General features: G+C 43.1%; 3 protein-coding genes, 2 long non-coding RNA genes and 1 other non-coding gene across 8 annotated transcripts in view; 4 read left to right on the top strand and 2 right to left on the bottom strand.

The window, feature by feature from the left end:
- The window catches only part of atp5po (ATP synthase peripheral stalk subunit OSCP), an 11,110-nt gene extending 8,779 nt beyond the window's left edge, over positions 1-2,331 (top strand). Inside the window, 2 exon segments of the mRNA NM_001292327.1 lie at positions 613-699; positions 2,079-2,331. Of these exon segments, the coding sequence (NP_001279256.1) occupies positions 613-699; positions 2,079-2,192 (201 nt within the window). The 3' untranslated portion in view covers positions 2,193-2,331.
- A 6,603-nt stretch (positions 2,332-8,934) lies between these two features.
- On the top strand, positions 8,935-28,876 carry LOC103186748. The gene is made up of 4 exons (XR_488810.2): positions 8,935-8,986; positions 12,908-13,312; positions 16,269-16,391; positions 27,930-28,876. It is a non-coding gene; the product is annotated as an uncharacterized LOC103186748 (long non-coding RNA).
- slc5a3b (solute carrier family 5 member 3b) lies at positions 21,016-24,007 on the top strand. Its single transcript, XM_007905957.2, has one exon. It carries the CDS (start codon positions 21,016-21,018, stop codon positions 23,152-23,154), a length of 2,139 nt encoding a protein of 712 aa, XP_007904148.1. The 3' UTR covers positions 23,155-24,007.
- Positions 28,877-28,962: 86 nt separating the features above from the next.
- On the top strand, positions 28,963-32,047 carry LOC103186746. Its single transcript, XR_488809.1, has 2 exons — positions 28,963-29,161; positions 31,275-32,047. It is a non-coding gene; the product is annotated as an uncharacterized LOC103186746 (long non-coding RNA).
- An 8,081-nt stretch (positions 32,048-40,128) lies between these two features.
- Positions 40,129-119,891, bottom strand: itsn1 (intersectin 1 (SH3 domain protein)). 3 transcript variants are annotated; one of them, XM_042334719.1, is made up of 42 exons: positions 119,825-119,891; positions 118,853-118,945; positions 116,628-116,691; positions 115,418-115,575; positions 114,812-114,982; positions 113,556-113,661; positions 108,678-108,787; positions 107,224-107,287; positions 105,261-105,398; positions 103,300-103,403; positions 101,783-102,045; positions 100,525-100,674; positions 100,268-100,408; positions 99,994-100,081; positions 98,731-98,870; positions 89,654-89,787; positions 88,428-88,559; positions 86,825-87,051; positions 85,589-85,710; positions 83,677-83,691; positions 80,901-81,142; positions 79,849-80,008; positions 78,172-78,377; positions 76,170-76,267; positions 72,993-73,046; positions 69,412-69,471; positions 67,103-67,269; positions 66,017-66,062; positions 64,656-64,777; positions 62,472-62,589; positions 60,688-60,879; positions 53,341-53,462; positions 52,180-52,286; positions 50,950-51,133; positions 49,434-49,532; positions 48,575-48,742; positions 46,751-46,963; positions 45,777-45,898; positions 43,834-43,916; positions 43,196-43,279; positions 41,819-41,992; positions 40,129-40,458 (listed from the first exon to the last, which is right to left on the bottom strand). In XM_042334719.1, the coding sequence occupies exons 1-42, from the start codon at positions 119,850-119,852 to the stop codon at positions 40,310-40,312; spliced, it is 5,418 nt and encodes a 1,805-aa protein (XP_042190653.1). In that variant the 5' UTR covers positions 119,853-119,891; the 3' UTR covers positions 40,129-40,309. The 3 variants fall into 3 exon arrangements, with proteins under 3 accessions (XP_042190653.1, XP_042190654.1, XP_042190655.1); XM_042334720.1 differs by lacking the exon at positions 88,428-88,559 and having other exon boundaries at positions 40,130-40,458; XM_042334721.1 differs by lacking the exons at positions 83,677-83,691; positions 88,428-88,559 and having other exon boundaries at positions 40,131-40,458.
- On the bottom strand, positions 97,249-97,320 carry trnaa-ugc. Its single transcript has one exon. It is a non-coding gene; the product is annotated as a tRNA-Ala (tRNA).
- Positions 119,892-144,179: the final 24,288 nt, after the last annotated feature.

Here is a 144,179-nt window from a genome sequence, read left to right on the forward strand (position 1 = left end):
GCTGTCTGTGGGCAATTGGGGCCCACAAAATACACAATTACTACACCTTACAGTAACATTCTGTGAAGCGCTTTGAGACGTCGACAACGTGATAAGGTGCTATATCAAATGCAAATATTATTGTTATTATCGAAGGTCTCATAAAAAGTAGGGGGGGTTTTCTCCTGGAGTCCTGGTCAACAATCATCCCCAAATGACATTGGTCATTCGCTTCTTGGCCATTTTTGGGACATGGCTGTGTGCAAACGGGCTGCCACATTCACCTACAAAATACAGTCACCATTACCTTACAGTATATGCTGCAAAGCATATTGTTTTCAAATGTCCTCCTGACATGAAATGCGGTACATCAACGTAAGGATGACTTATTTGTGTACCTTTTACTTAGAATATATGGCACCAGAAATAGGCCCAACTGGTCCATGCCAGCATTTATGCTCCACATGAGCCTCCTCCTGCCTTTCCTCAACTAAGCCTAAGAACGTAATCTTTTATTTGAAGGTGGTGTGTGTACAGTTACCGCGTACAGTCTTTGAGAAGTTTACTAAAATTGCTGCTTGTCTAGGTTCGTGTTGAGGATATTAAATGCTAATAGTCTGTTTGGTTTGGCAGCCCCTGGATGAAGGTAATCTTACCGAACTAAAATCTGTTCTCAATAGTTTTCTGAAGAAAGGTGAAGTCCTGAAACTGGACAGCAAGGTAAGACCCTCACAGAAATAATCACCATTATTTTAGCTTTTGGAGCATGACTTGACTATAAAAATGTGCATTCAGCCATCATGCTGTCCTCTGTAAGACTTTTCCAAATCTACTTTGCCTTGCTACCTCTATCTTTACATTCAAGATACTCTACAAGATACTTTACATTCAAGATACTCCTTAAAAGTCCTTTGATCACCATCTTTTACATCTCTCACTTCCTGATTTGCGTGCAATTTGTGATGTTTTTTTATTTAAACGACACTGCATAACTACAACAGTATTATGACAACTGGAAAATAGCTTATAATAATAATAATAATCCTTGCATTTTGATATAGCGCTTTTCACGTCGGGAGGACGTCCCAAAGCGCTTCACAGAACACACTGTAAAGTGAATTGACTGTATATTTGTGGGCGAAAGCGGCAGCCAATTGCGCACAGCAATGTCCCACAAACAGTCGTAGATTGAAAATGACCAATTTATTATTGTTTTGTTTTTTGATGGGATTTTTTTGAAGCTTGTCTGAATGTAGAACCTTCTGAATCCTTCACAGCCAGAATATTGTCACCTTCCCATATTTTCTTTTAAATTTTCCACTCCATCTTCATTCATTCCACTTTATTCTTTCCCACTTCCTTGGTTTCATTGCTTTGGATTTTGTTTCTTCAAACGTTTTAAGTTTTTTTNAGAACTCTCTATAGCTTGAGTTTAGATGCAAACAGGATGTAGAGAATTGGAAGAACTCTCCTCTCAGTGGGAAAGATTCATGTTGATGGAATGCTGTTCATAATCCATGCTTTATGGCGTATCTATGGTGGAGTCCTGTAGCTCGGTGGTTAGAGCACTCGACTCACAAGCGAGTGGTTCGATTCCCCGGCAGGGTGAGATGTTGGGCAAGTTTCCTTAGTCCACACGCCTCTGTTTACCCAACAGTAAATAGGAACCCCAGTTGTTAGTCAATTCGCTTTTCCAGGAGTAATAATCCCTTCCAAAAATAATAATAATTTGGTCACTCAATCCGCAACTGTTTGTGGGACACTGCTATATTGTGTTTCACCATGAAATATATAGTCAATTCACTTTACAGTGTATTCTGTGAAGTGCTTTGAAACATCTCGAAGATGTGATCAGGCAATATATGATGAAATATATTATTTCATCATAAGAAAGAGGGGGAGAAACTACTGCGGTCAGATCCTATAATTTGTGTTACAACATGAGCACTTGTGTAATTTTCATGTGATGTACATTCATATGCACTTTTAATGTTTAAACCAAATCTATAAATTTGCACTCTTTAAACAGTGAGCCTCACAATGAAGGAAATCATATATTTTTTCTCTATTCACTAAAGTGTTTTCTTTTCATTATTTAGACGGATACATCAATCTTGGGGGGAATGATTGTCAGCATCGGTGATAAATACGTTGATATGTCTGCAAAAACCAAGATTCAGAAACTGAGCAAAATAATGAAACAAACTGTATAACTATATGCACTTAAAACTGAGTTGTCTAACATATGGTTGTCTAACTTTATCTCGATGCTCGTCTCTCAGTCTGCTTGGACATTGATTTGTGTACAAAAGATTTAATAAAGCAATTTCCAACCGAAATGATGTTCAAAACACAATTGTTTGCAACTGTGTGTTGATTAAACTCTAGCAGTGTCCCATCCATCTGCCTCCTGCTCACTGACACACTATCCGGCATGATTCTGGTAAAATATAATGTTGGACTGACCGGTTTGAGTTGATGTGGAACTCTACACCTCATCATCATCTGGGTTATTAATTGCAGTCCTGTAGTGTAGTGGTTAGCATGCTCGCCTCGCAAGCGAGAGAACCTGGGTTTGATTCCCGGACAGAGTGCAATTTCCCTTACTCCACACACAAGGCTCTGTTTGCTTAGCAGTAAATAGGAACCTGATTGTTAGTCGCTTTCCAGGGGTAATAATCCCTTCCATAATCCCTTCCACCAAAAAATGTAGTCACTCAATCCACGACTATGGGCCACTGCTGTGCACAATTGGCTGCTGCGTTTCGCCCACCGTAACCCGTCAGTTCACTTTACAATATATCCTGTGAAGCACTTTGAGATGTTTCAACTACTTGATAAGGCGCTATATCAAATGCAAGGATTATTATTATTAATGCCCTGAGCTGGTTGCAGCTCCTGTGTATAACGGTTGTCTTCAATGTTAGGCTTGTGTCATCTCTAAGTTTGTTGGTTCAGGTATTGTGTAGTGACTTTAAATGTGTAGGTGAACACGACAGCGAATTTGTGCACAAAAATGTCTTACAAACCACCATGTGACTGACCAATCTTATCTGGAAGATAGAAATAAAAACAGAAGTCGTTGGGAACACTCAGTTCTGACGAAAGGTCATCGACCTGAGACGTTAACTCACTTTTCCTCTTTCCATTGAAGCGCCCTGAGACGCCGTCCGGCGTGGAGGGCGCTATAAATCCAAGTTGTTGTTGCCTGACTCGACACTCAGCAACTTTTGTTTTTATTGCAGATTTCCAGCATCTGCAGTATTTAGCCTTTTGCTGATCTGGAAGATTGTTGTCCAGGACACCGGAAGAAACGCATGTTTGTTTTTGAGTAGTCCCGAGGGATATTTAGTATCTTGGTTTAACGTCTCATCCAAAGGACAGCACCTCTGACAATGCAGTGCGCGCGGCACTGCAATGGGGTGTTATCTTAGATTGTTGAGGTCAACAGTCCCCCAAAGAGGGTTTCACCCACTTTCTTTTAACTCGGCGGACACTGTCTTGATTCAGGTCCCCCGCACTTCCCGCCCCACCATTGGCGGTCGGGCATTCAGCATCTCTGCCCCCACACTCTGGAACTCTATCCCGCAATCCCTCTGCCTCACCCCATCTCATGCCTCCAAGTGATTTAGAGATCATCTGAGACATCAGTCTGAGAGAGAGAAAGAGATGCGTGGGAGTAATTGCTTGTTTCAATTAACTGAAGGGCAGTGTGTGTCTGCTTGCAGAGGAATGTGCAGTATTTGGAACTAGGAAGAACAAATGTTATTCTCCACTAGAAGCTTTCCAAAGTTCCTTTTACTGGGACACTGACAACTTAACAGTGAACTGATGGCCGAAACATTCGACCATCTCTTCCAGTTATTGATTAACTGTCGATTTCCACCATTTTTGCTTTTGTTTCACATTTTCAGCATCTATGACCATGACCCATGACGCGCTCTGCCTTCCCTCACCTCCGTAACATCGCCCGACTCCGCCACCACCTCACCCCTCAGGCGCTAAAACTCTTGTTCATGCCTTCATCACCTCCAGGCTCGACTATGCGAACGTCCTGCTTGTCGGCCTTCCCAACTCCTCCCTCCACAGGCTGCAGGTAATCCAGAACTCTGCAGCCCGTGTCCTCTCCCGCACCAAACTCCGTGACCCCATCTCCCCCACTCTCACCCGACTCCACTGGCTCCCTATCCTTCAGAGGATCCAGTTCAAGATCCTGGTCCTCACATACAAAGCCCTCCATGGCCTCGCCCCCACCCTACCTTTGTGATCCCCTAACCCCCTACCAACCTGCCCGCTCCCTCCGCTCAGCCGGCTCACCTACAAAGCCCTCCATGGCCTCGCCCCCACCCTACCTTTGTGATCCCCTAACCCCCTACCAACCCGTCCGTTCCCTCCGCTCAGCCGACTCCAGCCTGCTCCCCGTCCCCCGACCCACCCACCTTCAGCCACTCTGCCCCCAACCTCTGGAACTCCAGCCCCCAATCACTCCGCCTCGTCCCCTCCTTAGCCTCCTTCAAGTCCCGCCTCAAAACTCTCCTCTTTGACCATGCCATTGGTCACCCCCCTTCCCCTCCCTTCTCCCCCCTGACCCCAGCTCAGGTCTGAAATGCTGTACACTGTCCAGCACCTTGGGACGTCCTCCCGACGTGAAAGGTACCATACAAATGTAATCTTGTTGTTGTTCTATAGCAGGGGTGGGCAAAAGATGGCCCGCCGTCCATATCTGGCCCGCCAAATGATTCTATCCGGCCCGTCATTGTGTTAGCAATAGAAAAAATTATAGTTCGTTCAGTCCCAGAAAGTCACACAAATTTCGCATTTGAATCTGACCGGGAACATCAGCCAATCACACTGTTTAGTTGTGCGCACGTTCCCTTAAGTGTTGAATCAGGCTGACGTCAGAAATGTACGGATCGGCAAATTTTCAAACGCGGACGTGGGCAACCGTGGCAATATCTTTCAGCAGCAACCGCAGCAATACTTTTCACTGAAGAGGACGTTAATTCGAAATGAGTTTATCAAAGAAGCGGAAAGTGGACGATGAAGGCTGAATATTTAACAAAGGGTGGACTTCTAAATTTTTTTTACCTGTGTGGGTGGAAAAACTGTGCTTAATTTGCAGAGAAAGTGTGGCAGTGCTCAAAAACTACAACTTGAATCGCCATTTTAGAGCAAACATGCTTGCAAACGTAAGAATGTTTCTGCACAAGAAAAAGGAAAGAAAGCTGACGAGATGATTGTTCGAATGCAAAAAGAGCAAAGCATTTTCACAAAACAATTTGCGTCCCAGGATGAGATTACAAGAGTGAGTTACGTGATTGCACACAAAATCGCCAAGAACAGCAAACCATTCTCTGAAGGAGAATTTATAAAAGAATGAATGGTTGATTCTGCTTCAATTTTATGCCCATACAAGAAAACCAGTTTGATAACATTAGCTTGTCAAGGCTAAGGAAAAAAAAATTCTTTGGTGAATATTGTGAGGGGTGTCGAGGATATCTCTGAGAACCTGTATCTGCAATTACAAAATAAAGTAAGCAATTTTGCATCAATTTGGCACTCGATCAGAGTTGTGCTGTCAAAGACGCAGCCCAGTTGATAATTTACACAGTCAATGAAAGATACGACAACTGGAGAAGATTTTTGGAGGCAGTAAATAAGTGTATCTTAAAATTAGGAGTGGAGTGGAAAAAATTGGTGAATGTGACCACCGATGGAAGCCCAAATCTGACAGGCAAAAACGTTGGATAACTGAAAAGAATTCAAGAACAAGTCAAAGAAAGAAATCCTGAACAGAATATTGTTTTTCTACACTGCATTATCCACCAACAACAACAACAACAAGGTTCCATTTATAAAGCGCCTTTCACGTCAGGAGGACGTCCCAAGGCGCTGCACAGTTGGGTCATGACCCGAGCATTGGGGGGAAATGGTCAGGGTGAGGGGAGGGAAGGGAGGGAGCGAGGAGGGGGAAGAGAGTCGAGAGGGGAGCTGAAGGCTCGGTCAAAGAGAAAGGTTTTGAGACCGGCCTTGAAGGAGGAAAGGGAGGAGGCGGCGAAGGCACTGGGGATAGAGTTCCAGAGCCTGGGGGCTGAGAGGCTGAAGGCCCGACCACCGATGGTAGGGCGATTGGGGCGGGGGACGTGGAGCAGACCGGAGCCAGAGGAACGGAGGGTACGGGCAGGTAGGTAGGGGGATAGTAGGTCGGAGAGGTAGGAGGGAGCAAGGCCGTGAATGGCCTTGTAGGTGAGGATGAGGATCTTGAAATCAATCCTCTGGGGGATGGGGAGCCAGTGGAGGACCAAGAGGTCCTCTGTAGAGTGTTCTAAAACTAAGCAATGTCGTTACGAAATGTCGTAGTTACGAAAGTGGTCAACTACATTCGAGCAAGAGGATTAAACCACAGGCAATTTGTAACTCTGCTTGAGGAATTGGAATCCGAGCACACGAATGATCTGTATCAAATGAATGTAAGGTGACTTAGTTTAGGAAAGGTCTTGAAAAGAGTTTGGGATCTGAGAACAGTGATTGATTTATTTTTGGGCATGAAACAAAAAGATTTCAATTTCCCACCGCTGAATGATGCAAATTGGCTCTGATTTTGCGTTTGCCGTTGATATCACGGGCCACATAAATGAACTGAATTCAAAACTGTAACGGAAGGGGACCTTTGTGCACGATTTGTATTGCAGTGTCAAGTCATTTATGATGAAATTATTTATTTTATCGTGTCAGATAGGAAACAGGCTGTACGCCCACTTTCTAACTTTACAGCAGAATACTGCTTGCGATCAAAGCCTTGAAAAGTATATTTCGCCACTACTTGACTTACCTGCCAAATTTTTTCGCCGATTTCAGGATTTCAATTTGATTAAAAATGACCTATCTTTGTTTCTTAACCTTTCTCATTTGATATTGACAAAGCCCCATTTGACCTTCAACTCGAGCTTATTGACCCGCAATGTGATCCATTGCTTGCAGAGCAATTCAAATCAGTGCCACTTTCCAGTTTTTACACCTCTCTGAATGAATATACCTTTCCAAAAATTAAAGGCTCATGCCCGGAGGTGCTTTTGATGTTTGGATCAACATACATATGCGAGGAGACATTTTCTGTGATGAAATTCATAAATCAAAACATAGATCTGTGATGACTGATGACCACCTTGCAGCAGCACTCCGCACTGCAATAACGGAGACGATGCCTGACTTCCATTGTTTGGTTAACGCACATCAGCGCTTTCATTCTTCCCATTGAGTGAGTTTCTCACATTCTAATCAATATATGAATACATGAATAAATACCAAATTTATTTCTGCTCAATGAGTTGTTTTTATTTAACCTCATTTTAATGAAGGTTAATTATATAGACTTTATTTTATGCATGTACAAATGTAAGACTTGATTTTGAGCTATTATTAAGTATTGTGGAGTCCTGTAGCTCAGTGGTGAGAGCACTTGCTTTGCAAGCGAGAGACCCGAGTTCAATTCCAGGCAGAGGGCGAAACCTTGGGCAAGTTTCCTTACTCCACACAGAGCCTAATAATAATCCCTCCAAAACCAAAAACAATAATAAATTGGTCATTTTCAATCTACGACTGTTTGTGAGACATTGCTGTGCGCAATTGGCTGCCGCGTTTGCCCACAAATATACAATCAATTCACTTTACAGTGTGTTCTGTGAAGCGCTTTGGGACGTCCTCCCGACATGAAAAGCGCTATATCAAATGCAAGGATTATTATTATTATTATTTGCATCTATATTAAGTGTGTGGCCCGCGAAGCTTACCAAAACTCGTGAAGTGGCCCGCCAGCCAAAATAATTGCCGACCCCTGATCTATAGGCTTCCCTTTATTTCTCGCTTAGAGTAGGTCTTTACATTTAAATTACTGAAAACGTTTCGCCTGCAAAATATACAGTCCACTTTACAGTGCATACTGTGAAGCTCTTCGAGACATCTCGACAACGTGATAAGGCGCTATATTAAATGCAAGGAATATTATTAGTATTAACAAAATTACTCCACAGCTGCAGAGTAGAACACTACGCTTCACTTATGTTATTGTAATAATTCTTCAATTGCATGGATCATTCTAGCACAATACGTGCTAATTAATAGCACAGAAATAATAGCACAATGTAATCGCCCATCTTACTCTGCACCGATCTTGCTATCAAGTGGAGTCCTGCAGCTCAGCGGTTAGAGCACCGGCCCCGCAGAGAGGATCTGAGTTCGATTCCTGGACGGAGCGAAATGTTGGGCAAGTTTCCTTACTCCGCGCGCCTCGGCTTACCCAGCAGTAAATAGGAACGCAGTTGTTAGTCGATTGGCGGATCGCTTTTCCGGGCGTAACGACTGCCTTAAAAAAAGAATAAATTGGTCGCTCAATCCACGGCTGTTTGTGGGGACGCTGCCCACAAAACACACAGTCACTACACCTTACAGCGTATCCCGCAAAGCGCGTTGAGACGTCTCGAAGACGTGACCAAGGCGCTGTATCAAATGCGAGGATTACTATTATTATTATTATGATATGAAATGCTACGATTTATTGCTGTTATATGAAATGCGAGGATTCTTGTTAATTATGAGATGATTGACAGGAAAGAGCAACGCCCACTGCCACCTCCTGATTGGCTGGCATACGGTGATTGACACAGAACGCCGGCCAATGGCAACGGGCCGCTCGCCCGCGCCGTGATTGGCTGCGGTGTGACGATTGACAGGAAAGCTCGGCCGTGTCTGGCGGGAGGGGGGGGCGGGGCGACGGGAGGGGGGGGGAGGCGCCCCCACCGTGATTGGCCGCGGTGACCGGCGATCGACAGGGCAGAGCGACCAATGGCAAGGCAGGACGCGGACGGGCCCGCCGCCTGATTGGCCGGCGCGCCCTTCCGCCCGCCCACCGCCCGCGCCCGCCCCCGTGGGCGTCCGTTGAATTACAAATCGTCGCCTCGAGAGACAACAAACGGTTCGGAGCGGCTCTGAGGAGAGAAAGCAGCGGCTGGTGAGTGTGGCGACGCTGTCTGTCTGTCTTTCTGTCTTTCTTTCTTTCCTTCTTTTCTTTCTCAATCAATTAATCGATCGGTTTATTGAACCCCCCCACCTCTTGTTGGAGAGGTTAGTCAGATGGGGAGGGATGGAGGGAGGGAGGCGAATAAGAAGGAGGGATGGGAGGGAGTGAGGCGAATAAGGAGGAGGGAGGGAGTGAGTGAGGCGAATAAGGAGGAGGGATGGAGGGAGTGAGTGAGGCGAATAAGGAGGAGGGATGGAGGGAGTGAGGCGAATAAGGAGGAGGGATGGAGGGAGTGAGGCGAATAAGGAGGAGGGATGGAGGGAGTGAGGCGAATAAGGAGGAGGGATGGAGGGAGTGAGGCGAATAAGGAGGAGGGATGGAGGGAGTGAGGCGAATAAGGAGGAGGGATGGAGGGAGTGAGGCGAATAAGGAGGGAGAGAGGGATAAAGAGGAGGGAGAGAGATAAACAAAAAAAAAGGAGGGAGGAAAATCGGCCAAAGGGAAATTATTCCTCATTAAAAAAAAAGATAATAATTGACAACGATATTGACAAACCCCCCCCAACCCCCCAAATAAATTGCGCTTTGATATCAGAATAATAATTATTTTGATGGGGATAACAAGAAGCCTCGCATTCGATGCGCCGGTTCGACTTCCCGCCCTCCCGTCCCGTCCCATCCCCCCCCCCCATCCCGTCCCCCCACGCGGTCGAGGCGTCTCAAAGCGCCTGTGGCGACCACGCACTCACTCGTCGTGAAGCGTTAGTGTCTGTCTGACTGACTGACTGACTGTCCGTCTGTCTGTGTGGGGGCTAATCGGAGGCGGAACCGTGGACCGATGACTCCCATGACGCGGGATCCTAACGTTTTCTCGCCCCCCCCCCCCCCCCTTCCCCTCGCCCCCCCCCTTCCCCTCGCCCCCCCCCCCCCCCCCCTTCCCCTCGCCCCCCCCCCTTCCCCTCGCCCCCCCCCCTTCCCCTCGCCCCCCCCCCTTCCCCTCGCCCCCCCCCTTCCCCTCGCCCCCCCCTTCCCCTCGCCCCCCCCTTCCCCTCGCCCCCCCCCCTTCCCCTCGCCCCCCCCCTTCCCCTCGCCCCCCCCTTCCCCTCGCCCCCCTCTTCCCCTCGCCCCCCCCTTCCCCTCTCCCCCCCCTTCCCCTCGCCCCCCCCCTTCCCCTCTCCCCCCCCCTTCCCCTCGCCCCCCCCCTTCCCCTCGTCCCCTTTTTTATGTTGAGAGCCGAGGTGTGAAAACGGCGGATTCGTTTAATTTGACCCGATTTACATTGTCCTCCCCTTTTCCTTCCTGTTTGGCGGAGCGTCGCTGCCGCATTCTCCTACTCGGCCACCCTCCTCCTCTCCCTCCTCCTCCTCCTCCACTCCTTCTCGACGGTCCTCCTCCTCCTCCACTCCTTCTCGACGGTCCTCCTCCTCCTCCACTCCTTCTCGACGGTCCTCCTCCTCCTCCACTCCTTCTCGACGGTCCTCCTCCATCACTCCCTCTAGAAGTTTCCACGCCTCGTCCACCACTTCTTTCTAGAAGTTTCCCCGCCTCCTCCATCGTCCCTTCTGGAAGTTTCCACACCTCCTCCATCATCCCTTCTGGAAGTTCCACACCTCCTCCATCATCCCTTCTGGAAGTTTCCACACCTCTTCCCTTCTCCATCACTCCCTCTAGAAGTTTTCACACATCCATTACTCCTTCTAGAAGTCTCTGCACCTCCTCTTCCCTCCTCCATCACTGCTTCTCGACAGTCCTTCTCCATCACTCCTTCTAGAAGTTTCTACACCTCTTCCCTCCTCCATCACTATTTCTAGAAGTTTCCACAACTACTCATCCTCCATCTCGAAGTTTGCACACCTCCTCCTTCACTCCTCCTAGAAGTTTCTACACTTACACCTTCATTCCTTCTAGAAGTTTCCATACGGTCCCTCCCCTCCTGCAATAACATTCCTTCTTGACCGTCCATCAATTCTTCGAGGTTTTCGTACGTTCCCTCCCACCATGTCCTTATGCCCCTCCTCTTTGCCTCAATTCTCGATGTTTCTACACACACAGGGTGGGGGGGGAGGTAGGATGACCATAATTTGTAAATCCCCATGAAGGGCGCCATATAAATGCAAGTTGTTGTTGTTGTAAAGTAAGGATAGAGCCTGGGAATTTCTTATAGCTGAACACTACCCATAGTAAGTGAATACGAGTGAATACAAAATTATTTCTCTATGGCCAAAAAAAANCTAGTTCTGCTATCCCTGATGCGAAACAACATTTCTCATCTTGGAAAATTAGGCATTCGTATTTTTCAAATGGGTGTCTTCCAGATAATACCATAGCTCTTTTGCTATTGATATTAGACTAAATAAGTCTTTTCTACCATTATGTTATATTGCTTTTTTTCTACGTAAGGCAAAAGATGTCAATAAATTGTGCTAAAATAGAAAGCAACAAGTGCAGAAAAATAACTCAGACTTTATGAGTTGGAAAAAAAATGCTGTCCTTGACTTAATTTGTTTTGAAATGATTAACATGGCTGGTTTCTCTGAAAATGAAAAAAAGAGGTGGCCAAATAGTACTTAGTGAATGCTTAAACATTCGAATAGGTATGTAGGTGTAAAACAATAATAACTGCATCATTAGATATGAGTAGGTAAAAGTTTTTGGTAAAAGTGCGGTGAGATTTGACCCAACTGGCATTTTTTTCCCAAATATTTTTAGATACCATGCTGACAAATTTAATACCAAGTTAGAATGCTGAATATTTTCCCTTTAAATTCTAATAGTGTAGAATGCACTGCTAGAATTTCTATAAATCTATGATTTCCAATGTCAATTTATAGACACTGTCTGTAAATTACAATGTCTTTAAATACAGAATTTCAATTAGGTTGGCCCAAATTGTGTATTTGAAGACTAATCTCATACCTCATATCCATATTGTGAAACGCATTCTTCAGGAGTAGAGTGTTGGCAGAAAGTGGGTTGACTGAGACTTGCACACTATTTTGCACAGGAACTAAATGAGGTTGATAGGTGTCTAGAGTTCCTTTATCCTTTCGGCAGAGACTAGGGCGCTTAGTAGATTGGCTTCCAAGTGAGCAATTAATTATTAATGCTTTATTGTAAATTGACAAAAAGAAGAGTAATTTGAAACAAACCTACAGTAATGCATACTTCTCTAAATACAAATCAACAAAATAACATAACAATTAAAATTGAAATATACTCCACCCACCAACCCCCAGCGACCACAGTTCCTCAAGACATTAGAATGTACAGCACAGAATCAGCCCAACTGGTCTATGCTGGTGTTAATGTTCCACAATGAGCCTCCTCCTGCCCTTCCTCAACCAAGCCTTCAAGCATAACCTTTTTCCCCCATGTACCTATCTAGCTTCCCCTTAGATACTTCTGCGATGTTTGCCTCAACAACTCCTTGTGGTACCATGTTCCACATTCCCACTCCTCTCGGTGTGAAGAAATTTCTTCTAACTTCCCTATTTGATCTATTTGTGACTATTTTATATTGATATATGGTTTTGGTCTCCCCCACAAGTGGAAACATCTTCCCTATGTCTACCCTATCAAAACCTTTCATAATTTTAAAGACCTCTATAAGGTCATCGCTTACCTTCCTCTTTTCAAGAGAAAGGAGTCCGAAGCATGTTCAGCCTTTCCTGATAGATATAACCTCTCAGATCTGGGATCATCCTTGTGAATCTCCTTTGCACCCTCTCCAGTGAACTTTTTTCCATTGTACTCAATGGAAACAAATTGCAGTCCTTTTATTACCTGAGTCACGTCCTTAAGTTTTTCCTCTGAAATGACACTACAGACTGTAATTGTGCTTCCTCACATTTTACCTCATACTAGTCATGAAAGACTAAAATGTATAGCCTTGCTAATAACCTTCTGTTCATAGGAGTAACTGCCGACATCTTTCCAAGACTGCAATATGGGCCACGAAAAGCCCAAAAAGGATTAAAGGGAAATATTGATGATGCTACAGATCTGAAAATGCTCCTGCCCTGAATACTGATCCTGATTTCATCATTTTTTCTCCTGGATAGTGGTGGCTTTTTTATGCTTTTAGATGGTCAAGAGGGGAGAGAATGTTTGCTATAAACTAAAGACTGGAATACCATCGTCAGGACACACGCATTCCTGGATATGAACTAGTGCTGATTCTGAAATTAGTCACCATCCAGCTTTGATTACATCTCAAAGACTACTTCAACAAGCAACTTTGTTCAATCCTCATTCCTCAGGAGCAGGAAGGGCGCTAATCTTATTTTCTTAATGTAACAGCTGGCTAAGAGGGAACCAGGTATGTCAATCAGCACAAGCTGCTTTCACACCTGTAGATTTGCAAGAATCTATCGGTATTTTATTATTTTCTAACAGCCTTTAATGAAGAGATAGAGCACTTGTCAGACATTTAGTGCATTTCTGAGCATCTAGCTCAGAAAACACAATAAACTGCAATAATTCTAAACCTCAAATGTGCACCAGAGTGCAAGTCCATTCTTTTTACGAGCAAATTGGGGATTTTGAGTTCACAGTCCTGGATAGAGTGTTGGGGAAATACTATATTAGGAATAATAATCCTTACATTTGATATAGTGGTTTATCATATCTTTAAGACATCTCAAAGCGCTTCACAGAATATACTGTAAAGTGAATTGGCTGGATTTTGTAGGCATTGTTGGAGGTGCTGTCCTTCATATGAGATGTTAAACAGGTGCGGACTGTTAGTTTGGGTGGATACTAAAGAATAAATGATAGAGGAGTTTCTCCCAATGTCCTGGCCAACAATCTTCCAGGTAAATTGGACATCTCTGTCTTTGGGATATTGGGTGTGCAGGAATGTGCAGGATTATTATAATGCAGCTTTTGGGGAATTTTTTTTAGGAATTGTTATATTTAACAAATGGATTTTTTAACCATGATTATGCTTTTCATAAATCTGATTTAAGAGTCAACTGTATTTTGGGGGGTGAGCTATAGCAATGGTGGATTGCTGGTGGATATTGTGCTTTTAACAGGAACTGGGTCAAAGGAACACAAATTTTGCCTAGAAATGACCCACTTTATAATATATTCTGTGAAACGCTTTGAGATGTTTCAACGACGAAAGAAGGCGCTATAGTGAATGCAAGGATTATTATTATTATTTGGTATAGGTGCTTTAGAGAGGTAATAATGCCCATTTTAATAGGCAATCCTTAAAGTGATGCTAATGTCCTGAGAAAGCCCTGTGCTTTTAAGCAGGGAGGGAGTGGGTGGAAGAGGAATGCTGCCAGTGGTTCTTGCAAGGCAGGCGAGGACGTATGTATGTTAGGAGGCGGGGATAAGAAACACCACAAAAAACATTTGACTGGAAACAGCACAGCGAGGACCTCATAGCACAGCACAAAATGCCTAGATCTGATCTAGCGTTGATTATGAAAGCCATGCGGAGGGTGAGTGCTTCACCCTAACTACCCAGAAAATACATCCTTCTCTCCCTCTCTCTATGTCTGGCTTTGTTCTGCAATGAGCAGTAAAATGCCAAGGTCATTTCTTTGCTTTCACAGCTCTTTGTACCACGAGAGGTGGAAAAATATCAGGGTGGGGGAAGGTGGTTATTCAAATACTTGTAAATCTCTTTGTGCCTTTGTTGACTGCAGAGGCGGCCCATTTAGTTTCCCAAGGCTGCCCTTTTAATGTTAAAGGGAGATTTTCTGCAGCAGTCTAAAGCGATGCATTCCCTTGGAAAATGGAAAATGAATCGGAGAATAGAGCCTTAGTCAATCTCTATTGTGCTTCCAAACCAGACGTGCTGGCTAGCTTGAATTGATGAAAACATTCATGATAGAGAGAAAGAATAAGATAACTAGAATTTTATTCTTCTGATTTATTTGCACAAAGTTCTTGGTGGGGGGTGTGGATCTTTTCTGCTCCCTTTCCCTAAACCACCAGGTGGCGTAGATGTTTGCTCTAATGTCTATTTATTATTCCTGTCCGACCCAATTGCAGCCTTGCTCTTATTCTAAGATCATCGTTACCAATGCAGACAGAGTACATCAATTTGTTTGTGAGCTCACACTATAACATAAGCTTGTTTATGTTGAACGATTTCCTATCCTATCCCTCTGCTTTTTCTTTCACTGTCTTCAAAACGTCACTGAGCAAGTGGAGGAACATTTTCACACAAATATCTATTAATCTTTGCGGTTGTACAAATGTATTTCGGAGAGTCGTTTGTTTATTAAAATTTATTTGCAAGTTTTTTTTATTTCAGGATATTTTATTTTTGAAATTAATATTTGGAAAACTTAAATTAATAAGTGGATTCCAATTGTGACCCAACAGGTTTAGCAAACAATAATAATATACAATGATTTGATATACAGCTTTTTCACATCTTCGACACGTCTCAAAGCTTCACAGAATATACTGTAAAGTGAATTGACTGTATATTTGTGGGAGAAACGCGGCAGTTAATCACGCACGGCAGTAACCCACAAAACGTGTGTCATGGATTAAGTGACCAAATTATTATTGTGTTTTTTTTCTTGAGGGATTATTATCAGGCGTGTCGAGTAAGGAAACTTGCCCAAGTTCAATGTAGAAATTGTTGTAGCGCTGCAGGCTCTTTATCTTAAACAAAGTCAAATATTTGGTTGTTTGCTTCGTATTTCATACTGTTATGTAAATGTTGACTTGTCCACTTCAAGAGCTTGTCTTCACAGCTCTAATGCAGTCTAAGTACTGTGTTCTGCTTTGTGATAAACATTCCAAGCCCATTCTTCATTATACAGTCCAGGTTTACCATATCGCTGGACAGTTGGTAAGTTTTACCTGGTGATTGTATAGACTTTTTCCACTAGGAATCCAGCTACTGCTTTTTCACTAAAGTTATGAAAAATGGCTGGAAATACAACTGCATATTTTATTCTTTCAAAGTTTAGAACATTTTGAGCTACTTTAATAATAATAATCCTTGCATTTTATCTCACACGAATGAAAAGTTTTTTTTTGTGCTGGTAGAAGTGACAGCAATTTGTGATTAAAATAAGAGTACCAGCATATTCAAAACATTAAATTGGCGTGGGGGGATTTTTTTTCTCATCTCCTATTCCATATTGCAATTGATACACTAAATGAGCCTAATGGCTGAATAACGCAGGAGACCTCAAGTTCAATTACAGGAAATAGTCAGCTCAGCTTCAAATTGATGTTGATTCAAGGAGTGATACGTTCAAAACTCTAATAAGTATGTGCTGCATGCTGTACTTTAGGTTATGTGCCAGACTGACTGAAACTGACTGCATACTTTGCAGAAAGATTGTGATCCTGAGATTGACCCATTTTTCGTAGCTGAACTGCAATGCACACTTTAGAAAACTGCAGTAACTAAGATGGTGAGTTTTTNATTAAAAAATCAGAGGTAACTAATTTTCCATTGATTTCATGAATTGTATCTATCCTGCAGTGTTTTCCAAGATAAACAATGGCAGGTTAATGATTGTATTTTCCAGAAAGTAACTGAGAATTTCACTATAATTGTGTGGTTCCATTCATTTACACGGTAAGTAAATTGAGACAAAAAGCATAATATTCACCATAAAATAAGTTTGCTAATCATGTTCCACGGTATATGTAACTACTTTTATACTTTTATAAATTATTCAAAAGTAATGCAAGTTTTGTTAATCTATTTTATCCTTAACAAATACAAAATCAAGTTAACAGTTTCAGACAGTGTGATGTTTTGACAGTGCTAGAATCTTGTTTCAATAGGAAGCAGAGTTGTGCTGTGTTTTCTCCCTGCTGTTTGTGTAGGTAAGTGGTGCACGAAAGTTATAAAGTTGTTCCTTTTAGCAATAGTTTCTTATGCCATTTACAAATTATTTTAATATACAGTTTCAATAATATAATTTCATTATTGTGTTAATCTTTTCCTGGATATGAAGGTAAGTTGATTTATTATAAAATCACTGATTGTCCTGCTTTTCTTTAACTGTTTTGCAATAATAATAAATATTATTAATAATAATAATGCTGTAAATAATTGACGGTACTTTGAAAGGCATTCGTTTTCTTTGTAACTTTCTCTCCAGTGAATAAGATGGTCTTGATAACTGACCTCATGGATTATTTTATTTTTGAAAATATTCAAAATTAGTGAAGTAACCTCCAAGTATTTGTATTATTAATGATCCTTATTGTCCAGTTTCCTTCACTGTTTTAAAAATTGAGTGGTCTGACAGAATGATGGAGAGTAGAATGAAATCTCCCATTATAGTGAAAACAAATTCTGCTCCGACATATACATTTAGCTAAATTATATTTAGCTCCTAGTTTGGGACCTAGTGTGCCAACCTTCAGATGAAAAGCAAAATAAAACTGAGGTCCCGTCAGTCTGTTGAGATGGACGATAAAAGTCCATCCCACCGCTCTACTCAAAAAGAGAAGGGAGTTTCTCTTTGTGGAATAATCCTCCAGATAAGATTGGTCATTCAATTCATGGCTGATTATGGGACAACGCTATGCACAAGGTTAAAAAGATTGTTTGTATAGAAAGGGAGAGGAAATGCATATATGAAAATATATTAGTACATTATGTGCAGTGAATAGTATACAAACAGTCTATTTCCTGTGGGTGGGTAGATAACAGTGCAGGGTTAGAGATAAGTATTGGAATCAAGATTTCTTTAGTAATCAGTAAACAATACATTTTTCAAATGGTAAGCTCTTAAAGAACAACTTAAGTTTTGTATTGAAATGTGAAGATTATGTGAGATATAAGGTATGTGAAACTTATTTTGGACTCCTCATTATAAGAAAGGTGATAAGGCGCTGAAAGGCAGTAGAGCCTGGAATGAAGAGAACATTACAGTTATAGAGAAATGCTCAATAAACCTGGGGCTTTTTTCCTTGGAATTCAGAAGGCGGAAAGGGGATATGATCGAGGGTAATAAGGTGATGGGAAGCTTAGATAAGGTGCATAGGGAAAACTTAATTCGTTTACGTAGTTTTAGAATCAGAATTAGGAGGTCCATAATGGAGATTAGGAATCATGTTTTGAGACAGAGAGTGGTAGGAGTGTCAGTCGTTGGAGAGGCAACCATGTGCGCCTTCAAAACAAATGGTTAAGAGAGAATAGAGTTGAAGGATATGGGGAAAAATCCGGATTATGGGACGAGGCACTCATGTGGTTGTGGGATGAGGTACTCATGTGGTTATGAGACGAGACACTCGTGTGGAGATTGAACACCACCCAAACTGGAATGGCTTGTTGTGAGCTGTACTGTCTACGATTTTTTCTTGTGTAACTTTAAGGTACTCGCCTCCACTCATTGATTGAAGACTTGTGGTTTCTTTTTGGCATGTGCAAAAGTAGATCTACGAACCATTTACAAATGCATTCTGGTATATGAAGTTTGTTCATTTGATATAATTTTGCTCTGTGCTGATTTCTGTATCTGTAGGGCTTCATTGACCCTCTCATCTTATGACCTCAAACTTTCCTCAAGTTGGATCTCTAAATGAATGTCACTTTGAAAATAAGTGTATATGAATGATTTATTTCACTTATTGTGATAACCAAAAAGATGATGGATTCTAACAAGGCCGTTACGAAATAATGAATGGCAAACACAGTGATTATGGTGCATTTATATACTTACTAATTCTAATAACCGTGCCTTCAAAAATATACTGGCCTCAACTTTACTTAAAATTCTTTGATTTTTGCCAAAGATTATGTTCAAAGAGATGTTTGCTATATCCATTTGTTGTATCAAAACATAATCTGGAGACTGAAATAAGTTGCTTTTCAGGAGAGATTGTTAAAATGTTAGGTGGGCAGGAGAAATTTACAACCTCAAATGGATTTTACAAATATAATCTTAATCAGACTATGTCATTTTATAACTAGAGCCTCTAAACCAAAGTCAATTATTCATTCATAATATCGTAAAATAGCTGAGATGTGCTTCATTGACTAATATGGCCAGGAACTGGAGTCCTTGAGGGGAGCAATGAAAGTTTAAACTGGAATTTGCATTTCACAGAATGTATACTAACTGGATTTCCAACATCTTTATTTTTGTTTTCACATTTCATTTGACAGGATTGGAAATTTGGGCTGTGATAATACAATTATTTCAGTAAACATTGCACTTTGAGTACAAATTCCATATCCTGTGAACCACTTGTACTATGCACTAATTACTTGATGGGTTTGCAAGTATAACCTCATACCTGCTTTAATATTAAAATCTTCTATTTACATTCTTTATGAAGTCACTTAAATAATAATCCTTGCATTTGATATTACGCCTTATCACATCTTCGAGATGTCTCAAAGCGCCTTCACAGAATATACTGTAAAGTAACTTCACTGTATATTTTGTGGGCGAAACATTGAGAAGTGTGCCAACCAAATGTTTATTCTGCTCTTGAATTACAAAGTGGAGCATTTTTCTGTTCCTACATAACCTGTTTAATTTGAGCCACTTTATGTATAACTTTAAAAAAATCCATATCCATTCTATTCTTGCAATTATTTGGTTTATAATATTTATACAACCCAAAACAACCAGTGGCTTTTGTTATAAGGATACATTTAAAAAAATCTCAATAAGGAGGCAATAATTATAATTTATTTGTGGATTGACTACATTGATATAATAATGATGATAATAATCCTTGCAATTAACGCAGCGCCTTACCATGTCTTCAAGACGCCTCAAAGCACTTCACAGAATATACTGTAAAGTGAATTGACGATATATTTTGGTGGGTGAAACGTGGCAGCCAATTGCACAAAGAAGTGTCCCACAAACAGTGGTGGATTCAGTGACCATATTATTAGAAAAGATATATTTTTGAAGGGATTATCACCCCTAGAAAAGCGAATTGACCAACAACTGGGTTCCTAATTGCTGCTAGGTAAACAGAGGCATGTGGAGTAAGGAAACTTGCCTAACGTTTCACCCTGTCTGGGAATCAAACCTGAGTCCTCTCATTGGAAGGTTTTCTGTTTAACTTCTGAGAATCTACATAACTATGATTTTGGACATCTACATACCCATTCACAGTCTTTCACTGGATTGTAAGCACACACCCACAAAATATACAGTCAATTCACTTTAAAGTATATACTGTGAAGCGCTTTGAGTTGTCTCGAAGACGTGATAAGGTGCTATATCAAATGCAAGGATTATTATATTATTTAAACATGGCAAACAAACTCTTAAAATTTAAATTACTTCAAATGTGTTGTATGAATGGAACATATGCCAGCGATAGTTAAATTATTCAAAATAAATTGATCTACAAGTTTTGTAATTCCAATGTTGTACTTCTGTGTTTGAGGTTGCTCGGGTTTATTTGGCATAAACCACCAGCCCTAAAGATGTGTATTCATTATATCAACCCCATCTGTTTATTCTCTTTTCATTCCTCAAACTCTTATGTTAACATATTCCTTTAGATGCAAAGTTAGGGTGTTGAGTAAGCAGTAATTGGTAATATAGAGTTCATCAAAACTCTGCCTTTTCATTTAAAGTGAATTCGCTCAATTATGAATTTTTTAGTTTGGCTATCATTGAAAGTGTTTTTTTATTTCCTTTTTATATAGATATATATATACGTGTGCATGAGCCCAATGAGGGGAATTCTAATATCAACATTGTTTTCTGTCTTTGTTGTCTTTACAGGCTTGTAACTAGTCCTCGCTAGAACTGTCAGCAACAGCTGAGAAATCCTACAACAACATATTAAGCATTGACAGTCTTGTGGAATGCTGCTAGAAAGAGTATGAGAAATAGTCAAAAGTCAAGTTAACAAGATAAAATATTAGTTGTCACTTCTGTATCTATATACAACTGGACGCCTCCATTTGCCGTCAGGGCAGCAAACCAAAGGACATAAAGTATTTTACTACTGTGCTTTTTGTTGTAGTATTTGAGTAACGTGTGTGATAATTATTTATCCATTACTGTAATCTTAAAATATTATTAAAACTACCGGTGGAAAATGCATGGCTCTATGGAAATCCCAGACATAGCTGTTGTAGCATTGTATTTTATCCTAGTGATATGCATTGGCTTTTTTGCTATGTGGAAGTCCAACAGAAGTACAGTGAGTGGATACTTCCTTGCTGGACGCTCTATGAACTGGTTGGCAGTAGGTGCTTCACTGTTTGTGAGCAATATTGGCAGTGAACACTTTATTGGGTTAGCAGGATCTGGAGCTGCCAGTGGATTTGCAGTGGGCGCTTGGGAGCTCAATGCACTATTAATTTTGCAGCTTTTGGGTTGGGTTTTCATCCCGGTCTACATCAGGTCCGGTGTGTACACCATGCCGGAGTACCTGTCCAAACGCTTTGGTGGCAATAGAATCAAAATCTATTTTGCTAGCTTGTCATTATTATTGTACGTCTTCACTAAGCTTTCTGTTGACTTGTACGCTGGTGCACTGTTTATTCGGGAGTCATTGGGATGGGACCTGTACATCTCTGTTATCATTCTGATTGGGATGACTGCAGCTTTAACCATCACAGGAGGTCTTGTGGCTGTCATCTACACAGATACCATTCAGGCCGTTCTGATGATTATGGGGGCTTTGACATTGATGATTATCAGCCTGATAAAGGTGGGAGGATTTGAGGAACTCAGGCGCAGATACATGCTGGCTTCCCCAAATGTTACTTCAATCTTAACCTCTTTTAATTTAAGTTCTTCGGAAACTTGTCATATCCACCCGAAAGAAGATGCTTTAAAGATTTTGCGTGAACCATCTGACGAGGACGTCCCGTGGCCCGGCTTCCTGTTAGGTCAAACGACTGCATCTGTTTGGTACTGGTGTGCAGATCAAGTCATTGTTCAGAGAGTTTTGGCAGCAAAAAACATTGCTCATGCTAAAGGAGCGACATTGATGGCTGGTTTTCTGAAGCTCTTACCCTTGTTTATTATAGTGGTTCCAGGCATGATTTCCAGGATTCTCTTTGTCGATGACGTTGTTTGCGTTAATCCCGAGCACTGCATGCAAGTATGTGGCAGCAGAGCAGGCTGCTCAAACGTTGCCTATCCACGTCTGGTTTTGGGCATCTTGCCTGTAGGTCTCCGTGGCCTCATGATGGCGGTCATGATAGCAGCTTTAATGAGCGATTTAGATTCCATATTCAACAGCGCCAGCACTATTTTTACACTTGATATCTACAAAATGATTCGAAAGACTGCCAGCTCCCGAGAGCTCATGACAGTAGGCCGTCTCTTTGTTGTGTTCATGGTATTCATGAGTATTGCCTGGGTCCCCATTATTGTAGAGATGCAGGGAGGACAGATGTACCTTTATATCCAAGAGGTATCAGATTACCTCACACCACCCGTGGCAGCCCTGTTCCTCCTTGGTGTATTCTGGAAGCGCTGCAACGAACAGGGAGCTTTCTGTGGAGGATTGGTGGGCTCAGCTTTTGGAATCACCCGCTTGATTCTTGCCTTTATTTATCGAATACCTGACTGTGATGTATCCGACACCAGACCAAGTTTTATCAAAAACATTCACTACATGTACGTGGCAGCTGCACTATTTTGGATCACTGTCTTTTTGGCGGTCGTGGTGAGCCTGCTAACGCCTCCTCCATCAAGAGAGCTGATTCAGACAACCACATTCTGGGCGTTAAAAGACTTAGAAATTCTAGAAAGGTGTCAGAAAGTGGAAATCAAAAAACTAACAGTCAAAACCGTATCCGATGGCGGTGCAGGTGATGCCAATGGTAACTGCAGATCAGGCGGTCAGTCTCCAGTAGTTGATAGAGCAGAATTGGTTACGTTGATGCTGGAAGACGATTCCAAATGCTTGAACTCTACTTGTGACTCCGAGGGCCAAACACCAAATGACTGCTGCGTGAGCAGTGAAACCATCCCAAGGGACCAAACTGCTACAGAGGAGAAACGATTGGAAGGGAGGAACAAGTGGTGGAAATTTATTGATTGGTTTTGTGGTTATAAAAGTCACAGTGAGCAAAAGACTGTAGAAAAACATTCTATAGAAGATGAAGTTGTTTGTTTGCAAATGCTTCAGGAGAGTCCAAACACTAAATTATTGTTAAATAGTGGACTTGTTATTGTATGTTCTACTGGCATATTTATGTTTATCTATTTCTCTTTATAAAATAGATGTAGAGTTATGTGGTACACTGATGTCCTTTCTCTCCTAGTCTTTATCCCAGCCCCCAAAGTTGTAATTGTTTTTGATGTTGTTTTGAGAAATCAAAAAGCAGGCTTAAATGAGGTCTTTGGAGCCTGGGATCTATGTCATAGCAAATTTACATTGTGGATTGTCAGTCCTGTTTATAGCTTGTAGGAAAGTGTTTTAGTATTTAGTTGTTGTCTTGTTTGGCTCAATTTAAGGAGCAGTATTGTGTTTGATTTAAGCTTTGAAGCCTTTGTAGGAAAATGATTGTATCACTGTTTGATCATGTATGTTAGGTAGCTTCAATGTTTTTCTGTGCTTTTTGGAGTTTTCTCATTATAGTCAAGGTAGTTAATTTTCTGTAAAATAATGGGTGAGCCAGAGATGTGTGTAGAGTTTGTTTTTAGCTGTTGAAACACTGGTAATTCCCATTAAGGGACACTTAAGGTACACCTTTTCCAATCACCAACAGTTGTTTTCTAATCACCGATTTATTTTATATGATAGACTCAGGTTCTTTGCTACTTTCCTACCTGCCTTTATTCTCTAAAAGAATGACTGGCACTGTTGATGGTACACAGAAGAGAGTTGTTGTAACACAAAATACTGATTTGTTGGAGGTGCCAGACTGGAAGAACAATGGATGTATTTTGTATTATGTAGAAATTGGAATGACTTCTTAGCACAGAAAAATAACCTCACGCATACTATACTGTAAGAGCTTGTTAAGATATTGTACAAATATCAATCTTTTTAGAAGAATATAATTGCTGTACTCTCAGTAAAAGCATGCAAAGCAATTAGTAGTAAATATTTTGCAAAACCCTTCTGACAAATGGATTTCTGACAGTGTTATTCCAGGTTCTGAAAATCTAGTCAGCTAACATGGTTAATTTATACTCAGATAATAACTAATCCAGAACAAATATTGTTTAGCATCTTTTTGGTTCGTCCTATTTGATTATTATTAATGTCTTGATGATCCCATTTGTTTTCTCTTGCATTTAAAAGTGTGACATTTTCAAGACAGTTTCTAATTTGAGCCCTTCTCTTGTTTTATTATAATAATGATAATCCCTGCATTTGATATAGTGCCTTATCACGTCTTCGAGACGTCTCAAAAGAGCTTACTTCACAGAATATACTGTAAAGTGAATCGATGGTATATTTTGTGGGTGAAATACGGTAGCCAATCGTGCACACATACAGTCGTGGAGTGAGTGACCAAATTATTATTATTATCACCTGCTTCCCTCCCAGTTAGTTAAACTTGAATGTATTTCAGTGTTCTGTTTAAACTGGTTTTATATTTCTATCAGTTAATAATTGTGGATCCTCTCTTTGACCATCTCTTTGTAGATGAACGAATATCTAACATCAGGAGGGTCATAATCTTAGAATTTGAGATAAACCAGTTAACAGTAAACCCAGAAATGTTTCTTAACGCAAGAGGTTGTGTAAACGTAAAATTAATTTTCCCAAAAGGTTAATGATGTGGAATTTTTTTTGCTAAATAATTACAGGACTCTTGTAGCTCAGTGGTTAGAGCACTCGCCTCTCAAGAGACCTGGATTTAGTTCCCAGCAGGGTGAAACCTTGGGCAAGTTTCCTTACTCCACACGCCTGAGAATAATCTCTCAAGCGAAAAAAAACAAAAAAAAGTATTCACTGAATCCACGACTGTTGGTGGAACGCTGCTGTGTGCAATTGGCTGCTGCGTTTCGCCCATAAATATACAGTCAATTCACTTTACAGTCTATTCTGTGAAGCCCTTTGAGACGTCTAGAAGACGTGACAAGCGCTATATCAAATGAAAAGATTATTATTGCTATAAATGATAGATAAGTACCTGAGAAAGAATGGAGAAAACTAGAATTACAAAGCTAAAGAGTCAACTAATAAAATGGTAGAGCAAGAGTGGCAGGCAGATTGGACAGCTGCATAACCTACCCATTTTTAATATGAAACTTTTTAAATATGACTTGGGTTCTTACTATAATTATTGTCATTATCTATAATTATTGTAAGTAATTTCACCTATACCGCATGAAAACACTCAGTTGCTGTACAGCGTTATGAATTCCAACGAGCCGCACAAAACGTTTTTCCTCCGGGAAAGAATAGTAATTCAAGCACTACCCCGCGTGAAGGGCGCTACATAAATGCATTGTTGTTCCTACCTATTAGAGAGTGTTTGCTGGTTTTTTTAAAAAAAATTGAAAAAAAACATTTAACAACCAAACTTAATTGTGAATATGTATACATTATTTCTCACCTTCTGAAATCTGTTTTAGGGTTAAGAAAGGTGATTTCAGCTTTCTCGTGGCTTCTATGAGCAATCTTATTATTTTGAAGCAGAGTTTTATTGCAAACTCAACACTTAACCATAGACCATTGGCGAATACATTTGACTGCATTAAGGTGAATCATTTGCAGCCTTTATGGCTAAATGGATGTAGCACAAAACAGGACCATGGAGTTCAAAAGTTTATCATAAATTATTCCTTTTTCTGTTAAAGCCCTTGAGATTTTAGTTAGTATCTGCCTGCAATAGAATACTAATAGAATATAATTTAAAAAGCTGTAAAACATTCATGTAAGTATATATAACACTAATTATTTATATAGATGAATATTCCCAATCAAGAAATCAGATTGGTGCATTCCTATTTATCCAAATCTGTCGTGATATTGATGCACTATAATTTACATTTCGATAGTGCATTTCACTTTGGGAGGACGTCTCAAAATCCTCGACAGTGCCGTCTGATCAGCTTGATATTTGATGTCCAGTTTGTAAATCCTTAGCAGATAATTTGTATCAGATCCTAATTTTTATTTCTATTCATAGTGACAAAGGCGATAATTCCGATTTAGTAAATTTATCTGAAAATGTGTGGAAGCAAATACATTGCGCTCTGAGTGCCCTAATAATGGTGGAAGTAATGTTGTGTAAATTGGCTGATCTTAGTTTGAATCATTTATTACTTGGGCTTTGTTTGTAAACAGTAAGTGGTGTAAGAGAACAAGGATAGTACCAGTTGGGTTGAGGGAAGAGGTACCTGAGTAGAGACTGTAGAAACCTGTTTTCTGGGAATGAGTAACATTGGCGATCTTGTCATAATTCACATTTCTGTTTGCACAATTTAGTCACTTGTTTGTTTGAGGATGGAGTTGTTTCTCAAGTGCTGGTTAACAGTAAAGTTACATTTGGTTAACCATACTATGGATATTTTCTTTGGTCAAATTGATGTCTTAATCTTATTGGGTAGGTCTGATTTGAGTCTGAGGGAATGCAAATTCCTTTTTAATTAGGTGTCCATAGGTCCACAGGGAGTTCAATAAGATCTTTTTGTATGGGACTTATTTGATTATTCAGTGAGCCAAGCAGAACTCACTGAATAATCTGACCTGTTCAATACAACCATCAGATTTGGCTTTTACACCATGATACAGGGGCAGCCTGAGAACTGGTAAGATGCAGTTTTTTTCTGGAGGAGATTGCATTGTTCTCAGGTAAGGTGGAGCACTTCCTTTGTTATTTTTGTGTGTAAATATTGAAACAAGTATGGAATTGAGTAACCCCCAATTTAGTTCTGGCTGAAAAATAAAGCCCTGATTGCTACTGGTAGTGAAAGTGTTCAGAGGGTAAGGTGTGTTCATTTACACTTGCCTTGATAGCCTATTAGCAATAACGCACAGTAAAGATGAATGAGTTGGAAGTACTTAGATCATGTTGTGATGTTTCACCATTACTCTTTCAGCTACCTTTAGTAAAGATGGTAACATGAAACCAAGTGGGGAAAACATCTAATGTATTTTTTCTTGTTGTTGCCCTGTATCTCTTCAAAGTTTTGGATTGAAAACCAATTTCCAGTAAGAGAATGTTAAAGAGCTGTTGACAAATTGCTAGCACTATTTTTGGATGATTCTTGGTATAGCGTAAACAATTTATGTATTACAAGTTTGTGATTTTTGATTTTAAGATGAATTATGGCTTTGTGTTCTATGTGCAAAAAAACATTTTTAATTTGTTTTCAGGAAAATGCTTCTTGCCTGAATAACAGGAGACCTGAGTCAAGCAACTTTAATGACAACTCGAAATACATGTGTCCTGTTTTATCACGTTGCCCCAGTAGAGTATTGACCATGTAATTGTTAACTTCAATTCCCACAAAATTTGGAGTTTTAAGAATTTTTGACGTTTTACAACAAGCTCTTTACCTTGAGAAAAAGTCCATATTTTGCCAAATTTCTGGAAATGTTATCCTCTTAACATTTCACAATCAGTCAAACATTCCTGCTATAAGCAAAAATGGTTCTCTACAATCTGGATGATTGCTAGTAAAAATTCTGATTGACCAGCATAATATAATTTGAAAATGAAGTGTAGTTTTGAACTGTATCTTCTAAGTTTCTATGAAATGCTAGTGAATGTAGTTTGTAAAAACCCATTTAAACAATCATAGCAGCATGTGTTCTTAATGAACTGATTGCAGAAAGTATGTAATATTCCTTTTGCTTTGGGATTGGGTGTGGAATCACAGCTCATTTTGTTTGTTACATGGTTCCGAGCAATTAAGGTGTTTCATATACAACCATTGTTTTGTATGCGGTCAAGTGAAGAACAGCAAAAATAATTTGTTGCATCTTTGGCAGTTAACATGCCAGAGTGAGTTTGATTGGCTCAGCACATTTTGTGTTCCCTTGAAGGATTGTTTTTCATAGTACAACACTATCTCTTTTACTTTCAGGGGAAATAATTTGTGGAGACTGAAGTCACACCGGGAAGTACTTTGAGAGCCAAGCTACACGTTAATCCATAAAAACCCTATCCCTCTGGCAATGCAACTGAACACAATATTCATTATGGAAATGTTATTGCTTTATTATACTTTCATTGAATCCTAGGGTTAATGAGAATTAAAGGCCAAATTGTTTAATTATCAAGAGATGCTGCAACTGTGTCGACCTTATGTTGAAAAAAAGTATCAAGTTGCTGCTTGACTTTTAAAACCAGAGTAAAATTCATATCCATCCCTAGCCATTGTCTTCATAAGAAAATGACTGGCCACTTCTAATTGAAGTTTGGTGCATTAAATTGGTTGGTGTTACTGATATTTTAGCCCCTCCAAATGAAAGTGCTATTTTTACATAAACTTTGTACTGTACTTTGCCAATTCCCTCAGTGCTACATACTTCGAATTAAGTGTGAAACTGGCACTATATTGTTGATTTCAAACAAATAGTTCAACATGCTTAGCTATTACTTACCCAACATGATTTAAATTTAACATCTGCTTTAGTGAAATCTGGAGCACTGAGCCCCTTAGACTTGGGTTACTTCTCATTTCCTTCCCTTCCCGCCCCCCATGAAATATTGGTGTTTTGGCCTGCCTCTCTGGAGGTAGGTAGCAGCTTATTTAATATGTAAGTTATTTTGATACTAACAGACAGATATATGGAGTTTAATACGCTTATGACTCCATTTAGAAAATAATGGGAAAATATATTTGCTACTTGTGACAATTCTTTTGAAAATCAGTTTGTCCTTTTTACTGTACTTTTTGCAAACCATCAGATGCTTTTTGTTGCACGCAAACGATGTATTGAGCTAAATGGTTAAAAGCTGGCAAATTCACTTATATTGCTATTTGTAGGTTTGTATTTGATTTTTATATTTTATATATGATCCTCCCACCTCCACTTGCCCTCCACCCCTTTTGATCCCAACCCCCAGCTCGGGTGCAAAACCTTGACCGTCTAGCAGCTTGGGACATCCTCCTGATGTGGAAGGCGCTATATAAATGCAATTAGTTGCTGCTGTTGTTATATTTCAAATCATGAAATGACTTTAATTACAGATACAATTAAGTGGCTTGTATGTTGCTATGCAACAGATCTCTTTGACGACAGTAATAAAATGGGTGCGTTGGTCAGAGCTGAAAGGACGACACCAGCTGGTGACTTGTGGACTAACATGCAGGTACTTCCATAGAAATTGAGTATCTTTAGCTATTTGGTAAAAATCTTAACAGATTTTGCTTCAGTTTGCAGGAAACGGGGATTATTCCACCTAGAGCTGTTTTAGAAGCTCACTGAGTTTAATGTACAGAAGGAATTGCATCATCAACTATTCTCCATTGTTTAGGTTGAGGTTCTTCATTAATCTTGACATGCAACTTGAGTGATTAAATTGTGGGTATGTGTGGGTTAAATATCATCCTTGATGGGGAGATGATGTCGTCTGCACAATGAGTTTTCCACCCAGCAAAGGACTGGACCATTCATTGATGTGTTGAACTGCTTGTTGATCCTAATCACTGCTAAATTACATGTGAAATTTGACAACATTTTTTGAGGCCATTTGGTTCATAAATGAGTATTACAAGAGGAAGATAAGACTGCATCAAAAGCTATGTAATGCTACGTACAAAGTAGACAAGGCTGGATTTAAAGAGCAGACCTAGCATTACATCACTTGAAGGATCCTACCATGGGACTCAAGCTTTACAGAGGTCTTTAAACCCTCAAAATACAGTCATTGAGCTGTTGGGAATGATTGTATTGAGGTTAGTAAAGCATGTTAAGAAGAAACTCTTAACCATGAAATGTCAGCTTGGCTCCTGCAGTAGATGGTATCCCCAGAATCTTCAAAGAATGAGTGGAAAAAGTATATTAGACTCTGCTTAGTTTAATTACAAAACCACAGAGATTCTGTGAGATCCTGACTTCCACTAAAGGATCGTTTGAAAAGGGTAATATAGTGGATGACATTTATTTGGATTTTCAGGGGCATCTGATGAAAATTTGCAATCTCAGGCTTTCAAAGAAAAGATAAAGCCAAGTGGAATTTATGATCTAGTTTTAAAACTAGACGTTTGGGTTGAAAAATATCTTGATTCATATAATTGGTCAAGATTCTGGGGACAGTAAGCAGTGATACTTTGCAGGGGACTGTTCTGAGCTTTTGTACTATACAAAATATATTGTGGAGTCCTGTAGCTCAGTGGTTAGAGCACTCGCTTTGCAAGCGACACCTGAGTTCAATTCCAGGCAGAGGGCGAAACCTTGGGCAAGTTTCCTTACTCTACACACCTAATAATAATCCCTCCAAAACCAAAACAATAATAAATTGGTCATTTTCAGTCCACAACTGTTTGTGGGACGCTGCTGTGCACAATTGGCTGCCGCGTTCGTCCACAAATATACGGTCAATTCACTTTACAGTATATTCTGTAAAGCGCTTTGAGACGTCTAGAACAACAAGAAGACGTGAAAAGCGCTATATTAAATGCAAGGATTATTATTATTAAAATGAAACATGAAAGACTTAATATTTGGGTTTGATTATTGACCATTCATTGGACATATTCATTCAATGTCGAACTGTTAACAGATGAGGCTAAAAAATGATGGGGTTGCATCTAAAGGTAGTTCAAATGTAAATCAGTGTGTTTTAGCTGTTGAGAATAGACTGTTTTCTTGCGCCTCTTCAATAGGACATTGGTTCTCAGATGATTCTGATGCTTGGGAGTAACTCGCTGAATCAAATGTTTTCATGGGAGAAAAGATTGCAAAAAAAAAATGTGGTCCAGGTCTTCAAAATACCAATAGACTTGGAGATGGTACATTTTACGCAAGTTAGTTAAATTAAACCTTGATTGCAAATTCAGGCAAAACCTTGGGCAAGATTATCCCAAAATAGATAAGGGGTGTTGCTCTTGGAAAATAGGATAAACTTCAAAAGATTGGGTTGAAGGCATTGAGGGATCAAATATTCTCGGACACAATGATTGCAGTCGTTTTAGGACCATGAAAATGCTACGTGCAAAATACAACTAGTGCGGGTGTAGGTTGTAGTATTAGGTTGATATCCTGAATGGTTTGTTTGGATTACCATCAAAGGTTAATTAGGAATTCACTTTCCTGAGATTAAAATCCTTTGTGAAACATTTTATGATTCAAATTGTGCACGATCAGATAGAAGGGATGGGCGAGAATCTTGTTGCATGTTTAACTGTTCCAAGTTGAGGCATTTCAGTGACCCAATTTTCCCAGATATGCTCAACAGAAACAAACTTTGTGTTTCTTCGCAGACTGCACATTAGATTTGTGACAATTTTGGAACCTTCCACAAGTAGTGGTGGATCTTGTGAACAAGAGGAATAGTGACTAAGGATGACATTCAGATCCAGGGCTCACTTTTGCCTTGTTTTTGTGTACCCAAAACAGATCCCGCTTATCACCAAATAATTCCTGATTTATTCAGGACATATCTGTGGGCTCTCCAGCTACTAATCAGCACACATTTATATCCAAAGGATGAGCTTGCATTATCCATTTTCCGAGTGCGTGCAGTTATTTTTGCTACAGAGAATTAAATTGTAAGCACAGAGGGGAAAACGTAAGGTGTTAATGGAGTACTTTATTCTAATTAAAACCCAATTCAAAATTTATTGTAAAAATGTTTTTGTATGCAGAAATCAGTTCTATTGTTTGCTGGTGTTTTTTTTAAATACTTTCTTTTAGACAAAGTAATACTTTGTATGTGAACAGAACATCAAGTACTGTACACTTCAAATTGTTAAGATTGTAGAGATAATTGTGTTCATCTAATTTTTACTTTTTTTCTGTATCCTGATTGTCTGGTTCACATTTTGTATTCCAGTAAAATTATAACACTATTAGAATTTACAGCTGAGTATTCTAGAAAGCTATTCCTAGTTGCCTTATATTGAACTGAATCAAAGTTCCTTCCTAATTCAGTTGCACACTTAGTTCTGAGATTGTTATCTCAAAAAAGGCTCTGAAAATAAATATTGTGTGTTTTGATATTCAGTAACATGTAAAATAGGCCATTATATGTAGTGGGTGTACTGCTTTCAGATGAATGTGTAATCCCACTCATATATAGTGCTGGGAAGGATCACAGAAAAGCATGTAGAGTTCACAGTTTCCATTGTCTTGACGTTTTTTAAATTTCAGTATCTTTTATCGGGATCCAACTTTTAAAAAGAGAACGTGTACACAGTCTGAAGTTCCCACGGAATAAAATGAACACAATTATTTGTTTATGGGTCTGCAAACGTGTGGTGAGATAGTTATTCTTTTCTCCCTCCCCGAGCCCAGTGACAGTGAACATTCTTATTCCAGAAATCTTATTATTACTACATACAGCAAAGTTCAAAAACATAAACCAAAAGTCCAGGGAAATGTACAGAACGGTTTGGCCTTTTCTAGAAGTCAGTTCTTGTACTCCCAAATACTGGACTGGACAGTAACCCACTTAATTAATATGTACAATAGTTATCATTAATGTAAAACAGGAGAAAAGTCACATATTACAAATAAAAATTATCCCTTTGGGATGTTGTGTGAACATATTGCTCTTAATTGAGTTTGGCAATAATACTTACATTTGATATAGCGCCTTATCACATCTTCAAGACGTCTGAAGTGCTTCACAGAATATAAAGTGAATTTGACTATATTTTGTGGGAAAAATGCAGCAGCCAATTGTGCATAGCAGTGAGCAGCACAAAGAGACATGGATTGAGTGACCAAATGATTTTTATTGTGAAGGAATTATTTGGGACCTCTTGGTTTTCAAAAATTGATCAATAATCTCACTGGAGTTGGTAGGGCACCAACACATTCATTGTGTGCTGCAATTTAAGCTGTAAGTTGGGGAAGCAGGAAGAAATGATTGAAACATTTTCATTTTTTTCTATTTTGGGGAAAAGGCGAGAATCGTTTCGTACAGATTTAAAATTGGCAGAGGGGCATGAGAACATTTGGTTTGGTGTAGAAACGTGGGTCAGGAGGTGACTAAAGCACATAATGATGTGACATCACACATAATTGTATTCATGAAGAGGAAGTGCAACAAATTTTATGGAAACAAACTTAATTCACCAGTGATTTGAAGTTCATTTTTGTTGCATGCTTTCACTTAAATGTACCCGACCAGGAAATGGGAGCCTCCAGAGAAAGTACACAGTTTTTATTTTTGGAAAAGGTATGATTGCTTTTAAATGCCACATAAAAATGTGAACACCTTTCAGGAAATTTTTGTCTTGTTTAACCTACTGTAGGAAATATGAATTTTAAACATACTGTAAATACTAAGATGTTGATCATTAAGTGATTTATTTTGCTTTAATGCTTCAAAAATATTGTTTTTAGAACTAAAACTAATAAAATTCTGACATTAAAATGTGTTCAGTCATTTATTTTCCCTATCTTATCGAACCTGCTGTAAACAGGAATTCAATAAACTGTTGACAAAATGTTGTACTTGTTTCCTGAACAAGCAAGGGTACAGTTATCAAGGAAGACTGGACAGGTTAGACATTTCTTTGATGCCCTGGAAATGTGTTTGAGAAGGCATAATCCAGTAGTTTTTAAAATTTATGGAAAGGGTTTGATAAGGTGGAGATAAATAGATTGTCAAAATGAGGCGGTATAATTATAAGATAGTCATTCGCAGAACTAAAGCCAGTTTAGGAGGAACTTTACATAAGAGGGTGTGAAACTCACCAAAAAAGATGTTGAAGCAGAAAGCGATCAATGTATTTTAAGGGAATTTGACAGCACAGGAGGCCATTCGGCCCACCATGCTTGCTTCCGGGTTTGATAGAGCTGCCTACTAGTACCATTCCCCCCACTCGTTCCCCATTGAGCAGGAGACTTGGGGGAAAATGGCCCGATTTTGGTGCTGTGTGCAAATATATTTCCTTTTTTAGCATCGTCTTTCACAGATTGCTACTCTGCGTTTGCCAAAGGAGCTGCGGCTGTTAATTATTGTTTAATATTAAAATAAGCTGCTAGGACAAGATTGCATGTAAATTTAAAACAAAAATAAGTCAGTTAGATATTAAAAAAAAGGTTATAGCAAACATTTTGAGGGGTTATTACCCCAGAAAAGCAATCTGCCCATCGACTAACAACCAGGTTTCTACTTACTGCGAGGTAAACAGGTGTGAGGGGTGAGGAAACTTGGCTTAGGGTTTCCCCGTCTGGGAATCAAACCCAGGTCCTCTCACTTGCGAGGCGACTGCCTGGAAAACCAATACACGACTCCATAATACATTGATGTTTGTAACAGGAATGAAAAGAACTGAGCAAAATAGTGAAACTATAAAGCAGATTCAATCAGAGTTGCCTCAGTGATGGGAGTTTGCTGTTTATGTCACTGTTCCTCCACAATACTCAGTGTCCGCTTGGTAGCTATTTGTTTCGGGTGCATCGTGTTTGAATAATTCAGTCAGCATTCGCCACACCTGCTTAGCACACTTCTTTGAGAACTTTTATTTTTCTGGTAAATGAGTTACATTTAAGTTCACACACCGCGTCGCATGATCCAAGCACAACACAATCGGACAATACACGGTATGCTGTGCGGATCAGAATCACCTCTGCATCCCGCCGTGATCGTTCTTGTAGGACAACAGGTTTTTACTCCCCACTGCCTCCGCCTCCTCACTGCTCGAAGACATTCAAGTTTAAACGTTCGGTCAGTTCGAAGCTGCTGCTTTCAGTGTTTCTTGCAGTCTTTCCGACTCGACTGTACAGCGTGAGCCGTTAAGAGAGGTTCCATCTGATTTCATTAGACCACGAAGCAAATGTTTTCTCATGCGTGTCGGTTCCACTAGTGTCGAAAGGAAACAATTTCCTGTTCGATAAATTTGAAGCAACTCGCACACATCCGATGTGGAGGTTTCCCCCCATGCGAAAAATGCATATTATATATATATATATCTTATATATACTTGAGCTAAGAGAAACTAACTGCCAGTGTGAGAAATCCCAGAACATGTATAATATCAGTAGTAAGAGTGAAAGTGATCAACACAAGAATATTCGGGATTTCAGGATACAATAGATTAATTAGATGTGATCCCTTCCAAAGTGGTACAAGATATACAAAATATGTTACATTTCGGCTACATATCGTCTGGCTTTGGTCCAGAAATTCCACACAGTTCCTAAATGTCAATAAACTTTTGAGACCAACAGAAGGTATCTATTTTGACACTTAACTTTAACTTTCCTAATCAGCAGAACCACGAGATTTCAACTCCTACGCCAGCGCTGCAAGTGAAGTGCACGCAGGTAAATATTTAAATTGCATTTCCAATCCAATCGATGAAAGCAATGGACACATTTGGCTCAAGCAACAGCATCAGAGTTTCAACCGAAACAATCTCGTTTTACCCTCCGCTTCCCGCATTCAAGATTAAATTATATTTTGGTGGCAACAGAAACCAATGGAGGGCCAGTGTGAATTGGTGAGTGGTTGTGAATATAACCTGCCCAGCCTGTGTGACAGGTAAATTGGCCCATTGCAGTTGTGCGACACCTCGTGGAGACCGTATGCCTCCTTAAGGAAGAAGTGGGGTGGGGTTGGAAAACGTTTCCCCTGGATTTATTTTGGACACTCGGTGAGGTGTGTGGAATTCTCAGCTTGGTTTAGATCCTCTTCACGCACGGTGCTGGGTTTCTGCACGTGTCAGACACCCGGCTGACCTCAAAACAGTTCCCAGCTTCCGGGCAAGCCCGGCATTGAGGAGCATCTAGGAATTTTTTTTCTGAAATCCCCCACAGATAGGTTGTTGGAATGGAATGTGCACTCTCTAACCTGGAGGGACCTAATTCCGGAAAACATTAGGCGCAGGTTGGCAAGAGCCAAGGCTTGGGGGGAGCCCAGAGTGTGCGTTAGGGTAACTGCTGGAGTCCAACCAGCTAAAGCCACACAGGTTGCCATTGATCTTGCTGTCTGGCCAAGCTTTCCCGCTGCTTGACCAGCTAGGACCACCTTTAGGGCTTTGGCTTGCGGGGTTAACTGGAGCTGAATGGTCCTTAAGAAGGAAATGGGGAATTGGAGTTAAGAGTTTCCCGCAGCTTCTTTTTTTGACACTTTCCCAGTTTCCAGGTAAGCCAAGCGGGAATGAAGGTCTGAGATCATGATGCCGGGTCATCTCAGCCGCAGGTTGACCCCATGATCTGGGAAGCTCAGGGCTAATGAATGAGGGGGCGGAGAGGAAATAGATTATTCATTCAACTTTAACTCTTGAGTGACTGTTAATACCACCATCCAACTTCATGGTATTACCATGAAGAATCAACAATAAATTTATTTTGAAACAATCCTCAGAAATTGATGAGTTTAAAGTGGCTGTATCTCTGGTTAATCTGGTTATTAGCCTGTTTTCGGCCATCTATAATTTAAGTTAATGTTGGCATTCACTCAACTGAACGTAACATTTTTTTTGTGATTCCCGCCCCTCCCAAACCTCCCCCTGGTCCCCCCCACCCCCGCCAGTATTTTTTTGTTTACAGTGCGTTCTGCCCACAAAATATACAGCCAATTCACTTTCCATTAGATTCTGTGTAGTGCTTTGAGATGTCTCGAAGATGCTATATCAAATACAAGGATTATTATTATTACAACACGAATGATCTCGTTCCCCTGCACCCACACAAAAAAGACCCTGCGTCTTAAAAATACATCGAATATGAAAGAAAAATGCTTGTGCATACAGCCACTTTAACAGCAGAGCTGTACTGCCTGAGGATAGCATCCCAACTCATCATCTTTGTGAGCGTTGCCCTCTGATTGTTGTATGAAAACTTTTAGGATGGAATGTGAAATACTGTGGCTTTCAGAACTTGCAACCACTGCCCATTTAAGTCTCGTACAACATTCACCAAAGGAGAAAAAAAGAACCTTTTTCAAAATCCTATTTCGATAAAGAAAGGTTACAATTACACAGTACGATTTAAATACAAATTAAAATTATACAACAAACTGTATGTGCTGGTTTGAACGTTTTTGAACCTTATTCTAAAAAAAAATCAATTTTTCCAGTTTAAAAACTCCCAGAGTTTCCCCTTCCCTTCTTAATCCGACCCCCGATAAGATAACGCAACACAAATCTAGTAGCTCTTTATATAAATTATTTCCATTATATTTCAGATTAATTATTACAGACAATATTATCTAAACCAAACGATACCATCATTTCGGCGACTAAAGTGGACAAAGAAGTTACAACACAATCAGCAGAGGAGTGTTCACACTCTATAGTAACACTGATAACTGCTCTGGTCAGCCGCTAGGCTGGACCACAGCTTCTGGAATAAAATATGGCAGCATAAAATCTACTTGAGGAACCAAACAAAAGTTTGATCAGCTTGATAATCTGCGGGGATCAACATGGCAGATTCAGAGTGCAAGGGCTGTCATTGGAAATCCACCATCGCTGTGCCAAGTCAAATTTAGAACTTTGTTCATATCATCACATAAAAGGGTAAGATACGGTTGTAAGTTTCCCCCACAAAGAGTTTTCAATAGCTGAATCCCATTTCCAAAGGGTTAAGCCCCTTAGTGTCTATGCAGCACAACATTTTGCTTTGAACTCACTTCATAGAATGGTGGAAATTTCAACACGAAAGGAAGCCAAACAAGTTTGTCAAAGGCAACAACTCACCTAATCCCATTTCCCTGCTCTTCCTACCAACCCATCCATCCATCCTTTTGAATAGTCGTTCTTCCAGTGTTTATCTACCTCTCTTTTAATTGTTTTAAATGTCTTGGTTCAATAGCCACATGTGGTAACATGTTCTACAATCCTAACACCCTTTTATGTTTCCAGTAATAATCTTGAGTCGACAGCCCCTTGTTAAAGTGCATTTTGCACCCATATTTTTGCTTAAAGTGACCTCTAAGTTCTGTACATAATAATTTTTCCTATGGTTTTCTCGCCTAAAATGTTACACCTCTCAAAATTAAGTAGAAAAGATGGTAATATGTAATAAAGATTTGAATAGACTAGCAAACGTTTTTAATCGAGTAAGAACACTGCACAGATGTGACATCTACATAGTCATACGTTAGAAGCTATATCAAATGGATAGATCTTTCCTTCAACCATCCTCAACCCCTCCTCCAAAGCACCTAGGAATCATCCGGAAAAATAATTACTCCACAAAGGTTTTCTGACACCCAGTCATGCTTAGATGATGAAAAGCTGATCACTTGGTCAAGACAAGTAGTCAAGAGAAAGAAAGTATAATATAACGTGTGAATCTGAGAGGAGGACGGACAATAAACCCAGAGCAATTGTTAGCAAAGTATCGGAACTCCGTATATCACCAGCCTTTTCATGACAATCTCACTAATAAGTGTGATTGTGTACTTGGCCCAACCTTTTGGCTGCCGAGGAGATCCGGACGCCCTATTTGAGAAACTTCCGGGGGCCACACAAGCAATATTATTGTGCTTCCCTTCCAGAAACATTTCCGGAGCGTCTTTTTCAGGTCGGCAGGACGTCTCAAAGCTGTCGGCTGGACTCCTGAGCTTTGTGGGGGGGGGGGGGGGGTGTGGTGGGAGCTGAGCCGTGGGAGGTGGGATGAGGGAGGGGAAATGATGACTGAAAACACGGTCGAGAGTGAGGTCTTGATGTGTTATGGCTGAGTGACTGCGCAATACTCAAAAACATCCTGTATTCTGAAAGCCATAATCGACACCCCCACACCCCACTCCCTCGCCCAGCAATGATTGAATTGTGTGTTAACGCTCAAAGTAAATAACAATTTCCTGCTCATTTCTACCAAATACAGAACAGCGTAACTGCAATGGTTCCCTTTTGGTTTGGAAATCACTAATTATTGGAAAGGGAAGAGTTTTCTTAGACAGCAATTTTATGGTAGAAATAGTAGCATTTCATAAATACAGAGAGACGCACAGATAAACTTTAGGTGTTAATTTTAGGGGGGGGGGTTATAGTTAGCTAACGACAAAATGAAAGTGGACGTAGCTGGCTTCACAACAATGATTTAAAGTTGAGCGCACAACATGGAACTCAAAACTTTTTTCAGAGTATAATCACTCAATCCACGACTGTTTGTGGGACGCCGCTGTGCGCAATCGGCTGCCGGGTTTCGCCCACAAACATACAGTCAATTCACTTTACAGTATATTCCGTGAAGCGCTTTGAGACGTCTCGAAGACGTGATAAGGCGCTGTATCAAATGCGAGAGTTATTATTATTACAATCTGATTGTCATATATTAGACTGCTGCTCGCTGGTGATTTTTATATACAAGGGGAAGAATCTCATTTTAACGGCGAAATGCGGCAGCCAATTGGACACAGCAGCGTCCCACAAACAGCTGTGGATCGAGCGACCAAATTATTATTATTATTATTATTTATTTGAAGGGATTATTAGCCCCGGAAAAGCGATCCGCCAAACGACTAACAACCGGGTTCCTACTTGCTGCTGAGTAAACAGAGGCATGTGTGCGGAGTAAGGAAACTCGCCCAACGTTTTCGTCGCTGCCCGGACCCTCTGGTGTGAACAAGCCCAAACCTAAGCGCTCCTCGTAATCCAGGCCCTCCCTTCATCCCATCAAAAAGTTTTGTACATTACTCGTTGAGCAGGAAAGTGCCCAGAGGGTGAATTGCATCACGGCTGTGCAGTGTAGGGCTCTTTACCTGGTTGCCATTTTTGTCGAAGCCTCTCTCCTCCAGCGGTTCACAGTAAGCGATGACACTTCACATATAGCTTGGCATCTCACTTTGTTTGCCAGCTTCGCCCACCCCCAACCCCCACCTCCCCCCAACCCCCACCCCCTCCCACTCCAACTCCCACCCCCCCCCCACTGGACATTACTGTAAGCAATTGTTTCAAGAGGCGAAGCCGTCAACTTTTTGAAGTGCCCCCAAGGAATGGAGCGTTAAAGAGAGTGTAAAAAGGGGGTGCGTTTCGACGATTTTTGGCCGGAAAAAAAACATACAGCCCAATTTTTTTCTTTACGCAAGTCACAAAATAAAATCCGACCCCCACCCCCTCTCCCCTCCCCATCCCACCCGTCCCCGTCCCTCCCCCACCCCTCCCCTCCCCCGAAACAAAAGTGCGGCTCACTAAATCAATCGTCTGGTGACCGAGCCATCGTTAGGAGACTCCGGTCGGTGCTTGGAATAGACGTTCGGCCTTCATTGCCGTGTGGTTTGGGTGACGGGGGGGTCGGGGAGTCCAGATTCACACGGAGCTGGGAGTGGAATGTGAAGGTCGATCAAGTCGCAGCTTCTCCGACGGGGCCCGGATGACCTGCGTCGCTGCCCTTACGTTTCGTCGAACAGTTGCAGGTCCAAGCGAACCACGATCTCACCCGTGGGAACCTCATGCAGGAGCAAGCGCTTCGTAACTGGACCCTTGGACCCCTGATCCCTCTTTATATCGGCCACGTGGATTTCTGTGCGTCCTAAAAAGTCTGCGGGGTGGGGTGGGGTGGGGGGAAAGGGGGGAAAAAGAGACACTTCAATCGATTGTTAAACAAACTGTTTCATTCCTAAACCATAAACATACAGTATATCCTGTGAAGCGCTTTCAGACGGAGAGAGGAGGGGGGGTGGGGATGGAGGGTGATCCAAGGCACATTCATAGAGTCTTGAAGCAGGTGGGGGGGGGGGGGGGGCGGAGGGAGTGCGGGATGGGGCTCCGGAGGGTGGGAACAGGGTGGCTGAATGATTTGTGTGGAATTCGCCCACAAAATGTACAGTCAACTCACTTTACAGTGTATTCCTGTGAAGCGCTTTGAGACGTTGCGAAGACGTGATAAGGTGCTGTATCCAATGCAAGGATTATTATTATTTATTATTCTCTTCACTTGTGTGTGTGCTCACTGTGTGTGTGTGTGTGTGTGCTCGCTGTGTGTGTGCTCGCTGTGTGCTCGCTGTGTGTGCGTGTGCTCGCTGTGTGTGTGCGCGTGTGCTCGCTGTGTGTGTGCGCGCGTGTGCTCGCTGTGTGTGTGCGCGCGTGTGCTCGCTGTGTGTGTGTGTGCTCGCTGTGTGTGTGTGTGCTCGCTGTGTGCGCGTGTGCTCGCTGTGTGTGCGCGCGCGTGTGCTCGCTGTGTGTGTGTGTGCTCACTGTGTGTGTGTGTGTGCTCGCTGTAAGTGTGTGTGCTCGCTGTAAGTGTGTGTGCTCGCTGTAAGTGTGTGTGCTCGCTGTAAGTGTGTGTGCTCGCTGTGTGTGTGTGTGTGCTCGCTGTGTGTGTGTGTGTGTGTTTTCGCTGGCTGTGTATATGTGTATGTGTGCGCTCGCTGTGTATATGTGCGCTCGCTGTGTATGTGTGCACTCATTGTGTATATGTACGTGTGCGCTCATTGTGTATGTGCTCACTGTGTATATGTATGTGTGCGCTCGCTGTGTATGTGCTCACTGTGTATATGTATGTGTGCACTCGCTGTGTATGTGTATGTGTGCGCCCGCTGTGTATGTGTGTGTATCCTGTAATTTCTTTTTAGTCAAAAACAGTGGAGTTGTCAAGCTTTGTACAGGCCTTTGTCACCAGTGCTGTGTGCAATTGGTGGATGGCTTTTCCGGAGCTAATAAACCCTTCAAAAAACAATAATAATAAATCGGTCGCTTCAATCCACGATGGTTTGTGGGGACATTGCTGTGCGCCATTGGCTGCTGCATTTCGCCCACAGAAATACACAGTCGCCGCGCTTTATGGTATAGTGTGCGAAGCGCTTTGAGACGTCTCAACGACGTCTGTATTTCAAGACAAAAAGCTTGGATTATCACGTCAACCTGCTGCGTACCGCGCACCCAAGCAATGGCGTGCTTACCGTCCGGGGAGAACTGGTCTCTCTCAAAGACTGTGATGCAGAGCACATCCTGCTCCAGGTCTTTGATGAAGAACTGACAATTGGAGTTCCACTTGGGATTCAGAGTGTCCTGAATGGTTTTCGTGATGTGGCACTGAGAGCCCATGGTCACCTCGCTGTAGGGATTGCTCTTTCCTAAAGTGGTCGGAGTCACAGAGGAGGAGGGAGACGCGTTTTGAGGAAAGCGTTCGACATGTTTTGCGTCGCACTCGGCAGCGATCGGGGTCTAATTTGTTTTTCAACTGAGGTTAAAAGTCAAGGCTTAGGCAAGTTTCCCTACTCCACGCATGCCCCTGTCTACCCAGCAGTAAGTAGAAACCCGGTTGTTGTTCGATTGGCGGATCGCTTTTCCGGGGGTAATAATCCCTTCCAAAAAAAAATCCAAAGAATAATTTGATGGCTCAATCCACGGCTATTTGTGGGACGCTGCTGTGCGCAATTGGCTGCCGCGTTTCTTCCACAAAATATACAGTCAATTCATTTTACAGTGTATCCTGTGAAGCGCTTTGAGACGTCTGGAAGACGTGATAAGGCGCTGTATCAAATGCAAGGATTATTATTATTATTAAAGCTTACGTTACTTTTCCCCCACCTGCTCCCAAGGACAGTGAGGTCCGCTGAGGCAGAGTTTCTGTGAATTTTAAGGGCTCTGGCCCCAAGTTGCCAATTCTTCTTCCCCTGTGAGTCCAGATGTTAAACGATTGAAGAGTTGGATCTCAATCTAGAAACTTTAACTGGGTTTCTGTATCTCTCCCTCCCCCCACCCCACCCCACCCCACCACCAGCCGAGTGAAGTCAATTACGCTGAAGTCAAAGTGATCGATAAGAACAATTAGCAAATGTAATCGTTCAATCTGTTCACTCAATCCACGACTGCTCCTGGGACGCTGCTGTGCGCAATTGGCTGCCGCATTTCGCCCCCAAATTCACTTCGCAGTATAGTCTGTGAAGCGCTTTGAGACGTCTCGAAGACGTGATAAGGCGCCATATCAAATGCAACGATTATTATTGTTATTATTATTATTTATATTATTATGGAAGGGCAATTTACCGCTGGGGAGTTTCTTGGGGGCTGATGAGAATTTTTCCCACCACTTTATGCGTTAAAACATGCCTTGCACTTTATAGTAAATTCTGGGAAGCCCTTTGAAAATGTCCTCCTGACTGACGTAAAAGGTTCTGTCTCAAATGTGAGGATTATTAATTCACCGAAGCCAGAAACTTGACCTTGAACTTACACACGTTTTAAAGTCACCGTCTTGGTGTTGTTTCGCTTAATGGTAACGTGATATTTTCTCTGGCAAATAAATCACAAAGTATTAGAAGGTGAGGACTTACCATTCGACCTGCACGCTTTCAGCTCGATGCCTTCAACAACATTTACCATTAGCCTTCCAATACCGGTAGCCCTTTGTGAACGAACTGTGGGGAAAAGATGGCGGGTGGGAGCGGGGTTGGGGGTCGGGGTGGGAGTGAGGGTGGAAGGGAGGGAAAAAAAGGTTCATTTCAAAATGAAATGTTTCCGGAAAAAGCTTTGGAAATTCCACGTTCGACGGAGAAGTTCTTTCTGCTCATTGGAAACCTGACCCGGGGGAGTATTTTTGTTCGGATCAACATTTAAAAAAAAAAAAATGGAATCAATATCGGACGTCCATTGCACGTGTGTCTAATACGGCAAATTGGTGTCGCGGCAGCCATATTTGTTATCGATTGGAGGATCGCTTTCCAGAGGTAATAATTTCTCTCTCAACAAAAAAAAATGCGGTCGCCCATTCGACGAGTGTTTGTCTGACGCTGTTGTACGCGTTTGGCTGCCGTGTTTCGCCCACAAGACACCCCGCTTTACAGTCTATCTTGTGAAGCGCTTCGAGATGTCACAAAGCCGTGATAAGGCACTACATCAAATTCAAGCATTAGGATTATTATTATTATTATGATGATGATGATGATTTGATGTACATAACACCCTGACTTACCCAAGTAGGCCTTTTCTCGCTTCTTTTTCTCAGTTTCTATGTAAAGTTCCGAAGCGGCTTTGATCTTTTGAACCCAGGCAGTCCTGAGCAACGAGAAGGTGACGATTTGGAGATACAATAGGAACCACCGTAAAGACGACGACAACAGCAACTTACATTTACACAGCACACCCCCCCCCACCCACCCCCACACAGGGCAGTGTCCCGGAGCGCTTGACAGTGGCGGAGTCTGACAATGACCGAGGGATGGGGGTGGGGGAGGAGACCAAAAAGGAAGGTCTTTAGGCTGGATTTGAAAATGGGGAGAGAGAGAGAGGAAGAGAGGGAGTTCCAGAGCTTCAGGGCGTAGTGGCTGAAAGCACGGCCGCCGATGGTGGAGCAGAGGAGGGGGCGAGGGATAAACTGGAGACCGGAGCCAGCCGAGTGGGGGCAGCGGGTGGTGGAGTGTGGGAGTTTGGGGGGGTGGGGGGGGGAGCAAATCGGAGAGGTAGGAAGGTGCGAGGGTATGAAGGGATTTGAAAACAAATGAGAAAATCTTAGCATAACAACTGGTTCACCGGTCTGAGCGCTGATGGTTTGTGAACCCTGGTCCTCTCGCTTGCGAGGCGAGAGCTCTAACCAATACCCTAACAAGACCCCTAAGTCCTGTAAAGTATCGGCTATATCTTAAATCCTTAAACTGTGAGGACTCTGTGAGTGACACTGGGGCCGACATCCTCACCGTGCGTTCTCTAAGTTCAGCTCAAGGCCACTTGTCTGCATCTGCCCAACCCACACCTGGGTGTCTATTTTATGCATTCGGCAAATAAAGTCGCTGAAAGGTATTTGGGTGGACGAACAGGTTTTTTTCGAGTGATAAAACCCACGATTACTTTTCGCGTAAACCACTGAAAATTATCGAGAGGTTGGATTAAATTAAACTGTCAATCCGTGGTGGCAAATGGACATCCCGATGGGGGCTGATGTGTATCTGTGCATTGTGCCAGAGTCATGGAGAGAGAGGAGAAAGTCTCTCACACACACACCCTGGTCCAGTCTTTAGCTGCAGAGACGTTAACCCAGTTGATTCACCAAAATTATACCAGGTTCTTGAAGGGTTAAATTACGAGGAGGTGCTGCATAAACGTGGTCTGTATTCCCCTGAGTTTAGAAGGTTGAGGGGGTGGGTGATCCGATTGAGGTCAAACGATAAAGGGATTCGACCGGGTAGCTCCGGAGAAACTATTTCCTCTGGTGGGCAAATCCAGAACAACTTTACTATTAGAGCTGCGCCTTTTTAGGAGTGAAATCAGGAGGACTTTTTTTTTTTTTTTACAAAGGATAATGGGAATCTGGAACTCTCTCCCTCTCCCCACCAAAAAAAAAACTGTGGATTATGACTGGATCCATTCACCTTTTCAAGACAGAGTTTGGATGGATGTTCATCAGGTCAGGGTATCAAGAGATATGGGGCAAAGGCGGGTAATTGGAGTTGGGGTACAGATCAGCCGTGATCTTATAGAATGGCAGAACAGGCTCGATGGGCTGAATGGCCTCCTCCTGTTCTTGTGTTCCTTTTCTCAAATGAATCGATTATTAAGCCCCAGGGTTGGCGGGCGAGCTTTCAGCTTCTCTCTGCCCCCACCCTCTGGAACTCCATCTCACAGTCCCCTCACCTCGCCCCTTCCCTCGCCTCCTTCAAGCCCCGTCTCAAGACCCTCCTCTTCGACCATCAATCAATCAATTACCCTCCGACACCCCTTACCCTCCCCGCCCTCCACCTCCTCCTGATCCCAACCACCAGCTCAGGTGTGGATCCCAGACTGTCCAGCACCATGGGACGTCCTCCTGACATGAAAGGTGATGTGTAAATGTCTGTTGTTGCTGCTGTTATTGAAACCAATCATTGGGTTGTGAGGCGTCGAACACAAACAGAGCGAGGAGCTTTATCCGTTCTTCCTTACCTCTCGTTGATGCTCTCAGCTCGGAGGGTGTAAACCCTGTCTATGTGGGAGATGTGGAAGATGGGCTCATCCCCAGAGGGGTCGGTGGGTAACTTCACCAAAACCTCGTTGAGAAAGATGGGCTGTTGTGGCAGAAGGAAAGAAAATAAAAGGCCTGTAACTGTGAGCGCACACAAAAAACAGTCCTTGCATTTGATACAGCGCCTTATCACGTCTTCGAGACGTCTCAAAGCGCTTCACAGAATATACGGTAAAGTGTAGTGACTGTGTGTTTTGTGGGCGAAACGACACCCGGCAGTGTCCCACAAACGAAGTGGATTGAAGTGACCAAATTATTATGATTATTTTTTTTGGAAGGAATTATTATCCCTGGAAAAGCCATCCGCCAATCGACTAACCAGCAGGTTCCTACTTTCCGTGAGGTAAACGGAGGCGCGTGTGTGGAGTAAGGAAACTTGCCCAACATTTCGCTCCGCCCGGCGATCGAACCCGGGTCCTCTCGCTTGCGAGGCGAGTGCTCTAACCACTGAGCTACAGGACTCCACTAAAAAGACCTACAACAAGCACCATCATGAAAGCACTACGTGGTGCATAGATTGCTACCTTAAAACCTCTACGACTCTGCCGTCAACAAAGTGACCATTTACTGAGCAGTAAGTAGGAACCCGGTTCTTAGTCGATTGACGGAGCGCTTTTCCGGGCGTAATTATCCCCTAAAAAAAATTAATCATTTTGTCACTCAATCCACGACTGTTTGGGGGGACAGTGCAATTGGCTGCTGAGTTTCGCCCTCAAAATATCCGGTCAATTCACTTTACAGTATTTTCCGTGAAGCGCTTTGAGACGTCTCAGCGAGGTGATGATATCAGGCGCTATATCAAATGCAAGGATTTTATTCTTCTTCTGATTTTTTTNGCTGATCAATGTTCGACAGGGTGTGCAGGGGTAGCCGAGCAGAGGGTTATATTACTTACAGTCTTGTACATTTTGTATTGGAGGTTCGACTTGGAGCTGAAGACCTTTTCCGTTGCTGAGCAGCCCAGCGGCTTAATGATCTGCGTTAGCAGCAGAAAATCATTGAAGAGGAACCCGTACAGTTCTTTGTTACTCTTGGCCTTGTACAGTTTACCGCTGTGAAGGAATTTACGCGGACCCAGGCAATTTGTGACGGAATTAAAAACAAGTTGCTGGAGGGAGGAAGAGAGAGAGAGAGAAGGGGGGGAAAGAGTGAAAACAAAACAATTTCAACTAATATAAAAGATTGTTACCTGCTGTAAAACATACTAATAATTCAAATGACTGACGCGATAGGTATCTGGTTCAGCACTCCCTAATCTGGAGATTCCTGCAATGTATACAGCGTGCTTTGTAGGGAGAGAACAGGGAATTATACAGATCCTGCTCTACCTGTGTTGAGGCTGTCGGGAATTCTGGTTAACCAGTGATGCACCAATATTATGTGCCTTTAAACCACGGAATCAGAGACGTCACAGCAGAGAAAGAGGCCATTTGGAACTTGCATTTACACAGCGGCCCCTCACGTCCCACAGGGCGCTTGACAGTGGCGGAGCACGACTGCGAGCTGGTGGGAGGGAGGGAGGGAGGGTGGGAGAGAGGGGAGACCCTAGGCACTGTCCAAGAGGAAGGTCTTCAGGCGCGACTGACGATGGGGAAGGCAGTGGGCAATGGAGGCAGGGATTAAGGGAAGAGTGTTCCAGAGTTTCGGGGCAAAGTAGCTGAAAGCGCGGCCACCGATGGTGGAACGGAGGGCACGAGGGACAAGCAGGAGGCCGGAGACTATTGAGCAGAGGCAGCCGGTTGTGAGTTGGGGGGTGAGCAGGTCGGAGAGGGAGGGAGGTGCCGGGCAGGAAGAGATTTGAAGACGAAGTGAGAGGATCTTGAAATCGAAAACCTCAGTCTCAGTCCCTGCTGCTGAGAGAAGAGTGTGTTTGCCGCTGTGCGTTTGACAATGAAATGCCATGACAGAGGCGGCTGCACCCCCTCAACTGAGCCAGACATCAGCTCGATGTGGGATTGGCTCCCTATCACACACACCTACTAAACCCCGTACCCCCATCACCCCAGCCCTCGCCAGGCCCCCCTGGCTCCCTATCACACACACCCACTAAACCCCGTACCCCCATCACCCCAGCCCTCGCCAGGCCCCCCTGGCTCCCTATCACACACACCCACTAAACCCCGTACCCCCATCACCCCAGCCCTCGCCAGGCCCCACGGCTTCCTATCGCCAAACGGATCAATCTCAAGACCCTCTCGCTCGTCGACGAATCCCTTCAGGCCTCGACATCTCCCTTCCTCTTCGACCTGCTTTCTCCCTCACTCCACTACACGCTGCCTCCGCTTGGCTGGCTCCGGCCTCCTGCTTGTCCCTCGTTCCCCCTCCCCACCATCGGCGGCCGGGCTTTCAGCCACTACGTCCCGAAGCGCTTTGAGACGCTACCCTGCATGGAGGGCGCTATATAAGTGCAAGTTGTTGCTGTTGTTGTTGAAGCTCCCCCAATCCCTCCGCCTTGTGCCCCCACTCCTTCCCCTCTTTTTGATCGCAACTGAAGCCCTTCCCCTAGAACAGTGCTTACGGTCACCTCCTGCCTCCCCTCGTGAAGGGAGCTATGTGAATGCAAGTTGTTGTGTACACAAACGTTCGTACCTATAGTTCATCAAGATCTAAAAGCGTAGAGACTCATGTTTTTTTTTCGGGGGGTGGGGGAAGCAGGTGGTGGTGGTGGTAGAGTGGATGGGGGTGGGGATTGGGGGATGTGGGTGGGGGCCCATTTTACCTCAGATAGACCTTCACACTGAACGTGCGTCTGAATCCATTCCAGCCGATCGGAATTTTCCTTCTCCCGCACGCCCTCGTTCACCTGGGAGCACAGTTCCTCGGCCTTTTCCTGGGCCTGTTTCAGGTGACTGTAATCGGGGTGATTTTCGGGGGTGTTTTCTAGGATCTGGAGAGTTTAACAAGAGCAGGGTTTGTGTTTTTTGTCACAGCGCTTTCCGAGGCTGAGATTGTCTATTATGCAGTGACTGACGTGTTTCTTTTTGACCTCACCTGCTCCACCATCGGCAGTCGGACCTTTAGCCTTTCCTCCTCTACCTTTTGGAACTTCAACCCACAGTTTCCCGCCCCCACCCCCTCCCACCGCACCCTCCTTCAAGACCCGCCTCAAGACCTTCTCCTTCGGTCACCTTCCTACCCACCCCATACCCTCCCCGCCCTCCAACCTCACCTGAACCCAACCACCCACCCCCACCACCACCAGCTCGGGTCAAAATCCCTGACTGTCCAGCGCCTTGGGATCTCCTCTCCAGCCGGCTGGTGAGTGGGCCATTCATCGACGAATTAGGACGTCAATTAGCCGCAATTCAACGCATCCGGTAAGTGTGGGGATAACGGAGGGAAGGGGAGCGAGGCAACAAGTTAAGAGGTGATGAATATGATTCGCGGAAAGAAATCTAAGTGGTTTGGATAGGAAACCGAATGGGACGCACGTCCACGTACGACGTGGGCGATTATACGATTTATAAAAGATAAGACTGGGCAAGTTCTGCTGTCTAAACTGCAATTGCCGCAACAGAATGGCAGCCTCTAGGATGGTCTGACCAGAAGAGGAACCGTACAGGGAAACACATACTCACATTTTTGATTATTAAGGGGTAACGGGTCACCCTCTGCATTGGCTTCAGTAAAAAACTCGACAGGGGCATCCCTTTACATTGCGGGTCCATTGCTAGTCTCTGTCAGATTCAAAACACAAACCCATTCTCAGTAACTTTAAGAGCGTCTCGTTTTCCATACCCTCTGGGCAAAAGTTTGTACAGCATGTCCTTTGTGGCTCCGTGACAATCAATAGGAATCGTGGAGTCCTGTTGCTCAGCAGTTAGAGCGCTCGCCTCGCAAGCGAGAGGACCTGGGTTCGATTCCCGGGCAGGGGGCGAAACGTTGGGCAAGTTTCCTTACTCCACACACAGGCCTCTGTTTACGCAGCAGTAAGTAGGAACCCGGTTGTTAAGTCAATTGGTGGATCGATTTTCCGGGGATAATAATTCCTTCAAGAATTAAAAAAAAAGGTCACTCAATCCACGACTGTTTGTGGGACACTGCTGTGCGCAACTGACTGCCACTTTTTGCCCACAAAACATACAGTCAATTCGCTTTACAGTGTATTCTGTGAAGCGCTTTGAGACGCGATAAGGCGCTGTATCAAATGCAAGGCTTATGATTATTATTATTACTATTAATGCTTCATCCAGCCCTGCTTTACAAATTGGCTCAGTTGGTAGGAGGACTCTTGCTTTCGAGTCGGAAAGTACCCACGTCACACCTTGAGCTGACTGTCCAGGCTGACAATTCCAGTAGAATTAGGGGACTTGCCCCCTTCAGATCAGACGTTAACTGAGGTCCCGTCTGCCTGTTCAAGTGGACGTTAAAGATCCTCAAAAAGAGAAGAGAGTTCCTCTCTCCCACTCTCCTGTCCCCCAGATAAAATTGCTCACTCACTCACTTCATAGATGTTTGTTGAACATTGTTGTGGGCAACTTGGCAGTTGTGTTCGCCTATAAATAAGAATAATCCTAACCCTTCCATTTTGATACAGCTCCTCATCACGTTGTCGAGACGTCTCAAAGCGCTTCACAGAAAAATATACCGTGAGGTGAATTGACTGTATATTTTGTGGGCAAAACACGGCAGCCAATTGCGCACAGGGGCTTCCCCCACAAATAGCCGTGACCAAATTATTATTATCTTTTATTTAAGAGATTGTTACCCCTGGAAAGCGATCCGCCAATCAACTAACAACCGGGATCCTACTTACTGCTGCGTAAACAGAGGGTGTAGGTGGAGTAAGGAAACTTGTCCAAGGTTTCTCCCCGGCTTGGGAATCAAACCCAGGTCCTCTGGCTTGTGAGGCGAGTGCTCTAACCACTGAGCTACGGATCTCGTAAGCAAATATACAATCACACGTGACAGAAAGTGCTTTGGGATGCCTTCCCAACATGAAAGGCGCAGTGTCGAACGCAGGGAACGTTACGATTTCAACGGGGAACCTTTGCGAAGTTCGCTTTCACAATTCCTGTTGTATCCTAAGTGAAAGGTTTGATTCTGAAACAAGGCCAGAAGTTGGCAGAGATTTCTGACCCTCCCATCACTTACCTTCACAAAGTCCTTGAATTCGGGAACTTCATCGGTTTTGTGCTGGATGAGGGCAGCGCCATTGAGCTGACAGCTACAGAAGCGTATGTACGGCTGCATGTGGGGGAGCTGAGCTGTGAGGATGTCGCCAATCATCTTGACCGGCATCTTCTCCCCAGACATCTTCTTCCGGACACGCAGAGCCCTGCGAGCAGAAACGGACAGGCGCGCGTGTCAGCGAGACCGGGCATATGGACAAACAGAGCAGCTCCAGGTTAGAACAGGTGCTTCCTTCAATGAAGTAGATACAGATAATCTAATAATATAATACAATAATATAATATAGTATAGTATAGTATAGTATAATAATATAATAATATGGTATAATATATAATATAATATAATAATATAGTATAATATAATTATATAATATAATAATATAGTATAATATAATAAAATATTTAATAATATATATAGTACAAAGTAATAATAATAATAAGTAAGCACACAGGGTCCTGTCAGGCTTAAAGTCTAAGACATGCTCTAAGTGGGGGATTTATTGATATTGTTAATGTTAACCTGAGCCGAATACTTTCCGGAATTAGGTAGCAGGATGCGTCCCTCCGAGGAGAGAGAGAGTGCGCAACAAGAAATAATAATAATTTGGTCACTCAATCCACGACTGTTTGTGGGACGCTGCTGTGTGCAATTGGCTGCTGCATTTCGCCCGCAAATATACAGTCACTCCACGTCACAATATATTCTTATATTCTGTGAAGCGCTTTGAGACGTCTCGAAGACATGTTAAGGCGCTGTATCAAATGGCAGGATGATTATTATCATTATCATAATAAGAATTGTCGCATTTGATATAGCGGCTTCGAGATGTCTCAAAGCGCTTCGCAGAATATACTGTAAAGTGCATTGACTATATATTTTGTGGGCGAAACAATTTGCGCACAGCAGAGTCCCACAAACAGTCGTGGATTGAGTGACCAAATTGTTATTATTATAAACATTTTTTTTGAAGGGATTATTACCCCCCAGAAAGCGATCCGCCAATCGACTAACAACCAGGTTCCAACTCACCGTTGGGTAAACAGAGGCGTGTGGGTGTGTGGAGTAAGGAAACTTGCTTCGCTGCCCAGGAATCGAACCCAGGTCCTCTCGCTTGCGAGGCAAGTGCTCTAACCACTGAGTTACAGGACTCCTATCATGGAACCAGAAGACGGAGAGACAGCGGACACCTACTTCAGCAGTTTGATGTTGCACATGATCAGCTCTTTCCAGTTGACAAAAATCATGGCGACCTCTTTCTCCGTCAGCAGATCAGATTCTAGCAGCGGTTTCTGGAAGACCTGAATAAGGCCAGGGTTTGGTCAGTCACACAGAGTCACACAGAACAATATACAACGACAACAACAACAACTTGCATTTATATCGCGCCCTGCACATGGCGTAGTGTCCCAGAGCGCTTCGCAGTGACGGAGTCTGAGCCCGAGTCAAGGCTGGGGTGGGGAAGGGGTGGTGGGGGTGGGGTGGAGGTGAACGTAAGCACGAGGAAGGGGGCAAGGCAGAGGGATGAAATTGCAGAGTTTCGGGGCGCAGTGGCTGAGAGATGCACAGTGGGAAAATGCCATTCTGCTCAACCGGACTATAATGGCTTCTTATAACAATAATAATAATAATAATGATCTTTGCGTTTTACACGGCGCCTTATCACATCTTCGAGACGGCTCAAAGTGCTTCACAGGATAGACTGTAAGGTGAATTGACTGTATATTTTGTGGGTGAAACCAGAATCCCAGGGAATAGGAAGGGGGCAGGGGTATGGGATGGGGGGAAGGAATTGTACAGGAATCCTCCTCGTCCCCCAATGGCTTGGTGCGACAGCACAACATGCATTTACCAGTTGAGCGCATCATTCTGTTGATATTTTGGGGGGTTTCAGTGCCATGTCCGACATGTGTGGAAACCCATTGCCGTGTTTAAGCAAATCCGAACCAACCAGCGTTCCCAGCATCCCACCTACATGTGGAAATTCCCTGTATTGGAATGGAACGCGCACTCTCTATTATTATTATAATTGCAGTAACTGCTGGAGTCTAACCAGCTAAAACCGCGTAGTTTACTGTTGTTATCGCTATCTGGCAAGCTTTTCCGTTGCTTGTCCAGCTAGGACCACCCTACCCGTTACGAGTGGGATGACTGCCCCAGCGACAGTCTAATCTAACCTTACATTTTGTTGATAATAAGAATAATAATCCTTGCATTTGATACAGCGCCTTATTACGTCTTCGAGACATCTCAAAGCGGTTCACAAATGCACAGACATACTATAATGTGCAGTGACTGCATATTTTTGTGGCGAAACCCGATGGAAAAAAAGAATAGCTCAGAACTTCATCTTACCTCAGTGACGAGCTGGAGATCAGTGACGTAATTCTCTTCTGTCACAATGAGCTCGTGAATGTAGCCTTGTCTCTTCCTCTCAGAAGGGGTCAACATATCCAACAAATGCAAGTCAGCGCACCCTGTACAGAAGAGGTGGGAGGGGGAAGAACACTGAATAAAGTGGAATAGACCGACATCCAACTTCGCACAGACCCGAGAAATTTCGGCTCCCGCGAGTTCATGTTAACCCTGAGCCTTGTGTTAGAATGCAACCACGACGACAACAACTTGCGTTTACACAGCGCCCCTCGCACAGGGTAACGTCCCACGGCGTTTTACTTTCAAGATCGCAATGCGAGAACTATTCAGATCACAATTTGGTTAGACAAAAGGAGTTGTGGCAACCCAAGTTTAAGAAATGAACGGGGTCTAATTTGCAGGATCTTTAATAATACTAACGATCCTTGCGCTTGAATATAGCGCCTTATCACGTCGTTGAGATGTCACAAAGCTCTTCACATGATATACTATAAAATTAATTGACTGTGCATTTTGTGGGCCAAACGCGGCAGCCAATTGGCACAGCAGCGTCCCCGCAAACAGTCTTGGATTGAGTGACCAGATTTATTTTTGGACAGCATGATTACCCCCGGATCAGCAATTGACTAACAACCGGGTTCCTATTTATTACTAGGTAAACTGAGGCATGTGGAGTGCGGAAAGTTGCCCAAGTCAGTATTTGTGCGGCTCAAATTCCTTATTAAGGAACCTCTTTAAGAAATCCCACAAATTAGATCTCGATAACGTCAAACACATTTGAGGCGATTACATGCAATGACATCAAACACTGGCTTCAACTTCAGAAGTTTAACAAGGTGAAGGATTGCCTTTCTACAAGAGCTGGAACCAACATATTCTATTTGATTGTTAAAAACTTAAGATTAATTTCATTAATCGTCGCAAGTTAATAGAATCATAGAATTATACAGCACAGAAGGAGGCCATTCGGCCCACCGTGTCCGTGTCGACTCTTTGAGAGAGCTGTCCAACTTAATCCCACTCCCCCGCGCTCTCCTCATTAGCCTTGTAAACTTGTCCTCTCCAAATATCTATTCACTTCTCTCTTGAAAGTTTGGTTAGACAATCGGATATCGAATCGGCTTTCACTACCCTTTCAAGTAGTGCATTCCAGATCCCAACAACTCGCTGTGTGAAAACATTTCTCCTCATCTCATCTCCCCTCTGGTTCTTTTGACAACAATCTTAAATCTGAGTTGTTTGTGTAAGTGAGCGCCATGCAAGAATAATCAACTGCCCCCTTCTAAACTTCGATCAGTATCGTAACATGAAACATTGCTTCTTGATTGCGTTTGCTTCACAAAGCGGCTGGGTCTCAGTCTCACTTCAATAAGAAAGTGAGACCGTCCACTCTGACCTTACAGTAGATGTGAACCTGAACGCAGCTCACTTTACAGAATCAATAATAATCCTTGCATTTGATTCAGTGCCTTATCATGTCTTCCAGACATCTCAAAGTACAGCCAATGACGCACAGCAGTGTCCCACAAACAGTCGTGATTGAGTGACCAAATTATTATTATTTTTTAAGCAATTTTTAACCACGGAAAAGCGATCTGCCAATCGACTAACAACCGGGTTCCTATTTACTGCTGGGTAAACAGTAGGCGTGTGTGTGGAGTAAAGAAACTTGCCTGACATTTCGCCCTGCCCGGGAATCGAACCCAGGTCCTCTCGCTTGTGAGGCGAGTGCTCTAACCGCTGAGCTACAAGAATCAAGCTTTTGAAGACGCGACTTTCAAAAAAAAAGGGCAGAGGTTCACACTGTGAATGGCAACTTTCAGGGTAATTAACAGGTGGAACGAGTTCCCACCGAGATGCTTGAGGCCCGGTCGCTGAACACATTTAAAACACTAGGTGTTGCTGCACTTGGGAAGATAGTCAGACGTGATATTCTGCAAAGCTATCAAATGGGCTGAAGAGCCTTCTGCATCCACTCTACTCCTGTGACTTTGTGAAGACTAACAGGAGCGATAAGATAAACTGGGCAAGTTCACACTGGAGAAGAGAAGGTTGAGGGGGAGATACAATTACGGTCTTTAAGATTCTGAAGGGACCCAATAATGTAGACCAGGATAAGCTGTTTTACCTTGTACTGAACAGTAGAACCAGAGGACACGGACTGCGATTGAAGGGGGAAAATTCAGAACAAATCTGCGGAAACACTACTTCAGTGAGCAAGTAGTAAACATAGGGAACAGGCCCTCGAGGGGAGACGGTGGAAGCAGAAAATGTCATTTGTTTCAAGGACAAATGAGATAGATTTATTATTATTATTATCAGGTGTGTGGAGTAAGGAAACTTGCCCAAGGTTTACACCCTGGCGGGAATCGAACCCAGATCTCTCGCTTGCGAGGAAAGTGCTCTATCCACTGAGCTACAGGACTCCACATCATCCTCCTGCCATGAAAGGTGATATATCAAACGCAAGGACCATTTATTTCATAGAAGAAAATTTGCTTTTCCGTTTTCAATCAAATAGTCTTGGGTGATAAATCCCAGCCTTTGAAGCATCATTTCCAGGATTTCTGGCCTCAAAACCAACTCCCAGCAGTTAGTTTAGTTTGAAGTTTTCCTCCCTTCCTTACAGAGCCATTCCAGAATACTTCACCTCAGTGATGGGAGCAGAAAACTACAACAGCAACAACTTGCATTTATATAGCACCCTTCACGTGGGGGCGGGGGAGATGACCGTAAGCACAATCAAAAAGGAAGGTCTTTAGACGGGATTTGAGAGTGGGAAGGGAGAGAGGGAGGGAGGAAGGGGTGAGGCAGAGGGATTGAGGAAGAGCGTTCCAGAGTTTCGGGGCGTGGTGGCTGATGGTGGAGTGGAGGGGGTGAGGGCTGGTATTCCCAGTCAGGAAATGGATAATTTTGCTAAAACCTGAAGAGAAGCAAATGATGAAAACAAAAGTGACAGGTGAGAGAGATGAATTGATGTGACGGATAAAACGGCCATATTCCTAAAGGAGCATTTGTCTGAAAGCTATCCGTAATATATTAATATCCTTAATTCTAGGAAGACTACTTAATCCCTCTTTTGCCTCCTTCAAGACCCCCTCTTCGACCAGGCCTCCTAGCCCCTACCCTCCGCGTCCTCCACCTCCTCCTGATCCCAAGCACCAGCTCGGGTGAGGAGCCTTGGGACGTCCTCCTGAAATGAAAGGTGCCGTGTGAATGTCAATTGTTGTTGTTGTTGTTCTTGGATTGGGAACGAATGAGGAAATTAGCTTTGGTTTTTTTTGTAAAACATGGATATAATGTATTATTACTGGAAGTACGTATGCCAGGATACACCACCGCTGTTGTGTTCAGGAGAGAGATGCATTCTGCCAATTTCCAAACCTTGTAAATAGGAGGCTGGCCAGAAGCACACACTGAACTGGGAGAGTCAACTAGACGTTCAATTAAGGCAGGTTTTAGGCTCAATTGTCTTGGGACAGGTCAAATCTAGTACAGTAGAACAGCCACTTATTCTCATTAACACTGTCAACCATGGGCTTCTTTTTTAAACGGGGTAAGAAACAACAGCAACAATAATAATCCTTGCATGTGAATAGCTCCTTATCACGTCTTCGAGACGTCTCAAATTGCTTCACAGAATATACTGTGAAGTGTAGTGACTGTGTGTTCTGTGGGCGAAACGCGGCAGCCAATTGCGCACAACAGTGTCCCACAAACAAGTGGATTGAGTGACCAATTATTATTATTGTTGACGGGATTATTTCCCCCAGGAAAGTGATCCGCCAATCGACTAGCAACTGGCTTCCTACTAATTGCTCGGTAACCAGAGGCGTGTGGAGTAAGGGAACTTGCCCAATGTTTCGCTCTGCCCGGGAATTGAACCCAGGTCCTCTCGCTTGTGAGGCAAGTGCTCCAGGGAATTGGATGGATACTTGGAAAGGAAAAGTTTGCAAGGCTATAGGGAAAAAGCAGGCGAGTGAGACTGATTGGCCTTTCCAAAGAGCCAACACAGGCAGAATATTACCTTCTGTGCAGTAATATTCTATGATTCCTCCATTCCTATACCAATAACTTATTCTAAAGCACACCATCATGAAACAAACCTGGAACCTTCGCTCCTTCCTTCCAATCCCAAAGTAGGAATCAAAAACTATAATCAATAAAGCATTTTAACAACCCAAATTCTTTGCTCACCAATTGGTCAGGAACCGACCAAAAAAACCTCAACAACTTTGAGCCAAGCTGTTGAACAGTGCTTGAAGAAAAATTATTCAACTGGTCAATTTATTCCACATTTTGTTCTGAAATCTGAAGGCTGCAATTTTGATCAAAATCAAATTGCAAATCAAATTTACAGCGCTCGCATTGCATTGCACACCATGGATGTACATTATACAGTGAGCCGTTGGAACATGTGCATTGAACTAGCTTCCCACAGTCAGGAAATGCGTTGAATGTCAAATTACGTCATGTTGCCGGCAATGGCAACCACTTAAAACACTATGCCTGGCCTGAAACTAACACTACTGTCTGTCACTGCCTTCGAATTTAAGTTAGTGTAGAATATTGCAAAATTCTTAAATTTAGACCTAATAATATTAATCCTTTAAGCATTAATCCTTTAAGCATTTGATGTAGCGTCTTATCACATCTTCGAGATGTCTCAAGGCGCTTCACAGCATATACTTACAGAATATACCTAACTGGAAAACGGTTATTTTGAGGAAAAGCTCATTTCACATTTGAGGCTGAAGTTAAGAATTTCTAAAACTCGATACAATCTTTAATTTTAAGTCACTGTCTTCGGGATAAGAATGCGAATTCAGGCCATAGATCCCCTGGTAGTCCTAAAAATCTGCTCTCAACTCTGCACCTCTGGAAATTTATAAATTAAAAATAATAATATAGAATTTGGGCGAATTCAAATAAAATCGTAACTTCAATTTTGCTCGTCAAAAATAATAATGATCCTTACATTTGATATAGGCGCCTTATCCCGTCTTTGAGACGTCTCAAAGCGCTTCACATGTCCCTAGCTCTGGGAGGGTTAGACTGATAAACCACAGTGAAAATCATGACTAAGATTTTAATGACCCAAATCACCAAATATCCAATTCCCTACACACAAGGTAAAGAAATGAGAACACACATTACGGTCAATTTTTAAATGGAGCTTTTAATTTTGTTTTTTTAACCTGTACATGTAGTTCAAGGATGCAATGTGCCAACCAGTTGTTCAAGCTGATAATGCCATATACTGTATATATTTATATGCTTTATAACAATGAAATACTTCCACAAGCAAGTGAAGCTGAACAAGCCTCAGTTGATTGTGCGTTCAGGAAAAGCAAACATTTACAATACTGCTTGCGTTAAGAAACAGTGTTGTTGCAGACAGACGGGACGGGATAAAATGGAAAGACCTCAAACCATATTACTATTGTTAAAATGAATCTATGCATTTAAGCATGAGGTTTTCCTCATACTTACAGCACCTGATGGCAACACTTAGATGAAGCCGGAAAGGAATCTAATGTCTTTTTTTTAAGTAAAAGCTCCATCCTGTTAATTTGTATAAATACAATGCGCTAAAAGATTATAATTTGTAAACGTTGTAGTTAATTGTAAGGATAACATTTTCTATACATTCTTCGTTGTCACGAATTTTGTTGTTTTATTTATTTGAATGACCATTTTCTGAAAAGACCAATTTCCAATGAAAATGTAGAAGGAAACTTCACGTGAAGGAGACGGGTAGGTGCTGGGGTGGGGGGGCGGGGGGAAAGGGGGGAGGGAGAGAGAGAGAAGAGGGGCACGGCGTAAAAATACATTTCCTTTTGCTGCACTAAAGTGGTGGTGGTTGGCGCCAGCTCGCATGAAACCACAAACCGAATGGGGTTTCACGTGAAGCCGGATGATCATAGCGGGGAAACAATTCGGAAAGTACTTGAGCAAATCATTAATCCCCCCCCCACTCCCCGCCCCCCCATCCCATACACACCTACCCACACACACAACCCCCTTCAAAAGAGCACCTCTCACTTTCACAGAATGGCTATTTGACGTTCATCTTTTTTTTAATACTGGACAGAGTGACGGACGAATTTGTTCAGTTAAAAAAAAACTGACAATGAATTAAAAAACAAAACTTTTCTTTTTTAAAAAAAACAACAAAAAAAAGCTTTCAAAAAAAAAAAAAGAGGACGAACCGGGATAGAGTTAATACCACATGCAGCATTCCTTGATAGTGGGTCTTTTTGCAAGACAGACAAAAATAAAAATCAAAAAAATCAAATAAAAAAGGCAAGCAAGCATTTTAAATTAATGGTTTAAAAAAGACACAGATGTGCGAGATTTATATATACGAGGGGTGTCGGGCGGTCGGTGGTGGGGGTGGAAAATAAAATAATAAACAGAGAGGGAGAGGGAGAGGGGAAGGGATCGGGGCGGGGGGGTGGGAGGGTGGTGGGGAGGGAGTTCAGCAAAAGCCACAAAAGGACCCACTATCCTTTTTTTTCAATTGGTTTTTAATCGACTTAAAAACTAGAAAAANTATGTCTATGAATATATGCAACTAAAGCAAAAAAAAATGAGGTAAAACTGCTCTGCAGTGATCTTCTAGTCAGTAGGCAGATGATGATCATGCAGAAGTCACATGATCAAGGCTGCTGCATCTCCCCAACATCCCTCTGGCAGTGATATGGGATAGTGGGTCTCTTTGAGGGCCTTTCAAGCCTGAGTAGGGGGGTGGGCAACATATGAGCTCCTAGAAAAAAAGGAGGAAAAAACACAACACATAAGCAAACAAAAAAACATGTGCGAAAAACCTCCGAGAGCTCGGAAATGAGTCAGGCAAATGGAAGAAGCGAGATGCAAAACAAACAAACAAACGAACAAACAAAAACAGGAAAGAAACAAAGCAAAAAAAAAAACCCCATCATCACCCACCACACCCTACAAACCGGCCCCCCACCACCCCCTCTCCCGCCCACCCTTCCCTCCCCCTCCAAAAAAAATCAGATGATACTGGATGTAACAAGAAATGGACATGCTAACCACAGTGGGGGTGGGTGGGTGGATCAAAAAAAGGGGGTGGTGGTGGTGGAGGGGGGTGGGGGGAACGGGACGGGACGGGACACGATGGGGAGACAGGAACTGAAAAGAATCTGCTTTTTTTTTAAACAGAAGGTCTTCAAAGAGACGATTAAATGCAGCAGCATGGCAGGATCACAGCAACGCTGCATGTTGGGTTTTTTTTTTCCGTACCGACTTAAAAAAAACACAGGCGGTAAACAAGACAGGAAGGAGTGTTGAGGTACTCACATTGCTGGCTGGGGTCCGTGTCCGTGGTCAGCTTGACGTAGTTGGATGGGAACAGACCCGTGACCCCGTTCAGCTCGCCCTTCCACCAATCGGGATCGTCCTTGTTGAGGACACTGATGAGCTGGCCTTTGGCGAAGGCGAGTTCATCGTCGTTCTGCCCGATGTAGTCATACATACCGATCACTTGGAACACTGTCAAGACACCGGAGGGAAGGAGGGAGGAGGTGGGAGGGAGGAGGTTAAAAAAAAAAAAGAAATTGGTTCCTTGGAATCGTTTTCAATTTTTCTCCTGGAAAAACTCCAGATGGGAGGGAACTTTCAAGTGTTGTGAAATTTAATTTCCACTCGTATGTATGCCTTCTCTTTGCCCCCGCGCCCGCACCCCACCCCTTCCCCATAAAGACTATTATTCAATGATGACTGTTGACAGTTCTTGCGTTTTCGCCCACAAAACACGCAGTCGCTACACTTTACAGTGTGCTCTGTGAAGCGCTTTGAGACGTCTCGACGACGTGATAAGGCGCGCTATCAAATGCAAGGATTATTCTGATTATTATTATTCTTGACGAGGTCAACAGTTAATGGCAAAATCTCTCAAAACACTTCTCAGATAATTGCCGTTGAATGTGGTAACTGTACGTCTGTAACTAAAAGCAGCAGCTCATTTCCCTGAGAGGTCAAGGAATTTATCTGGAGACAATTGGTGGGGCAGAGAATTTAACCTGCAGCTTGGCTCAGTTGGTGGGACATGAGGCATGAAACCCAGGTGTTGTTCTGGTGATTCAGGTGGATGTTAAATATTCCATGATATGAAGAGCAGAGTTTCATCAAGTGTCCTACACGAGTTTCCAGTCTCATCTAAATTTATACAAAGCAGACCAATTGTCCAGCACCGACATTTGTGTAGTGCATTTCATTGCAATGACTTGTAGAGGGACGTAACTGATAGGAATTGGCTGCCATGTCTATAGATATAACTACAGTAAAAAGTAGTTCAACTCTCGAGCCACCCACGACTTTTGTGCAACAATTTCAGATACTCCATGATGATTAGATAATTATTTGTGGAGGGCAAGTTCGCAGGGCTATGGGGAGAGCGTGGGAGATGGGGGGGAGTGGGATTGATTTGGACACCTCTTTTCAAAGAACCAGAATAGACACGATGGGCCGAAAGGCCTCCTTCTATGCTGTATAATTCTATAAGACTTCCAATTCAAAAGCATTACCCCCTCCTTTACCTTTCCCACCCTCCTCATCACCTCAACTTCGACACTACTCTCTTCTCTCTTTCTCTTCGCGCGCGCGCTCTCTCTCTCTCTCTCTTTCCGAGACCTGACTGTGAATTTCATAGATTAGAGCCTTGGCTCAGCCTGCTCACTCTCAACTTTTCGCACCCAACTTCATCATTTCCAAATAAAGTTACATTTCAGTGAAGTAAAGTCAATGTCCTGGTTTGATTGTGCTAAGGTGAGAGTGACCTGATTTGAGCAGCTGCAGTTACACAATGTGCTCACATTGCCGCTCAGCGGGGGAGATTCCACAGCTTTGACCACGTGAGCACACAGGTAGGTAAGTGTGTCCCCTGACTGTTGATAAATTTTACGCGACACAAAAGGCCGAGGGGTCTTCTCTCGCACTGGGGATTAATCAGCATCTTCGGGCCACCGGAGTTCTTAGAAACTTCCAAGATTCCAGAGCTTCGGGTCTCTCTATTGCCAGACTGAGCTATGCCACCAGTAACCTTTGCTATGAATGAAGCATTTATAAGTGAAGGTTAAACTTACATGCAGTGGCTGATTGAGGTTTCGTAGCATCGGTTGGCGTACTTTTATTTGTTCCAGGGCTCAGAAGTTTCACATAATTGGCAGGGAACCAGCCTATTTGTCGTTTCTTCCCTCGAGCCTTTAGGACAGAACAATCTGATTAGAAACCCTGAAATGCCCCAGCTGAAAAACTGGAGTTCAACCCCCGTAGCATGATGGCTAGTGCGCTGGTCTCACAAGCGAGAGGACCGGGTTCGGTTCCCGAGCCGTGCGAAACCTCAGGCAAGTTTCTTTACTCCACACGCCTCTGTTTACCAGCAGGAAGTTGGAACCTGGTTCTAAGTCATTTGGTGGATTGCTTTCCAGTGGTAATAATCCCTCCCCAAAATAAATAAATCGGTCACTCGATCCACGACTGTATGTGGGGACGCTGCTGTGCGCAATTGGCTGCCGCGTTACGCCCGCAAATATACAATCAATTTACTTTACAGGATATCCAGTGAAGCGCTTTGAGACGTCTCGACTAGCATGATTAGATGCTATATCAAATGCAAGAATTATTATGAAAACTGGAATATTTTTTGATTGTGTCACCCAGTATTTAATCATGGAGCATTCCCACTTTTTTCCAACTTCACTTTAACTTCAGATGAACCCCAGAATGCGAGTGTTTCCATCTGCACACATAAGCTACCCTTAAATTGGATTTGCCAATTTGGATTTACACTGCAAGCCTGTGTGCAGTTGGTTCTAGTTTAACGGGAGCCAAACTCATTTCACGTAGCATCTTCATGGCTTAGAGAAATAGGGAATTTTAGCTTCTTAATCAGTCAAACAAAAAACGTCAATCTCAAGCAAAGGCCACATGGAAAACTGATGCGATGTGCTAATGTGGACCCTCACATTGTTCTGCAAACAAGTGCTGTTGATAATAACAATAATCCTTGCTTTTTTTTTCATATAGCGCCTTATCACATCTGCGAGACGTCTCAAAGCGCTTCACAGGATACACTGTAAAGTGAATTGACTGTGTATTTTGTGGGCGAAACGCGGCAACCAATTGCGCACAGCAGCGTCCCACAAACAGTATGGATTAAGTGACCAAATTATTATTTCAATAACTTTTTTTTAAAAGAAATTATTACCCCCAGAAAAGTGATCCGCTAATCGACTTAACAACCGGGTTCCTACTTACTGCTAGGTAAACAGAGGTGTGTGGAGTAAGGCAATTTGCCTAACGATTTGCCCTAATGGGAATCGAACCCAGGTCATCTCACTTGCGAGGTGAGTGCTCTAACCACTGAGCTACAGGACTCCACTGATAAGGCAGCCTTGTAAAATCAACAAAGACCTTGCATTTATATAGCACCTCGTCACATATAAACGTCTCAAAAACCTTCAGAGGTCATGACAGTCAAGTGCAGTGACAAATCTGGGATACCATTTGCACCAGTAAAATCCCACAAACAGTAATGAGGTGATCGACCAATTAATCTAGAGGTTAAACAAACCGGGTAAAAATTCCCTTCCCAAATGTCATGGGGTCTTTAGGGTCAACCTGAATAGGCAGACAGGACGTCACATCAACTCATATGAAGCACAGCACCTCAAATCAAACAGCGTTCCCCTAGTACTGCTCTGGAGTTTCAGCCTCGATTGTCACCTCACATCCTGACGCGGGGCTTGAACCCACAGACTTCGGACCTGATGTAAAAGCGTTATCAACTCAATTCAGCCCTTCCTCTTACGATCACCTCCTCCCTCCCCACTGGCTCCGCCACCGTCTTAAGTACTTCAACATACTGCCCCGCTTGAAGGGCCCTGTAGAAATGCAAGTTGTTGTTGTGGTTGTTGAGCCAAACTGAAGTGGATTAGTACGGAAGTGAAAAGCTGAAGTCACTGGTGTGAACAATTAGCAAATGTGACCGTTCAATCTGCTCACTCAATCCACGACTGTTGTGGGGACGCTGCTGTGCGCAATTGGCTGCCGCGTTTGGCCCACAAGATACACAGTCAATTCCCTTTACAGTATATTCTGTGATGAAGCGCTTTGAGACGTCTCGAAGACGTGATAAGGGGCGTTATCAAATGCAAGGATTATTATTATTATTAATAGATTTGCAGCCGGTACAATGCATACCAATTTCTCTCGTGTTTAACATTCTGCAACGACTTGACAAAACAATGAACACAGAGCTCTCCTACCTGAAGCTCTCCTTCCCACCACCCTCCAGGGTTTCTCTTTCGAATCAGAATTAACTGACCGGGAGCTAGTGTTAGCTGTTCAGCGCCTGTCGCTGTGTAAGGTGCAATCACTTGAGCAATTTCTGAGGGGAAGTTGGGGGGGGGGGAAGGGAAAAAAAATACACATGGCATTTAAACAGCACTTTACTGGATGTGTATCCTGTCAACTTTTGAAAAAAATAGTAGTCTAATCGAGTTTTTCCTTCCGGTGGTTCAGTGCTTGAAGAAGGGAAGGAGGAGTTTCAAGCCCTTCATCTGGGCTCTCACTTGCTCGGATTTTCCCTCAACTCTCCAACCTCCTAATCCAGTATCAGCCTGTCCGCTCCCTCCCCTTGTCGGCCTGATTCAGGTCGCCCGCACTTCCCACCCCAACATCGGTGGTCGGGCATTCAGTATCCCTACCCCCACACTCCAGAACTCCATCCCGCAATCCCTCCGCCTCACCCCCTCTCTTGCCTCCTTCAAGCCCCGTCTAAAGACCTTCCTCTATGACCGTGTCTTCGGCCACCCACCCTCACCCCTGCCCTCCACCCCGCCTGACCCCAACTCGTGTCCAAAAATCCCCGAATGACCAGCACCCTGGGACATCTTTCCGACGTGAAGGTCACTGTACAAGTGTAATTTGTTGCTGTTGTTAATACCTCTGTCAAAGAACCTGATCCATATCTCGCCTTGATTATTCCAATGGCCTGCTCGCTGGTATCCCCAGTTTATCCCTACGCAACTACAGACCAGCCGGAACTCTGTAGCCAGTGACCTCTCCTGCAGCAGGCTTCACAAGCCCACCACCTCCATCCTCACATGGCCAGAGAATAGTTTTCCAAGATCTTCATCCTCACGTTCAAATACCTGCACTACCTTGTCCCACCTTACTTGTGACCTCTTGCCCCTACGCTATCGAGCTTTCAGCCATTCTGCCTTCCCTTGTTCTCTAGAACTCCATCCTGGAGACCCTCAGCTTTGCCCACTCCCTCTCCACCTTCAAAACCTGCCTTAGACCCATCTTTTCAACCACACTTTCGGACACTTTCTCTCCCTCTCCCCCCCCACCACCAGCTCGGGCTCCCAGCTGTTTAAAGTCTATGAAACAAGATAAACGTACTCTAAATGTAAACTGTTGTTTCATGCAATTATTTTTACATTATACACAACAGACCTAACTTCATATTTGAAGACGTGGGTCCTCAAAGCAGACGGGAAATGCATCCAATTTAGCCCGTGTTCATAAAAAAAATGTAGATCCTGGTTAACCCGTCTGAAATTTCAGACGTCAATTGCCTATTTGTCCATATTTAGTTTTTAAATATGGCTTAAAGAGTTACCTGGCTTTCTTCCAAGACTTCCAGTCTTTCCTGCCTGACCAGGTACCTGCAGTAACAATATATGGTTATATATAACAATATATATAGATTGAGTGCACTGAGTACAACAAAAATAGTTTGCGTCTGGACATTAACAGTGGTTTTAATATATAATCTAAGCATCAATCCAGAGAGTAAGCTCTTCCTAACATAGAAACTTACATTTACCATCACCAGAAAGCCTTGAGATAAGCCTGTTAAGATGGAAAACAGGTTTCCGTGCACTGCTCATGTGATTTGGAAAGCACTGACATCAGAATTATCTCATTTGACAAGGCTGCTAGGATTCACTGAAATAAACCACTCCAAAATACGTTACATTATAGCCTGTGACGCATTTGGGAGGACGTCTCTCACATCGTGAAAGGCACTAGAACCAAATGTCAAAGTGATTAATTATCAAACGATTTAACATCGGGAAGTCGCCTGTTATCTACCACAAATTCCTAAGGAGTGAGCACTGCACTCTTTAAACACAAGGACCTATTAGATACGACAGAATTTTGTAACTGTGTACGCACAACACATGGGATTTGGAGGTGCACAGTAGTCCTTGAGGCTTGGATTCTTCCCGCTTGGCTTCCATTGAACAGTGAAAGCCCTTAATGGTGATGAGGGGGTGCTAGTTAGATATGCACATTACATTATATCCTGTGAAGCATTTGGGAGAACCTCACGTCGTGAAAGGCATTAGAACCAAATGTCAAGGTTATTAATTATCAAACGATTTAACGCTGCTGCCTGCCAGTGTTTGCAATGTTTGCAAACTGTGTAGTTTGTTGGTTAAACTCCACCTCCCAATGTTCAATCTAAGATCCCAGAGCCTCAGTTTTCAGTAACCTGTTAACTAAACCCTCCACGATTAGGTAAACAGAGGAGCAGCCCTGCGCAAACCAGACAAATCAAAACCACATGTAAGTAGAGCTGTCAGTAGTTTAGTTTGGAGACTCTTAAAAACACAAGTGAGAGGTTTCCACACGTGCAAGACTCCCGGCTGACCGACCAAAAGAAACGGTGGTGCGAGAGGAGGAAGTCAAGACAATGCACCTCAGAGTCCTTTTGTTTGACGTAGTTGGAAGGAAAGACACCAGTTTTATCTCCAGCAGTTCCTGACCACCAATCTCCATCCTTCTTTGTCACAATGATCAGATCTCCTTGCAGGAAAGTTAAATCTCCCGGTTCACTGCTTTCATAGGTGTACATGGCCAAGTATTCTGTAATAGAAGCGATTCAATGGATACATTTATTCTGAAAATGCCAAGCGCAGCAGGTTTGCGTGGACAAAAACAATCTCAAGTTACCAGCAATTATCGAAGGATTAAAAGAATTGAATTATATTATTATAATAATAATAATCCTTGTATTAGATATAGAGCCTTATGATGCCCTCAAGACGTCGCAAAATATTTTGTATATTCTGTGAAGCGCTTTGATCCGTCTCGAAGATGTGATAAGACACTGTATCAAATGCAGGGATGATTATTATTTTGATAAGGAAAAAAAAAGGGCTACTGAAGCTGTTAATTGATCCTAATTCAGGTTAGATATTCTTAACCATCAAACATACTTTGAATGGTTTGTTACACTTCCAGTGAAAAAGATCATTCCTGATACTCAAACACCAGATCAATCCAATTTTAATCCATCACCATCAAATTATATATATAATATATATACACACATATATACAGTACGTATCACGTCGGAAAGACGTCCCAAGACAGTGGACCAGTATATTTTTGTAACTGTCTGGCACGGTTAGAATTTTAATATCACCACTTGCTCACAAGAGTCAGTATTATTGACTGGCTCACAAATTGTCTGTGTTTTTTTGGTTCTACAGATAAATCGATCTTTAGTTTCCATTATGTTGGTCGTCTGACAAGTTCAGTCTCGCTGCTTGTCTGGTGCCTGGTAATTTTCAGCCTGGTGCCTGGTGATCTTCATTTCAAGCCATGAACGGGAAAGCTATTGTTATCACTATTCCCTCGCACCTCCCTACCTACCAACCTACTTACCCACCCCCCCCCACTCCACCACTCGCTGCCCCCGCTCGGCTGGCTCCGGCCTCCTGTTTGTTCCTCGCCACCTCCTCTCCACCATCGGTGGCCGTGCCTTTAGCCACTACGCCCCAAAACTCGGACTCTCTTCCTCAATCCCTCCCTCCGCCTAGCTCCCTCTCTCCCCCTTTTCAAGTTCTGCCTAAAGAACTTCCTTTTTGATCGTATTTACGGTCACCACCCCCCCTCCCTCTCCCCCCTGGCTTGTTGTCAGACAACATATATAGCGCCCTTCACGTAAAGTAGGGCCCCGGAGCGCCATTGTGAAGTGCTCCGGGGCGCTACTTTACGTGAAGGGCGCTATATAAATGCACGTTGTTATTACCACTAGGGCTCTGTACTATTACATGGTCTAAAATTATCCTGAATTATATTCTGGAAACCTTATAAATCGATTAGGTACAAATCTCGCTTCACCCTCACTCTGCAACCCTCAGCTGCTCCCTTCGCTCAGCAAATACTGAGCCTCACGTCCCCACTCAATGTGCTCCACCATCAGCTGTTCTGCCCCCATTTCTCTGGAACTCCATCCCAGAGTCTGTCTGACTCGCTCCCCCCTCTCCACATGTTCAAAACCTTGCCTCCAGACTTACCTCTGTGGCTCCCACCACCCAGCTTGTGTGCCCTGCCATTAAAGTACCGTTAGGAGACATTCTCACAATGTGTGTGTGTGTGTGTGGGGGTCTGTAACCAGAGGACACAGATTTAAGATAATTGGCAAAGTAGCCAAGATGGGAGATGAGTAGAATTTTTGTTTTTGTTTTTTTACACAGCGAGTCGTTGCGATCTGGAATGCACTGCCTTTTGACAGGGCAGTGGAAGCAGATTCAATGATAACTTTCAAAGGGGAATCGGATATTTACTTGAAATGAAAAATAATTGCTTGCAAGGCTAGCGGGAATGCCACGCAAAGTTTAATTGCGTGAGGAAAACCCGAAGCTTCTTTTTATTTCGCTAAAAATAAAAAAAAAAGATTCATTCGTCCGTTTTATTTGGAATCTCGAGAATCGCAGAGATCACATTTCCAGTTAAAAGAAAATCAGATTTTTATTTATTCTGTGAACTTTCGCTTTGGTCTATTGAAAGCTCAGGTGAGTAGTGCACACGGAAAGCTAAAGCATAAGGTTACTTTTTGAACAAGAGTGCAACGTAATGTACACGGCAAAGCAAAGTAAACTGACATTCCCCCACTGGGATCGAAACACAAACACAAAACAGCAATTGATGGCTGCAATGTTACTTTGTCAAACACAGGCCCTCGGTTGCTTTGTTTTCGTTTGGCAGAAAACGCATTACCTTCTCCTCCAGAAGCCGCAAACAAAATCTCCGAAGGACAGGGAACCCTCAAGGAGGAATCTGAATGAAGGAGGAACTATGTGTGAGGACTAGACATTAAAAAAAACATGAGAATTTTCCTAAAGAACATCTTGATTAAAAAGCAGTCTCTCTGGAATAAACTGGTACAAGTAAACGAGGAACCACATCAAATACTCGGATGGTCCTCACGTGAGCCAGGTTTGTGAATGTAGCTCAGAGTGTCGTTTTCAGCCTACCTCCCTTTCAAATGCAGGTTTCGGGAGAACTGTAGCTCTGTCTGTATTGCCACCGTTTGCTGGAGGTGGCCAGAGCTGGGATTGAATATTGTCCCCTTCCTTGTCAATGCTGCTCAGTAAGAAAAAGCAAAGGGGTGCTAATGGCCTCTCTGCATCCACAGAGCTTTATTATAATACTAATAATCATTGTATTTGATATAGCGCCTTATCACGTCTTCGAGATGTCTCAAAGCGCTTCATAGAATATACTGTAAAGTGAATTGACTGCATATTTTGTAGGCGAAAAGCTTTAGGGCCATCAATGGTCCAGAACAAGAGGGTATCATCTTACAATTAGAGCTAGGCATTTTTTTNAAAAGCAAATGGCAGTGGAAATCTGGAACTCTCTCTCCCTGTGGATTATGGCTGGATCCATTCACATTTTCAAGACTGAGGTGGATAGATGTTTTTAGGTCAGGGCATCAGGGGATACGGGGCAAAGGCGTGTAATTGAAGTTGAGGTACAGATCAGCCATGATCTTATAGAATGGCAGAACAGGCTAAAGGGGCTGAATGGCCAACCCGCTTTCAGATAATAACTCTCCGGGACTTAATCCTGGAGAAAAAATAATTAATAAAATTAATACTGGATGGATCATCTATTGTTTAATGACGTGTTTCAGGCACATTGTTAAACCATTGTATCTACACTTATGTTATTACTGACTTCTCACGCTCCTACACCATAGAAACTAGAATCAGTTATGCAGCAAAGGGGCAAATGTATTGAGGAGGAGAAAGCTTCAGTTTCAGCTAACACTATCATATGACCTTGAGTAACATTGACCAGCACCACGTAAATGCAGACACTCAACCTAACCCTCCTCCCCAGGCCCTGCCCACTTTCCCTGTGTCATTTGGAGATAGAAAAGGCAAGACGTTACATACAACAAATATATGACAGAAAGCAAACAGGACTACAAATTACAAGTCCTATTTCCTCCCTCACACAAATATGACTTAAGATAAAAACATTGCTCGCAGCACACAGAAGCAATTGTTCACATAAGTTAGCTGGAAAAGATTGCGATTGCTTGAAACGCTTAAAGCTTAACGGGTACAGGTGTCACTCAAGGCCACCCAGCCCAGAAAGTTGCAGGTTTGAGGGTCTGTGCTGAGTTAGCTGTTCCCAGTCAGGACAACAGCTGAAGCACAACAACTTATCATTATTATGTGGAGTGCTCAGTGGTTAGAGCACTCGCCTCACAAGTGAGAGACCTGGGTTCGATTCCCAGCGGGGAACAACATTGGGGAAGTTTCCTTACTCCACTCGCCTCTGTTTACCCAGCAGTAAATTGGAACCCGGTTGTTAGTCGATCGGCGGATCGCTTTTCCGGGTATTAATTCCTTCAAAAAAACATTAATAAATTGGTCACTTCAATCCTTGACTGTTTGTGGGACGCTGCTGTGCGCATTTGACTGCCGCGTTTCTCCCACAAAAAAAGTCAATTCACTTTACAGTATATTCTGTGAAGCGTTTTGAGACGTCTCGAGGATGTGATATATCAAATGCAAGAATTACTATTATTATTATAAGTTACAGCATAACTATAACAGATTATTATTATAACTGACTATAATAAGTCCTCCAGACGAGGAAGAAAAAGTTATTTTTTTTTAAAAAATCACTTGAACAGATTTCAGTTACTGGCACGGAGAGAATAATAATCCTTGCATTTGATACACCACCTCATCATGTGGTCGAGACGTCTCAAAGCACTTCACAGAATATACTGTAAAGTGAACTGACTGTATATTTTTGGGGCGAAATGCAGCAGCCAATTGAGCACAGCAGCGTCCCTCAAACAGTCAGATTGAGTGACCAATTTATTACTTTTATAATTAATTATCTTTTGAAGAGATTATTATCCCTGGAAAAGCGATCTGCCAATCGACTAACAACCAGGTTCCTCGGTAGACAGGCGTGTGGAGTGAGGAAACTTACCTAAGGTGCTCTAATCACTGAGCTACCAGACTCCAAGAGATGAAAGTGACCTGACTCCAATGCTCTTTATTTACCAACAAGAAATTTTTTCTATTGCTTTGAAATTAAAATAGGTTCACACAGAACAATTAAACGCAATCGTTTGAGGACTGAAGGCAGGATTTTATATCGAAATTAAAAAAAAATAATCGCCACCTGGACTGTTTTTGGGTAAGAAAAAAACAATGCTAATTGGATTTCACTTAATGGACCTGGCATTAAACCTCGCTCGGAATGACTAGGCAAAAAGCCTCACTGTGTTAGTGCCTATCATAATGATAATCGTGGCGTTTGATACAGCGCCTTATCACGTCGTCGAGACGTCTCAAAGTGCTTCACAGAATATATTGTAAAGTGAATTAACTACATTTTGTGGGTGAAATGTGGCAGCCAATTGCGCACAACAGCGCCCCACAAACAGTTGTGGATTGAGTGACTAAATTATTATTTATTTTTAAAAGGGTAATCACTCAAAAATGTGATAAGATTCTATATCAACTGCAAGTATTATTATTAATAATATTATTATGTGATTAGGTTCATATGTTGATTCACGGTTCAACATCCTGACAGTTCCATCTAAGAAAAAACATGAAGAATGGCCACTTTGGTGAGGTATTGGACAGATATCTATCCTGTAGAACCCATAACGGCACCACTTTCAGCAAAACGTAAAGAAATAGGGTAAAAAAAAAGTGTGGTTGGTGGAGAATTCTCCCCCACACACAAAGTTATTTTATTGAACCCATAGACGATTAACCAGATGCAACTCGTAACCAAAAACACCACATCTGGCTTCATTCACATTGATGGGCTCAGAATCCTTCTCAGTCAGGCAAACAGTAAAACAGCATCACAAAAAAAGCAGGACTCAAGGTTCAAGGGATATTTCGATACCTTTGACTGGACTGGACAGAACTAAAAGAACCTAACGTTAAAAAGTTTTTTTTAAAATGCTAAATAAGTTATAAAGGTGGGTCCTGGCGATGAAATTCCCTTTTCGATTGAAGAACGGCGAATTAATTTCCTACGTTTTTCCAATTCCAAGTGCGGTTAACATTCCAAGCAGTCAAAATAAAGTGCTAACGTTTTACAACGTACGTCCTTTCAGTCCTCAAACGTTACCGAGAAGATTGAACATTCCCAACCCCTCGCCTCCCACCCAAATAAAAACGTATCATGCGAAGCCAAGAGCCGAGACTCTGCTTTTGAATCTAAACCAGATTGTCTGTTCAATTTCTTTTGATTGAGCGAATCACAACTGCTTCACAAGAAGTGTGAGGGTTATTTTTTNACTGTACCTTTTCTCGGGAGAGAGGGAGGTCGAGGCGAAGAGACCTCGTCTTTGCAAAGCCCTACAGCAGACGTCAGAAAACAAAGGAAAGAACAGGACAGCGATGAAGCAGCGTGACGTGGCCACAGGAGTCCATCCAAACAAAGTGACGTACATGAAAATGAGGAGAAATGGCAACCACAAGCTAGCAGCAGAGTAATTTGCAACCAACAGATTGTACCAAAAGAAGGTAAATTAAGTATATGGATTCAAAGTGTTTTAGCGTGACCTGAATTTTCTGGGTTAAGACAACACACCACAGAACGATAGACAAACACACAGACACACACGCAGATAGACAGACACATACAGACACACACACACACACACAGATAGACAGACACATACAGACACACACACACACACACAGATAGACAGACACAGCGCTTTTTCAGAATACATTAGACTTTGTGTGATTTATTAGGTAAGATTTACTTTAGCATACAACCAGCTCGCTGGTCAATTCAGGTCTTGATATTCGAAAAAACAAAAATTACATTTAACTTGAAAAACAGTCGGGGATCAGGATCTGAGCGAGTGGGCGGGGGGGGAGGGGGTCGGTCAGGATTGGGGTGAGGGAGGGCGGAGGGGCTAGGAGGGCGGCTGGAGGCACGGTCAAAAAGGAGGGTCATGAGTCGGGCCTTGAAGGAGACGAGAGAGGGAGCGCAGCTAAGATTAAAAGCAGAATACAAAGCTGGATCTTAAAACAATTTTGTTTGAACGTAATGGCTGGGAGGTTAACTCCACGTGCAGCAGAACAACGTGACTCTCTATGCGTACCGCAATGCCGACAGACCGGGTTAAAATGCTACATTTCGGTTCCAATTTTGCACTCGGGTCGGGACTCAATTTCCGCAAAATAATCTCTCGCGTCAAGGAGATTTGCAGGTAAAATGAACCGGGAAACGTTGAGTGTGGCTTGAACGGTCTATTATGAAAGATGAAGAAACACCGAGCGAGGCTGGGGTTCAAGTACTGCCATTTGTCAATCCACAGTAACTAAACTTTCCACCATTCGCCTTCGAGGCTCTCCACGACTTTGCTCCTCACTACATCTGCGACCTGCTGACCCCATATCAACCTGTCTGCTCCCTACGCTCCTTTTAAGCCTGCTCCATGTCTCCCGTCCCCCGCCCAGCTCCACCATTGGCGGTCGTGCCTTCAGCCCCCACCTTTTGGAACTCCATCCCACAGTCCCTTCACCTCCCTCCCTCCCTCGCCTCCTTCAAGGCGTGTCTCAAAACCCTCCCTCTTCGACCGAGGCTTCGGTCACCCTCCTACCCTCCATGATCCCGACCTCCAGTTCAGGTCCAAATCCCTGACTGTCCAGCGCCTTGGGACCTCCTCTGGACGTGAAAGGCACCACGCAAATGTAATTTTGTTTTGAATTTGCACTTCAACCCAGCAAAATATTTTTAAGCGTAGAAAAAAGCATTTAAACGGACTTAAAATATTACATTTGACTTGAAAAATATGGGTTCAAATTCAGGCTCCTGGTGACAGGTATACAGTATATATAATGGACTAAGTTTACGGATTTCTATTTGTTCAAAGCAGAACGATAGTAATAATAAACTTGCATTTGATATCTACTTTATGAATTCACTTTCGACTGCAGGAATCTGACTTATCTTCTTCCCACATTTAGAATATCGTTATTATTGAGATTTCTTTGCAAAAAGAAACAGATCGAAGCCCTCTATTTTCCTGGTTATTACCAGAAGTGTTCGGCTCACTGCAGCTGCTAACAGCGATCTCGGTGTTGCGCACACAGTACAACAGCAGCTTGCATTTATATAGCGGGCCTCGGCATCCCAGAGCGCTTGACAAGTGGCGGAGCACGACTCCGAACCGGGGGGAGGGGGGAGGTGACCGTAGGTACGGTCGAAGAGGAAGGTCTTCAGGCGTGACCTGAAGACAGGGAAAGAAGAGGCGAGGCGGAGAGATAAAGGGATAAAGGGAGAAGGTTCCAGAGTTTCGGGGCGTAGCGGCTGAAAGCGCGGCCACCGAGGGACGAGTGGAGGCAGTGGGTTGGGGGGTAAGCAGGTGGGAGAGGTAGGGAGGTTTCAGGGCATGAAGGGATTTGAAAATGAGTGTGAGGATCTTGAAGTACATTGGAATAGCAACGTGGCATTATGGAATGCAGGGAGACACTGATAGACATCAGTGTTAAATGTACTGACATCAGTATTAAGAGTACTGACATCAGTATTAACTGTACTGACATCAGTGTTAAGTGTACTGACATCAGTGTTAAATGTTTTGAATGCTGCATAGTACAATAATAACTCTTGCATTTGAGGTAAGGTGTTATCACGTCTTCGAGACGTCTCAAAGCTCTTCACAGAATATACTGTGAAGCGAATTGACTATCAGTGCTTTCAAGTTTATCAGCTGGGACAAATTTTTATAATTTAACAAGGCAATTGAGAAAAAAGCAATAATTCAAATGCCACAGTAATAATCACTCCACATTTACATTTTTCGCCTATGAAACTCTATATTCTGTGAAGCGCTTTGAGACGTCTCGACGATCATGATAATAATAATAATGCCTGCATTTGATATAGCGCTTTTCATGTCTTCGAGACGTCGCAAAACGCTTCACAGGATAGACTGTACAGCGAATTCAATGTATATTTGTGGGTGAAACGCGGCAGCCAATTGTGCACAGCAGAGTCCCACAAACATTCATGGACTGAGTGACCAAATTATTATTTTAGAGTGATTATTACCAGGTATGTGGAGTAAGGAAACGTGCCCAAAGTTTCGCCCTGCCGGAAATCTCTGCTTGCGAGGCGAGTGCTCTAACCATTGAGCTACAGGCGTTCACAAGTCCTGATAAGGCGCTCTATCAAATGCAAGGATTATTATAAAATAAACCATCCATTTCATATATTGGTATTTGTGAATGTTATGATTTTCTTTAAAAGAAGGAATGAAATGACATTAAAAGGTGAGTCAAAGTGCCAGGTTGTCTGGTGCAATGTGTGGTCACTAACTACATTACAGTGGTGTTAGGTCCAAATCTCTGACTGTCCAGCGCCCTGGGACGTCCTCCTGACGTGAAAGGCGCTGTACAAATGTCATTTTGTATGGTATTGTATTTCCTGAATACACTGAAGTCCAGCAGTTGTGCGCTTACCTTCTGGCTGTGGTGGTGGTGGTGGGAGTATTGGCTTTGACGGTGATGTGGTTATCCTCTTCAGGCTCGGCGGGCTGTCGGAAGATGCAGAATCCACACTTCAAGGAGGGAAGCAAACGACAGTAAAAAAAAATATTTTTAATGGCTTCTTTGTGGCTTGAGCACTCGCCTCGCAAGCGAGAGACCAGGGTTCGATTCCCAGCGAGGCGATATGTTGGAGCAAGTTTCCTTACTCCACATGTTTACCCAGCAGTAAGTAGCAACCTGGTTGTTAGTCGATTGGCAGAGGTAATTTCCTTCAAAAAATATATAATAAATTGATCACTTCAATCCACGAGTGTTTGTGGGACGCTGCTGTGCGCAATTGCCTGGTGTGTTTCGCGCACAAAATATATAGTCAATTCCCTTTACAGTATATTCTGTGAAGCGATTTGAGACGTCTCGAAGACGTGATAAGGCGCTGTATCAAACACAAATAGTATTATTTACTGAATGTAAACGAAAGCAGTTATTTTCCATTCAGCAAGGTTTAAAGCTGAGGTGGCTGGAAATTGTATTTAAATGCTAAAGCATTTATAATAATAATAATCCTTGCATTTGATATTTTAAATCTGATTATAACAGTTATTGAATATAGCTGCACTTTGAAAGTTTTTTTACCCCCAACTTTCTCCCGAATTATCATCCACACAAACATTGCAAATCACTCCCCGCTCCCCTCGATGTTCGTGGAACAGTGTGTTCAAAGGCACATACTGTTCCTTGGTCAAGAAGGTAGCTTTGATGACCTTTGAGGCTTTGCTATCTAAACTAAAATTAAGATTGTGTTTGGATTTGGACATAACCATGTCAGATTGATACGCCTCAAAGCGCTTCTTACAAAGTCAGTAGTTATGGAGATAAATAATAATAATCCTTGCATCTGATATAGGCCCTCATCACTTCTTCAAGACGTCTCAAAGCGCTTCACAGAATAAACTGTAAAGTGAATTGACTGTATTTTGTTGGCGAAATGACATTCGATCTGCATTAGCAACTTCCACGGATAGCAACGCAATGAATACATCTGCTTTTTGCAAATTTAAAATTCAAATAATTGCCAAGAATGCCAGGAAACACTCCCAGTTTCTCAATATTATATCATGGGAATTTGCAATGCTCCAAACCAGACCGACATGTCCTTGGATAAACATCTCATTCAAAGGATGATAACAATAATGTACTGCGTTGGACAGTCAGCCTGGGTTATGAGTGCAAATTCCTGTGAGGGACGCCAAGTCACTGGATCAGATGAGAGTCCTGAAATCCTGTGATCCAATTCTAACCTCCATTGCTGACTATTAGAAGTAGGAAACGTGTGTGCACAGATCAATGATTGATTCATTTTTTTGAATAGTAATAATTATAATAATCCTTGCATTTGATATAGTGCTGTATCATGTCTTCGAGACGTCTCAAAGCGCTTCACAGAATATACTGTAGAGTGAATTGACTGGATATTTTGTGGGCGAAACACGGCAGCCAATTGCACACAGCAGCGTCCCCACAAACAGTCGTGGATTGAATAGTGACCAAATTATTATTATTTATTTTGAAGGGATTATTAACCCCAGCAAAGCGATCCGCCAATCGACTAACAACCGGGTTCCTATTTATTGCTGGGTAAACAGAGGCATGTGTGTGGAGTAAGGAAACTTGCCTAACATTTCGCGCTGCTCTGGGAAACAAACCCAGGTCCTCTCGCTTGCGAAGCGAGTGCTCTAACCACTGAGCTACAGGACTCCACAATCAGCGAAGGACTCATTTCATGTGGCTTAGTTCTTTGGTGTAGTCAGACGTGGCCACAAATCCTTAGTACAGTGAGCTCCCGATTGCAATGAGAAACTCAACTGGAACTAGACTGATACACACATACACACCACACACACACACTCTCACACGTCCTAGTGGCTGGCTAGAGTAGCCGAGGATTCAAAGCTGCCGCCACTTCCAGAAATCCTACCTGATGGATTTCCTCACGGGTCCTGAAATGAGCTTCACGTAAGATTTGGGGAACCAGCCCTTCTGTCCGTGAACTTCTCCAAACCACCACATGTCCTGTTGCTCTAGAACTGTGATGATATCATTCTTGTTGAAGTTGAGGTGATTATCTTTCTTAGCCCTCCAAGGATACAGTGCTTGTGCTTGAAGCCCTTCAACCTTTTCACCCTGTTGTATATTCAGAAAATGGCCAGTGGTGGTGATGGTGGTGGAGGATGGGGGGGAAAGGGGGAGAGAGAGGGGAAAAAAAAGCAGCTGAAACCCTTATGTACGCATGGATCACACCCCACCTCGATTTTCCCAATGACCTCCTCGCCAGTGTCCACTTCGTGCCCTGGCACCTCCCTTCTCCTCCACCGAACATCTTCGCAGAGCTGGCTCCGGTCTCCTGTTCATCCCTCGTCGCCCCCTCCCCTCCACAATCAGTGGACATGCTTTTTTTCCCCAGTCAATTCACCCGAGACATTGGAACTCTCTGCCTCAATCCCTCCCTGCCACCTGAAGACCTTCCTCTTCGAACATGTCTACCGTCACCTCCCCTCTCTCCTTGGCTCAGCATCAAGCTCTGTCACTGTTAAACGTTCCAAGACTCTATCCGGGGTGAACAGAGTCACATGAATGCAAGCTGCTGTTGGCTGAAAAAAAGATGCTTTAGCCCCATTTGATCTAATCTATTCAGAATACCAAGTCTGCCCACTGTCTTACCATCACAGCTTCGAGGTGTCTCAACCTTCCTCGCAAAAAATACAATACGAACTCTAACCTTACAACAGTGAACATTGTCACACATCAGTTACGGGCAGAGTGAAGTTGCAAATTCATTGCCCAAATAGGTCGAATTATGACCAGTTTCACGATGGCTATTGTGCTGATTTCTAACCTTCATTGCAGTTGAGATCCTTATAGCCAGCAGGAGAGAGGAAGCTTTAATAATAATCTTTGCATTTGATACAGTGCCTCATCACGTCTTCGAGACTTGCAAAGCGCTTCACAGGATACACTGTAAAGTGGATTGGCTGTGTATTTTGTGGGCGAAAAGCGGCAGCCAATTGCGCACAGCAGCGTCCCACAAACAGCCGTGGACTGAGTGACCAAATTATTTATTTAGTTTTGGAGGGATTATCCCCAGAAAAGCAATCATTTATCATTTATATCCAGGTCCAAAAAGTGAAAGAAAGCTCCTGCTAATTCTGTGATTTCCCCACATTTCAATCCCGCCCCCCCACCCCCCACCACAAAATAATTAACCCTGTTGTATTAATTCGAGGATGTACATTCATGCTCATGCAGTTAGCTCGACTTCAAGATCCTCTCACTCGTTTTCAAATCCCTTCATGCCCTCGCATCTCTCTATCTCTCCAATTTGCTTCCCCCACCCCCCATCTCCACCACCCGCTGACTCCGGTTCTGGTTCCCAGTTTGTCCCTCACCCCCTCCTCCGCTCCAGCATCGGTGACCTTGTCTTCAGCCACTATGCTCCGAGCTCTGAGACTCTCTCCCGTAATGCCTCCGCCTCGCCCCCTCTCTCCCCACTTTCAAATCCAGCCTAAATATCTTCAGACTCCGCCACTGTCAAGTGCTCCAGGATGCTACCCCACAGGAAGGGCGCTATATAGACAAAAGTTGCTGTTGTATTTACCTGCCCCAGGACAGGAGAGGGAGAGGATCCGGAGACTGTTGCGGGGGTGAAGGCTGATCTTTGACGGTGTTGTCCTGCACTGGGCACAGTGAGTGAAGGCTGGGTAGACCAGGCATCCCAGTTATCGCTCTCGTTTTTCTCATTGCTGGTTGTGGGCCAGCTGAGGATATATAAAAGGAGTTAATAATAAAAACAATAATATGTTCAAAAAAATAATAATTTGGTCACTCAATCCACAACTGTTTGTGGGACGCTGCTGTGCGCAATTGGCTGCTGTGTTTCGCCCACAAAATGTAGTCAATTCACTTTACAGTATATTCTGAAAGGTGCTTTGAGACGTCTTGAAGACGTGATAAGGTATTTTATCAAATGCAAGGATTATTATTATTTTAAAAAATACATAAGAATAATCCTTGCATTTGATATAGCGCATTATCACCTCAAAGCACTTTACAATGTGAATTGACTGTACATTTTATTTTATATATTTTTTTAAAATAATGTATAAACTGAAAATATATATACAGTATATATATGTAGCGATCCTACAATCGACAAACAACCGGGTTCCTACTTACTGCTAGGTAAACAGAGGCGTGAGTAAGGAAACTTGCCTAAGGTTTCGCCCTGCCCGGGAATCGAACCCAGGTCCTCTCGCTTGCGAGGCGAGCGCTCTAACCAATATGCTACAGAATTCCACAGGAAAGATGTGTCAAAACAATCTTGTGAAGTTGGATGGACCTGATTGGCAGATTGCTTTTCCGGGGGTAATAGTCCCTTCAAAAAAAAAATAATAATAGTAATTTGGTCACTCAATCCACGGCTGTTTGTGGGACGCTGCTGTGCGAATTGGCTGCCGCGTTTCACCTGCAAATATACAGTCAATTCACTTCACAGTATATCCTGTGAAGCTCTTTGAGACGTCTCGAAGACGTGGTAAGGCGCTGTATCAAATGCAAAGGTTATTATTATTAATAGTAGTATTATAAAGCTGTTGCTGACACCAGAATTTAAGCAAAGACATTAACGTCCAAGAGCAAACTTGCACTTACGTGGAGCTAAAATCTGCCCAGTTGGAGGAGGAGGAGGAGGAGGTAGACTCCGTTGCTGGCTGAGCCACGCTGGCAGCCACAGTATGGGGGGCGATCTTTCCCGTGAGCTTGGGTCCTGGATGCAAATTGGGAGGCACTTCACTGTCTGGCACCTTCTCCGCATAGTTAGCGGGAAACCATCCTGTTTTTCCTTTCAGTTCACCTCCGAGCCAGCCAGGCTCCCCGGTCTGGCTTTCATCCACCTGTTTGAAAGCAAGTTACCAGCGTTTTAGTCAATCAAACAGAAATAAGTATCAGATAAACATGACCCTTTTCTCCCTATTTGAAAACTGCTGTAAACACATACACGGACACACACACACACTCTCGTGACAAGGTTGCAAGATGCACTCGACAGTCTGCATCAAAACACGCAGTCACTTCACTTTACAGTCTATTCTGTGAAGCGTTTTGAGGCGTCTCAAAGACGTGATAAGGCGCTGTATCAAATGCAAGGAATATTATTGTATTAGAACCATCACTCAAAGTGTGTCATCCTTAATTGACAACTCTCGCCAGCAATTTAGGAGTTCAACACATTTAAACTATGCCTCAGATTTCTGCCCGTCATTCACATACTTTTTCTTTTTAAATAAAAATGCAGCAATTCAATATATTGGGAGCACAAATATATAGGCGTTTGTCTTGAAAGAACACCGAAACATCAGTAACCACGTCCTATTCAGATTAAAAAATTAATTAAAAAATTCAGATTATGAAATTGGAATGTGGTGTAATTTTGCAGCAAACATTAATTGTGTAATTTTTTTTAAAAAATCCTCTCTTTTCCTCCATGTCCTTCCCACTCCCAAGTCGCCAGGGTTCACATTTTCACAAACAAAAAACAAAACTGTTTTCAATTCACCATCGCGAATATATTTTGTGCAAAAAAAAACATGCCCCAACTTTTTAAAAGGACTAAAAACAGCACGGTCGCTGCAAACACAGCAGGTCAGGCAGCATCTACGGAGAGAGGAAAATTAGTTAACGTTTCAGGTCTATGACTTTTCGTCGATATTAAACTAAGAACAGAAACTAAACGTTTCATGGATCTGAAACGTAAACTAATTTGTCTCTCTCCATAGATGCTGCCTGACTTGCTGCTGGTTGCCAATGACTTCTGTTCTTTTATTTCAGATTTCCAGCATCTGCAGTGCAATATTTTGTTTTAATAAAAGGACTACTGAGTTGGAAGAGCTGGGAAACCTGCTGCCAATATTCCAATTAATCCCAAATAAGTTTCGATCTCAACAATGCAGATTAATTGGAAAAGCTGCACGAAGGCATGCAAGATCAAGCGTCAGGATAAACAATACGGCCTGAGGTTTCGGAACGTGCAGAGGAGATAAAAGTCACAGCACGATCAGGCAAACTTCATTCACATGCGTCAATGAACTCATTCCCATTACATCCTCATCAGATTTAGTTTCCTGATCAGGACTAAAAGCCACCTTACTCTTAAGGGTCTAAAAATGACATTCTTTAAACCAGTGCCATCACCAAATCGTTCAATGTGAACGTGGAGGGGGGAGGGAAACAATGAAATAAATGGAGGCCATTTTGATTATTGGAAGTGTCGGTTTTTATTTTTGTACGGATAAATAAGATTGAAAGGATGATTAGTTTCTCCTCTGGCCATCTTGGTCAGCTACCTCCTCTAGTTTTGGGGGATAGAGATAGAGAGTACAGAGATTGAAGCCATGGCAATTGGTTTGCTTGCAAGGAAATCCTTTGTTTATTATCAGCGTGATTTCCATTCTTAAACCTCCATCATTAATTAGGCAAACTCATGGCAATTAGGAACAGGAGGAGGCCATTCAGCCTGTTACTCCATTTTATTAGATCATGGCTGATCTGTACCTCAACTCCAATTACACGCCTTTGCCCCGTGTCCCTTGATACCCTGACCTAACAAACATCTATCCCCCTCAGTCTTGAAAATGTGAATGGATCCAGCCATAATCCACAGCCTTTTGGGGGAGAGAGTTCCAGATTTCAACTAGCCTTTGGGTGAAAAAAATGCCTCCTGATTTCACTCCTAAATGGCTTAGCTCTAATTTTAAGATGAAGCCCCCTTGTTATGGATTCCCCCACCCACCAGAGGAAGATAGTTTCCCTATAGAGAATTATGGTACCGGTTCCTGTACGAAGATCCACAAATCACTTCCCTGCATCTGAACAGCTGTAACAGGGAGGACGACTCTTGTTGCCTCTGTTTCACAGCGACAGATATTGTTCTCCATGGAGCAGAGGAGATTGATTAAGGAGGAGATTTGATCGAGGTGTTCAAAATTGTGAGGAGATTTTGTAGAGTAAATGGGGAGAAAACGTTTCCCCCAGTAACCAGAGGACACAGATTTAAGATTGTTGTCAAAAGAACCGGAGGGGTGATGAGATGAGGAGAAATGTTTTCACATAGCGAGTTGTTCGGATCTGGAACCCATTGCCATTATGGCACGACACATTTTAACACACAGCGCAGACACAAATTGAACTGAACTGTTGCCCGATTCAACACTGGTACGTATCGCGGCACGAGTTATTGCATTTCGGTCACAAAATATTTCCTTGTGCCGGTGATTGACATGGTTGTATGAATGTGGAAAGTGCCAATGAAACAGTCGTGACAAGCAGACATGATAGGTCTTTCATCGGTCTTTCCAGTGCAGGGATGAAGTACAAGGACAAAACAGATGCACATGTAGAGAGAACCCTGACAATTCCGAAGCCAACTTACCCATTCCCTTTTAACCTCCAGCGGGAAAGCAAAACATCAAAAAGGGAGTCAAACAGAGTTATAAAACGTCACGAGCAACTTTTAAATAAAAATATGAAGAAAAGTACGGCCAGGGTATCGAAATGCATAAATCACGGATCGATCAAGTTGGTTAGGGTGGGTTTGGGAGAAATGGGAAGTATAAATTTGTCACAGCACAAATTTTTAAGCATCTTCTTTTTTTAACCCTTTTTGTTAACTTTTGCCTTCATTAAGATTAAGCGCACGGCGGGGAGGGAGCGGAGGGGTGGCGGGAGGGACAGGATCATTTTCTCCTGTGCAAAGTGTATCTGGTTATTTATCATTGCTTAGAACACAACTGCCCGATGAACAGATAAGGTCCATCTCAAGACCTATCTCTTTGGCCGTGTTTTGCCTCATCTTTCCTTCCCCAGCCCACTCCTCACGTACAAATGAGCCACATAGGCCTGACACCGCCCTCCAATGGACAAAGACAGCATAAGAAATGCAAGCCTTGATTTGGACCAAATTATATACCAGTTTAAAAATATACTGTAGCGACCTTCAGACCTGTTTTTACTACAATATACCATTGGTTTAAGAGCTGAGTTGTTTATTTTTTAAGTGAATGCCAATGTCCCATTAGCCTTTTCCGTCTTTACGTCATAGATTTGGGTCATGATGAAAGATACTACTCCGTAAAGGTTATACTTGCAGTTCTTAAATGATTAAATAACATTCGTGAATTTAAAGGTTCCCTATGTAACCTTCAGCTAATGTCAGTGCATTTGATTTATTCAGGACCTGGAAGAGCCGACCAGTCATTAGGGGCTGGGAGTCATCCCACTCAGCTCCTGTCAACCCTGCAAGTCAAAGCCCTTACGGGTAGGGTGGTCCTAGCTGGACAAGTGGCAGGAAAACTTGCCAGATAGCGATATCAATAGCAAGCAAGTTATAGCTGGTTAGACTCCAGCAGTTGCCCCAATCTGCGCCTAATTCTTTCCGAAATTAGGTAAGCAGGATGCAGTCCTCCAGGGAGAGAGAGAGAGAGAGAGCGCATTTCAATCTAACAATTTATCTCTAAGATGTTCATGTGTAGGTGGGAAGCATGGAAATCTCAGTTTGGTTTGGAGAGTCTTACGCAATGGTGACACCCGGGTGAACAAAAAAAAATGGATTTGTTCAGTTTGTAATTCTGCAATACAATCACTGCCAGTCAGATTGCTACATATCCAGATCCACCTTCCTACTTCGCATTCCCATAACTATAAAACCAAGAAAATGGGAAAGTTGTATTCAGAGACGATCCAGTATCCTTTCAAATTATAAAATATTAGAATCAAATGCCTTGTATCTACTCAAACCCCCACATGCAAGATTCTTGCACATTAAAACCTAGGTGTGCAGGTACCAAATTTTGTTCCAATTCCAATGCTTCTTTTTGAACACAGATCGTTTTAAGTACATCACCTAAATACATTTTGAATACTTTGCATCTTTTTAAAATGTTTGGCAAATTGTTAAAGATAAAACAAATCTAATGTACTGCTAGAAAAATGCAGAATGTGCGACACATAATGTAGATAGTTTCATTAAACTAAAAATAATGATGCAAAATATCCAGTGCAAAAAAAAACTTGGGACCCACACCAGCCCGCTGTGACAAATATTTATGTGGATTACCAGAACTAATAATTTTAACAGCATGCAGTCTATCCCATGCTGCATGAATCTGATCCTAATCACAATGAAATAGAGAGCTTTGTTAGGAATAATTACCATCCTTATTAAACGGGTTAGAACGCATTCAACTACCAAAGTTTAGGACTTCAATTCCGTGCTGAACACATAAACCGTTGCATTTCAGAAAAGAAAGAAGGAAAGAGGAAAAGAGAGAATGTGCTTCACTTACCATTATTACATCCCCAGGTTGAATAGTTAGTTCGTCATGACTCCGAGCTTCAAATGGATATAATGCTCTGTAATACACCACCTTAACACCATCTTGATCAATATTCACAGGGCTCGGTTTGTCTATCCAGATAAAGAGGAGGAAAAAAAATGCATTGAATGGAATTTATTTTACAAATTGTGTCCTCAGTGGCAAGACGGTGAACTTCAGTCAAGTCCCGTGGAACCTTGTAGCTCAGTGGTAGAGCACTCGCCTTGCAAGCGAGAGACCTGGGTTCGATTCCCAGGCAGGGCGAAACGTTGGGCAAGTTTCCCTACTCCACAAGCCACTGTTTACCTAGCAGTAACCCGGTTGTTAGTCGATTGGCGGATTGCTTTTCCGGGGATAATAATTCCTTCAAAATAATAATAATAAATTGGCCGCTCAATCCATGACTGTTGTGGGTTACTGCTGTGCGCAACTGGCTGCCGCGTTTCACCTACAAAACACAAATTCAATTCTGTGAAGCGCTTTGAGATGTCTAGAAGACATGATAAGGCGCTATATCAACTGCAAGGATTCTTATTACCAATCCTTTCATGCAAGAAAACGTGCAAAGAGTAAAGGACTTTTGTCCTGTCAAGCCCACTCCCTGAAAAGGTATGTAGAACCTGCCTGACAAGGATAGGATAGCAGCCCTCTTAAGAGCCGCGATACTGGTAAAGATCCATTCAACTAATCTGTCACTAACATTAAGACAGGCACTAAACAACAACTTACATTTGTATAGCGCCTTTCACGTCAGGAGGACATCCCAAGGCGCTGGGTGAATTTAAATTTGTATGGTATTGCATTGAAAGATTGCTAATAAAATGGATATTTTACGCCCACGAAATATGCAGACAATTTTATAATTTACAGGAGTCCTGTAGTTCAATGGTTAGAGCGCTCGTCTAGCTAGCGAGAGACCTGGGCTCTATCCCGGGCAGGGTGAAATGTTGGGCAAGTTTCCTTACTCCACATGCCTCTGTTTACCTAGAGGTAGGTAGGAACCCGGTTGTTAGTCAATTGGCGGATCACTTTGGTTACTCAATCCACGGCTGTTTGTGGGATGCTGCTGTGCACAATTGGCTGCTGTGTTTCACCCACAAATCTAGTCAATTCACTTTACAGTGTATTCTGTGAAGCGCTTTGAGACGTCTCGAAGACATGATAAGGCGCTGTACCAAATGCAAGGATTATTATATATTATCTAACCTGATGCCTGCCAGCCTGACTGAGATTGCTCTTTCGGTGGCTCTGGATGTTGCTGGAACATTCGGTTTAATATTTCCCGTCTCTCCTGTTTACTTTTGTTCTCGATCTCTTTCTGTTGAGAAACTTCTTCCTGCCTCTGCTTTTCCTCTTCCTGGAGCTTCCTGCGTCGTTCCTCGTCATCTTTCCGCACTTGTTCCTGCCAAAGTTTATCACGTTCTTGGGCAGACCTGTGAGCAAATGTTGTAGATCCGTAACCATGGACACAGACACACATACGATATTCAATTTTAAACCAGGAAAGGTCGAAAAAAAAAGCCTTTTCAACTTATTCAGTATAGTAAAATCAGAGGACACAGCCTGCGATTGAAGGGGGTAAATTGAGAACCAATCTACGCAAACACTATTTCAGTGAGCGAATAGTGAACCTGTGGAACAGGCTCCCGAGGGAGACGGTTGAAGCAGGAAATGTTGATTCCTTCAAACACAGATTAGATAGTTTTCTTTTAGGAAATAACGTTATGGGATACAGCACATAGGGAGTTTGGGACATATGTGCAAGCGACCGCCAGGAAGGTGGAAGAAGAACTCGATAGACCGTGGTCTTTTTTCTGTCTAAATTTCTTATGTTCTTAAGTTCTTATGTCACGTGCACTTGATAACAGTCCGAAGGAAATCAAGAACCACTTTTGTAGAATTAAATGTCAACATCTTTTTGGGAAGCTGAGTAAAACAACGAAACTAGATTTCTTGCTAAAGGACTGCATCCAGCAGGAATACACTTTTCTAAAAAAAAATGTATTTGAAATTTACGCAACGTTTATTGCAAATTCATCGAAAAGTTTCAGTTAAAGAATGTTCAGTAAATTTCCTCTCCCAAACACATTTCTCCAGTCGTAACTCACTCCTTTTTCTCTGCTGGTAATTTCTTTCGCTTGAGATGAGGGTAGATGGTGGCCTAAACTGCGATCACTCAGACCGATTACTCGCCTACTCACTGACAAGACAGTTAACTTCTTTTTTACCTCTCTCGCCAGTCTAAGCTTGACAGACAGCAATATCAATGGCAAGCTATATGGTTATAGCTGGCTCCCCACCCTCCCCCCCAAGCCTTGGCTCTTGTCAACATGCGCCTAATACTTTCCGGAATTAGGTAAGCAGGAAGCGTCCCTCCAGGGTGGATGGGAGAGAGGGAGAGAGAGATTCCATTCCAACGATCTATCTCTGGGATTTCCATGTGTAGGTGGGATGCGTGGAATTCTCAGTTTGTTACTCTTAAGCACGGTGATGGGTTTTCATGGCTGTTTCTGGGTCATTGCTGTGCACAAATTGAGTGCTGCGTTCGTTTACAAATACACCGTCACGACACTTCTCAGGGAACCCTCTGAAGCACTTTCAGACGTCAACAACATACGGCACAGTATCAAATCGAAGGCTCACTAATCCAAGGACAAAGTAGGAACTACTGCAAAACGATTAAGATGTTAAAAAAAGAGAACACAGGGGCCATGTACAGGTACAAAGTACAGGTTAAAATCTTTCTTCCCCCCACTCTCAAGCTCGATGCGATTCTCCCCTATGCATAAACTTCTCTCTGTGACAATACCTAAACAATTTACTGAAGTAGTTCAGTCGCTCTCGAAAAAGAATTGCGAGGCTAACCCTCCACGACATGCTGCTCACTGCCTGCAGACTGCCTCTCTCTGAGCTTCTAACACTGCTGTCTGTTCTCGGAGCACTAAGCACAAAAGAAAATATTAAAACAATAATTGCTTATAATTAGCAATAATACATACACAAAAAACAGCCAGGTCAAACTTGCACAGGGACCCAGTCAGCGGTTTATATTTTTAGGACGGAATCTTTCCAACCCCCAACGAAACCTTAGGCGAGTTTCCTTACTCCACACGCATCTGTTTACCTATCAGTAAGTAGGAACCACGACTGTCTGTTTCTCTATCCACGACTATCTGTAGGACACTGCTATGTGCAATTGGCTGTCGTGTTTTGCCCACAAAATATTGTCAATTCACTTTACAGTATATTCTGTGTAGCGCCTGGAGACATCTCAACGATGTGATAAGGCGCTATATCAAATGCGTGGATTATTTATCTCTCTCTGTCTTGCTGAATTACATCTGATAACCAGTAAAAAAAAAACACTGTACTGATGCTTAATTGGTTTTATTACTGTAGCAGACAGTACACCAACTGAAAGTTCGAGGCCTTGCTGAGCGCAATTGACTGCTGTGTTCCGCCCACAAAATACAGAGTCAATTCACTTTAAGTATATTGCATGAAGCGCTTTGAGACATGATAAGGCGCTATATCAAATGCAAGGAGTATTATTATTTAGTGAACGAAGCAGAAAAAACATCGGCAAATCTCTTCAGCAACTGATTGTGTATCACCCTCATTGCACATGGCTGGGTGTCAAATATAACGCATCAAACACCCAACAGTTAACAAAACTTTTTTTTAAATTGATCTGTTCGATACCCAGGGAGTAGAATTTTGAAGAAAGTAGGCCCCAGAAATATGAAGGAGGTAAGATGGGAGTAGGAGGGTGGGTTTGTCTCAATCTTACCATCATTTGACCATAACAGCAGAAGCCCCTGAACGTCAAGAGACTGTTTAATATTAAAAAATAATAATTTAGTCACTCAAACCACAACTATTTGTGGAAGACTGCTGTGCCCCGTTTCACCCACAAAATAGTCTGTGAAGCGCTTTGAGACGTCTCAACGACGTGATAAGGTGCTACATCAAATGCAGGGATTATTATTATTATTATTAATCAATCAATCGCATTATAAAACAACATTCCAATACCTCTGGGCCAATTCTTTTTCGTGCTGTCTCTCGATCTCTGCCGTTCTTCGTTCCTGTTCTTTCCGTTGTTGCCTTTCAAGCTCCACTTCCTTCTGTTGCTGCAATTGCTGTTTGTTGTGAATTTCTCTTAAATCCTAAAAATTAAAATAAAATTTTTAAAAAAATACGCCATGAGCTCGACAGAATCGCGACGTGGCCGGCTTCACAAATACCTTTAAGTTACAGAGACGGTATTGTGGGATCTTGAACTCCTGCCCATAGAAGCAAGAGATGAATTGAAAGGAAAATTGGACTAACAATCTTTTCTTAATCCTCCAAACATTGCACTCGCAGTTGTATTAAAAATAACATCACTCTCCAGCAATATCCCGGTGATACAATTTGGAATATTGTCAGAAAGTATTAGTGCAAAATAATCTTTTGATTAAATCCAAGAATACGAATTTTAAGAACAATACATAGAAATGTGGTAACCTTTTATGGCATATCCAGGCAGGAGATGCAATATATTCTTTGATACTGGGACCACAGCAACACATTAAATTAGAGTAGCACTGGGTACAGACAAAATTAGACAAAACCCAAAATGCTGCAGATGCTGGAAATCTGAAACAAAAATAGAAGTCCCTGGGAACGCTCAGCAGGTCAGGCAGCATCTATGGAGAAAGGAAAGTGAGTCAACATTTCGGGTCCACGACCCTTTGTCAGAATGGGGCCTGTTGGGAGGAACATCCCCTGACCTCTACCCCATTTGCTCCCTGGTCTTCCTTGCTCTGCCTCTCCCCACTCCTGTTAGCCCTTTTAAAAGCCTCTCCCTCCCAACATGTCCCAGTTCTGGCGAAGGGTCGTGGACCCGAAATGTTGACTCACTTTCCTTTCTCCATAGATGCTGCCTGACCTGCTGAGTGTTCCCAACGACTTCTGTTTTTGTTAAAGATAAAATTAAGAGTATTATTGGGTATATTGTAATATCAAACAAACAATACGAGTTCTGTCTGGAGATCTTGGACAATGTTAAATCGTTTAAGTAATAATAATAATCCTTGCATTTGACATAGGCCCTCATCACGTCTTCGAGACGTCTCAAAACGCTTCACAGAATATACTGTAAAGTGAATCGACTGTACTTTGTGGACGCAACTCAGCAGCCAATTGCGCACAGCAGCGTCCCACAAACAGTCGTGGATTGAGTGACCAAATTATTATAATTTTTTTTAAAAAGGAACTATCTCTTCTGGCAAAGCGATCCGCCAATCGACTAACAACCGGGTTCCTACTTACTGCTAGGCCTGTGGGGTAAGGAAACTTGCCCAACCATTCACCCTGCCCGGGAATCAAACCCAGAACCTCTTGCTTGCGAGCGAGTCATCTAACTACTGAGCTACAGGACTCCACAATGGTGGGATGGATAAAGTACGTGGTGAAAAATTGGACCATCAAAACAAAAGTATCCTTTGTAGGAAAAGATGGGCTTGTGTCTGGCTCCTTAAACAAAAGTCTGCTTTAAAACAACTAAGTTCAAAGTCTTCCTGAAGTATTACAGGCTTTATTTTAAGACTCACATTTTTAAAAAAAAGCACAAGAGAGACAATTTACAAGGTTAGAAAACAAGAGAAACTAACACAGCAAGGAGTGACCACAAGCAGAAGCCGAGTGGAAGGGCTCCACCTATTTCAAAACGACAGAAACACCACTCCATCCTCCAGTCCATCGAGAAGCAAGATCATTTTGGGGCAGTTCAGAGAGCAGCTAATGAAGCACTAAGTTACTAAGCAGCCGTATGAAGGTTTCAGGGACTTACAACTGTGAAAGTCAAGAAGGGCAGAAAGGTACAATAAAAATCAGCAGCGACTCGTAGATAGAAGCAGCTAATTCCCTCAACGCGTTATCTAAACTCTCGCGCACACTGCTTTTTGCCCAGACAGAGTGCAATTCACCACACTCTTAAGATGAGTTACAGGACAGAGGAAGGTACAGTACACCACATGCCAAGCCCCCAAAATCCCACGTACATGTGATCAAGCATCTGACATCCCACTCTGTGACACATCACAAGCAGTTATAATTTGTAGCACACTGACTGACTGTAGGATGGCAATATGGAGGAAGCGATGTAATGAAAGCAAGGACCACTGCGTTTGCAAAACCACTGGACACAACAACGACAAGATTCTATTTATAGAGCACCTTTCACGTCAGGAGGACGTCCCAAGGCGCTGAACGACACGACAACATCTTACATTTATATAACTCCCTTCACCAGGGTAGGGTCGGAGCGCTTAACAGTGGCAGAGCCTGTTGCCGAGGAGGGTTTTGGGGTGGGGGAAGGTTCCCTTGCCTCCTTCAAAGACCTTCCTCTTCTACTGTGCCTTCGGTCACCCTCCTACCCATCACCGCACCCCCCTCCCCGATCCCAACCACCAGCTCGGTGTGGATCTCTGACTGCTCAGGGTCTTGGGACGTTCTCCTGACGTGAAAGGCACTGTGCAAGTGTCATTTGTTGTTGTTGGTGTACGCACGGCCGAAGAGGTGTGACCTGAAGAGAGACAATGAGGGGCAAGGTGGGAGTTTGAGGCAAGGAGTTCCATAGGATCGGAGCAGAGTGGCTGAAAGCACAGCTGCCGCTGGTAGAAGCGGAGGGAGTATCGAGGGACGTTCAGAAGGCCAGTCAAGCGAGGGTGGGGTGGGGATGCAGAAGACTGTGTGGTGTGAGCAGGTGTTGCGAGGGCACTAAGCGATTTGTTGCCATGTGTTAATAGCTTAAAAGGACTGCCTGGTTTAAGAGCAACAAACTGCATTGATATATAGCACAAACTGCATTGGTATATAACGCTTTTCACATCGCTAGCACGTCCCCAGGCACTGGGACAGTCAGAGTTTGCCCCCAAGCAGCGGACTGGAGAGTCAAAGAGGGGTAGAGGGCAATGGGGTCGTGGTGGGAAGATGACCAAAGGACTGGTCATAGAGGAAGGTCTTGAGACGGGCCTTGAAGGAGGTGACTCTGTGGTTCACAGGCAGATAAGGAGGTAAGACTGATCTCCCTGTGATTTCTTTGCTGAAGCCCTCACTTCTGCTTAATTTCAAAGCTTCGGATAAACTTTGCTAAAGGCTAAGAAACAATAAAGCTGGCCATCATTACATATTTTTTACAGCGACAGTTAAATTGCAAAACGGCCCAGAGATGTATTGCCAATGTGACTTGATTTTGTTTTTATTTTGGATTTCAAACTCAGGTGCGGCGCGCTGCAGCCAAGGCCAGAGCGGACAATCAGATGAGCACAAGCTGACGCAAACCTCTCTGTAAGCGCAGTGTTTCCACAGATCATGAGCAACATCCCACATTCCCTTAGCCTCGCTCCCCTCCCTTGCCTCCTTCAAGGTACGCCTCAAAGACCCTCCTCTTTGATCATGCCTTCGGACACCCTCCACCCTCCCTGATCCCAACCCACCACTCCACGCTCAGATCCTAATCCCCGACTGTTTGGCGCTTTGGGACATCCTCTCGACGTGACAAGCGCTTTACAGATGTAATTTTGCGATTGTATTGCAACATTCTGGAAAGGCTACCATTTCATTACTAGTCTTTGTATTCTCTCAAGAACAAATGAGATAAGATTTCTGTTAGGAAATAATATAGTTTGGCGCACAAAATGTGCGACTGCCGGGATGGTGGAAGCCGAACTGGATGGAACTCGGTCAACTTTCGCCGAGCAAATTCTCACGTACATCTAAAAAATCCTATTCCAGACTATTAGCCCTTAAGACTTCTCACTGCTTTGTACGCTTTCAGCTCACATGCAAACTGCGACTCTGAAACCGTACTGCAACTGTAGTAACCCCTACACTGCAGATATTTAAAGAGAAAAGCAAGTATAGGAAATGAACATTTTTTTTTGCAGCTAAAAGTACCTCATGTTAAAAAGCTTCTTGCCATTAAAATAACACCACTTAACTACAAAAAATAAAACAGGAGCCTTGGTTTAATTCAGATGCTCATTACCAAACATGTTTCAGTGCATCTGTGAGGATCAAGTTATGCAACGGAAGTTTCTTTGTCCACCAAGGTTACCTTCAACGACAAGTTATTTTAAACTTTGACAGAGACCGGTCAGAATTAAACAAAGCTGACAAATTAGGTTTAAAATCAGCTTTCAAACAATCATGTCATGAGTTTCACCTCTTTGTTGCTCTTATGATAAAATAAAATCTTAACTAGATATCAACCCCCACCCCCCCATAATATCTTCCGAATTAAATTGCTGTTAAAAGTAACCCATTGTAGAAGAATGCTTGTGCTGCAAACACGATAAGGTTGTTTTTTTTAAACTTGTTTTGTTACTCACAAACATTTTAAACTCACTACAGGGAGAAAATGTGGGATCGTTCCTCCCCAATATATGTCAAACAGTAATACTGGAAGAAGCGTGAAATAGGATTGGAATAGTCAATTCACCAGAAAGTACAAATTCTGGGGAATTGACCTTTCCGATCAGATTTAACTGTGACATGTCTGTGCGCTGTTTAAAAAGTGATGGAACTTTAGCAATAATATAATAATAATCCTTGTATTTGATATAATGCCTTATCACATCTTCCAGATGTTTCAAATCGTTTCACAGAATATAATATAAAGTGAATTGACTGTATGTTTTGTGGGCGAAATGCGACAGCCAATTGCGCACAGCAGCGTCCCACAAACAGTCATGGATTGAAATAATCATTACCCTTGTAAAAACGATCCACCAATCGACTAACAACCGGGTTCCTACTTACTGCTGGGTAATCAGAGGCGTGTTTGTGGAGTAAGGAAACTTGCCTAATGTTTCACCCTGTCCGGGAATCAACCGCAGGTCTCTCGTTTGCGAGGCGAGTGATCTAACCACTGAGCAGCAGGATTCCACGAGACCCTACAAGCTCGCTTGCACTTAAACCGATGAAACAAACAGGCTACGGTTCACACTCCAGTTTTAAAAATACATTTTAACAGCTATGTAGAAGCCCATTTAAGGAAGAAAACCTTTAAAAAGAAGTCTAAGTGGTTCAGGCAGGACAGGAGGTAGCCCAGGCAGTGCAGGAATGCATCGTCCACAGCCACAGACTGCAAGAAAGAAACGGCCAAATTTAACAAAGCATCTGAAGCCAGCAAGAACAGGCTCTCACTCGAACGACAGAAGTAAATCACTCAACACAGTCAAGACATCTGATCAAGTGCAAACATCGCTGTGCAAGCAGCCTGCGGCAAAATTCCATAACACTTCTTCTGCAAAAGCCATTCATTCCCAAATAAATCTTACTCCACCATAGGACAAGAACCAATTTTCAGGCTCCGCCACTGTCAAGCGCTCCGTGGAGAGCGCTATATAAGTGCAAGTTGTTGTTGATGTTCATTTACGCTGCGATGCTCCAAAACATTTTGAACGTGCATTTGGTGGCTGTGAGGCACCTCAGCTTAACACCGAGGAGGTGTTGTGCTCTATCGCAGAACTATGCTACGGGAAAAAAAACTAAACGGAAGCAAGATTAACAGGATCAGTTAGAAAAATGTGCTTAATATTCTCAACCGCTCTGCCTTTTATGATGTGCTCGGTTCCATTGAATATGCGTGAAGAAGCAAATCAGTGAAATCGTGCAGAGATCGGGTGGTGAACAAAAAACTAGCGGAAATAATAAATAAATGATAATCCTTGCATTTGATATACAGCTTTATCACGTCTTCGAGACGTCTCAAAGCGCTTCACAGGATTCACTGTAAAGTGAATTGACTCCATATTTTGTGGGCGAAACATGGCAGCCAATTGCGCACAGGAGCGTCCCACAAACAGTCGTGAATTGAGTGGCCAAATTATTATTAATTATGAAGGAATTATTACCCCCCGGAAAAGCAATCTGCCAATCGACTACCAGGTTCCTGCTTACTGTTAGGTAAACAGAGGCACGTGGAGTAAAGAAACTTGCCCAACGATTCATGCTGCCGGGAACTGAACAGGCCCTCTCGCTTGTTAGGCGAGTGCTCTAACCATTGAGCACAGCACTCCAGGACTTCTTGTCTCACACAAGGATATTTGACAAAACAATTTTCACAACAGAGAAAAAAATATTCTGTGACCATTGCGTGAATTTCAGAATCTAAAGTCCTAAGTGTTTTAAATTATTTTAATATCTGGCCCCCAAATATTTAAGTCAGCAATAAAAATAATTTCAAGCATTAAATCCTAGCATATTTAAAAAACATTATAAAAAGTTTCTGAAGTCTACATATACTCATTACTTTCATTATCAATAAAAAAATGTGAATATCAGTTATCTGAGGCATGGAAAGTTACTCAGAAATAAGTTTTAGATAAACTGTCTTCCTGATATGTGCTTGCACTGCTAATCTCGGACTAACCCATAGTGCATAGGAGACTAAAATAAAAAACTGGGTAAATTCTCCAGCAATTGAGTTAAAAGGATATGCAGAATACTTTCTGTAATAGACTAGGACACTAATAATAATAATCCTTGCATTTGATAAGATATAATAATAATCTTGCATTTGATATTACGTTTTCGAGATGTCTCAAAGCGCTTCACAGAATATACTGTAAAGTGAATTGATTGTATATTTTGTGGGCAAGACTCGGGGATCTGGAATCAACCTCAGACTAACAACAGCAACTTGCACCTATATAGCGCCCTCCACGCAGGGTAGCGTCTCAGAGCACTTAACAGCGGCAGAGCCTGATACCGAGCTGGTGGGAGAGGGGGCTGTAAGCCCGGTCAAAGAGGAAGGTTTTCAGGCGGGATTTGAAAAAAGGGGAGGGGGCAAGGTGGAGGGATTCAGGGAAAGTGTTCCAGAGTCTCAGGGCGTAGTGGCTAAAAGCGTGACCTCCAATGGTGGGGCGGAGAGTGCGAGGGATGAGCAGGAGGCCGGTGCCGATCGAGCAGAGGCGCCGGCCGGGTGGTGGATTGGGGAGTGAGGAGGCCGGAGAGGTTGGGAGGTGCCAGAGAGAGAAGGGAGTTGAACACGAGTGTGAGGATTAACAGGATGAACATCACCTTTGTTTCGATAGTGAAACCATTCCGGTCTCAATGGGAGTCTGTTTGTAGCAGGAGCAAGCCCACAGCACAAAATTACTCTCAACTTTGGTAATCAAATTGACAATCTTGCACACAGGACACAGAGTGGCTAATGTGAAAATGGAGTAAGGGCCTGAGGAACATTGTTGGGACACAGTATAAGAAGTTTCGATCTGCATTCTGCCAGGCTGTGCCTGATGTGGGGAGTGCCGTGTTTTGACACAGAATAATAAAAATAATAATGATCCTTGCGTTTGATAAAGGGCCTTATCACGTCTTCGAGATGTCTCAAAGCGCTTCACAGGATATACTGTAAAGTGAATTGACTGTATATTTTGTGGGCGAAACACGGCAGCCAATTGCTCACAGCAGCGCCCCACAAACAGTCATGGACTGAAGTGACCAATTTATTATTTTTTGGGGAAGGAATTATTATCCCCAGAAAAGCAATCCGCCAATCGACTAACAACCGGGTTCTACTTAACTGCTGGATAAACATAGGCGTGTGTGTGGAGTAAGGAAACTTGCCCACCGTTTCGTCCTGCTGAGAATCGAACCCAGGTCTCTCGCTTGCAAGGCGAGTGCTCTAACCACTGAGCTACAGGACTCCACAAAAGGAAAAAAAGCACTCCATTTGCCAGCTTTAATCACCTCCCCCACTCCACCACCAATTTAATTTTACCAATAGAATCTCCACCAGAATAGAACGCTTTGTTTTCCAGAGAGAGAGAGAGAAAAAAAAGAATATTTTCAGGAAGTTTAACAAGCTTGTACTATCGAGAAGTAAAACTATAAGATTAAAAAAAAACATAACACCATTAATTAGTTAGATACCCCAAAACAAAGTCAGCCTAAAGTTAAAAAAAGGTTAAAAGCTGGAGTAGTCATTCAATTGAACGTCTGAAAAAAGAATTAAAGATTAGTTTTGTTATCTTGCAATATTTTCTGACGGGTTAAGGTGCATTTGATCCAACTGACCCAAAATGCGATCCAGTCGGATCTCATTACCTAGCAGTTACAAGGAGCAAGCTGAGCAGAGCCTAGTCAACTCACTACCTTACGTACAAACTCTTCCTCCTTCAGCTGCTGGTTTCTTTCTATTTTTACTGAATGACAGGGATAGAATCCACTCAGGCTCTATTGCAAAGAAAAAAAAAGGAGTGAATCAACACAGAAATAGAATGAACAACACAACAGAAAAACTATAAGGGGCGGCGAGTTATAAGGGGTGGGGGGAGCTGGGGGAAGAGACAGTAAAACCATAAAACCACCCAGGGAGAAAATGGAGAAGATAAATGGTTACAAACATTCGCTGGAAAATTATTTCGTTCAAGTTCTTTGGCTTAAGACTCTTGAAAGCTTCAGTCACTCAGCGGGCTCCGGCCTGCTTCACGTCCCCCGCCCGGCCCACCCCACCATCAACAATCGGGCCATCAGCCTCTCTGCACCCTGTGGCGCCATCCGATATCCCCTTCGTGTCGCCCCCCTCCCTTGCCTCCTTCAAGGCTCATCTCAAGACCTTCCTCTTCGACCGCGCCTTCAGTCATCCTCCCCACCCTCCTGACCCCAACCCCCAGCTCGGGTCCAAATCCCTGACAGTCAAGCGCCTTGGGACGTCCTCCCGACGTGAAAGGCGGCTTTACAAAGTAATTTGTGGTTGTTGCTCAGACTCGATCACTATGTCACGAGTCGCTCAAACTCACCTGCTTTCAACCGAGAGAACTATGTGAGCACTTCAAAGTCCCTTAAAAGGCCGGCATGTGGAAGAGACAATCCTCCTCCTCAAACCTTATACATTTTAGAGAGAGAGGAAAACAAATCTTTCCTATTGAAGCGCATATCCCACGGCAGATGGCAGGGCACGGCATTCACAGAGCCAATTGGATTCTGGATGAACAATTCTCAAAAAGGATGCAAGATGGGTGAGCAAGCTTCAGAGGTTTTTTTTGATATTAAAAAAAACACACATGTCAGGAGAGAAAGGGCAAGTGAAATCTTTTTGAATACATCAGCATTACCTTTAACTGGTTATTGAAGACGTCTATCTCTTGGAGTTTGGCCCGGGTTTCCTTTTCAACTTCGTCCAGTTGATTGCGAAGGCGCTGACGTGCCACCTCTTTGGTTTCCAAAGATTTTTTCATAGAAAGAATGGAATCTCCTATGGATTAAAAAACAGAAGAATGCTAAAACACCTTCCTCAGGGCCTTTTAAAAATGCATCATACAAGCAAGACAGGGATCTAGGAATAGTATGCTTTCACTGTTAAAAGGCCTTGGTCTCAAAGCGCTTCACAGGATTTCTGTAAAATGCGGTGACAGTGTATTTTTGTAGGCGAACGCAGTAGACAATTTGCACACAACAATGTCCCGCAAATAGCAATGATGTGAACGGACAATTTGATCTGTGCAGTTCTCAATTTCGCCCACAAAATATACAGTCAATCCACTTTATTTTTTTCTGTGAAGCACTTTGGGACGTCTAGCAGACGTGATAAGGCGTTCTATCAAATGCAAGGATTATTATATATTACTCTCAGCCAGGAAACTAGGAGAAAGTCCCTTGTTTTTTCGAATCGTGCCATGGGATCATAAAGTCCAACCTGAACAGGCAGACGGGATCTCGATTTAAAATGTCTGGTGCCATCCACCACCAACAACATAGCACTCCCCAGTACTGCATTTAAGTGTCATCCTAGACTTTGGGCTCAAAGTCCCCCGACTTGGGGCTTGAAAGCATGTCTTCCTGATTCAGAGGTAAAAGCGTTACCAAGTAAGCCGATCTGACACCTGATTGTCAGAAGCTGAAGACGGGCTCTCAAATAACCCAAATAGCCGAGTGCTTTTTTTTATATAGAAACAAAACTAGTACTTTTGCAATAACAGTTGCACTAACTGGGTTTTATTTAACTTTCTTTAAGGCAAATATTTTTTCCTTGGCAATCGTTAGTTCTAGTATGGATAACACAATAAACTAGCTTTGGAAAAGCAAAATCAAATTTGGTAATGAAATGAAAACACAGAAAGTAGCAACCTGGCTGTTAGTCCATTGGCGGTCGCTTTCCGGGAGTAATAATTCCTCCCCTACCAATGGGAACACTCAGCAGGTCAGGCAGCATCTATGGAGAAAGGAAAGTGAGTCAACGTTTCGGATCCACGATCCTTTGTCATAACTGGGTCGTGGATCCAAAACGGTGACTCACTTTCCTTTCTCCATAGATGCTGCCTGACCTGCTGAGTTTTCCCAGTGACTTCTATTTTTGTTCTTGGTACTGAAATGCTTACTGTGCAGACTATTCTGTTGGACTTGCTTCAGTTTATCATTCAGAGTCTGTTTCTCAGGAATCAGCCGGCTGAGCATCTGTTGAAATTCCTGCAGTGCGGGAAGAAAAGAGCAGATTGATGCATAATTTCCAAACTAGCCCAAATTTTAACCCGTCGCCTGAGCGCTTATGCACAGACCTAAACTGGGGGGAAATCAGGGCCTCGGTAATAAAAATAAAAATGATGTATGCAATGATTGTAAGGATCCCAAACCCACAAGCAACTTGGAACTCACCTGCAACTGTTGCTGTAGACGTGTGATTTCAGAAATTCTCAACTCTCGCGTCTGGTTAGTGTGCTCAATCTCGTGTCGTTGAGTTGAGAGACGAAATCGGATGTCTTGAAGCTTTCCTTCGAGCTGGTTCTTTTTATCATTCTAATGGAACATGGGGCGGGCGTGGGGGGAGGAACAAACAGCAAACAAATAATGTTTCATTGTCTTGAATTGTCTCAGAAAAGCCGCTTCATTCTTTTGTTTCTATGTAAACTTACGAGAGCTTCAAGTTCAAACTCCAAGGTCTTTTTTCTTGCTTTCAAGGCCACGATATCTTCTTGCTCTTTGTTCCTCTGGTTCAGAAGTTCCTGCCGTCGATTTCGCTCCCACTCCAACTGCCGTTGCCTCTCGAGTTCACGTTTTGCAGCCTTTGGTCAAAACGAGAACCAAATTTATAACCCCAAGAAGTTTGTAAGCTGTATAACAGTTAACAAGATAACACACGAACCTTCAAACACTGCTCCCTCATTACCTATAAGTGAACAATTCATTAATGAGACATTCCATTCTGTATAATTGTTCTACCAACCGTGCGAGCTAAAAGACAGATCGTCACGATTAATAGTTGTTATTAACATCAGGTGCCAAATCAATACAATACCATACGCATTGCGCCCACAAAATATACAGTCAATTCACTTTACAGTATACTCTGTAAAGTGCTTTAAGACATCTCGCGTGATAAGGCACTATATCAAAGTCAAGGATTATTAGGTGGAGTCCTGTAGCTCAGTGGGTAAAGCACTCGCCTCACAAGCGAGAGACCTGGTTCGATTCTTAGTAGGGCGAAACCTTGGGCAAGTTTCCTTACTCAAAAAAATAATAAAATTGGTTACTTCAATCCACGGCTGTTTGTGGGACGCTGCTGTGCGCCATTGGCTGCCGCGTTTCGCCCACAAATATACCAATAATTCACTTTACAGTATATTCTGTGAAGCGCTTTGAGATGTCTAGAAGACGTGAAAAGCGCTGTATCAAACGATAGGATTATTATCATTACTATTAATACAAATTTACATTAATGTAGGGATTCCACATCAGGAGGACGTCCTAAGACGATCGGACAGTGTAAGGTTTGTACCCAAACTGGGATCAATCAGATTGTGAAACGCCCTTTATTCTCCAATACGTGCGAAACAAGGCCATAAAATTCAACTAAAATGTTTTTCCAAAAGGGTTTCAATTACAACCGATTCCGAATCAACAAAATTAATCCTATTAAGGCTGGGAATACAGAGTTGTGCTTTTGTTAAAAAACAATTTGGTACCATGCAGAATACTTCCGAAGGTTATAATCCTTCCAAACAAAAAAAATGTTTGTGGGACAGTGGGACTCTGCTGTACGCAATTGGCTGCTGGTTTCGCCCACAAAGTATACAGTCACTACGCTTTACAGTACATACTGTGAAGTGTTTTGAGATGTCTTGAAGACGCGATAAGGCGCTATATCAAATGCAAGTATTATTATTACAGTACCTCTCGCCTTTCAATCTCCTTTCTTCGCTCCTCCTCTCGATGACGTTCCAGCTCTCGCTGTTTCTCCAGCTGCCTCTCCAGCTCCTGCTGCCTTTTCCTCTCTTGCTCCAGCCGTTCCCTCTCTTTGCGCTCAAGTTCCGCTCGCTCCAGTTGGGCGAGCCTCTCCTGCTCCTTACGCTGCTGCTCCAGGAGAGCTTGCCGCCTCTTCTCCAGCTCAAGATTCCCCCGTTCGAAATTCTCCCGCTTCTTATCCTCAAACGTCACTGCGAACAGGTCAAGCACAGGTTAAAAGAAACCATACGAAAACATGTAACTTTTCCCCAACCCCCACCCAGCTTTGAAAGAACTTCTATTCAGAGTGAAAGAGAATCAACAACAACAACTTGCACTTATATAGCGCCCTCCACACAGGGCGGCGTCTCAGAGCGCTTTAACAGCGGCGGAGCCTGACTCTGAGTCGGGGGATGGGGCCGTAGACTCGGTCGAAGAAGAAAGTTTCCAGACGGGACTTGAAAAGGGGGATTGAGGGAGAGTGTTCCAGAGTTTCAGGGCGTAGTGACTGAAAGCACGATCTCCGACGGTGGGGCGGAGGGTGCGAGGGGCGAGCAGGAGGCCGGTGCCGGCCGAGTGGAAACGTGGGTAGTGGATTGGGGAGTGAGGAGGTCGGAGAGGTCGGGAGGTGCCAGAGAGTGAAGGGATTTGAACACGAGTGAGAGAAATATATTCAAATAATAGAGCGCCTTAGCACATCTTCCGAAAAGTCTCAAAGGGCTTCACAGTGAATTGACCGAATAGTTTGTGGGCGAAACGCAGCAGCCAATGGCGCACACCAGTGTCCCACAAACAGTCGTGGACCGAGTGACCAAATTATTTTTACCTATTTATTTATTTTGAAGGGATTATTACCCCCGGAAAAGTGATCCTCCAATCGACTTAACAACCGGGTGCCTACGTACTGCTGGGTAAACAGATAACTTGTATGTGGAGTGAGGAAATTTGCTCAATGCTTCGCCCTGGCTGGGAATCGAACCCGGATCCTCTCGCTTGCGAAGCGAGAGCTCAATCCACTAAGCTGAGAGCAAAGAGCCTGGTTTCAACACAGCTCTCCCAAATGGAAGAACGGAATTATCAGCAGGCTTGTCAGACAGGGAAGATGACAACTTCCTCATAGCAGGTAGTAGAAAAGCCACTAAGTGTCTGTCACTCCCCCGGAAGGAATGTGGCCCGCAGTGGGCGTTCGCTGCCACTACACTGAACAGTAAGGATTTATTGAAAACGTTTCCACGCGGTAAACTATACCGCAAGATCACAATGATAGCTTTGATTCACACAGCGCCCCTCACTCATGCAGGGTAGCGTCCCAGAGCGCTTGACAGTGGCGAAGCAGGACTCCGACCCAGGGGAGAGGGAGACTTGACCCGTAGGCACGGTCGAAGAGGAAAGTCTTCAGGCGCGACCTGAAGATGAGGAAGGACGGAGTGAGGTGGAGGAGGGGTAGGGGAAGAGATTAGGCTTACCAGGCAGTTTCTTTTCCGGTTCCTCTTCCTGCGGTTCCTCGGGTACCCTCTGGTCAGAGCCCACTGAGCTTCCGGTCGACATTCCGCTTCCAGAACGTGCTCTTCTGCAACGGTCACATAAGAACGGTTACATTGAGACTGTAACATCTAATCTCAACAATGAAATCCATTGGATTCACTGTGTACGACGACAAAAAAAAATCATTCCATTTGAAAAAAAATGATAATCTTCGCATTTGATACAGCGTCTTATCATGTCTTCAAGACGTCTCAAAACGCTTCACAGGATATACTGTGAAGTGAATTGACTGTATATTTTGTGGGTGAAACACGGCAGCCAATTGTGCACACAGAATCCCACAAACAGCTGTCGGCAATTTCTGATTTATTTTTAGTTTTTTTTTGAAGGAAGTATCATCTCCCACTTGTCCAGTTTAGCACTAAGATAATTTTCTCTGAATTCAGATCTAGAACAGCTCTAGACTTTGAACACTTTTTCTTTTGACTAAGTTAAAGGGGTGGCACAAGGAATTGGAGCAGAAACAGGTAGCATCAGTTTTCAAAACAGTATGTTGAGGCAACAAATTCTGGGAATTTCCTCACCGAGGAAATATTAGAGGACCGTCACTATGCACAGGCTCATGTGTCCCTTCTACTGAACACCTAAGGAAAGACATGTTGGCCCTGGAGGGAATGCAGCATAGATTCCCCCAAATGATTCCAGGGTTAACAGAGTTAAATCATGAGGACAGGCTGCATAAACTTGTTCTGTATTCCCTTGAGTTTAGAAGGTTGAGGGGTGAACTGATTGTTGCGTTGAGAATAATAAAGGGATTCGATAGTGTAGCTACAGAGAAACTATTTCCTCTGGTTGGGGCCAGAACAAGGGAGGCATCATCTTAAAATTAGAGTTAGGCCATTTCGGAGTGAAATCAGGAGGCAGTCTTTCACACCAAAGGATGTGGAAATCTGGAACTCTCTTCCCCCAAAAGGCTGTGGATTCTGGATCTATTCACGCTTTCAAAACTGAAGTGGATAGATTTTTGTTAGGTCAGGGTATCAAAGGATATGGGGCAAAAGCGGGTAATTGGAGTTGAGGTATAGATCAACCATGATATAGAATGGCGGAACAGGCTTGAGGGGCTGAATGGCCTCCTCCTGTTCCTACGAGGTACCCAGAGAGTCCTCAAACTGGGGAAGGCATTGAGGCTGGAAAAAAAAATCATGTTAAGAAATTGTATGAGAGATGCAATACTCACAAAATTAGGAGCTCATAGAATTTCAAGAAAGGTTGTTTGCAATGAGATGAATTGTAGAGCCACAGAGTTCAATTTACAAAACCAGGGACTCATCTTGTTCTATTAAATCATGTATGTGAGTGAGTGTGCAAATGTTCTTCATTGTTTCGGAAATACATTTTTAAAACCTTAACCATGACATGAGCAGCACAACATTGACACGGGACTGAATTCCCCCGCTGGTGTCCTGGCCAACCATCGCCCAAATAAATTGGATATTATTATTATAATTCACTTCACACCTGTGTGTGGGGCATTGTGAAGCGGAAATTGGCTGCTGCGTTCGCCCACACAACACAGTCACTGCACTTTACACATCGATCCTGTGAAATGTTTTGGGACCATGCAAGTTGCTGTACCAAATGTAAGGATGATTTTTACAACAACAACTTGCATTTATTCACATAGCGCCCTTTGCACGGGGTAGCGTCCTGGCGTGCTTCACAGAATCTGACCCCGAGCCACGGGGGAGATGACCGTAAGCACGATCAAAAAGGAAAGATCTTTAGGTGGGATTTCAAATTGGGGAGGGAGGAATGGAAGGCGGAGGGATTGAGGGAGGAAGTTCCAGAGCTTCAGGGCGTAATGGCTGAAAGGACTATATATTTTACTTCTTTTTATATTTTACTTATATATTTTTAAAAAGCTTCCTTTCCCTCTCACCTGAATGTCGGTGGAATTAGTTCTCGACTCAGCCCAGGAGGCAAAGGCTGTCCTGACATAGCCATATCGATTAGGTGCATAGCCAGGATGAATTCCTCTGCTGTCAGTTTCCCATCTTGATCTATGTCAGAAAGGTTCCTGTAAATTCATATAAAATACCATTTGCAGGATTGTCAACATAACACTGCTGGGGAAAGGGGCGAGAGAAGCAATGAGCTTACATCACCCGTTCAATGACTCAATAAGTTCCATTGAAGCAGAACATCGCCATTAAAAAGCTGTTTTGCCCGCTTCCCCACCCTTCATGGGAGAGATGAAAAAAGTCTTCCTTAAAACCTCTTTCCCCCCCACCACCCCTAGCAGCCAGGTGTCTTGACACATGCACAAACCCTTCACTTTGAGTATTCAAAGCACTCGCAGAAATTTCTGTGTGGCTGAAATGCAATGTGCACTCTCTTCCTGGAAGAACACACCCTAATTCTGGGGTATGAGTTGCAGGTTAGCGAGGCTTCGGGACTCCCGAACACTTGTTGGGGTAACTGCTGGAGGTTAACCTGCTAAAACCCCAAAGCTTGGTATTGAAAGCACTGCCTGACCATCTTCCTATGGCTTGTCCAGCTAGGATCACCATACCCATTAAGAGGCTTGCAGGAAATGAATGGGACGAATCTCTGCTCAGTGTAGTTTGTCATGAGCACTACCCTGGGGTGGTTCAAACATATTTGACTGATCTACCAAGACCACCACAGAGCATTGACTCGAGTCTTACATTCTGTTGCAAAGTACATCACCTTGCAACCGGGTCAGTATGGGAAAGGTGTCAACGCAAAATAATGCATTGTTATCTTACTGAATTGCATTGGTCACCCAGATTTCCTCCAATAACAAATTACACTTGTATAGCGCCCCTCACGTCAGAAAGACGACACGGGCACTGGACAATCAGGAGTTTTTAGACTCGAGCTGGGAGGTGGGGTCAGGAGGGGTGGAGGGCAGGTGGGTGGGGGTTTGGAGGGTGGCTGAAGGCACGGTCAAACAGGGAGTTCTGTATCATAGAATCATAGAATTTTACAGCACAGGTCATTCAGCCCATCGTGTCTGTGCCGGCTCTTTGAAAAGTGCTATCCAATTCAATCCCACTCCCCCGCACTCCCCCCCTAGACCTGCAAACTTTTCCTCCCCAAATAATTATCTACTTCTCTCTCAAAAGTTGTTATTGAATCGGCTTTCAGGCAATGCATTCCAGATCCAAAAAACTCGCTGTATGAAAAAATTTCTCCTCACCTCCCCTCTGTTTCTTTTAACAACTATTTTAAATCGGTGCCCTCAGGTTACCGACCCACCCACCAGTGGAAATAATTTCTCCATCCCATTGAATCCCCTCATAATTTTGAAAACTCCTATTAAGGAGAATAATCCTAGCGTGTCTAGCCTCTCCTGATAACTGAAGTCCCTCATTCCTGGTAAATCTATCTCCTTTGCACCCTCTCCAATGCCTTGACATCCTTTATAAAGTGTGGTGCCCAGACCTGAACATAGTTTCTAGCTAAGGCCTGACCAGTGTTTTATCAAGATCTTTAGATGGAACTTGAAGGAGGTAAGAGAGGGGGTGAGGCGGAGGGATTGTGGGGTAGAGTTCCAGAGTTTGGGGGCAGAGATGCTGAATACTCCAATGAATTATTCACGCAGTTCACTGATCACTCCTACCCAGCAGTTCTACCATCACCCAGGCACTATAAACCAAATCAAGACACACTTTGTTCAAATCTCAAGACGCATTCCTGCCAGATTTTAGTTAACAAGATGGTTAACCAAAGTTAGTTGTCCCAGGTTATTTATTAGTATCAAATAAAAAAACAACATTTATATAGCTCCCGTCAAATATGGTAACATCTCAGACTGCCTTATAGGAAGGCAAGGGAGAGGGTCATAGGCATGTTGGAAGAGATAGGATTTGACTCACCATATAGAGGCTAATTGAGACTGTGGTAAACTTGATTGCATTAGGATAGTTCTTGCCTGAGGACCTGAAACAGACATTTTTAAATTCATATTTATTCCATTTTCAAAAATGCAATGCAGCAGAGCATTTTTTTTTACATATTCAAGTGATGGAGGCATCCCCTCCAGCCCCTAGGAATTCCCCAGAAGTAAATTAATCTTCCATAATAATAATACTACTACTACTAATAATAAAGGTAATGGTGATTTCTTTGGAAGTCACCAAGTGGTCACTGTTTAGGCAATTTTTACAGAATTTTAGGCAAATTTTACGGAATATTGTTGATAATTAAAGACATTGTATGATTATTAATTATTAGGTTCCTGCTTTCATATTATTTTAATCATTCTAAGGTTTGAAACAAATACATGAAGAATTGCTTTTTTCATCTGTAGAAATCTGTTTTTGACGTCTATGGACTTGGAATAAAAGCGTCCCTTTGAGTTCAGTCCGCACCGGTCATAATTCCTTTAAAAAAAAAGGCCCTGTAATGGGGCATTTTGAATTCTCGTTTAGAATATAAAATTCTATAAAATCCCTGGGGTTTCTAATCTCTTTGAAAACTATTGAAGATTAATGCAGGTTCCCCAAAACAAATAGGCGAGACTCAATAATAATAATAATAATCCTTGCATTTGATATAGCGCTTTTCACATCGGGAGGACGTCCCAAAACGCTTCACAAAATATACTGTAAAATGAATTGACTGTATATTTGTGGGCGAATGCGGCAGCCAATTGCGCACAGCAATGTCCCACAAACAGCCGTAGATTGAAAATGACCAATTTATTATTGGTTTTGGAGGGATTATTATTAGGCTCTGTGTGGAGTAAGGAAACTTGCCCAAGGTTTCGCCCTCTGCCTGGAATTGAACTCAGGTCTCTCGCTTGCAAAGCGAGTGGTCTAACCACTGAGCTACAGGACTCCACAATATTCTTTCAGGGGAATCTTACTAAGCGTCAGCTGCTATTTGGCAGCCATGGATTACAGAGTGAATTATGTTAAACGACTAAAATAATAATCCTTGCATTTGACATAGCTCTTGATCACGTCTTCGTGACATCTCAAAGCGCTTCAAGAATTGACTGTATATTTTGTGCATGAAACGCGGCAGCCAATTGCGCATAGCAGTGTCCACAAACAGTCGTGGAATGAGTGAGCAAATAGTTTTTTATGAAGAAACTAACTACCTCTGGAAAAGCGATCCACTAATCGACTAACAACCGGGTTCCTACTTACTGCTAGGTAAACAGTAGCCCGTGAAGTAAGGAAACTTGCCCAACGTTTCGCCCTGCTGGGAATCGAACCCAGTTCGACAAAAATACAAGAAGTGGTAGAAACAGAGAAACAAGAATGGGAATTAAATAATTTGAGAACTCAAGGAACACAGAGCACTGGCAGGCAGATCTTCTTACCTGTTAAATGTCCGCTCATAGTTTTATCGTGGCTGTTGAATAGTTGTCGGTATTTCAACCTGGACGATTGTGGGACAGCCCATTCGACACTAGTCGTCAAGGGTGGAGCACTGAAGCACACAAAAATGGAAAATTAACCATGGCTTCATTTTATCCAAATACAGTCATACAAATCTTTCGTTCTCCCTGCATCCATACTATACAGAAATCAAAATTCACTGTACCATCTCATACTCTGAATTACTTTCTCTAAGGACTAAGATTGTGGAACAGAATAATCGTTGCATTTGAATCCTCCCCCTCAGCTCCCGTTAACCCTGCAAGCCAAGCCCTAACGGACAGGGTGATCCTAGCTGGACAAGCAGCGGGAAATCTTGCCAGGCAGTGGTATCAATGGCAAGCTATGCGGTTTTAGCTGGTTAGACTCCAGAAGTTAGCCCAATGCACACTCTGAGGTCTCCAAGCCTTGGCTCATGCCAACCTGCACCTAATACTTTCTGGAATTAGGTAAGCGGTGTGTGTTCCCTCCGGGGGGAAAACTACATAATCCGTTCCAACAATTTATCTCTGGAAGTTCCATGTTAGATGGGATGCTTAGAATTCTCAACTTGGTTTGGATATTCTAAACCACCCAAAAGATAAAACGGTGGAGATATTCACCACATAAAAACCTTTTACAATTTTGTATACCTCTACTTGGTCCCCTCTCAACCTTTGCTGCTCCAATGAAAACAAACTCAACTTCTCCAATCTCTCCTCAGAACATCATCATAACTCCTTCATCCCTGGTATCATTCTCATAAATCACCTCAGCTCCTCTTCCAAGGCCTTAACATTCTTCCTAAAGTCAGGTACCTAAACTGAACACAGAACCGGTTGCCACCATTAACTGCTTTACTTTTGAAGACCATACCCCTCGGTGTAAAGTCCAGGATACCATTAGCTTTTTCACAGCCTTTTCCACTTGTACTGCCACATTCAAGGACTTATACACCTGCAATCCCAAGCCCCCTTTTCTCCTCTACCACATTTCCCCCACAAAATATACAGTCAATTCACTTTACAAAGTATATTCTGTGAAGTCCTTTGAGATGTCTAAAATGCAATTATTATTATTATTATTTAATATATACTCCCTACCTTTGTACTTCAGAACTCATCAAGATCTTTCCTCATACTGAAAATACAATACTGTATGTTCGTTCCTTTACTCTGAATAAATGTTCACTTCTAGGAACTGTTCCTAGTGTGTTTATCTATGAACGCAACAAGAGATTGTCTGCCTTGTAACTTAAGTTGTGCTGGTCTAATCTTAACCTGCCAGACTGACAGATGTGAATGAATATAACGTAACATGTTGGAGCCGAAGTAGGCAATTCGGCCCTTCGAGCCTGCCCCGTCATTCAATCATGGCTGATCTTCTAATCTAACTCCAGCTAATACCATAACCCTGCCTTATCTCCATATCCCTTAATCCCTTTTGCAATAAGAAATATATTCTGTGAAGCGCTTTGGGACGTCTAAGACGTGAAAAGCGCTATATCAAATGCAAGGATTATTATTATATATATCTATCTCAGTCTTGAAATATGTTCAAGGACTGAGCGTCAACAGCCCTTTGGGGTAGTGAGTTCCATACATTCACCACCCTTTGAGTGAAGAAGTTTTTCCTCAACTCAGTGCGAAAGGGCTGCCTCTGATTTTAAGGTTGTGACCCCTGGTTTTAGTTTCTCCAACCAGGGGAAACAATCTCCCACTATCTACTCTGTCATGCCCTTTGATGATCTTATAGGTTTCTATAAGATCCCCTCTAATTCTTCTATATTCCAGAGAATATAAACTCAAATTGGTCAGCCATTCCTCGTAACTCATCCCCTTCATCCCTGGTACTATCTAGTAAATCTACGCTGCACCCCCTCCAAGGCAAGTACATCCTTCCTTAAATAACGAGACCAAAACTGCACACAGTATTCCAGGTGTGGTCTCACCAGAGCCCTATACAGTTGCAGCAAGACTTCCCTACTCTTATACTCTAATCCTTTCATAATGAATGCTAACATACCGTTTGCCTTCCTAATTGCTGCTGCACCTGCAGACTAACTTTCTGTGATTGGTGTACAAGGACACCCAAGTCCCTCTGGACGCTAACACATTCCAATCTCTCCCCTTCTAAAAAATAACCCTCTCTACTGTTTTTGCTACTGAGGTGGATGACTTCGCACTTCCCTACATTATACTTCATCTGCCACCTACCTGCCCAATCACCTAACCTATCTATGTCGCGCTGCATTTTTTTAATGTCATCCTCTGTGTTGACACTTCCTCCTAGTTTTGTGTCATCCGTGAATTTAGATATATTAACTTTGATGTCCTCTTCTAGATTATTGATGTGGATGGTAAATAGCTGAGACTCAAGGACTGATCCTTGTGGCACTCCACTAGTCACATCCCACCAATCTGAAAAGGACCCGTTTATCCCCACTCTTTGTTTCCTACCCGTTAACCATTCCCCAATCCACATTAATATGCTCCCCCCAATTCTGTGGGCCCCTATCTTTTGGACTAACCTTTTCTGCGGCATCGTATTGAATGCCTTCTGGAAGTCCAAATAGACTACATCCACTGATACACCCTTATCTAGTTTACTCAAAATATCCTCAAAAAATTCTATGAGATTAGTCAAATATAACTTCCCTTTTGTAAAACCATGTTGACTTGGCCTAATTATATTGAACTCCCCTAAATACCGCACTACCACATCCTTAATCAACGATTCTAAAATGTTTCCTGTCACTGATGTTAGACTAACTGGCCTATAGTTTCCCATCTTTTCCTTTTCACCTTTTTTAAATAGTGGTGTGACATTTGCGATCTTCCAATCCATGGGGACTGTTCCAGAATCTGAGGAATTTTGGAAGATCAGGCACAAGGCCTCCACTATCTCATAAGCTACCTCTTTTAAAACCCTGGGATGCAAGCCATCCGGACCAGGGGATTTGTCACTTTTTAGTGCTAACAGTTTCCCGAGCACCAATTCTCTACTAATGAAAATTTCCCTAAGTTGCTCCCTGTCCTTATCCCCTTGGTGCATCCCTATTGTTGGCAGACTTGTGTGTCTTCTAGGGTGAAGACAGATGCCATGTCTTTATCCCCCATTACAACTTCTCTCGTCTCTGACTGAAGTGGACCTACATTTACCCTCATTAGGCTATTCCTCTTGATGTATTTGTAAAAACTTTTACAATCTGACTTAATGACTAGCTTACCCTCATACTCCTTTTTCTCGCTCTTAATGAGATTCCTTTGTTTTTTTTTGCTGGTTTCTAAAACTTTCCCAATCTTCAGATTTGCTGCTTTTCGTGGCAGTTTTATACGCTTTTTCCTTTAATTTGATGCTTTTCCTAACTGTTCTAGTTAGCCACGGATGAATTGCTTTCCCTCTGGCACTCTTATTCCACAAGGGAATATGCGACCGCTGAGAATTATGCACTACATCCTTAAATATTTGCCACAGTTGGTCTACATTTTTACCTCTTAATCTTATTCTCCAGTCTATTTTACCTAAATCTTTCCTCATACCTACAAAATTAGCCCTATTTCAATTCTGAATACTTGCCTCGGATTTAACTCTATCCCTCTCTAACTTAATGCAGAATTCAATCATATTGTCATCACTCTGCCCTGGAGGAGTCTTAATACCTACGCTGCCGACTAGCCATTTTGTTACACAAAACGAGGTCTAGGATGGCCTGTCCCCTAGTTGGTTCCACATTGCTGCTCTAGAGAGTTATCTCTCATACACTCAATGAACTCTTATTTTAACCTACTTTTGCCGATTTGGTTTTCCCAATCTATGTGGAGATTGAAATCACCCACTATTATCGCTTTACCTTTCCTACATGTTCCACCAATTTCCTGATTAATACCTTGTGCTATATTGTGATCACTGTTTGGGGGTCTATAAACCACTCCCATTAATATTTTCTGCCCCTTATTATTTTTTTTATTTCCACCCATATCGTCTCTACCTCCTGGTCATCGGATTTCAGATCCTTCCTCTCCACTGCTTTCATTTCATCGCTAAATTAACAGGGCTCCCCCACCACCTCATTTCCCACAGTGCCTATCTTTCCTGTAAACTGAGAACCCTGGAATATTTAACTCCCACCTTAGATCTCCTTGTAACCATGTTGCAGTGATGGCTACCAGATCGTACCCATATGTGTCTACCTGTGCTTTTAATTCATTAGTTTTATTCCGAATGCTTCGCGCATTCAGATATAACATTTTTAATTTCCTACCATTTCCTCTACTCTCTGATTCCTGACCTGCTTTACCAAGCTTCTTACCCCTAGTTAACATATTCCTATTATCTGGCTTGCTATTCTGCACTGTCATCTTTATTTTTTCTAATGCTAACTTATGGTTTCTCTTACCTATCTATCCCCCCCACCCCCTTTAATAGTTTAAATTCCTATTTACCTCCCTATTAATTCGTTTAGCTAGGACATTTGTCCCAGCCAGATTTAAATGCAGCCCATTTCTCTGAAAGAGCTCTCTTTTCCCCCCAATACTCGTGCCAATGGCCCATAAAAAGAAACCCCTTAGTTCCGCAGCACTCTTTTAGCCATGCGTTCAAGTCCTTAATTAGTCATACCACTCACTTAATATGTCATACCACCCAACCAGAGTCAACGTGGTCCTTGGATTTTAATAGAAGTTGCTGGGAATCGAACCCAGGTCTCGTGATTGCAAAGCGAGTGCTCTAATCACTGAGCTAAGGACTCCACTCAATAAAAGTCACTCTTTAGTGGTTTTGTACCTGAAGCAATCTGTGCCAGTGTAAATGAGGCAAAATCAATTACATCAATCACTCACTTTGCATTTCCCATGTCAAATGACTGTGCCTTTTGCATTTTTGTTGCATTTGCTTGAGTGGCTGATGCAGAGCGACTAAAGGAAGAACTCTTTGGCAAAGTGGCTCCTGTTTTAAGGAAAAAACATAACTTTTCAAGTTACTCAGTTTATTTCTTTTCACTGCGAAGAGTGAAACTAAAAGTTAAGCAGCCACTTATTTAAACATTATCTAAACTTCAATTGTGTACAAAAATTATGGAGAGCAAAGTTATTTTGCTGCTTTAATATAATCCAATTTGTCTGTTTCAAATCAACAAAGGATATTATTAGCTCTAATAACAACAACTTGCATTTATATAGCGCCCTTCCCGAAGGACAAACAGGAGGCTGAAGCCAGCCAGCGGAGGCAGCGGCCGGTGGCGTAGATGGGGAAGCAGATCGGACAGGTAGGGAGGTGTTAGGGTATGAAGGGATTTGAATTTTTCATGGATTGAAGTGACCAATTTATTATTATTTTTCTTGAAGGATTACTATCAGGAGTGTGGGGTAAGGAAACTTGCCCAGCGTTTCGCCCTGCCGGGAATCAAACCCAGGGCTCTCGCTTGCGAGGCAAGTGCTCTAACCACTGAGCTATAGGACTCTGTCTACAATAGTATAGGGCCTTTCATGTCAGGAGGACGCCCCAAAGACTAGTAATCTCATGCTAATGCATGCAATTTTGCGCACAATTAATTTTTTTTCAAGCAGTGTTTTTACATGGGTAGTTACTCTTCTGCAGTGGTGGGGTTGGGGGAGGGGTTGGGGGAGTTTAGAGAAGGAGGTAAACACAGACATAGACAAAGTCATAGAAAGAGAAAGACTGGAAGACAAAAAAAGACATCGTACGAGAGAGAAAAATAAACGTTAAAGAATAAAGGAAGGAGAGAGAAGGGCGAGCACAGTGCAGGAAACTTCCTGAAGGAACTAATAATAACAATAATCGTGCATTTGATATTTTCCGAGCGAAACGCGGCAGCCAATTGCGCACAGCTGCGTCCCACAAACAGTGGTGGATTGAGTGACCAAATTATTATGATTTTTTAAAACTTTTCTGTACTAATCTTCAATTAGTATTTTGCATTTATGTCTAATGATTCCGACTGTCTACTGATCTGTAATGGGGGCGTGGGGGGGGGGGTCAATCCAAATTAGTGCAAATAATCATCTCGTCATTTTAACGTCCATATTATTTATTCTCTACCACAGTGAATATTTCCAGTGTAATGGAATAAACTTACCTGGATGAGCAAAGGCTGGTAGTGGCTGTATCATAGCAGGTGTTCCATTGGGTAGTGAGGGCACTCCAGCTGTAGGTACAGAAGACACCAATGGTGGCGACATTCCCACGACTGGCATTGGCCCCATTGGCACAGGTGGTACACCTCCCATTGTCGCAACACTTCCAATACCTTGAGCAAATTAAAAACCGCAGGTAAGAATGGACTAGCTTTATATATCTGTCCCATACACCTGTAGTGCCTTGAGAATCCTGAACTCAAAATGAAACTGTACATATGATCCCACTTTGGATCAGGCTATCTTATCGCTGATTACACAGACAACTGTGAATCGAGTGACCAAATTATTATCTTTATTTTTAAGAGATTATTGCCACCAGAAAAGCGATCCGCCAATCAACCAACAACAGGGTTTGTGCTTACTGCTAGGTATGCAGTGGTGTGTGGAGTAAGGAAACTTGCATAAAGTTTCGCCCTGCCTGGGAATCGAAGCCAGGTTCTCTCGCTTGCGACGCGAGTTCTCTAACCAACATGCTAAAGGACTCCACATTATGAACGGCTGGTGTAAGAGATATGGTTTGTTAAATAAAAACATCGGACACTAACCAAATCCTGCTGGAGGCAGTGCTGCTGGTGCTTGTACCATGATGGGAGGCAGTGCAGAGGGAAGCTGGTGACCCTGCAGTTTCAGTTTGATTAGTTTCATAGCTATAGAGAATTCCAGCTGGTCCATCTTCCCATCATTGTTCAGATCAGCCATGGCCCTTATTTGGAAGAAAAATACACAAAATAGATATTTATTGTCAATTTAAATTGCAACTCCACAAAGTACAAGACAAGTTCTGATGAAGATGGCCCTGCCTGCAGCTCATTTGATCTCACCCATTCATCTTATCATCAACAACAATAAATTACATTTGTGTAGCGCCTTTCACGTTGGAAGGACGTCCCAAGGTGATGGATAGTCAAGGGTTTGCACCCAAGCTGGAGGTTAGGATCAGCAGAGGTGGATGGGCAGGGGGTAACGGGGTTAGGAGGGTGTCCGATGAGGAGAAAAATCAATTCATTTATATTTCATTCAGTTCAGCCTGTGATGCAGACATTAGATTTCTCAAGAGAAAATGTATTCTCCGCAATATGCAAGTTTCTTTTAGACAGAACAAAACTGAAACTCAATCAGATCCAGCCAATTATCTACCGAATAATTAACGCAAGTAACAGTGAAAACAAAAAATCCTTGTTTTTGATATAGCATGGCGGGATGAGTTCTTAAAGTATTTCACAGAATGTAAGTGGGGTGACCGTGTATCTTGTAGGCGAACATGGCAAGCAATTTACACTCAGCAATAAAACAATTTACAAACAGCCACAAAATCAATAATTAATTATACCTGAGGGTTTGTTGAACAGAACAATGGGAGAAACTTCCTTCTCTTTTTGAACATGTCGTGGGATCTTTAAACGTCCAGCTGAACTGGACCTCGAGTTAACATTCCAGCCAAAGGACCATGCCTTTGGTCACCCTCCTACTCCTCCCTTCCCGCCCTCCACCAGCTCGGATGCAGATCCCTGACTGTCCAGCCTTGGGACGTCCTCCTGATGTGAAAGCCTCTGTACAAATGTAATTTGTTGTTGTGAGTGTTCAAAGTCCCTACAAGGAGTTTGAACCCACAAACTGACGTCTCGAGAGATGAAAATGCTACAACTGAGCCGGGTGAACACACCCAGTTGCCTTTGCAAAGGATAATGCCTCGGACTGCTTGACAAAGACAGGGTTGGATGCCAAGTCATCCCAATTGACAAATTTTAAACTTACCATATCTGTGCAAGAATCGGTGGAGGTAATCCAGACTGAAGAAAGAAATTTCGGGCCATGTCACCTGGATTTAAAAAAAAAGTAGATCTGATAAAGCACCCACATCTACAGCGAGTGCAATGTAACCAGGCACACTTGAGTGTTCCAACTATACCATAGTTATTTATCAAATCAAGAACTGTAGTATTATTAAAAATGTCCCATACACACATTTTCTATTTGCTCCCTCTTACCTCTCTGACCTCCTAACCCCACATCAGCCCATCCACTCCCTCCACTCGGCGGACACCGGCCTGCTTCAGGTTCCCCGCACTTTCCGCCCCACCATTGGCGGTCGGCATTCAGCATCTCTCTGCCCCCACTCTGGAACTGTATCCCGCAATCCCTCCGCCTCCCCTCTCTTGCCTCCTTCAAGTCCCACCTAAAGACCTCACTCTTCAAACGTGCCTTCGGCCACCCTCCCACCCCAACCCCCATTGCCTTCCACCCCTCCTGATCTCAACTCCCAGCTCAGGTCCCAAAACCCGATTGTCCAGTGCCCTGGGCGTCTTTCCGATGTGAAGGGCTCTGTACAAGTGTAATTTGTTGTTGTTATACCCAATTCATCAATGAAAAAGGAAAACAACAAATTCAGTCCACTGCCACTTAACCCAAACCCCCTTGATCAAGTCTGCGAGGCATGACCTATTGCTGCTAAATCTAAATTCCGACGTGAAAGGCGCTATACAAATGTAATCTTGTTGTTGTATATAGGTTTCAAGGTGAAGATTATGACGCGTTAAGTACCACATGAATAAAACAATGTATGCTCCAAAGTCCTGGTTTCAGTGCTGCTTTATGAGATATTGGTGTAAAGCATTGTAATACTGCACAGTAATAATAATCCTTACATTTGATATAGCACCTCATCACGTCTTCAAAACGCTTCAAAGCGCTTCACAGAATATCCTGTAAAGTGAATTGACTGTGGATTTTGTGGGCGAAATAATTGCTGTCTTTTCCACGTCTGTTTAAAAACAAAGATAATTGCAATCCATTTTCTGACCTGACTGAGCCCAATCACTGGGGTTTGGGGTCGGGTGGGAAAAGGGACATCCTGCAGCAGTCAATAACTGTTGACCTCCTCTTTTAGGTTTTTGGTGGTAACAACAACAACAACAAGATTCCATTTATAGAGCGCCTTTCACGTCGGGAGGACGCTATGGTAGGTATATAACAAGTTGTATTCTGCCCGCTTGCTCTTTGCACGAGCATTGATAACATCCTACATTTTGTTCCAACTGTGCACAGTATTAAGCAAAAATGTTCAGGCACACATCTTACACTTTTGAATAAAGAGAGAAGATTTGTTACCCGAGGTCACTCCAGTGTTTACAAAGCTTCTAAAAGTATTACGCAGAACATTACTTATTTCCTCTCCCATCTCCTAAAGATCCTGGGATGTATCCTGTCTGCCTGGCCCATTTGTACTGAAGAAATTCAACTTTTTTTGAGTTTCATGTGCTCCAGTTATAGCTGCTTCATTTAAAGATTTTGGAGCTAAAATAAATGCATCCAGAGTGACCAGTGTTTGTGAAAAATCCATTTAACACAGTTGAAAAATTGACACTTTATTCGGGTGAAGTGCAGAAGGAAAAAAAAGGGATTTCTTTTTTCAGACTGGGTGGTGGAGTCGGGTAGAAAGCAGAGGAGTTTCCCACACTCGTAAAATCAACTCAAGCTTCAGCACTGAGGTTTCATCACAATAACACCTGAAATAGCACCTTATCACCTCGCTGAGACCCCTCAAAGCGCTTGACAGATATACTGTAAAGTGAATTGACTGCGTATTTTGTGGACGAAACGTGATAGCCAGTTGCGCACAGCAGCGTCCCAAACAGCCGTATTTGGGATTTATTTGGGACTGTTGGTCTCAACTCCTCCTCTTTTCGAATAGCGCAGTGGGATCTTTAACATCCACCTGAGCAGGTAGACGTGACCTCGGTTTAACATCTCATCCAAAAGACGGGCTAAGTACAAGCTAGTTAATGAATTCCATGTTCCTCACTGCAAATTTCTTGAAGATAAATGGAGAGGAACAGCAGAGAAACTCTAGATCATCACCAGGTACTGGTAAGTCAGATACATTTCTCACTATGAAATTATCAACAGAAAATAGAGAGAGAAAAAGAGAGGGGGGGAGGGAAGAGATCATCGAACTCCACAAGTTTTATTTTTCTTCTCACCAGTAATCAGCCCTCCAGCCGGCTTAATGCTAAGAAATTGCTGGTCATGTTTTGCTCTTTCTTCCACCGTAATGGCACAGATATCCATGCCGCCTGCATTAAACAAAAACAACCACAAGTTCATTTACATCAACAACAACCATTTGCATTTGTATAGCGCCCTTCACTCGGGATAGCGTCACGGATGGCTTCGTCAACAACAACCACAAAATTACATCTGTAAAGTACCTTTCATGTTGGGAGAATGTCCCAAGGCTCCAAACAGTCAGGACCCGAGCATTGGGGTGGTGGATCAGGATGAGGGAGGGCAGAGGGGGTATGAAGTATGAGGGCGGTTGAAGGCATGGTCGAAAAACAGTTGTGCCTTGAAGGAGGCAAGAGAGGGAGCGAGGCGAAGGAATTGTGCGATGGAGTTTCAAAGAGTGGGTGTGAAGAGGCTGAAAGCTTGACCGCCTATGTTAACATAAATGAGCACATTTTAAGTATGTCCTCAAATAGCTTATCAATTGGCTGCAATTAAGCTGTGGATAATAATATTCAATAAATTGTCTGCGGTGAGCACAAACCGTCGTGAATACAAATCAACACAATCTCACCCCTTTATATATATATATATGAAAATAACTTTTTATATTGAAATGAACCAGGAATAACAGGAAGTCGAAGGCCATTGTGGTCGATCTGACTAATCCAAAAATAAAAATACAAAATACACACTCAGCTATTTTCTTAGCGCTGAAATTGTGTTTTTTTTCCCCCGAACGCAAAAAGATCAAATGAGAAATCGGACTGTGTGCCGAAAAAAACAACACATTCTCAGAATGTGTGAGAAAGTACGCGAGAGCAAAAAGATAATGCGATACAGTATAGAGAGAGAGAGAGAGGAGGGACAAAGTGAAAGAAGGAGAGAGAGAGAGAGAAAAAAGTTATGAGCAACTCCATATAATTTATGATGTTGCACAAAGTACTTACCCCCAAAAGCTGTTGGAAACTGAGCCATGGTTCCTTTAATTTTAGCTAGCCAGCAGATGCCTGCAATAGATTAGGAGTCATTAGCTGACTACACATATCCTGGAGCTTACACCATTATATAATAGTCACCATCTAATACTGGATGGAATGTCACACGTCCTGATGAAATGTCAGATAGTACCGCAATTCTTTTTATCTGCCAATGCTAAAATTCAAGTGCTACTCATTAAATAAATTGCAATATTGATTTTCATTTGTAATGCAGCACATTTCAAAATGGAATAGATTTTTTTTAAAAAGCTGGTGTAAAGTACAGTTTTTGCCTCCAACTTCTGGAAACGTTGGCCCTGGTTTAGGATTAAAATTTGTGGCGCACGTGAAAATTCACCACATCGAGACATGTTTCAAGGAGCTCAAAGAATCATAGTTGTGATGCACTGACAAAGCCTCATGTGCAATTTTGGCGATTTACTGAAGAGCTGGAAATGTACGAGAGCGGATGGCATTTTTATATGTTTCACCCAGTGCCAGTATTAACAACTTTGATGCCAGACTGTGTCCGAGATCACAAAGTAAATCTCACGCCAATGCCTGTGCCAACCTCAGAAACACTCCTTGATACACGGCTGAGCCAATTCTTTGTCCGTCAACCTATCTTATGCGCACACAAGTCTTATGGATGACAATTTAAACTAAATTACAAGCACCTTTGGACAAAGGGCACAAGGTTGAGGTTGCCAGCCATATATCAATCAGATGATTACAACCACTGATCAGTATGGGCTGGAACATTTCACCAATTCACCTTCTCTCCATCCCTAATAACCTTCAGTTTTTGCTGTCTCGGTGTAAAGAGGCATTGTTACCATCTAAGAACTGGAACAAGACTACACCGTAATCAACACAAGGGCAGGAGGGTAGAAGGGAAGTTGAAAGAATAAAAAAAACACCAGGGACACTAAAGTCAAAGTATTTAGGCAGCATTAGGCTTCTGTCAACACAGGAGTGAACATTGACCTAGTTTCTTACAATGATAATAATAATCCTTGCATTTGATATTGCACCTCATCACATCTCCGAGACGTCTCAGAGCACTTCACAGAATATACACTCTGAAGTGAACTAACTGTATTTTGTGGGCGAAACAGGGCAGCTAATTGATAGGCAAGCTCTCAAGCAATAAAGTAGTTTGCTATTAGTTTGCTAAGAAAACAGCCAGTCAGCCTAAGTAAGACGTAATTGATAATGAGTCTAAAAAATTAATTGAAATTTTTTTTACCCTCCCGTAGACTTTCGGCATCTACAAAGATGAACAAGAAGCGGCACACACAGTTATGAATGTTAAAGTATGTAACTTACATACCTTACTACCATCATTCGGGTATTCATTACAGAATGAGAGCTCAAGAGAGAAAACTACGGTCACTATTTGGACTGAAATAACATCCTGTGTGCCAGCGTGAAGCACATTAAGAGTATTTTGCTAAAGTCAAAAAGCATTCCTTTCTCCTCTAAACAAAAATAAAATTGGTCCGGATTATTTATGGGGCATTCCTGTGAGCAATTTGCTGCACTATTCGTCAATATACAAATAAACAGCCACTCACTTCACAGTAAATTCTGCGAAGTGCTTTGGGATGGCCTCCTGACCTGAAAGGCGCTAATGCAATGATTATTTATATTTATTAAAGTCAAGGTTTACCCATTTCCTTCCAAAGACAAGCAGACTCTCCAAATATAGTTTGCTGCTTACTTTTTAAAGCTTCTATTTAAAGCTTTTTATGGTGCAAAGCACTGCGCAATGCAATGGCAGCATTGACAATGCAGCACACGTTGGTTAAAACACCTGAGATAAATTACCTTTTTGTAAGGCACAGACTTAATGTGTGCTGGAAGAGGCACTTTAATGTACCCTACGTCAAGAAGTATAAAGAAATTGACTGACTCTTACGTATAGCAACTGGGTATTAGCACTGTTATACTGGCATCCTGTAGCTCAGTGGTTAGAATACTCGCCTCGCAAGCGAGAGCCCCCGGGTTCGATTCCTGGCAGGGCGAAACATTGGGCAAGTTTTCTTACTCCCCACGCTTCTGCCTCGAAGACGTGATAAGGCACTATAAGAAATGCAAGGATTATTATATTATGGACAACCATATTAAGGTCTCCAGACTTGAGGATTCGAGGGGAGGGGGAGAAACACCACCAAAAGCTGGTACCATATTATTGGCTAATGCACTGTAATTAATGGGGGAAACTGCACATACACACACATCCCTAAACAATAAAATATATAGCCAAGGAAACATTCCTCAGTCTTGTAAATTGAAGTTTTAGTGCTTGAGGATTTTGTTTACCAACATTAATTACACAAACAAGCCAATCTTGTGTATAAAGAGTACAATGTATTAGTTCTATGGGAAGGAACAGCAGCAACAAATTATACTTGCATAGCACCCTTCACGTTAGAAAGACATCCCAGGGCACTGGACAACCAGGGGCATTTGGATGTGAGCTGGGAGTTGGGGTCAGAAGGGTGGAGAGCAGTTCGGGTGGGCCTGGGAGGGTGGCTGATGGCACGGATGAAGAGCAAGGTCTTTAGACGAGACTTGCAGAGGGAGCGGACCGGCTGATTATGGGGTTAGGAGTTTTAAGGAGCAGAGGGGGGCAAGACCGTGGAGAGCTTTGAAGGTGAGGAAAGACGGCAACATGTAAAATATTCAAGATAATGGTCGAGTGTAATCAAAATGAAGGGTTTGAGCGATAAGAACATGAGAATTAGTAGCAGGGGTAGGCCATTCGGCCCCTCGAGCCTCTGCCCCGGGGGGTTATCTTCTGACCTAACTCTAATTACCTGCCCTATCCCCATATCCCCTAATCCCTCTGTTTTTTAAAAATCTATCAGTCTCAGCCTTGAAGATGTTCAAGGACTGAGCATCTACAGCCTTCTGGGGGAGTGAGTTCCATAAGTTCACTACCCTCTGAGTGAAGGAATGTTTCCTCAACTCTGTTCTAAAAGGCTGACCCTTAATTTTCAGACTGTGACCCCTGGTTATAGATTCTCCTACCGGGGAAACAGAGTCTACTTTATCAGCCCTTTAAGAATATTATAAGTTTCAATAAGATCTCCCCTAATTCTTCTGTACTCCAGAGAATACAGCCCCAGTTTATTCAGCCTCTCCTCATAGGTCAGTCCCCTCATCCCAGGAACTAACCGAGTGAATCTACGCTGCAGCCCCTCCAGGGCAAGTCTGTCCTTTTTTAAATAAGGACCAAAACTGCACACAATACTCTCGGTGAGGTCTCACCAAAGCCCTATACAGTTGCAGCAAGACTTCCCTACTCTTATACTCTAAACCTTTTGCAATGAACACTAACATGCCATTCGCCTTCTCAGTTGCTGCTGCACCTGCAAACTAACTTTTTGAGACTGGTGTACTACGCTCTTACAATTCTTGAGATACTATTGAAGGGTTCATTAAACAATTCTTAAAACTGGATGTTTCCACAGTAAAATATTGATACTTGCATTCGATATAGCATCTTATCACTTCGTCGAAACATCTCGAAGAGATAGCTTGACAGGATTTTTTACTGCAAAGTGCAGTCACTTTATTTTAAAGACAAAAATGGATGGAAAGATGGAAGGGTACGGAAACAATGCAGAAACTGCTACCCAGAACAGAATGATTAGGAGAAGGAACGTTTTTTAAAAAAAACCACAAAAAAAGATTGAGAACAAATTTGGGGCGAAGAACGGACACGTGACGTAAACCGAAAACGAATATACTGGCCACTTCAAACGTTTTCTTTTTTTTGCAGTCCTCAAACAATCCCGTACACTTCTTCTATCCACTGCTCTTGAAAGTAACGCTTTCGTTCCTCTTTGAAACTCACGCTCGTTCAGCCAGTAATCACCTAATCTTGGGTGTAACTCTCGACTATTAAAGTTATGACATAAGCGACGCTCGAATTTCAATATTCTTCCTGGTCTCGACATTCGCAAACATTTGGCTCTTTTTCTTAATGCCTTGAAACTATTGTTGTCACCCTCACAAATAAAAATATTTCTACCCCAGTGTGACACCTGCAGCAACAAGAAGAAGATGGATATTCTCGTCTAGTAACAAACAAACTCGCAAGCTTTAATTCCACTCGAGAGGAGCCAGCAGGTACTGCTCAAGTCTGCGTGGCGAATAGGTTTCAGTATTACACATACATACGTCTGTGGAATAGAAACAAGGAGTCCTGCAGCTCAGTGGTTAGAGCACTCGCTTTGCAAGCGAGAGACCAGAGTTCAATCCCAGGCAGAGGGCGAAACCTTGGGCAAGTTTCCTTACTCCACACAGAGCCTAATAATAATCCCTCAAAACCAAAAACAATAATAAATTGGTCATTTTCAATCTACGACTGTTTGTGGGACATTGCTGTGCGCAATTGGCTGCCGCGTTCGCCCACAAATATACAGTCAATTCACTTTACAGTGTGTTCTGTGAAGCGCTTTGGGACGTCCTCCCGACGTGAAAAGCGCTTATATCAAACGCGAGGATTATTATTATTATTAAGGAGAACTCTTCAAAATCGACACCGAAAGATTGAATTCAATGCTACAAGACTCGCTGGCACCAATGGCAAGATAACAGAATTTGCTTTTCATTTGCTCACCATATTATGCACCCGAAAGCTCACACACAGCATTGTGCAGGTTTCTTAGGCTTTGATCCCAGATGTAAAGGTGGTGTGTGTGTGTGTGTGTGTGCGTGCGCGCGGGGGAGGGTGCGGGGGAGTGGGGGGTGGAGGAGGACAAAAAGAAATTAAAGTTGTAATAGTGAAAGCGATAGAGGAAATGGCAGTACTCTTGCTATTTTGGCTTTGAGTACAGTCCTGCAACTTTTGTTGCACGGTCAGTAAAATAACACTTCTGCTATCTGAGGTGCTGTGTCGGAATATTTTTTTCACAGCCAAAGTGAAGCTCCGAAAAAAAGTGGGGGAGGGAATATAGGAATAAGTTAATTATTCTCTGAAAGCAGCTGAAATATCGCACCCTCCAGACACTGTCCACTTCCACAGACAAGGTCGGTTGTCTCCTCGCCACGTTTCACTAGCTCTCAGTGCCGCAGTGAATCAGCTTTAAAATCCTCGCCTTGACCTTCAAATCCCTTCGTGCTCTCACCTCTCCCTGCCTGTGCAATCTCCTCCAACCTAATCCACGACTGCTTGTGAGACACTGCTGCGTGCAATTGGCTGCCGCGTTTCACCCACAAAATATACAGTCAATTTGCTTTACGTATATTCCGTGAAGCGCTCTGAGACAGTCTCGAAGGCGCGATACACAGCAGTCTCCCACAAACAGTCGTGGATTGAGTGACCAATTTATTTTTCTGGAGGAGGGGATTATTACCTCGCAAAGCAGTCTGCCTCTAGATTAACAGAGGAGTACAGATCTGGCCTTAAGGTTTCGCTCTGCCCAGGAATCAAACCTCTCGCTTGCCACGAGGCTACGGGACTCCACTTCCCTCAAAGCACTCATCAAGACCTCCGCTCCTACAACTCCACAACAAGCCCCAGAAACATACATCGCTCATTGCTGTACCACATCCTGATCTTCTCGGGTGCAGACGTAGATCAATTTTTGCCGGAGCCATGGTGACATTCTCATAAAAAAACACTTGAAGGGAGAAGAGAAACATAACCCACAGCTCAAAAAACAAATATGTAACCGTAAAAAGTGTGAAAAATTATGAAATATAAAAACTGATGTGAACACAATCTCCTTCTAACTCCAACCCTTGTGAACAAGCATGGGTAGGACAAAACCTTCTGCTCAAATGATTGTTTAGAACCTCATAATCATTTTAAACTACATTTGATGTTGACGTGCTATTAAATACTTTCGTTTAGGAAAATCTTTAGGTAAAGATTTAACGTTAAGTGCAATGCATTTATGTCCCAGTACACATAATTATTCAAGCGACTGCCAGGATGGTGCAAGCCAAACTAGATGGGCCTTGGTCTTCTTTCGCCTAGCAAATTCTTATGTTTATATATATATATATATACAGATGTATTTTTCTGGGGAGAGGAACTACGACAGATCATTCATTCTAGCGCAAAGCGCAAACTTGATCTGGATTTTAATTTGGGAAGGCATATTTTGCTGCTTTTATCTTTCAGACGTGGTGGTGCTTTTCACGGGTTCGTGCTCAGTTGTTCATTCTGGTTCAGTCGATAATAATAATCCTTTCATTTGATATAGCGCTTTATCACGTCTTCGAGATGTCTCAAAGCACTTCGCAGAATATACTGTAAAGTGAACTGACTGTATTTTGTGGGTGAAACGCAGCAGCCAATTGTCAGTATCCCACAAACTCTCGTGGGTTGAGTGAGCAAATTTTAAAAATTTCATTTTTGAAGTATTATCCCCGGAAGACTTGATGAGGCGCTATATCAAATGCAGGTATTATTATTACTATTATTAATAAATGATTAATAAAATGTGATTATTTATAAAATGCGTTTTGCTGACAGAGAAACTTACAAGGTTAAAAAAAGAATTCTTGTTAGCAAAAAATCAAAGACGACGTTGAGTTAATTAAACAGATTTGGATAAGCAAAGAACTCTTTTAAGAGGATAAAGGTATCAGCACTGGTATCAGGACCAAATGGAATGAATTTCTGCGTACGATCATAAGCATATCTCGTGATTTCGCAGTGTCTCAAGCAGAGATGCCAGCTTTTTCATTCATCAAACCAGAAGGACATAACACTGGTTTCTGAACCTTTGACGTAGTACATGTGGTCACAAGAGGGAAGTTCAATTTATGTGGGTGGAAACAACCTGAAGCGCCAGCTGGTGCAATACTGTTACGTGCTGTGACATCTTGAATATTCTGTGACTTGGAAAGACAGAAGATAATACTTGCCTGAACTGAAACCTGGACCGAGTGCTCATGTTTGGGACTAAGTGCACAAAACACACAGTCAATTCACTTTACAGTATATTCTGTGAAGCGCTTCGAGACGTCTCGTTAATCCAGAACTCTGCAACTCGTGTCCTCTCGAGCACTGTGACCCAGGCTCTGTGATCGCATCACCCCCCCACCCTCGCCCGGCTCCACTGGCTCCCTCAGAATTCAAAATCCTCGTCCTCACTTTCACTGCCTTGCCCCCGCCTATCTCTCTGACATGCTGACCCTCTATCTACCTGTGCGCCCTCGCCGCTCAGCAGGCCGCTCCATGTCCCCCACACGACTATCGTCAGCCGGGTTTTCAGCCTCTCTGACCCCACCGTTTGGAACTCCATTCCTCAATCCCTTCGCCTCGCTCCCTACGTTGCCTCCTTCAAGGCACGACTCAAGACCCTCCTTTTCGACCGTGCCTTCAGCTGCCCTCCAAACTCTCTGCTCTCCCTCATCTCAACCCTGCCCCCCCCCACCCCACTCGCTCGGGTCCTGATCCCCGACTGTCTAGCGCCTTGGGATGTCCTCCCGAGGTGATAAGGCACTATATCAAATGCAAGGATTATTGATATTATTATTATTAAGCCAGACCTCTTCTGTAAGCCATATAATGATTCATTTAGATAAATTACGAAGCTCAAATACAATATTCTCCCCTCAGTGAATTCAGTTTTACTATTAAGCAACTAAACAAATATTAAGTAAAGTTAACACACTGTTATCTTGAAATCACAGTCTTTAATCTTCATCATGCCAATTGCTTTAGTTACCATGCACCCACTAAAATAATTAGCAATCTGATTGTCATCCTGTACAGATCACGGTCTGGGTAAACAGAGGCGTGTGTGTGGAGTAAGGAAACTTGCCCAACGTTTCACCATACCCGGGAATCAAACTCAAGTCTCTCGCTGGTAAAGGCGAGCGCGCTAACCACTGAGCTACAGGACTCTAATAATGCTGTAGATTTGCTGGGGAAATAGATGTTGCTTATAAAAACAGCTACTACGCATGACAGTATTTTTACAGTGAAAGTGCTTTGAGACATTTTCAACCTGAGGCACTATAAAAAGCATTTATTCATGCTTTCAAGATGTTGGAATTTGATGATAAATTTTGAAGAAACTGTCCTCATTTTTGCAGCTTCTTCTGGCAGCAATACCATTGGGAGACACAGTGGCAGCTACTCGTGTGGGGGATAATAACAAAAATAATAATCCTTGGATTTGATATAGTGCCTTGTCATGACTTCCAGATGCCTCAAAGCGCTTCACAGGATATAGTGTAAACTGAATTGACTGCAAAATTTGAACAATATATATATAAATATAATAATCCCTCAAGAAAAAGAAAAAAACGATAATCATTTGGTCACTCAATCCACGGTTGTTTGTGGAGCACTGCTCGGCACAATTGTTTGCCACATTTCACCTAGAATTATACAGTCAATTCGCTTTACAGTATATTCTGCGAAGTGCTTTGAGACGTCTCGAAGATGGGATAAGGCGCTGTATCAAATGCAAAGGTTATTATTATTAATTCCAGAAATAGATTGTTGTAATGGAACAATCACTTCCTGGAAGGACGCATCCTGCTTACCTAACTAGGTACCAAGGCTTGGGACTCCAGAGTGTGCGATTGGGGATAACTGCTGGAGTTTAACCAGCTTGCCATAGATGCCAAGTCTGGCAAGCTTTCCCCCTGATTGTCCAGCTAGAGGACCGCCAGGACCACCAGTGTCAGTCATCATCCCGTTCAGCTCCTATTAACCCTGCAAGCCAAAGCCCTGTCAGGGCTTTGGCTTGCAGGGTTAATAGGAGCTGAACGGGATGATGACTGACACTGCCTACCACCACCTCCGCAATATTGCCAGACTCCGCCACTGCCTCACCTCTCAGGCTGCTGAAACCCTCACCCATGCATTTGTCACCTCAAGGCTTGGAACTCCCTCCTCGTCGGCCTTCCCAACTCTTCCCATCACAAGCTGCAGATCATCCAAAACTCTGCAGCTCGTGTACTCTCATGCACCAGGTTCCGTGATCCCATCGCTCCCACCCTCGCCCGACTCCACTGGCTCCCCATCCCCCAGAGGATAGAGTTCAAGATCCTCGCCCTCACCTTTAAGGCCATCCATGGCCTCGCCCCCTCCTATATCTCTGACCTGCTGACTCCCTACCAACCTGCCCGCTCCCTCCGTTCAGCGGGCTCCGGCCTGCTCCATGTCTCCCGCCCGACCCGCCCTACCATCGGTGGCCGGGCTTTCAGCCTCTCTGCCCCCACACTCTGGGACTCCATCCCACGGTCCCTTCGCATCGCTTCCTCCTTCGCCTTCTTCAAGGTCGATTTCAAGACCTTTCTCTTTGACCGTGCCTTTGCTCTCCCTCCCACCTCTCACCCCTACACCACCTCCCCTCCCCGATACCTGACTGTTCAGTGCTTTGGGACGTCCTCCCGATGTGAAAGGCGCTCTGTAAATGTAATTTTGTTGTTGTTGTTGATTCCCGGCCCCCAGTGACTGACCTGCCCTTCCAAGTCCTGCCGATGAGTCAGGCTATGCTGTCATCAGCAGTGCCCCGGAATACTGCAGACCCGCTTGGCTCGATTCCAACATCCCTTTGCCAGACAGTTCAGCCCCAATGAGACTCCGCTCACCCGTCTCTCCCCTCTCCCGAGGATAATACAACTTTTAATACAACAGCAAACAACAAGCTAACAACTGCATAATTAAGCTGCAGGTTTCTGTTAATTTTGCTGGCGCGTCTGTTTTTTTAAATTAATTGTTGAGGTTTCTAAAATAGATCTCGTGAGTAGGTCCTGATGAAGAAATGGTGCGCGTTTCAGAAAACAAGCAGCATGCTCAGCACGAAGCACTCAGTGAACATATGGAACAAGCTCCCCTCGGGAGATGGCAGAAGCAGAAAGTGTTGATTCTTTCGAGAACAAATGAGATAAGATTTCTGTTAGGAGATAGTATCTCGGGATAATATAGTATGTAGTTTGGGACACAACACATCATGCCACTGCCACTGGATGGTGGAAGGCGAACTGGATAGACCTCGAGTCTTCTTTCACCTCGCAAATTCTTATGATGCATTAGCGATCCTTGATCCACTAATATAAATAAGCTTTTTACCCTAGGGCTTCGAAAGGCACAGTAACTGAACACGGGTCAAAAAGAGGCCAGGTGGGGTGGTAGTGGTGGTAGCGTAGTGGGGGGGGGGGGGGGGGGAGCTCTTGAGGGATGAAATTAGAGATTGATCAGACATCGTCCCCACCGGCTGCTCTCACACAAGTCATAGAGTCAGGTTACAGAGCATTATTCACAAATGCCAAAGAGAAGATCAGTCGCCTGCTGAAAAACATTACACGCTGCAGGAGACATAGACACAAATTCACTAGGGACTGCTTGTTGTATTGTAGAATCCATCCAAATGAGTAACAATTAGAAACGGAATTGATGTAACAAGATACCTGCAGATTTTCTGGTGCGGCTTAATCTTTACTGCACGTTTACAGACATAGCGGTCTTACCTCAAATTCAAGGCGATCGGGTTACGATGACTGAATTTGACAGAAGTGCACGCATTCAATATGGCTTTACCGGATCTATAAAAGCTGGTGTTTTCAAGAAACGCGACCTTTACCTTTTGCTGCAATATTGGAAAGCGATTCCAAATGATGGAACAGCCAATAAACTACCCCTTTCATTGCAATGAGAACGTGAGCAAGCAATTTAAAAGCAAAATTACTGGCCTGAGCTGGAAGAACAGAGGCAAGTACAAAGATCAGTACAAGAGTCAACACACAATGGGCTACTTTGCTGTACTTCCTCATACAAAGCAATGCAGAAGCAAGCAAGAAAGTAATGCATTTAAAATGCACAGTACCGTAGTTCATTTATTGCTGACCATACAAGACTTGGAAAACCTTTGAAGGTTTAGCTTGCAGAATATAATCTCAAAATATAACATTTTGTAGAAAAATGAGGACTTAACAAATTGAAGAAAACTTTCCTCCCTTCCTCCTCTGAATTCCCGAGATTGGATTCAATATAAACAAAAATAATTTGGTCACCCAATCCATGGCTGTTTGTGGGACGTTGCTGTGCACAATTGGTTGCCGTGTTTTGCCCACAAACAGCCAATTCACTTTACAGTATATTCTGTGAAATGGTTTGAGACGTCTTGAAAACGTGATAAGGGGCTGTATGAAATGCAAGAATTATTATAAGACAATTCCTATCAATATGACCAGTTCCATTTGTTTCCGGAGAGAGGAGACTTAATTAACGGTAGCGGATAAGAGGAAAAAAATAGTTGCAAATAGCAAACAGAAAAAGTACAGAATATCTTTAATTGCAACCTACGCTACAATTTGTTTATCCCACTTCCTCACCACAGGAAAGATGTGGAAAACCTCCTTCAAGTTGAAAATGGCTGAACTACAGACCTCGATCAAGTTAACGAAAGGGAGCAAATGAGGTTTTAAATTCGTACTAATATTCAATGGCTCAGTTATAGTGCTCACTTATTCAACACACTTTTCAAATCAAACCAGAACGAATTTGCAACGTAAAATACCCCCAAGACTGATTTGGGCTTCTCCAGGGAGGTAATAGTACACGCGTCAGTCCACATCCACGTCGCCTAGAGGTCAGTTTAATTACATCCAGCGCAAACTTCGTAAAGCTTCCATTGATACGCATTACCAGCCACATATCAACCTTTTTAAAGCAATTTTCCTCTCGACTTTTTTTTAAAAAAGGAGCAACGATTAATGGAAAACACCGTGAGTGACGTTATGATCCCATCAATCTGAGGAAGCAGTTTACGAACTTCTCAAGTTCATAATTATATCTCGAATGCTCAGCCCCCTTTTGCAGTCAGGCTTAATTACTCCTCTGAAGCAACTCTGCCCCGACCCTCAATTTAAACCCTCGAAACATTCAGAAATGAAAGCTGATCGTAAGCCTGAGTGACTTTTATATAAAGGTTTGGGTCGTATGATTCCCCTCAACCAAAATTCAACTCAGAAACTATCAACATCCATTTGAGCTGCCAGAAATACCCACTAGCCATATTTTGCTGATTTGAGAAGTACTGCTGCTTTACTGTATGTCAGTATGGTCCAACTGTAAAGGTTATGGTTTTTGGCAGGAACAAATATTGCTAATGCGACCCGCAACTGTTTCTCAAATAGGGCATCTGTCCCTCAGCAGCCAAAAGTTAGGACCAACAACTACAACAAGCATTTGTATAGCTGCTTTCACGCGGGGTAACATCCCGGAGCACTGGAGAGTGGCGGAGTCAGACACCGAGCCAGGGGGAAGAGGGAGGGGAGAGGTGACCGCAAGAAAAATAGAAGGTCTTTAGGCGGAATTTGAGGGTAGGGAGGGAGGGGGCAAGTTGGAGGGATTGAGGGAGAGTTTCAGAGTTTCTGGGCATAGTATATCGCATTTTGAAATATGATAATATACTCGGCAGCCTGCGGTGTGAGATAGTGGCTGAGTCGGGCAATGTTGCTGAGGTGGGGGGAAGGCAGGGCAGGTCATAGCATGAATGTGGAGACAGTTGAGGGTTCAACAAGACACCAAGGTTCTGGACTGGCTTGGTGAGGTGGAGTGTGCATCCTTGGATGGTGATGCTGTCAGTGCCTGATGTGTGGAGGCACTCATGGGAACCAATCAGGAGAGCCTCAGTCTTGTTGACATTCAACTAGAGAAAGTTAACTCTCATCTAGGACTTGATTTTTGTCAGACATCCTGTCAGAACATCAGTGATTCTGGAGTCGAGGATGGAGGCAGAGAGTTAAAGTTGGGTGTCATCCAGATACATGTGGAGACCAGCAAGGAAGTCATTTTGAATAGTCAAGCCTTGAAGTGACCAAGGCATGGACAAGGGTTTCGCCTGCTTTAGTTGATGAGATATGCACGGAGGCAGACAATGTGATGGAGGTGGAAAGAAGCGGTTCTGGTCAAGGAATGGATGTTGGGTAGAAAGAAATGCTGGGGATCGAACCTGACGCCTAAATTGCACAGGAGTTTGGTGAGTTTAGACTCAGGGAGGTTCGGAAGTTCAGACCCGCAGGTGTATGGCTTCCATCTTGCTGACATTTAGCTGCAGGAAATTTGCACTCATCCAGGCCTTGATGTCCGTCAGACAAGCTGACAGGACATTAGAGAGTTAAAGCTCGAGGAGGAGAAGTGGATTTGGGTATCATCCGCATACATTTGGAAGTTGACCCCATATCTGTGCTGACATCATCGCGAGGGAACATGTAGATAAGGAAGAAGGGGGCCAAGGATGGAGCTTTGGGATACCCTGCAGGTGACCAGGCGGTGGCGGGAGAAAACTATTGGCCGAGATGAAGTGCTGGTGATTTGTTAAGCAGGACTTGAACCATGCGAGTGCGGACCCTTAAGGTGGATGAGGGAGGAGGCGGTGGAGGAGGATGGCATGATCGACAGGACGTAATTTGTTACTTTGATGAGCGTGGTCTCTAAGCTGTGGGCAGAGTGAAACCAGACGGGAAGTAGGGAGTGGAGAGCGAGGTGTGAACGAAGTTGATTTGCAATGACGCATTCCCAAACTTTGGTGAGGAAGGGCAGGTTTGAGAAAGGTCTGAAATTTGTGAGGTTGGAGGGATTGAGGGTAGATTTTTTTAAGGAGAGGACTGATAACAGCAGTTTTGAGCAGGAGTGGGGCAGAGCCTGAGGAGAGGGTGTCAGCCAGGAGTGAGCAGAGGAGGAGGAGCTGAGTGAGCAGAAGCTGGGTGAGGAGGGGGGGATCGAGGCAGCAGGTGGTGGGGTTCATCTGGGTGATAGTGGGGGAAAGAGATGTAGGGTGGGGGCTGTGATCGGAGCTGATATAGGAAGAGAGGGTTATGGAGAAGACATGGGGGGTGGAAGACAGCCAATGTGGGAGGGCAAGCAGCTAGACAGAAGTTATCTATCTTAGAGATAAAGAAGTCTAGGACCTCTTTGCACTTGCCATCAGAAGTGAGGATTGAGGGTGCTTGATGGGGAGGGGAGGTGTGAAGATGCTCGAGCTACAGTTGCCGATGAACAGCAAGGCCGGTTTTGTGCCATCTGCGCTCGAGCAACTGTGTTCTGGATTTGAGGGAGTGGAGTTGACTGTTGTACCAGGGAGAGTGAGTGGGCTTACAGACAGACCTGGTTTTCAAGCGGATCAGGGGATTGAAGGATGAGGAGAGGCGATCGTTTAACAGCCCTCCTCAATATGAGGTTGCTGCAAGACCACCCTATGAACACAAGACCACTCTATGAACAAATTCGGAAATGAACACTGCTGCAGTATCGCTCCGTTGGGATTGGACCATTACATAATAATCCTTGCATTTGATATCGTGCCTTATCACGTCTCTTATCATCTCAAAGTGCTTCACAGAATACACTGTAAAGTGGGGACTGTATGTTTTGTGGGCGAAACGCGGCAGCCAATTGAGCACAGCAGTGTCCCATGAACAGTCATGGATTAAGTGACCACATTTTTTTTTGGAGGTGCTTATTACCGTAGGAAAAGCGATCCATCAATCAACAACAACAACAAAATTACATTTATAATGTCACGGAGGACTTCCCAAAGCACTGAACAGTCAGGTGTGAGGGCCCGAGCATGGGGGAGGGGTTGTGTAGGGGTGAGGGAAGGCAGAGAGGTGGGAGGGCGACCAAAGGCATGATCGAAGGGTCTTGAATCCGGCCTTGAAGGAGGCAAAGGAGGAAGCAAGGCAAAGGGACCGTGGGTTGGAGTTCCAGAGTGTGGGAGCATAGAGGCTGAAAGCCCGGCCACCGATGGTAGCTCGGGTCGGGCGGGAGACAATCGACTAACAAGTGAATTCCTACTTACTGCTAGGAGGTGTGTGGGGAAAAGGAAACTTGCCCAACGTTTTGCCTGCTGGGAATCAAACTCAGGTCTTCTCGCTTGCCAGGCGAGTGCTCTAACCACTAAGCTCAGGACTCCCTGTATCAGGCTGACATAGAGGTGCCCACCGTTAATATCAGGCTGACATAGAGGTGCCCACCGTTAATATCAGGCTGACATAGAGGTGCCCACCGTTAATATCAGGCTGACATAGAGGTGCCCACCGTTAATATCAGGCTGACATAGAGGTGCCCACCGTTAATATCAGGCTGACATAGAGGTGCCCACCGTTAATATCAGGCTGACATAGAGGTGCCCACCGTTAATATCAGGCTGACATAGAGGTGCCCACCGTTAATATCAGGCTGACATAGAGGTGCCCACCGTTAATATCAGGCTGACATAGAGGTGCCCACCGTTAATATCAGGCTGACATAGAGGTGCCCACTGTTAATATAGAGATTTAAAGCAGCAAATAACAAGCTTAAATGGAACCTGGATGGGAACAGTTCAATTTCTCAGTGACACTGAGCACAACAAGTGTTTTTATGTAAAGCTAAGAGAGCTTTTTACGCCTGCATCGAAGATCCTAGAGAGAGAGAGAGAAAAAAAAATCGAGACACCTGGGAGAAATTAGGGCATTATTGACATGGCGTTAGATTTGCTCTGGGTTCCAAAGGGTCAAGGGGAGCGATCACTGCTACCTCATTAAGTATGTAAAATATCGCACCACAGTTAATGGGCTCTAGAAGAATAAAGAAGCCATTATTTTCTTTTTTTTAAAAAAAGGTCCCAATAACAAGGCTTCTCTTTGCATTTATGTCTTTAATACAAGGACTCAATCACAAGCTTGGAAACACAAAACCTACGTTGTACCACTGGGCATTTTTCCATAATTCAGTGATTGTACAGATATATGAAAGCTTATCAAGTACACTGTACAGAAATCCTACTACACCAACAACAACAACATTTCATTTATAGAGCGCCTTTAACGTCGGGAGGACGTCCCAAGGCGCTGGACAGTTGGGTCAGGACCCAAGCAGGGAGGATATGGTCAGGATGAGGGGAGGGAAGGGAGGGAGCGAGGAGGGGGTAGAGTCGAGAGGGGAGCTGAAGGCACGGTCGAAGAGAAAGGTCTTGAGACCGGCCTTGAAGGAGGAGAGGGAGGAGGCGGCGAAGGCACTGGGGATGGAGTTCCAGAGCCTCGGGGCTGAGAGGCTGAAGGCCCGGCCGCCGATGGTAGGGCTGTTAGGTTGGGGGATGTGGAGCAGACCGGAGCCAGAGGAACGGAGGGTACGGGCAGGTAAGTAGGGAGATAGTACGTCGGAGAGGTAGCAGGGAGCGAGGCTGTGAATGGCCTTGTAGGTGAGGATGAGGATCTTGGAACACTGTTGCAAAATTAACAATACATCATACCTCTTAATTCATTCTTAATAATTATCCTCCCATTTGATATAGCTCCATCTTTGAGATGTCTCAAAGTGCTTTGAGCCATCTCCCTCTGCCTCCTTGTCCTCCTGCTGCCTTTGATACCGTGGACCACTCCATCCTCCTCCACTGCCTCTCCTCAACCTTCAAGGTTCTGTTCTGTCCTTAAATGGTTCAGGTCTTACCTCTCACCCTGTCTCAAATTTGTGTCCACCAATGGTTTCTCTTCCAGCACAGTCTCATGCAGTGTTCCTCAGGGCTCTGTCCTCCTCTTCAACCTCTACGTGATGACATCATCCACAGACATGGGGCCAACTTTCAATATACGTGGATGACACGCAACCCTATCTCTCTGCCTCTACATATTTTTAATGAAGTAGCAGTGGTCATTTCCCTTGACCCTTTGGAACTCTAGGAAAATATAACGTCCTATGACATTAATTCCTGGATGAGAGCCAACGTTCTACAGCTGAAGTCAGCAAGACTGAGGCCCTCCTGATTTGCTCGCACTTCAGGCCACGGATGTAAACTCCATCTCACCAAGCCAGGCAGGAACCTGGGACTTCGCTTACATGTTCGATCCTCAACTGTCCTTTCTCCTCTATATCCGTGCCATGAACCCCTCTGCCTTCCCCCCATTGCCCGACTACGCCACTGTCTCACCCCTCAGGCCGCTGAAGCCTTCATACACACATTAGTCACCTCAAGGCTCCACTACAGAAACTCCCTTCTTGTCGGCCTCCCCAACAAACTGGAGATTATCCGGAAGTCTGCAGCTCGTGTCCTCTCCCGCACCAGGCTCCGTGACGCCATCACCCCCACCCTCGCCCGGCTACACTGGCTCCCCATCCCTCAGGGGATAGAATTCAAAATCCTCATCCTCACCTTCAAGGCCCTCCACGGCCTTGCCCCCCCGCCCACACACATCTCTGACTTGCTGACCCCCTATCAACCTGACCATTTCCTCCGCTCAGCGGGCTCCGGCCTGCTCCATGTCCCCCGCATGACCATCGGTGGACAGATTTTCAGCCTCTCTGCCCCCACGATTTGGAACTCCATCCCACAATCCTTCCGTCATGCTCCCTCCCTCGCCTCCTTCAAGGCACGACTAAAGACCCTCATTTTCGACAGTGCCATCTGCCCTCCCTCACCCAACCCTACCCCCACCCCCCACGCTTGGGTCCTGATCCCCGACTGTCCAGCGCCTTGGGTCGTCCTCCCGACATGAAAGGCGCTTTACAAATGTAATTTTGTTGTTGTTGCTTCACAAAATATACTGTAAAGTGAATAGACTGTATTTTGTGGGCAAAATATATTTTGTATTTTTGTATTTTGTAGCGAAATTCAGTGTCCCACAAACGTTTTGAAGGGATTATTACCCCTGGGAAAGCGACCCGCCAATCGACTAGAAACCATCAGGTTTCTACTTACTGCTAGGTAAACAGGCGTGTGGAGTAAGAAAGCATACCTAAGATTTTGCCCTGCCCAGGAATCGAACCCGGGTTCTCTCGTTTGCGGGTTGAAAACTCTAACCACAAAGCTATAGGACTCCACGTTCTTGTAAGTGTTTTTTTTGGCTTTCTTCTTTGATCTGAGAGAATTACTCAGAATATCCATTCATACCAGAACATACCAGAGCATGCCCGTTCTACCTAATAACTGAGGTTTGACTGATCTTTCTCTTGTGCACTAACAACTACAATGAAAACATTGTAGTTCTGAGGCTGAGGCATGTATTACGGCTAGATTTCCCTAGCATATGTGGAGAGGTGAATTGTCACATTTTGAGCACATAGAGATGAGGCAAAGAAATTTTTTTATAGAAATCTCTTCAAATCCAATCCATTTTACTGTGAAGATTCAGTCCTTCATTTGATGGGAGCACAAAATCACAACATATCGACATGTGTCAATGCATAAACTTAAAACTTCCAGTGGGATCAGTACCTGAGATGAATGGTTAATTCAGACACGTCGGTATTCCTAGTTTTAAAAAAAAACGAACAAGAGGTTAAGGGCCTGGGAGAGACAAGTCTAAAGTGAACACGTAGGAGCAGATGTTCAAAGAGAAAGCAAAGCAGGTACCAAATGTTACATCGATTCATTGTCAGATTTTACACTGGTCATCTTGAGTTACTGTAGCTCAATGGCTAGAGCACTCATCTTGCAAGCGACAGACTTGGGTTCGATACCCGGGCATTGAGAAACATTTGGCAAGTTTCCTTACTCCACACATCTCTGTTTACCTAGCAGTAAGTATTGTTATAACAATAATGATCCTTGCATTTGATATAGTGCCTCATCGAGTCTTCAAGACTTCTCAAAGCGCTTCACACTAAAGTGAATTGACTATGTTTTGTGAGAAAAATGTGGCATGAAAACTAATTGGAAAAAAACCGATGCAAATGCACCCTACATAACCAATAGGGGTTACAACCGTTTGGAATCATAGAATCTTACCGCACAGGAGGAGGCCAATCGGCCCATCACGCCTATGCCGGGCTCTTTGAAAGCGCTATCCAACTAGTCCCACTCCCCCGTTCTTACCCCATAGCCCTGCAAAATATTCCTTTTCAAATGCCTATCGAATTCCCTTTTGAAAACCACTATTGAATCTTCCACCATTCTTTCAGACAGTGCATTCCAGACCATAACAATTCTCTGAGTAAACTAATTTCTCCATGTCTCCCCTCTGGTTTTTTGCCAATTACCTTAAATCTGTGCCCTCCGATTACCAATCCATCCGCCAGAGGAAACAGTATACATCTTACCCAGTTAGTCTTTCTCCAATAATATGACCACGTGGTTCTACATAAAGACCTGCATTAGTTAATAGTCTCCATGTCGCCCAGAAACATCTGAGTTTTTTTTGTCCCATTACTTCTTTTTGTTGTTCATTTCTCTGGTGTCCACTTTCAAGCACTCCTCCACAATCAATCACAGCAACCTGCTCAAATGCCTGTCAATGTCACTTGATCTGGCAGCATCATATTCAAGGTGACTTGTCTTATCACTGGTGAAACCTGAACGCTGCCTTCCTTTCCTGGCACTGATGAGATCAAAACTCCTCAGGTGGACGATTACGGAAGTAAATTTTCATCTTACAACCCTACAAATTTTGCTTGTTTAATGCTGACCATCAATACTTCTGCAGCTTCAACTATCTGCCATCTTCTAATGTACTGTCGCACTTGCTCCTGGGTGCTCTGCTCGATTTCAAACTTCATATGCTGCAGACACTTGTGCATCGTCAAGTGTGCTGTTGCTGAAACAAAAACTGCTTTTAAGATCCATAGCAATTTACCAGGTCAACCCTGTTCACAATTGTTCAAGAATACGGGCCAATTCTTTCCTCCAAATCAGTTTCCAAACAAAATGGTGGCAAAAAGCCTTTCAAACACAATACTATGCCTGGAGAATGTAACCAGGAATAAATCTGGTTATATACAGGCCATCTGCAAACTGATCAATGAGCACTGGCTGAGCCTAACATTGATTTAAACAGGGAATTGAAACCCACTCAGTGCCATTTGCAGTACAACCTACTGAAATTTTTTGTAGAAAAAGCCAGATAGAGGCAATTAGCACTGCATGACATGTTCTTCCAAAACAAGTTTCTAATACGTTTAATTTAACACTATTCAAAACAACAAGTTTCTAATTTACACAATTATCCGAATAGGTACTTTGCAAGAAAATTGAACTGGAATAAAATCCACACAGTAGACTTCACTCACTTCCATTGTACATCTTCCACAGGACACCTATCAGGCTGAGCGCCTTCTACGCCTATACAGCAGGCTCCACTGGCTCCCAATCACCGAGTGGATCGACTTCAACATCCTCTCACGCCTTTTCAAATCAGTTCACCCCTCACCTCTCCCTACCTATCCGACTTGCTTAGCCCCCACTGCATCACCTGCTGCCCCCCGGCCTCCTTATTGTCCCTCGTGTCCTCCACTCCACCATCAGCGGCCGTGCCTTTAACCACTACGGCCTGAAACCCTGGAACTTTCTCCCTTGACCCCTCCGGCTTCCCCCTCCCTCACCACCTTCAAATCCTGCCTAAAGACCTTCCTTTTGGATCGTGCTTCCGGTGACCTCCCCTTTCTCTCTCCCCTTAATAATAATAATCCTTGCATTTGATATAGTGCTTTTCACGTCGGGAGGACGTCCCAAAGCGCTTCACAGAACACACTGTAAAGTGTGAATTGACTGTATATTTGTGGGCGAACGCGGCAGCCAATTGCGCACAGCAATGTCCCACAAACAGTTGTAGATTGAAAATGACCAATTTATTATTGTTTTGTTCTGTGTGGAGTAAGGAAACTTGCCCAAGGTTTCGCCCTCTGCCTGGAATTGAACCCAGGTCTTTCGCTTACAAAGCGAGAGCTCTAACCACTGAGCCACAGGACTTGGCTCGTTGTCAGACTCCGCCACTCTCAAGCGCTCCAGGATTCTACCCCACATGAAGGGTGCTATATAAATGCAAGTTGTTGTTGTGTAATGTGCCTCCCAATTGAACAAAAATGCTCTACTGCATCACTGCTCCTCATTGAGGCCCTGCTCCTCACTGTTAAATAACCTGCTCTTTGAGCGTCTGTTCTTTTGCCGATTCTGGGCGCTTTGCGTTGACACTGCAAGCAGAAGACAAATGGCTCCATTTCTGGAGAGACCAAGCAACGAAAAATTACAACATCCACAATTAATTACATTCCGCTGAAACTCTGGTGACATCCCCGATAATTATTTGACATTTATAGGAAGGGGCGGTATGAAACATATCCCAACTACTTCTTGATCTTAACCCCTTCTTGTGAATGCAATACAAAACTCATTTTTACTGAGTGATCAAATACCATTTCAGTACCAGTTCTTCCTACAGAGAAGTGAAACTAGCCACAGTATGGATTAGTTCTGGCTTCAATACATGCATTGTATTTTGGGATGATAACTAATTGAAAGAGTTCAACATTTGACCAAAAAAAAACTTGTCAGCTATCCATATTCCTGACTCGATTACAATGGTAATTCCATGTTGGTTTTGAATCTTTTTTTTTAAAAAAAGCTAGCTTTCATGCCAATAGCAAACGGTGTCGGTGGGGCACGGCTGTCTGCAATTGGTTGCCGCACTTTACCCACAAAACTTTACACCATATCCTGTGAAGTGCTTCGAGACATATCAACGACATGATAAGGTGCTGTACATACATGCAAGGAATATTAATATTATGATTATAAAGATTGGTGTAATTTTTCTGCCACCTTCAACTCAATTCTTCTCTCCTTGAAGTTTCTGAACTCAGCGCCTTTCTGTGATGGATTATTTTAGTCCCTGCATCAAGTTTTTATTTTTTCAGCAGGAAGCAAGATAATAATAATAATCTTGCATTTGATATAACACCCTATTGCCCACAAATATACGGTCAATTCACTTTACAGTATATTCTGTAAAGTGCTTTGAGATGTTGAGAAGACGTGAAAATGTAAGGATTATTAGTATAATCACGTCTTCGAGACATCTCAAAGCGCTTCACAGAATATACTGTAAAATTAATTGACTGTAATTTTGCGGGTGAAATTGTGCACAGCAGTGTCCCACAAATAGTCGTGGCTTGAGTGATCAATTTATTATTATTTTTTGAAGAAATTATTACCCCTGGAAAAGCAATCCGCCAATCACCTAATAACCTGGTTCCTACTTACTGGTAGTAAACATAGGCATGTGCAGTAAGGAAACTCGCCCGACATTTGCCCTGCCCGGCGATCAAACCAAGGTCTCTTGCTTGTGAAACGAGTGCTTTAACCACTGAGCTACAGGACTTCACAAGATACCGCAGTGAAGCGAGTTATGCAAAACTATTGTACGTCAATTATAAGCACCAAAACAGGCCACTTGTCCCAACTGGTCCAAGCCAGTGTTCATATTCCAACAAGCCCCCAACTTTCCAAATCCTCCTCCGCAGGCTCCCCTTTTACCCTTCGATTTTCTTTCCTCTTGCATTGTGTCTTCAAATAGGTGTGGTTCACAATTCATTTCAGAGTAAATCTGTAAAGGCATATGATTCAGAATCTTGCTGGGCTGGTCCTAAAAAGGAAATGACTTCATCACCAGCTGCTCATAATATAAGCAAATAGATCCTACCCTGAATAGCTGCTCGAGAATAAATGGCTTATAGAGAGATAGGTGAGGACTAAATGAACAATTACTTCAATGCGGGCAATTGATTACTGGATTATTCCTTCTGAGCTGGGAGGGTGTGGATACGTGTGTGGAAGGAACTAGGGCCAGAACGAGAACAGTGGCGATCGCGGAATATGCTACAGGGAGTGGAGGATTGAATATCCTTGTAGAACTGCATGACTCTGCTGAGATTTGAACCATTAAACAGTAGGTGAATTCTATAAAATAGGTGTGTGGTATATTGAAGCTTGAAGGGCCTTTTTTCATTCGCTTTTCTTTTTCTGATGTATAGATCCTACAAGATCGCATCAACCCATGTGGAGTATAAACACCAGAACAGATTCGTTGGGCTGAGGAATCTGTTTCTGTGCCGTACATTCTTTGTCAGTTTATTTTGGTGATAAAACGCAATCTTTTTTTTTTAAAAAAAAACCCTCAAACATTATTTAGAGGAAATAAAATTAGAATCCAATAATGCCCTGCCCTGAACAAGAACAGTAAGCAAAAAGATGATGAACATTGGGAGTCCTGTAGCGTATTGATTAAAGCACTTGCCTCGCAAGCGAGAAAACCCGGGTTCAATTTCCGAGGAGGCCGAAACCTTAAGCATGATTCCTTACTCCACACGCCTGTTTACCTAGCAGTAAACAGGAACTGGTCATTAGTCGATTGGCAGATCGCTTTCCATGGGTAATAATCCCTCAATAATAATGATAATTTTGTCACTCAATCCACGACTGTTTGCGGATCACTGCTGTGCGCAATTGACGACTCTGTTTTGCCTACAAAATACTCGGTCAATTCACTTACAATATATTGTGTGCAATATTGTATCAAAAACAAAGATTATTATTAGTATTATAAAATTATTAGTATTATAAAATATATATAAAAAATATATATAATATATATAATAAATATATTTATAGTATTATAAAATTAGTATTATAAAATACTTTGAGACATCCTCTATAATAATAATAATATTATTATCCTCTAGACATGAAAGCTGCTATATCCATCATTCAGATGAGACATTAAACAGTGTTGTCTGTTCAGAATGACGTTAAACATCCTGTGGCACTATTCAAAAAGAGAAGGGAGTTTTTCCTGGTGCCCCGACCAACAATCCCCAAATAAAAGTGGTCAGTCTCTTCATTGTTTGTGAGACATTGTTGTGCACAAATTAGTTGCCCTCACAAGGTAAAGTCACTTCACCTTAGAATTTTGAGACATCCTCCCAACATACCGAATGCAAGGATTATTATAAATACAAATTGTGTTGTTATAAACTTCATGATGATTCATCCAGGAGCCATAAAAAAAGGCGTGTGCTCTCATTTAATGAGTTGCCTCATAAATGTCCGACTCCCGCACACAGCACTATGTTAAAGCAAAATTACATGCAACTGTAAATAAGGAAAACCTGAAAAAAAAAGGTAAAGCCAATGTTAGACGTCATGCAATATACTTAGATTGCTTTCTTTAAGGATTCCCAGAAGGCTTCTGTCATTTTTAAGAAACAAAATTTTAAAGGCTTTTTTTAAAAAAAACTGAGTTACGGGAATAGATCCAACAACACTCCAAATTGACACAAATCTAGCAAAAGCATACGTTGACCCACAATATGTTTAGCTTAGGACTGGCCCATAGGTTCTACAAACAATATGGGTCAGTGTAGTAGGGATAACACATTGATTGCAGCATTAATTTCTTGTGTCGTAGAGTTTGGCACATAAATTGCGTCCATTCCCATTAGCACCTCCATAAGCTGGGGTGCTAATATGATAGGAGGATACTAATTGGAAGTTGCGCTCCTCTGTAAACCTCATAAGTCATATCAATCGAGATCCCAGCATTTAATATGACTTGCAGCAAGTGTGAGTTACAGGCAAACTTGTGTAAA

Source organism: Callorhinchus milii, unplaced genomic scaffold (assembly GCF_018977255.1).
Source record: "Callorhinchus milii isolate IMCB2004 unplaced genomic scaffold, IMCB_Cmil_1.0 Scaffold4, whole genome shotgun sequence".
In the NCBI taxonomy this organism is placed as follows: Eukaryota; Metazoa; Chordata; class Chondrichthyes; order Chimaeriformes; family Callorhinchidae; genus Callorhinchus; species Callorhinchus milii.

Bases quoted from the DNA above. Each gene is read 5' to 3' on its own strand.
- slc5a3b (XM_007905957.2), top strand. From the start codon at position 21,016: ATGCATGGCTCTATGGAAATCCCAGACATAGCTGTTGTAGCATTGTAT.
- itsn1 (XM_042334719.1), bottom strand. From the start codon at position 119,852: ATGGCTCAGTTTCCAACAGCTTTTGGGG. The intron at 64,778-66,016 runs GTAACTCTTTAA...ACTTCCCCTCAG, and splicing joins AAGTCTTGGAAGAAAGCCAG to AAATTGCTCAAGTGATTGCA. The intron at 60,880-62,471 runs GTAAGTTTAACC...GTGTCTTGACAG, and splicing joins ACCTCAATCAGCCACTGCAT to TGTTCCAAGTGATCGGTATG.